The 144,179-nt window shown below is 47.6% G+C and overlaps 2 protein-coding genes across 2 annotated transcripts; one reads left to right on the plus strand and one right to left on the minus strand.

Annotated features, from left to right (window-relative positions):
- Positions 1–29,906: 29,906 nt before the first annotated feature.
- On the minus strand, positions 29,907–42,038 carry Atg7 (Autophagy-related 7). The gene is made up of 2 exons (XM_077694770.1): positions 41,573–42,038; positions 29,907–32,054 (listed from the first exon to the last, which is right to left on the minus strand). The coding sequence occupies exons 1-2, from the start codon at positions 41,805–41,807 to the stop codon at positions 30,250–30,252; spliced, it is 2,040 nt and encodes a 679-aa protein (XP_077550896.1). The 5' UTR covers positions 41,808–42,038; the 3' UTR covers positions 29,907–30,249.
- Positions 42,039–42,423: 385 nt separating this feature from the next.
- On the plus strand, positions 42,424–96,988 carry Cog6 (conserved oligomeric Golgi complex subunit 6). The gene is made up of 7 exons (XM_077694771.1): positions 42,424–42,932; positions 44,729–45,100; positions 49,878–50,221; positions 63,066–63,324; positions 70,463–70,606; positions 83,170–83,350; positions 96,550–96,988. The coding sequence occupies exons 1-7, from the start codon at positions 42,666–42,668 to the stop codon at positions 96,933–96,935; spliced, it is 1,953 nt and encodes a 650-aa protein (XP_077550897.1). The 5' UTR covers positions 42,424–42,665; the 3' UTR covers positions 96,936–96,988.
- The last annotated feature ends 47,191 nt before the right edge of the window (positions 96,989–144,179 follow it).

Consider the following 144,179-nt stretch of genomic DNA (forward strand, 5'->3'; position numbering starts at 1 on the left):
AAAAAAAAACATTTAGGCGCAATACACATGGTACACTGATCCAATTAGTTTGAACAGGAATGCACCAAAGTTACAAAAATACCAATACACGTGGCACACTGTTAGAAATAGATTGCACACATACACAAGAATGCATCAAAATTGCAAAACAATGCCATTCAGAATTCCAATTGTTCAAAAGGGAGTGAATCTTGGTCACAGCCGATTCATTTAGTTAGCCGATTCAGTTAGTTTATTCCAATCTGTAACTGTACGCAGGAAAAAGGAAAACTTAAAAATGTTAGTTCGAACGCTGTGCGGAGTCAAAGATTCGAGGTGTCTATGCCGTGTTTGTCGGGAAGTTAGTGGCTGAAGGAATTCCTCGCGTTTAGGTGAAAGTTTGTTATTTTTAAGCAAGAATAGAAATTTTGACCTTTGAATTTGACGGCGTGCTTGAAGTGTTGGAACGCCATGCTCTTCCATTAATCTTGTCGGCGAGTCACTGGGACGATATTTCGAAAAAATTAATCGGACGGATTTACGCTGTATCATTTCAAGAGCATTAATATTACTTTTAGTATGAGGATCCTAGACAGTGCAGGCATATTCCAGTCGCGGTGTAATTATGGATGTATAGGCGAGTAGCTTAACGTTTGCTGGGGCCTTTTTAAGCTTATATCTAAGGAAGCAAAGTTTTCGGAAAGAAGCTGCACATGTGTTTGATACGTGTTTGTTCCAGCTCAAGCTATTTGTTGAGCTCCTGAGCTGCCGCCGCCAGCGCAACCGCTGCCGGCCACATAGGGCCCTGGGGCCCTATTCTCGACTGCACAAATTGCCGGCAATTCTGGCAATTTTCCGGAAGTCTTTTCTGATTGGCTTTCAATTTTGGTCACGCGCTTCCCGTTGACAAAGCGGTTCTGTGTGCTGTCGTCATTTTCACGTTTCATGTCGTTTACGGACACCAGTTCTAAAGTTTGCCTTATTTCTCGTTACTAAAGGCGCATAATTCTTGGCCGGCAATGAAAAACCAGACTAAATGCAGCGGACATGACAACGTAAGCCTGTCTTTGCTATTCAACAACAATACTGCTTGTAATACACACCCCCTCTGTGATTGGCTGAGAAGGCGTGACGTAATTTAAACAGTTTGCGGGAACGATTACGTCATGCATTGGCAACTTCAGCCTGCGTAAAAGTGACGTAATGCTACGTAACAGCTTGAAAATGGCGGCTGTTTTTGTCGCAAAATACAAGCAAAATAGGGCACAATATTGCCCCGGCTTACGGCGCCGCGAAATGTGCGGCAATTTGCAGCAGGCGCAGTTTCGCTAGCGCGCTGTTTAAAGCATGTTTCCTACCGAAACAAATTATAGTTTCAACTGCTTCCAAGTCAGCGATCATGGAGCATACAAATAACGTGCAGTATTTTGCTTTTATGTTTGGCAATAAAATAAAAATTATTTGTTTGGCGTAACCGCAACATAAGAGGGCAGCACAAGCCTCTCCATGACAAAGAGAACCCAATGCATGGCATTTGTCCATACTCGTCCTAGTAAGCTGTTGGGTCACATGATCAAACTCAAGAGAAAAATAACAAAGAAAAGTGACTATTTGGTTCATTACCGCGCTGATTGCAGTCGAGCTTGACGAATGAGTGAATCGGCGACATCGGTGCGCTCCGCGGTTATCAGGCGTAGCGCTTCGCTGCTCTTTTGTGTCATAGAAGCGATGGTCGCGGCCGTCTTTTTCTGTGATCACGCCATAAACTTGTAACATAGCAGCAGACGATGGCGTGGCGGCGGTGGCGGCAGGGAAGGTGATAACGCAACAAAGCTTGCATTGAAGCAGAGAGCCCAGCTACGGTAAAAATAGATACGGTAAAAAAATTGTGTGATGTTCTTTAGCTCGACATCCGCCTTTCGCTCGCTTTTGGATCAACGTTACTCGATCGCCTTGTGGTGTTGACGTCAAATTTGACCTCCAGAAATGTGTTTTTCTTGTCAGCCTCAGCTACCGTCTTAATTTGTATAGTACATGCCAAGTGTTTTTACATCTTTCTTGCACAATATTTGATACCTTGGTAGCGATCTTTATGAGTGACTCGTCAAATTACACTGCATGTCGTCATAGCTATTGGCGGTGAGCGCGAACACAGGCGGCGCTGCGAAGCGCGCCTCCGTGACGTCAGCTTAGGGATTCTCGCATTTGTCGTCTGCTTCACTCAGGATCGCTCTCCCTGCTTTTTCTTTGCTTTCGGTCAACGTCTGATGCTTGTCCGCAACAGAATTGGCGTGTGGGTAACTTTTTATCACAATAATAGGCTTAAAATCGCATACACTAGCTCATGGTGTCAATTAAAGTATAGTTTTGGATACCGCTACGGGAGAAACATTGCCGGCGCCACCCCATTCCTTGCGAAGCCGGTCCTGTGCGGAGCGCGAAGAGTCGGAGCTAGGCGTCGGCTTCTCATGTAAGCATTCGAACAAAAGGAACAGTCAGCTGCTAATAACCGACAACAGCGAAAATGGAAGACCAAAACAAATTCTAGGCCTTCAGGGCTGTCGGCTTTGGCAGAAGGCATCACGATTCCCGGTAATCATTTGTAAGGTACAACAGTTTTTGCAACCTTGCCGAACGCTCGGACGCGTTTTGTCACATCACTTTACGTTGTCAAGGCATGAAAGTTTGCCGACATGCACTATAGACTGCAAAAACTGTAGGTTGAGTTCCAAATAACCCAGTGTGTATACGCGCGTGCTGATTCTATACCAGGCATCTAACCAGTATGGAGGTTTATTGAGCAAAACGAGTCACGTCTTCATTAAATTTATAGTAACACATATATGTTTGTTAAGACCTGAGGGATATTTCGGAACATTTTGCACAGCCATATCTTCCCGATATTCGGATATGCGTTATAGGAAAACTGCACTCAAGAGGAGGAGGAGAAGTAAGGGGAGGGGGGGAAAACTTTGTTTAACAAGTAAATCGATCTGGTTAGTGGGCGGGGTCCTCAGTCCAGGACAAGAGAGTAAAAGTAATTTTCTTCAAATCATAGAACGCCATCCCGAGTAGAATAGGATTTGTTCTTCGCGCCTGGAAGGGTTGAAAAGCAATAAAGAGCTACTTGGAATTCTTCTTTGGTTTCGAGTGTTGTAATATATGCAGGTATACTATTTATTAAGTTAGTTAGCGAGTATATCATGCCTTCAACACCGTAATCATGTCATCATTGTTCGAGTTGAGAGTCAGTTCGTTATGATAACGATATAATTACGATAGAAATTCGGAGCACAAAAGCCGCCTTCGAGTACTGTGGACCACGTTGTTTAGGGCGCGATCGCGGTGGCGTAGCACAAACCTTCTCATTGTATTTACATGTGAATAAACAAAGCACGCTGCGGATATGCACCTTCTTGCACGCAGCCGTAATGAAAGCCAATTTGTGAAGAAGGGAATGTATGTCATACAAAATGAAGGAAATATCCCTACGACCTTTGTGAGGATCCCAAACATCCCGAAACCTCCTAATAAGAAGTTGGTGACGGCGCAGAAAAATTAATGCGTTGGACAGAAAAAAAAGCAAGAAACATTAATCCGATACAAGACAACAACGGAAAAAAACAGAAGAAAGCCGCTTTATTTCCTGCTGTGCGATGAACGTGTAGAGGCCGCTGCTTGGTACGTAGTATATTAGACTGTTGAGTCTTCATAGGAGCATCTCAAAAATACTGCAGGGAAGCCTACGCATTTTGAATACTTATCGAGAAGCTCTGATCGCTGATCTCGCGAATAAGCAAGAAAGGACGAGTTACACACGATCCTCTGACCGATACTCTGAAGAAAGTTGTTCTCTATCTCTTCGTGTGTTGCAAACTTGTGGGGGATACAGCTTCAAATTATTCAGATGCGTCAGAAGCTGGCAAAATAACTGAGTCGCTAGGAATACGCTTTTTAACGCACTACAGCAACGAAGCGGGCGATTTCTAGCCCAGGCACTGTTGCCCCTCACAAGCGGACTGTAGCAGACGACAGCGGCGCGAATCCCTAAGCCGGCGTCAGAGCCAGGGGGCGCCACTCAAAGATCTCACCGCCAATAGGTGCAGCACGTCACTGATTGCTTGCGTCGTGCTTACGCAAAAGAACATGGGCGAAATGCCGGCAATTTGTGCAGTCGAGAATAGGGCCCCAGCTTGACGAATGAGTGAATCGGCGACATCGGTGCGCTCTGCGGTTATCAGGCGTAGCGCTTCGCTGCTATATATGTGTCATTGATGCGATAGTCGCGGCCGTCTTGTTCTGTGATCACGCCATAAACTTGTAACATAGCAGCAGACGATGGCGTGGCGGCGGTGGCGGCAGGGAATGTGATAACGCAATAAAGCTTGCACTGAAGCAGAGAGCCCAGCTATGTTACTAAAAGCGATTGAAAGAATTAAATAGATACGGTAAAAATAAATGTGTGATGCTCTTTAGCTCGACATCCGCCTTTCGCTCGCTTTTGGATCAACGTTACTCGATCGCCCTGTGGTGTTGACGCCAAATTTGACCTCCAGAAATGTGTTTTTCTTGTCAGCCTCAGCTTCCGTCTTAATTTTTATAGTACATGCCAAGTGTTATCTATTATTGAGAGCCGTTGGCTTGGTTGAACTGAAACAACTCGTTTTTTATTTAACTGATTATCGTACACGGTGGCTCGCGCGGCCCATCGGGGAGCGCTCTTCTTGCTCTCTGCGGCGGCGGTGCGCGGGTGCGACTTCCGCTCGCCTGCTCATCGCACCTGGAGCAGCTCGGTTGGCTCGGTGGCGTCATCCCGCGGAGGCGCCGCGTACACAAGTGTTTTTATATCTTTCTTGCACAATATTTGATACCTTGGTAGCGATCTTTATGAGTGACTCGTCAAATTACACTGCATGTCGTCATAGCTATAGGTGCAGCACGTCACTGATTGCTTACGTCGTGCTTACGCAAGAAAACATGGGCGAATTGCCGGCAATTTGTGCAGTCGAGAATAGGGCCCCTATTCTCGACTGCACAAATACACATGAATCCGACATGTTTTTTTTTTTTTTTTTTGCATAAGCAAACATAAGCAATAAGTCACGTATTGCACTTGTAGCTATGACCGTGACATGCAATGTAATTTGACGCTTCTCATAAAGATCACAACCAATCTAATATTGCGCATAAAAGGTATAAAAACCCTTGGCATGTATTATAAAAATTAAGACGGTAGCTGAGGCTGGCAAGGGAAACACATTTCTGCATGACAAAATTGGCATCAAAGGCGATAGATAAAAGCAGTAGATTAACGCTCTGAATAAACGCGAGCGAAAGGGGGATGTTGACCCAATTGTCACACAATCTTTTTTACCGTATCTATTTATTATTTTCAACAGCGTTTAGTAACATAGTTGAGCTTTCTGCTTCAATGCAAGTTTTGTTGCGTTATCACCTTCCCGGCCGTCCCCGCCGCCACGCTCTCGTCTGCTGGCATGTTACAAGTTTGTGATGGCAGTTTGTCACGTGACCACAGAAAAAGACGGTCGCGAACCCTCTTTGAAATATACAGGGCTATCCCGGGACCAGGGCGTATGTTCGAATTAACCGGAAGTTCGTATTACCCGAGTTCGAATTAACGAGTTTTTACTTTGTTTACATACGATCGTCACTGACTGTGTTGGTTATCTTCTACTGCAGGGGTCGGCAACCTACAGCCCGCGGGTAGAGTGTACTGTACCCGCGGGCTGTACAGTACATTGTACAGTACACTGTACAGAAGCTGTGTTGAATCAAGCGGACGCACTGCACTTGTGTACAGGTGCAGCTACTGAAGATGTGAACTGTGACCTAATGGCAGTAAACTTATTTTGTATCTTTTTTTCTGTGATATGTGATTTGCATGCTATACCCTCTAGCTCGTGTCTGGGCAGCGCCTCTTGCCTCATCCTGCCCGATACGGCATGACGGCGCGAAGGTTAGATTGAACACCAAAGCCGGCAATGCTATTTGGTTTTTTTTTTTTTTTTTTTAATGAGCGAAACACCTGCAATGGCGGCTGCAGACAACGCATGTATTTCGGCTTGGCCTTCCACTGCTCCCTGTGAAATTCGACTGGCATCGAACACCGAGGTGTTCCGTCATATTTTTAGGAGCATTGAAGCAGCGCTTGGCAGTAGTTTCGCCGCAAATATACGTTTTGGAGCAAGACGGCGGAGGAAGAAATGCTTAGGGCGCAGCACCTCCACGCCACCAAAGGCACGCCGTGAACGGCAAGAAGCGCGTACACTTGCACTTGCCTTCTTTGTGAGCAGGTGCGTCGTGATGGCATTGGAGGGATTGAGGAGAGTCACCGGAGGAAACGTGCAGTGAAGTCGCAAACCGTCCTCGACTTGGGGCCCGAACCAAGACTCACACTTTCTGCACAAAACAACAAAAATATACCCTGACAAGTATCCTGAATCGACGTTCAAGCAGTTACTAAGGCAATCAAAAAACGGCAATGCCACCACAAGTTCATCTTACGAGCTAGAGTGTGAGCGCCAAAGACGCGCTACTTCTATTAAAACTTTGCGTACCTGCATGCAGAGCTGGAATATATTTGCACATTAGTTTCCACTCCAAGACGACTGACATGTCTCATTAACTTCACGTTACATGCGCGAAGTATTTTGAAAACAGAAGAGTGCAATCGGTCGGCTTTTAAGGAATTCGCTATAATACCTCTGTCACACGGGCACTTTCAATAGCGATTCAGTCGATCCGGTGCTACACGGCAGTTTCAATCGCGATCGAGGCTTCCAAGCGCGATTGAACTAAAGCGGCGGTACTCTCGGCCCCGCTCAGCAATGGCACAGAAGGTGACAACTTCGACTAACGCCGCAAAATGTGTCAAATAGCTTGATCAAAATAACCGTTCGGTAACATTTACATAGTTATGTATACTTAAGACCACGCGAAGTTACCTGACGCCGACCGATGATGATGATGATGATGATGATGATATTTGGGCTGTACCCTTTGAATCGGGTGGGTGTGTAGCGCACACACTAGCCAGGGCAAACAGAAAGATAAATGCATGAGAAACATAACGACAATAACGTGGCGCGAACGAGACAAAAATATGGCACACCAAAAGGGGACACTTCACAACACTCACGCACATACGAGAAACAAACAAAAAAAGCGAGCAGAAAAGAACGAAGAGTGAGAATGTACAATCAACGTCCCTGGGCTGCGGTCGCACCCCAGCGTTCCAGGCGGCGCTTTGTACGCTCTACAGCGCGCACGTCCACCACACCGTCAGCGTCCCCGAAGCCGAGAGCTTCCCGCAAGTCGGAAGCGGACCATTTTCGCTGACATTGTCACAGTGTCCGAGACCTGAACAGCTTAAAATCAAGTGTTCGGCGGACTCGTCACCCTCGCCACAAGCACGGCACACCACACTGGCCACCTGGTCATCGAACGTTTTCTGGCGCACGAGAGTACGGAGGGCTCCCGCACGAGCCTCGAAGAGCAGCGCGCTCCCCAAGCTGGTGTCGTACAGCTGGCAGCCACCGATCGAAGTCTTGTGCTGCGCGTAAACCGCCAGAGTGGGCTTTTCCCGCACAGCACGCTGCCACATCGCCTCCTCTTCCTCGCGCACTCGACGGTGCGTGTCACGTGTCCAGGCTGCGGCAGTGCCCACAGAAACAGGCTCGCGGAAGAAGCCGTACTTCTTCTCCAAGAAGTACACACGGCGCGCCAAATTTGTGCGTATGCAAGTCGCCGCCAGATACTCGAACACGCGTCGCGCCCAGAGCTCCCGATGCATGAACTGGAGGCGACCGCGGTACGACAGCTTACTAGCCGCCTCACGTGCTTCAAAGGACGACCAGCCGAGGTCTCCCTGTACCGCTTCATTGGCCACATGCCGATGACATCCTACAGCGGTGCGTCCCACTGCGCGCTGCTGTCTCTCGAGCCATTGCCGAGTGGACGTACAGAGACACAGCATTCGCGAACGTGAGAGCCAGCACATGCACCAACTTCCACAGGTCACGCACCATCAGGAAACGGTTGCAGCCCCACAAGCTTCGGCGGCGAAGAATGCACTGGCCACGAACGGCAGACTGGCGCACATTTGCCTCGTGGTGTGAGTACATGGAAGCACCGGCCGAAAGCACTACGCCCAGGTACTTATAAGACGAACACATGCTGATTTCTTCCCCGCCGAGGGTAACTGCTGCGTCTCCGGTGGTTCCCGCGAAGGTAAGAACCGCAGACGTCTTGGCGCTGAACCGGAATCCAAGCTGTGTTACCTCAGCGAAGCAGATGTCCAGCAGGGTCTGCAATTCCTGCGATCACTCCGCCATAAGTACCAGATCATCGGCAAATACAAGCCCTGGCAGGTGGTATTGCTCGTCCGCCCCAGTGGTGCTGTACCTGAGCCGAAACCCGAGACCACATTGGAGCAGTTTCCGCTCAATACTTGTGGCATACAAGATATACAGAAGCGGAGAGAGCGGACACCCATGACAGAGGCCCCTAGTTACAGGGATTTGGTCTGACTGAGTCTGAACAAAGTGCGCTCTGATGGTGTTGTCCTCGTAAACTCGTTGGACCGTCCGCAGCAGCAAGCCCGAGACGACTGAGTTTCTGGAAAAGGGGGGCATGGGGGACAGTGTCGTACGCCTTTACCACGTCCAAAAAGCAGCACATTAAAGAGCGCTGCTCCCTGATCGCGATTTCGGCACACTGTGTTAGTCTGAACAGGTTATCGTCTAGACGACGGCCTGGACGAAACCCGTTCTTAAGTTCGGTCAGGAGCCGTTTGGACTCGGCCCACCCGCTCAGCCAATCCTGGAGGGCGCCCATGAAGATGCGGTACATGGCGCTGGTAACTGTGAGGGGTCGACAGTCTTCCAGGATATCGGCTTGACCACCTTGCTTGGGTATAAGCGTCAGCCGACCGTGATGCGAATCTTCAGAAATGGGTTCACCCTCAAGAATGCCGACAAACAGCACCGCCAGCTGTTCTCGTGTCGCTGGCCCAAAGCACTTCAAAATTCGCGCTGGTAAGCCATCCTCCGGTCCGGTGGCCGTACGAGAGCTGAGTCGAGCCAAGACACGGGCGACTGTTATGCTGGAGAACGCCCAGCGGAGTTGCGATGCTTCGAAATAAACCTCATGCGGGGTTAACAAGGGGCCGGTACCCATGACTGCTTCATCTGCAGCTGGTGCGACATTGATGGAATCAGCATCTGTGGGGCCGAACAAGCGAGTGAAGTGCTGATTCAGGTGTTCTTTGATATTGAGGACTTGTTTTCCTGTCACGGCATCCCTGAGTTGCTGCGGGGGCTCGTCTTTTCGGTCTAAGTTCTTAACATAGCGCCAGAACTTTTGGGACGTAGCCTTTCCCTCTTCCCGCATAGAGTGCAGCAGGCGCAGGTTATGCTCGGCAAGCTTAGATTGCACTAATGCTTGCACCCTGCGTTTGAGCGTCAGGTAGTGTTGCCAAGTCGTTATTCACGCTTCGGCGTCGCCTGCTTTGACTGCACTACGGTGGTCACGGTTTGCAGCGCGACGCGCTTGCCACAACGCGGTTTTCACCTCGCAGTCCCACCAACGATTCAGCTTTGGTTGGTTGGATCCGCGTGACCTGCTCATGTGCCGCTGCATAATGGAGCGAAGGACTGCCACAAAGTCATGATACGTGGCTGCCTCACTTCTTCGTTGGCTGGTCTCAAACTCTGCGGCGACTGTCTCATGCATGGCCCGGTCTGGCAAGTACGTACCCGCGGTGGCACGTGGAAAGTAGTCACACCTCTTCTGGCCACCATGCGCGAAGTGAAGCAACAGGCGGTTGTGATCGTTCCCCAGGCTGTGCACGCCAGGCTCGTCAATGCAGAACATTTGGAGAAGGCCAGTGAGACGGGGAGACACCAACGCATAATCAATGGTTGTAGCACTGCCACGCGCACACCAGGTGATTTGCCCTTGACAACGTTGACCAAGGTTGGCAATTGCTAACTGCAAGTCGTCCGCAAACTGAAGCAGCAACCTGCCATTTTCATCGGTGAATCCATCCAGTTCAGTTACGTGACCATTGAAATTGCCTATAATGATTATTTCTTGGTCCTTGGCCCATTTTCTTGCATCATTTAAAACGCAGGCGAGCAGTTCCGCATTAGCTGCCTGGTGCGTTGATACAACAGACAGGTACAGGACGCACACTGCCGTAGGTACACCCAAAAGGTCGCCAACGGCCCACAGGTGGTCACGGCACTCCCCATACTGACGTTTCCACCGGAGGCCGCGTCGCCAAAGCAAGCCCACACCTCCACATTTGCGATCATTTCCCGACCTATTCTGGCCTGTCCAGCACCAGTCCTGGTGAATGGGCCGTTGCTCTTCATCACGGAAGTGCGTTTCTGCTACTGCATAAACAGACATGCCTTCCTCCTCAAGAGTACGATACAGTTCTGCCCATTTCTGGGTACGCCGGGCACCGTTCATATTCAGGAAGCCTACTCTTACACACCTACGATGTGCGCGTCGACGACTGCGGTGGGTTCGCTGCAGCTTAATTGATCTCCCTACTGCCCACACTGTTGGGCCATGTGGTGGCGAACGAAGTCGCCGACCAGTCGGAACAGGTCGAAGCCCGCACTGGGTGGACCCGTTAGCTATGGGGTGTTGGCCACAACTGCGGTAGAGGTAAATGTTGGGCAGGAAGAGGAGGCTGGGGCCGGGGTATTGTCCGTAACCCATGGGGAACCCGTAGTGTCGCAGGTGCAAAAGGGGTTGGGGGCGGTGACCTTTCCCAAGGGAACGCCAGTGGCCAGAGGGGAGTAGCCTGGTACTGTACTTGGTGCTGGGGGTGGGGTGGTGCGTTGACGCTGTGGCCGTTTTGCATTGCCCTGTGCACTGGTAACGCAAGGGACTTGCGATGCTTCCTCACCGTTTTGGAGTCTTGCTAAGACTGCGGTTTCTGAGTCGTCGTGCGGCCACGGTGGAGTCGTTGACCTAAAAACCCTTGAGTAGCTTCACAGATCCTTTCAGCGACGAAGCTGATTCCTTGAGGACTGTAGCGCACGCCCTCTTTTTTCACATCGTGGCGACCCAGCCCTTGTTCAGTTTGACGAACCTATGTCGGGCTCGCTTGCACCACTTTCGCAGCTGGGCATTAGCAAGCATGACGGCGGCCCATACCTCTTCGCCCTGATTGGTGACAACGGGTACGGAGCATACCAGCAACCTGGTCGAGTGGTCTGTGCCGCCATCCAGCGCACGCGTCACCTGCTCGGGCTGGCCTTTCATCACTTCGGTGAGCCCGACGTGTACAACGTAGCGTCGCTGAATTGGCCGAGCTTTGCGGTCGTACCTGGCAATGGATTCCATGGCTGTTGCCACTGAGCTGTTCCATTTCTGGTACATACACCCCACTGCTTTAGGCAGCTCAATCGCTCTTTGTACAGATGTTGCAATCGCGCCCACGTTTCCGTTCCCGACAATGATGACCTCACGGTCGACACTCTGAGCAGGGAAGATACACTTGTCACCAGGGCCTGGATGCGACCTCGATGCTCGGTGTTGTTGGGAATAGGGCGTTCCTCCCTGCGGCTGTTGCTTGGATGCCGGTGACAGGGGTGACACAGAGCTGGCATCGATTTTTGCACCGGCATCATTGTGGCTCGGCGACTCTCGGCCGCCTATCTGTGAACAGTGCAGGCATCTAGTAGCCGAGTCATCTTGCGCAGGGAGAACAAGGGGAACAGGCTGCTCGACGACTGGGGTTTCCACTACATCTCCATCAGGTTTGTCCGCGGCCGGCGCAGGAGAAGCCCCGCAGAGACGTCAAGAGTGCTGGAAGCTTACGTAGACGTCACTTCACCCTGTCGCACCCCCCGATCGGCACGACCACTGCGCGATGTGTGATCCGGTGACTGTAGGATATCCGGTGTCTCGTGCCTCGGCTACCCTTCTTTATAAATCGTGGCCTCCGCCTCAGAACTGTTGTCCACGGAGAGGCGGGGCTGGGCGGTCAACTGCAGAACTTGTTCTTGCAGTTGCATTACCACTCTCCTGAGCTCGGTTGTATCCTTCTCCACGGCCTCCACTTTGCGGGCCAGAGCAGCGCTAGAGGAACAAATGTTGCAGACGAAGCTTCCTGACTTTCGGGCATCCCGGAGAATCCTGAAGCCGGTTTCATCCAGGTACGCCCACCTGCGGCACTGGTCGCACTGCACCTGCGGCGCGTCATCATCCTGCCGCCGCGTCGTAGTTTTCACCATTTCATTAAGTGCGCCGATCCGCAGGCGCACGGAGACGGCGGCACGGGAAACAGGTTTGCGGGGGAACGGCGAGGACTGGTTTTGGGAGAAAGCCGGCTCCCCAAATGCAGTGCTCCTCGATTCACGGCGCCGCACCTAGGCCTACTGCCTGGCCACGGTGTCTTTCTGGGGTAGTATGCTGCAGACACTCACCAATTTGCTGCTCTAGAAGTGTTCAGTGGAACGTGCGTCATCGAAGCCATACCGGAAAATCAAAAATCCCGCGCGAGGCGGTGAAACTGGGCTGCAACATACAGTTTCATACAATAATAACAAGGCTGAGCTAGAGTGCTGAGCGGTAGCAGCAGGGCCAACACCGCACACCGCATGGCCGCAAGCGCATTGTTAATGCCATCTGGCGTACACGAGCGCAACCGGTGCAACTTCTCGATCGCGATTGCAACGGGCCGTGTAGCAGCGGCAGTGCGTCGAGCGCGCTCGAAAACTCGATCGCGATTCACTTCAATCGCGATTGAAACTTGTACAGAGCTAATTTGCTTACCTGTCGTCTTTAGAGAAGGCGAGAAACTTGTCCGAACTCTTTCGCCCTGTGTTGGTGCACCACAGAGCTGCGCATGACTGGCAACGCTCCTTCCTCCGCGGCCCCATATTTAGAATACATTCGAATATATTTTATAATGCAGCGAAACTTTCAGCCGGTAGAGGCGTTGAGGCAACCCGCGCAACTCTTCGCATGCCGGCTCGCTCACGCACGCACCGAACTGGCCCGCCGTGCGTGCCGAGAGAAATAAAAATATATATATATTGGCGCCGGTGAGCTGTTGCGCATGCGTGAGGAGGCACGGAAGCGTTGGCGGTGTGGAAAGAAAGAAACGCTGAGGGAAAGAGAAGGGCCACGCCACAGCACCCTGCCGCTAGGATCGCCCCAATTTTGGAAACCGAAACTAGCCAAAGTCGCCGACCAGTGCCAGCACTGCCGTTTCACCAGTGCAGCTCGAAGGTCCTCCACAAGCCACCATCGCCACAATGCACAACGGCGCACCAGCATATTCCAGACGAACGTTCGTTTCTTGAACCGCCTCCATGCCGACCTTGTGCACCGCATTTTTCAAGAACGATTCGACGCGGCCACATTGCAGGAGGCCTGGTCCATTTTGTCTTCCTGGCTGTGTGGCCTACCACGGCATCACATCACGTGCGACCACGGCACGTACCAGCGAACGCTGACAATGCAGCTCACTTGGTTGGAAACTCACGCGCATTGTTGTGTGTGCAGCATCCTGGCCACATGAGCTGGAAATTTTTGCTGTCACCAGTTCGAAGACAGAGTATTCCATGACCACTGTGCACCATGCCCATACGGACACTTCTATCGAGCCATGTTGCGTCACTGTGGTTGTTGAGGTTCAAGCAGGGGAATGCGACTGTAGGACCTGGGGCCACTTTAACACACACAGTCACACCTGGTGCAATCTATCCTGTACATGTCACTGTAAGAAACTTGGAGGCTATCTCACTGCTGGGCTGCTGCTTCAGAATGCCTGGTCACCCAGCTGTCTGTCGCGCTAGCATTTCTGCTTTCTGTGCCTGCCTAGATTGGGAAGAACAATTAGTCCCGCCAGAGCCAGAGCTTTCCCCACTCAATAGCACCGACATGCACCTTTTCGTTGTCCCAAGGTCTATTTCAAATCGAGTTTAAGCTGTGGAGGTAGTCTGCTCTTGCTGTTTCCCCAAGATCATCATCATCATCACCAGCCTATCTATGCCCACTGAGGGCAAAGGCCTCTCCCATTATTCTCCAATTAACCATTCGCATTGGCACAGCGGTGGTGGCAGCGAAAGCATTATCCCGTCAGTAACTCCCGCCTTCCAACATTGCAGGCTAAACGTGTTCTGCTATCAGCGGCTGCGGTGCCTACCATCGTCACCGAAGATTGCTCCGAAGACTGCGCTGACTGCGCTGCGTTCTGCGCGTGGAATACGTCACCAAAGCCGATTTAAAGGACGGGACCCATCCAGCAACTGTCACATTCGCACAGCGGTGGTGGCAGCGAAAGCATCGGCCCGTCAGTAACTCCCGCCTTCCAACATTGCAGGTTGGTGCCAATTGCATAGCTGTATACTCTTGTAGTTGCTATCGTCTGCCACCACTGCTGCAAGTGTTTTTCTTAGGGTTATATTGTCTGTCTGGAAGTGCTTCTTATGCCAGCTGCTCTGCAATTGTTGTACCGTTTGTCCAAATGTCCAAGTCTGATACGTGCCTCGCTTGCAATGAGCCGCTTCCTGTTAATGGTCTATACCCAACATGCTGTGAATGCAGTTGTGGATACCACATCGGTACATGTTCAGGCGTGAACAAATCATCCTTTAAATCAAGTGATGATGAGGCCAGAAAAACTTGGAAGTGCCAAACATGCAGTATCATGGCAGCTCGAGGTGCTCATTGCAGTAAAGCGAAAACCAGGGAAGGAACGAACTTTGAAAAAATTCTTGCTGAAATCAACGACAAGCTGGCACAGATCCCCGAAATTCAAAGCAAGGTGGATGCTTTAATGCTAATGAAAGAAACAGTTGACAAAGTAGAGCACTCGGTTCAGCATTTAACAGACCAATATGACGCGGTGCTTGCAGGCCTCAAACAGCAGTCGTCTGATATTACCGCCTTGAACAAAAGGGTTGAAAAAATTGAGTCACGCAACGATAGCCAGGAGGTTCATGAGTTGAAGCTGCAGTTGAATCGACTAGAGCAGTACATCCGGCAGCAGAATATAGAAATTCATGGGAACGAGAATCTACTAGAAAAACTAAACAAAATTGCAGCTGACCTTGATCTTGCTGAACTGACCCCGTCTGACGTTGAAGGCCTACACAGGCTACCCCCAAACCAGATAAAGCACCGGCTGTGCTGGTTCGCTTTGTGTCACGCGTAACAAGGAACGACTGGATGGCAAAGAAGGCAGAACTAAGGGCGGCAAACACAGCAGTACATTTCCTCGACAATCTGACGCCATACAATAAAGCTCTGCTCTGGATGATGAAGTCGAAGGCCCAAGAAAAGCATTATCAGTTTGCATGGCAGAAGGAAGGAAAGTTGTTTGTGCGCAAGGCAACTGGCGCACGCGTGGTTCAAATTGAGTGCGAGGCGGATCTTGACAAGATTCTCTGTGCCCTGGCTGTTCTTTTATTATTTTTTTTTCAATGTTCGATGCCCACAAACAACGTACTATGACTGTACGTCATTTAACTCTGCTGTGCGCAATCGCCGTTTAAATGCCAGTAACAATATGTCAATATTCCACGTTAATGCAAGAAGTTTGAAAAACAAAGCGTTTGATTTTGAAACTGCTTTAGATTCGCTAACTCACTCATTTGATTTCCTGGCTTTCACAGAGACTTGGTTTTTAAATAAACATGATGCTGTCAAACTACAAGGATATAAGTCGGAAGGGGTTTACAGAAATAATCGTAAAGGTGGTGGGTCCTCAATTTATGTTAAGGCTGGTATTTCTTATGAAGTGTTGTCTGAATTCTCTTGTGTTAGCGTTCACTTTGAGTCCATCACTATTAAATGTGGCGCAGTACTTATCGCTTCAATCTATCGCTTTCCGTCTGGCGACGTTAAGGAATTTGTTGAGCATGTCAGCACTATTCTCGAGTATGTGTCCTTGTTAAATCTTCACATTGTTCTTGTTGGCGACTTCAATATAGATGTTCTAACGCCTAGTACTCCATGTCAACAACTTTTGGATCTAATTGAATCTTTTTCGTGTTCAAATGTTATTTGCTCACCTACAAGGATTACTCCACAAAGTGCCACCCTAATTGATCTATGTGTCACAAACTTAGAGAATAACTCAATTTTTTCAGGAATCATGGCCTTTTATCTAAGCGATCACCTACCAGTATTTTGTTTCTTTCCTCAAGTTAACAAGCAGACCAGAAACGGCAACGACACTGCAGTTCCTTGTAGAAACTACAGCGAGAATGCCATGCATGATTTCCGTGCCTTAATAGAAAGTGTGACCTGGGATGACGTTTACTGCGAAGCTAACCCAAATAAATCGTACAATATATTTTTGCGTAAAGTGAAGCAGTGCTATGACATTGCATTTCCATTGCGACTTGTAAAGAAGTACAAAAAATCCAGGAAACCGTGGGTTATGCAAGAGCTATACAAGAAAATCAAAGCTCGTGATAAATTATATCACAAGTTTATTCAGGTTAAAGATTTAGCTTTATTTAGGCAATACAAAAAATTGAGAAATAAATTAAACTCTGAACTTAGGACAGCAAGAATTACTTATCATACCAGCAAGTTTGCTACTATATCTAACAATCCAAAAAAAATATGGTGCTCATTGCATTCTCTTATCGGGAAGCCTAACGATAAAATTCCCAGTACACTTACTTTTGAAGGTACTGAATACAGTGGTGAGTCACTAGCAGATAAGTTTAATTCATATTTCTTGAGTTCTGGCGCATGCCCCCTATCACATGGACCAAGAAAAGAACTAGAACAGTACCTTATTACACAGCCAGTCGGTTCTCTCTTTCTTACCCCATTGACTGAGCTTGAAATATTATCGTTCCTTAAATCATTGAACAAAAATTGTGCTGCTGGAGATGATGACATAAAAGCTGTACCAGTTATAGCTGTTGCTGATCTCTTATGTGCTCCCTTACAGCATATCTGTAATAATGCATTTACTACAGGTATTTTTACAGACAAAATGAAAATTGCGAGAGTTGTCGTTTTACACAAGGGTGGTTCTCTTGCTAACATAAATAATTTTAGACCAATATCTGTACTTCCTCTATTTTCTAAAGTTATGGAATATGCCATGAAAACACGACTTACAAAGTTTCTGGACGGCCAACAATTACTTGTAAAAGAACAATTCGGATTCAGGGAAAAAAAGTCGACGGAAAAGGCACTATTGCGAATAAAAGATAAGATATGCTGAAATATTGACTGAAAGCAGTACACTATAGGGCTTTTCCTCGATTTTAGGAAAGCATTAGATTCTATTAAACATGATGTATTGTTTCGCAAGCTTCCCTACTACGGAATCCGAGGTTTGACCCTAGACTTGATACGTAGCTACCTAACTGACAGATTACAATACTGTTGTATAGATGGGCACAAGTCTCAACTACAACAGATAACATATGAAGTACCACAGGGTTCAATCTTGGGACCGTTATTTTCTATCATTTATATAAATGATCTTGTTTTCATACCGGAAACTAATGAGGCAATACTATATGCTGATGATACCAGCTTATTTTTTTCAGGTGATAATCTCGGTACTCTTGAAGCGGCCGCTAATGAATGGTTGGTGCAGTTATCAAGGTGGTTGGATTTAAATGAGCTCCAATTAAACGTAGAGAAAACTAAATATGTTGTTTTCAAGAGCAGAAACAAACCAGACAATTATCACGTCAACATTAAATTTCAGAATAATGTGATTTAGCAAGTATGTACATACAAGTTTCTTGGCGTTCTCTTTAATGAAAACTTAAGCTGGACACCCCATGTGAACAAGATCCACGCAAGCATATCGAGATCAATCGCAGTACTGTACAGAATAAGAAATTTAGTGCCAAACTGGCTGCAAGTACAACTGTACTACTCTTTAGTTCAGTCACATCTCCATTACTGTTTATTAATATGGGGTACTACAACTAATCACAATTTAGAAAGACTACTGGTTTTACAAAAGCGAGCTGTATGCTGCATAGAAAACCTACAACGAATGGATCACACAGCGCCATTTTTCTACAAAAATAACCTGCTTACAGTTAGTCAGCTTTTTCATATACGAAATGAGGCTATATTGAGTCAAGCTACCAGTTTTGAATCATTAATTGTAGCAAACACCCAGTATGATTTACGACACAGCCATTTTAGGACACCAGCCATTCGAACAAACTATGGAACACAGACACTAGGCTACTTGATACCCGATTTTTTAAATGCACATCCTGGTATATTCGATTGGATTAAAAATTGCCGTTCTGATTACAAATGTAAAAGTAACGTTAAAATGTACTTGTTATCACTCGCTCATAATTAATTTTAAAAAAAGCGGACCGTGCAGCGTCTTCCGGTAACAAATATATGGTTCACTTATGTGCTCTTGTAACTTTTCTTTTCGTCCTAATAAATACGTGTGTGTGTTGTTAAACTTGTACGCCTTATGTATAAAACATTGGAAATGTTATAATTATCTGCTAAACATTATGTAAAACACATCTGCATGCGTCATTGTTTTACTGCTTCGTTATTTGTCGTAATTTATTGTATAATGAACTGCTAGCTTGCCTCGTAACGCTTTAATTATCGTGCTTGTGTTGCTTTTCTTGTCAGTGAACTGGTCATTTCGCTGCTTATTGCTCCTGTGCAATGTACTTTGGGTGTCAGGGCCCTAGTCAGGCAGCTTGTTGCCTTTAGCCCTCTCATCCTGGACATTGTATATCTGAACGAAATCGGAAATAAAAAAACCCGGTCCTGTGCCAACTGTGACCAATTCATCCCTGCAAGCTTCTTGATCTCATCTGCCCATCTAACTTTCCGCCGCCCCCTGCAACACTTGCCTTCTCTAGGGATTCACTCTGTTACCCTAATGACCAATGGTTATCTTGCCTTCGCATTACATGCCCTGCCCATGTCCATTTCTTCTTCTTAATTTCTACTATATATCCCTTCACACGCCTTCATTCCCCAACCCACTGCGCTCTCTTCTTGTCCCTGAATGTTACACCTATCATCTTCCGTTCCATTGCTCGCCGAGACGTCCTCAATTTAAGTTGAACACTCTTAGTGAGCCTCTAAGTTTCTGCCCCGTAGTGAGTACCGGTAAGATGCAGCTGTCATACATTTTCTAGTTCAGGGACAATGGTAGGCTGCCATTCATTATCTGAGAATGCCTGCTGAGTTCGATCATGCCTGCATCGGGGTTATTTGATAATAACCCCAAGATATTGCAAGCCAAATCGTCGCTCCTGCGGCAATTTCGGAACAGTGGTCCACGGTGAATCATTTGCCCCACCTCTTCCAGCACCTGTCCAGATGGCACATCTGTTGTAATCCCTAAACTCAAGCATCATCGAATCCGTGTTCCATGATACAGTGCGGTCATTCCCATTGAGGTGCTAGCCTCATGGATACCTCCAATGCACAGCCTATTAATACCACAGCAAACCTTTGCTACAGCAACACAGCATCCTCTTTTATGTACACCCGAGAGACGAACCCCTCGTTGCACTTTCGGAAGAGAACAGTCCAATGCCGTGGAAGAAACACACTAGGAGTTTATTGCAGAAACATCATGCTGAGCAATCCTCCAATTTCGCCACTCAAATAAAATCATGGTTTACTGAAAGACACTTGAGTTGCCCCAGACTGCTTCAGAAACATGCAACTATACTGGCTGAAATGCTTTTGGTGATGCCTTCAGCAGGACACACACTTGTTCAAGGAGCATTTGTGGCGCTCAGTGTGATGGCGACATGGCCAGGTCATCAGTGGCTTATTGCAAATGATTAACTGACTATGCTTTGTCACTCCAGTCACAGCGGCAGCCGTACCTGTAGTTACGTTCCAATAGGCAGTTGTCGCACCAACCGCCGTACATGTGAAGCAAGATCTGTGCCTTCAGTTGTTTCTACAAACCAACAAAATAGTGGCCAGTATGCCACGTGGGGAGCTCCATTGAGAGAATTTTTTAAAAGGCTGCACTTAAGAAGGAAGCCCAGCCTCCCTGCGTGGAGTGATCTTTTCAAATGTATACAGTGTCATTACAATTCTTGTACTTATGGTATGCACCCAGCACTATCTACTAACTTTGCCTCGAACACTCCTGCCATTTCTCTGAGTAATTGTAAAACGAGCACGTCATTTGGCCTCGGTAGCTCAGTTGCAGGGCTAGTCCTTACGTAACGTCCTTGGTTCGAGCTCCAGCAATTCAGAGTCGCATAATTTTTTTAGCGTAAGAGATTTTGTTATGTCAATTTTTAGCCTTCTACCAAGTGAGGGTACTTTGGTATCTTGCAGGTCATTTTACGATTAAGGCACAGCCTATCGCTACATTAAATTTACGTTTTCCATGGCGCCACGCTTAATGTTAGACTTGAGCGATGCTGCCTTTACCGTAACACGAAGCGTTTGTCACTGCACTACATGTATGTCAAGACATACCGACCACATTCACAACACAAAATGACAACAACAATAGGTGTGAGGAAGTACAATCTAAATTTTCACACTTTGCCAGTTACAGGCGTTAGTTCTGCACAACGTGACAAAGGTTGGTATCTCCACAAGAGAAGAGCCAGTGTCTTCCGAACTCTCAAATATCCGTGAATCACATCGAACACCCTGAAAACATGCATTAATTTGATTGATATTGCATACATGATTGCACAAACACTACACGGACATCCTGCCATTGGAATCTATGCAGACTGATCTAACTAGTGAGACAACAAAGATACATTCAGTACCGACACAATATTGCTAGGGATATTGTACATGTATATTTTTCTTACCAAGTTTTGTGCCACAAGGGACAGCCAGTAGATATAAATACTGCTTCGTTGTTTGTGTGCCGAATTAATGTAAAAAAGATGGATTAAAGTACAGGTGCCATCAAGGGGCGTGTTCAACAGAGGCTCGCAAACTAAAATGAATGATGTCGTGTGGGGCCCACATCTTCTGGCATGTGCATTCGAGAAAAAAGCCCAACTCAATATGACCACCAGCAATCTTGAAATTTCTGCAAGAAGGTTACTTTGCGTAAAATTTCCACTGATTACGACCAGCCCTTGTTATAGTTACATTTGAAGGCACCTGTGCAAACAAATGGATGCGATGAAAATAAATCACGAAGACTAGGGCGCTCACCACAGTGCATGAACACGAAATCCTAGCCATAAGTCATAGTGCCAAAAAACAGTATTTACTCGATTGTAATGCGAGTTTTTTTTCCCCTAAATTTGGCTATATGAAGTCAGCCCTTGCATTACAATCGAATAGTGATATACCAGAGTTTCTTTCTGGATGCCTTCAAAGGTCACCCCTTGGGTTACAATCGAGTAAATACGGTACTTCATTCTTTGTCCCCGCAATCATCACGTGCTTCACGGCGTACCCACCAACACGACATTAGCAAAGACTTGGCCACAACTTGCAGCCCTGACCTCACACTCAAGTGATCACCTACAAAGAGATAGTTTTATACTTTCATTTCAGTGTGAAACATGATGGTTTGCATGTTTGCCACGTTTTGTGTAAACACACACCACCTGCTTTGAGCCACTGCACCGTTCACACTCGCCCATTTTCACTTGCGCTCAACTGCAGCGCTGCGCAAAAGTCGGGTGTTCCACAGTGCACACGAAACCATTACTGAACAAGCAAACCTGTTTTGCCAAGCAAGAGGAAATTCAACAAAATATAAATCAAGGGAATGTATGTTTACACCATGAAGTAACTTGCAAAGACAGACAGGTACGCAACCCTAATGTTTCCCAACTTAAAAAGAACTAAACTTTTGCGCTTGAGCACACCTAAAGGTGTGCCAAATGTGCTGGCTAACCAGAGTATTATAGGGCACGGAGCAAGAAAATATGGCAGCTGAAACACCCATTGACCAGATAATGTCCCAATGAGAGCTAAAACAAGGTACGAAGCTTCACAGCTGCAATGGCGAAGGAGATGCAGCACGTTAGGGCTGAAATGATAGCAGCCGCGACATCATTTGATTGAGCAGTGCAATGCCAGTAACGGTGTTGGCCCTGGTCCCCCTCCCACAACAGACACCGCTAGATTAACCAGTGCCAAGTGCTTGTGATGGCACCACGCCACCCTAGGAAGTGATGTTTTAAAGCAAAGCTTTTTACCTCTACCCCCCAAGGGTTCTTTCGCGACCGTTGGTGTCACCAGAAAACTCCAGCGAACAAATAAAAGAATTTACTGGCACCGCCGGGACTCGAACCTGGAACTAATAGACTAACAAAGCGAGAGCCCGTTGTCTTACCGATTTAGCTACGAGCCCACGCGAAGACGGGGAAGACAGGTGGTGTACTCACCAAGCACATCTACGGGTTTACCCCCTGCGTTCTCGCTGAATGCCACGTGAAAGCGTCACGCGACCACTCGCGCCCGTCTAGCGGCCCTGTGCGCACCTTGCTCATGTAGTTACAAAAATTAAAGGAAGCTCACACCAATGCATAGCATCTCACTTCTAGTACACCAATGTGCTAAAGCCTGTGGCATCCAGTGTTCACGTAAACAATCAGAGCTCCTTGTCGTCCGCCCTCACACCAAACCAAGGAATACATTCAAATACTCCTTGATGGCCAGGCCATCACTCCAAGCCCTAGCATCAATATCCTGGGCCTACATCTCGAGGCTAACACCAAGAGTGACGTCTCCTTGCAGCGCCTCAAAAACAGCATTAATCAAATCATGCATATGATCAGGCGAGTTGCCACCAAGAAGCGAGGCCTAAAGAAATCCGGTACCTTTGAAGCTTTTGTCTCTCGAGAGTCACTTACGTCAACCCCCTGTCTTCTTCTCGACAAGGAAAACATAGAGATGCTTTATATGATGATCAGAAAGGTGGTCGAGCAGGTCATTGGTCTTCTCATGAGTGCGTCCACGCAGAGGCTGCTTAGCACGGGGCTCCACAACACGGTGGAAGAGCTGATAGAAGGCCGACTTTCTAACCAGAAGGTCTGACTCAGAACTGCGGTGGGTAACCGCATGCTTCACCAGATTGGCTTGGCAGCCCAGAATGTCACTCCGCTTGACGTACTACCAGACTCTTGGCGACTAAAACTAAAGATGCTCCCATTGCTTAGAAATATGAACCCCTCACATGACGAGGGTCACCGAAAAGCACGGGCTCAAGCTCTAAACACCACCCCCGGTGGGGATCATGCAGTTATCTAAACAGACGCCTCCAAACATGTAGGGCAGCAATACGCCATCATCGTGGCTACCTCCAGAAGCAACCTCCTTGCGTGTACCTCGCTTAGGACCCAAGAAATGACGGCAGCAAACGAAGCAGCCATCACCTTGGCTCTCGCTCAACCAGGGGTTCGGAGGGTAGTCACCGATTCCCAGCAAGCCTACTGAAATTACCAGTCGGGTTTGGTGTCCTGACCTGCACTGCGCGTGCTAAAAATTACTCCCCAAATGATTATATACAGCTCATGTGGACGCCCCCTCACGCTTCATGGAGGGCAACAAATACGCGCACACAACAAGCCTGCGCTTTTACCTCTCGTGCTATGGAGCTGCACGAGGACAGTCACCTGCTTGTCACGTTCAGGGAGATAACCCAGCATAATTGCCTTCTGAGAGAGACCGTACCTTCGCCTTACCCTGACCTTTCCAGAGAACAACAAACTACCCTACGGCTCATACTATCCGGGCTCCTTCCCACAGCCTACGCGTCTTCACTTAATGTGTCCGAATCGCTACGACGCGGAATGTAAATTTTGCTCAGAAGTAGGAACACTCCGCCCCGTAATCAGGGTGTGCGACTTTAGCCCTGAGCACCCTCCTCCCTTTCCGTCAACTACTCAACAAGAGCAATGGGAGATACTGCTGTCCAGGCCCTCTCTACCTACCCAGCTTCAGCGGGTGGACAGAACAAAGGCCGCGCGGACTGCATATGGGCCCCACAGAAGAAGGAATCACTCCCCAGGGCTGCAGTCTGGGCCGTTCAGAAATCTGAACGGAAGTATTTCTTCCTCCTCCTTCTCCTTCTCTGCCGTAAATCTCGTCGCCTCCGTCCGCGGTGCAGAGATGGAGAATTCAGATCGTCTAACACCGGGTTGGAGCTTGCTTTAATTTTATAAAAAAAGTTTCCACTCTTGTGCTACACCAATACAACTCAACCAAGCACCGTTCATGCATCATGCATTGATTTAACCTTACCAAGAATATCTCTTTGAAGTAATAAATGGTGTGGTTAAGTGCATTTCTCTTCTCTCTGGTTTTGCTATTTGTAGAGCGATGTGAGTGAATTTAAGTGACGTCGCATGGGTAATCGTTATGGGTGCCGTTTACAGCTTTGCTTTCCAACCACATTCACGGGGTGGATTGGCGCGATTTTTTTTCTTTCGCATTGTTCCTTATTACAAGATATAAGGGTTTCGAAATATCTGGAGCTTAGAATGAAAATTGCATGTTTGTTCTTCTAATTCAACTTTTCCGGAAAATGCGATCGTTCAATTACGGTGAAGTGACAGACATACCAAAGCTCTGTGTGTATTTCTGCCCACACTGAAGGCTACAAGCCCTGAGGAGCGGTCGATACATAGTAAAGCGTTACTCGTGCCAAGCTAAGGCACAGTTTGGGGTTCAAAAGTAGGCATCCCACGCCCAGATTTCAAATTTGTTGCGACCGGTAAGCCGTACATGTAGCTGTTTTGCGCGTGGCATTCTTGCCCAGTCGCTGGCCACGGCTGCTGCAGTGACCAGCAGAGCCCCTGGCCAGGTGCAGCTTGGGGTGCTTTGTGAGCGCATTGTTTAGGCAGAATGTGGGAGGATTGCGACCTCTTTTCAGTACTCGAGTGCCCGTCTTTGTTTGCCTTGCTGTGCCACCTTTCCAATAGAGAAATGTTAACCGACAATATTTTTCGCAAGGGCACCTGGCACATGCGGCCCTATAGTAGTGGCTGTGCACAGTGAAACCGCCTGTATGCAACACAAACTGCGTGTTTGCTTTGGCACTTAGGAAAGCCTGTCCTGATCCTACGCTTACTAGAAAGCCCTATCAGAGTACAGGCACACTGTGACAGCAAAACTGGAAATAAATGGCCAAGCATTATTCCCAACAGTTTCGCGAAATAAGCTAATGCTATGTTAAACCAATGAACATTGCCAGGGCTGTTTTCTTTTATTCACGATCATCAGGTAAGGTTTGATGTTGGGCTAGTAAGTTCGGTATATTTAAGGGGTGAGCAGCCCAGCCAAAGACATGAAAGACAGGGTGAAAAGCACAGCCAAAGGCATTCGTCTTTGGCTGCAATATTCAAGTCTTAATATGGCTTTGTCAGCTCAGGATGGGGAACTACACTGCAATCAAGTATTGCAACAGAAATCCATCAGCACTGCTTATAGACTTCTGCTTACTGGTTTATCGACAGTCAGAAGCAAGAAGCAAAAAGAAAAGACTACGCTGCAATAAGATAACCTGAAATGGAACGTTTTCTTGATAGCACGCTACAAAAAGAAGGCGCCACACAAGCCATCTCACCTGCATTTCCTTGTTTTTACGAGACCTTTTTTTTTTTTTGAACAGCAGGAAATTTCACCCTTGAACGCTGTTTTTTTTTTTTTTTTTTTAGATATTCGCACTAGAGTTGATTGGACTGGAGCAGGCCCCCCACAGGGCTGGCGCCCAACCATCAGTGCCTGAAACCCGTCGAAATAAAGTTTATTCTCGCTCATTAAAAATGTCAATGTCGTGACCCTAAAACATAATTGTTCCGATTGTTTTTAGCTACAAGTGCTTGCGATTCGAAGCTGCAAGAAGTCCTTTGAATGAACATCTGAAGCCACGGCTCTGGTAACTGACCCAAAAATGCTTCCTCACCCTTTCCATAACCGGGCTCACATACTGGTTCTCGTTTGCATACGGCGCAGTAAGTGGGCTTCACAGCTAACACACACAAGCGAAAGCAGACTTCCACTCAATAGGCGTTGTGCTGCTGAGCACAAGCACACGGGTTCGATTCCCGGCCGCTATGGCCGCTTTTCTGACGGAGGCGAAAAGCAAAGACGCCTGTGTGTTCGAGATTTCGGTGCATGTTAAAGATTCCCCTCAGGTGGTCGAAATTAATCTATAGCCCTGCACTATGGCGCCTCATTGCCTGCGTAGTGTTGATGCATTAAACGCCACAACCAATAAATCAATCAATTAATCAATCAATCAATAAACTTCCACTCAATACGCACGAGCATATATGCCTTTCCCTTGAAGATTGGTAGCGGGTGTACGAACCTTGCTAAGGACAGCGGCACTCACCGACAAGAGCTGAAATGAGCATTGAACAACTTAGGAACGACGATGACGTTGCCCCTCCCCTATCCCCACAGCCAGTTGTTCCTTCAGCAGTGGAAACAGTGCGTTACTGTTAGTATTTCGAACATGCCAGAAGCTGCTTCCATGACTTTTTGTCCTTGATCTGGTTATAAACTACTGCAGCAACAAAAAACAAAACAAGTGAGAAAATGCAAACGACGCCACGCAATGAGCGCAATCTATTTTCAAAAAGCACCCGCACTGATGTCTGGGTTCGTAACTTCCACAGCGGGACACGCTGCATGAGCTATTGCCGTTCTTAACTTGTACCGGAGTTCAGGCTACGCATTGTCAGTGTGTGAAGCCCCTTAAAGGGACCATACAACACTCTTCGTGCAGTGCAAGTAAACCTGCGCGGCGTTTAGATTACACTGCCGGGTACACCCGAGCCAAATATTACACGTGCACATGAAGCGGTAAGCGCGCAAATTGCCGTGAAAGATGCGGAAAAACCAACCGCTCTCTCTTCAATTCTCCTCATTATGCACCCCTGGCATGGCCTCTGCGACGTCAATCGGGCCATGGCTGTCCTGGCTGTCCTATCGGCTGTCACTGGTCAACTTCGCGGCTAAATTCTGGCATTTCCTGTGATGATCAGCCGTCGTCGGCGCTGTGTATGAACCCCTTTTATGTCTGAACCTGTCCGCATGCTTTTGGTGTTTCCTTTGTTATGAGTGTGCGCGGAGTTTGAGTGACGAACTAAATATTCCACTTTCAACGAGCCCACTCGACAACAAACGTTTATTGCTCCAAAAACGCCCTACCAGCCTGAGCGCTTGCTTGCGAGCAGGCCTCGATGACTGTTTTTTTGTGGCACCAGACCGGAAATAGACCCGTCCACGTTGCGGGGAAAAGGACGAAACTCCCCGGCTTATGACATATCGAAGGCCGCCGAACAGAACGCCGCCCCCTCTCCGGGAGAGAGCGTGTAGCTTTCGTCGCGTTGTTTGCAGTTGAGTTGAGAGGGAACATTTATGCGCGATTTTTCATCGCGCGTAGTTTCCATGATAGTGAATGGATTTCCATAATTCTTGCGGGAGGAGATTGCTGGGACAATAGACTTTACCCAAAAATACATTCCCAGTAGTCGATGGTAAGTGCTGCAGGGTCCCCTTAATGAAAACGAAGGTTGCGGAGGGAAAGAATGCCAAGTGAACAAGAAAACGTGTTGGTAGGCAACAACCCCGATTGTCGGAGTGAGGTGCTACATGTGGGAGTGTTCAAACAGCACCATCCCCTACCGTGCACCAGTCCTCTACCGAGTGTCACGAAGCGATCGCCCTCCTCCCCCCTTTCCCACCTCATCCCCACCCCGCTACATGCCTCTAGCGTATCAGGGCTAGAAGAACAATTAGCTAAATGATGACAGTAGCAGTACGTGCTTTCTAGTGCTAGGGAAAGGATGGCAAAAGCGAGCCCAACAATGACGCTTACGTGAAATTCGAGTTCACTTTGTGGAGCAACCTTCGAATCTTTCTACCTCAAACGTCCCGAAGACATACACGGTGGTCTAAATGAAGAATGCAGCTGTACCGACTATCCTTGAAAGTAAATCCCCTCTGCGTTTCCTTTCCTTTTTCTCAAGTGAATTTTCTGTGACAGAAGGCAACCTGAACGGGGCTACAACAAGCAGCAGCGAGACAAATGCTATCAGCTTTACTGTATTTACTCGCATAATGAACGCTCCCCAAACTTTAGTCATCAAAATTAGGTTTCTTTTTTTCCCCGCGTAATAAACGGACCCCCAACACTTCAACCCTGGAGTCCCACAAAAAACCGTACTGTAGCTTTTCCACTTCACTCGTTCCCGCTGATGATGATCGCGCATGCAAGCTAGAGCCATCTCTTGGAGTAAAAACGAACAAACCCTCCACCGCGGCGTCGTGGGGCAGCCAATCACACCGACGCTCACTCGGCTCACTCCGCTCAGCGTCTAGCCCTACTTTTTCTCGTGATAGTGTTGCTACTTGCTTTCTGCGTGTCATGCACCTTTCAGTCGGCGATGGGCCGAACTGTTAGCTACACGGCCAGTTTTAAGTTAAAGGCTCTGGAGTACGCAGCTGCGTATGGGAACCATGGTGCCGGTACACATTTCGCAACTGACAAAGTGATGCCTTGACGAACAAAGACGAGTGGAGTTCAATATAAACGCTGTTTGTTGACCATTTGTGTACCCGTATATTTGCTGCGAAAGATATGTTATCAAATGCATTTTTTGTTGTTGCGGCCGTCTTTCGTCACTCCGAAAAAGTTTCCCGAAAATTACCCCGCATAATAAACGCACTCCCAACTTTGCTTTTGTTTTACACAAAAAGAAGTGCGTTCATTACGCGAGTAAATACGGTATTTCTACGCTCACAGTGATTCTCCATGTAGATTTCCCATTGTGCAAAAAATACAAAAGACCTACGAGCTAGATGAACAACATTGACAATGAAAAATACAATGCTAACAGTGTGTGCGCATTGTTCTCACTACTTGTTGAAGCTTCGTCATCGTTCTGCATAGCATGGAGGAACAGAATACCAGCTCGCCCAGACGGAAGCCCTTCGAAGCCCCTCCCCTTCTGCACCCATAAAACTGCATCGTTTGAGAACATAAAGGACGAGGCGAAATTCATAAGAACTGTGTGTATGGAAGTTCACACGTATTTTCTGCTGAAACTAGGTGCATATCACACCCCGCAATAAAAAAACCCCACAGAAGTCATCCCTGCTCTATCACCGCAACCAGTACCCTCTCATGCAGGATCCAAGAAGCAAGATAAAGTCATAAAGAAGAGACTGACACACGTGCGCTCACACAGGCAGATTTTTTGTTTGCTAGAGCTAAGTATATATATATATATATATATATATATATATATATATATATATATATATATATAGCAAGGAAATGAGGGGCTCGTTGAGGAAAATACAGAAAGATAGGGCAGCAGTCTACAACGCCAAAGGAGGCATAGGGGTGTGGTTAGGCTCTTTTCTTTTTCACTACGGTTAATGGAATAAACATTTTTTTTAATATACAGAAGAAAGAAAGAAAGAAAAACACGCGCGCAGAGTGGGGACCGAGCCCACGCCTTTCGATTACATGTCGAATGCCTTACCAATTCGGCTATCTGGGCGACTGTGTTCTCCTTCACTTTCTGGGCTATTTATATTTACTAGAAGTGTATCTGACGCTTGAGGGTGGTAGCCAGCGCCACTCCGACTACCCCGTGTAGTCAGAGTGGCGCTGACTACACGGGGTAGTCGGAGTAAATATAAATAGCCCAGAAAGTGAAGGAGAACACAGTCGCCCAGATAGCCGAATTGGTAAGGCATTCGACATGTAATCGAAAGGCGTGGGCTCGGTCCCCACTCTGCGCGCGTGTTTTTCTTTCTTTCTTTCTTCTGTATATTAAAAAAAATGTTTACTTCATTAACCGTGAAAAAGAAAAGAGCCTAACCACACCCCTATGCCTCCTTTGGCGTTGTAGACTGCTGCCCTATCTTTCTGTATATATATATATATATATATATATATATATATATATATATATATATATATATATATATATGACATTTTGCGATAAATATGATTCAGCTAATTTATTTAATTAACCAGAAATTCGTAACCTTCCTGACGAATCAAAGCAACCGAAATATGGTACACAGGCGCAATCAACGAAATAGATGGCTTTACAAAAAGACTTAACGAACCTCGAACGATTGACTTGAGTTGACATCCGCTGTCTACGTATTCTCAAACGAGGCTAACAACAAAATAAACAATGTATGAATCTCTGCAACATTGTCCGACAAAGTAGCGACCGACGACAAAACGACGCACTGTCACTGCTCTGAAACACAACGCACCTGGCAGTCTCTTGTTCAGCTGAATCACACACGAGCTCACGACGTGGCGCTCTCGTCACTGTCACTGAGCGCCCAGACCTGGTCCAGGTCCGTCTCCTCGTGCAGCCTGCTGAGTCCGGTCAGCCTCTCCAGACAGGAGGCGTCGTTGAGCACCTGCAGCACAAACTCCCAGCCCCTCCGGGCGTACTCGTCCAGCACGGGCGGAGAGCAGGCCGTGCACATGGCGAAGGCCACGCACGCGGGCGTCATGTACTGGTGCCGGTTGAGGAAGCCCCGGATCTGGTGCGGCACGGGGCCGAGCGGGTTGTCGCCAGACTCTTCCTCGCTGTCTCCCGTGCCGCCCGCGACGGCTCCGAACGCGGGGCAGCGGCCCTTCAGTGGAGTCTGCAGCAGGCCCACCAAAAGCTCAACGGCAAGTGCGCCGGCCATCATGCCGACTCCGGGCCGAGTCACGGTGCACTGCTGGTCCAGAGTCCGGTCCCGCGTGGAGTCAGCCGGCCCGACAACGTCGTTGCAGAAGTAGCAGCCCAGCTTGTCGCCGTCGCCCGCTCCGTCGGACTCGGCCGCAACGCCGTGCCGCATCACGAGGAACGTGTCGAACCCCAGCGCAGCGTTCACCACGACCTTCCGCTGCGCGGCCCCAACAACCGTTGGAAGCCAGCGGGCTTCGCGGGTGTCTAGGAGGAGGAAGACTGCATCGTGCTCAGCGATCAGCGACACGAGTCTTTCGAACTCGGCTCGCACTCCGGCTTCAGCTTGGCTCGGCACACTGTGGCCCGGCATGGGAACCGTAAGGTTTTCACCCCTGGCAGTGATGGCAGGCGAGATCGCCCTCAGGGCTTCGGCAGCAGCGTCGCACTTAGGTCGCCCTCCGTCCCGGCAGTCGCGCTCCGTGTACAGCGATTGCCGCGCGGGATTCGAGTACGACACGACGCCGTTGTCGACGAACGTCACCGTCCGCACGCCCCAGCTCACCAGGCAGCGGGCCACACTGCACCCAAGCGTGCCGGCGCCGAGCAGCAGACACTTGGTCGAAGCCACGGTCTCGAGGTCCAACGTCGGAGCCAGACGCCATCGCATCAGCTGCAGGTTCAGCCCGAGCGCATTCTCCATGAGCCGAGCGGGGTCCATGCTGGCGCCCAGGTTCACACTTCTGGGCCCCAGCTGTCCTGCAACGTTCCGCTCCCAGCCGACAAACGCAGGCACACCGCCGTCGAAGCTACCATCCAATCGGACGGACAGCACAAGACTATGGCCACTCTGCACACGCCCCTGGCGCGCCTCGCGACGGTAGCAGATGACTTTGCAATCGGGCAGAAGACGGCCCCAGTGATGAAGGACCAGGGCCAGAAGGCTTCTCAGTGGCCAGCCCGGGTGAGCGTCAGACGTGGACGGGTCGGAGAAGGCCAGGTAGAAGTCGGAAGCAACCAGATGGGGCAGCTCTTCAAGGGGACGTATCTGGACACCTCCTGACTCGGGAACTACGAGGAAAGCAGCTCGCCTCTCAGGCATCTCCAGGGACATGTAGGCCGCATTCAGCTGTGCCAGCCTCTCGTCATCGAAGAGATCACTGAGACGCCGGGGAGGCCGCGTAGCACACACGCCTTCCGGAAGTCGCGGAGCGGGAAAGCCGAACCAGTAGCAGAAGTTGTACTTCTTCAGGTCCACGTAGACGAGCGTGAGGAAGCGGTTGAGCAGGCTCGGGTCCTGGACAGCTCGCCCGTCCAGCACGGCCTGCCAGGCAGAATCGCCGACGGCACGCAGGAGCTCTGCTTTGTCCATTTTCTTCATGTCGGCCAGGCTGTTGGGCAGGTAAAGGAGGCCACGGAGTGGACAGGAATCTGCAAAGTTCAAAGTTGAAGCAGGTTGTTACAATAGCTCGGAATACGTCCACTCTGTGTCTGTAGGAGTCGTCATCGTTCAAATAGAGTATGTAGTTGCAGGGATCCACCTACCCTTTACGAAAAAATAAATCTTGCCGCTTTTACGTACTTCACAGCATAAATTAGCACAGGACTTGCCCTCTTAATTTCACAATGTTTGCATTGCTACTTTTAAACACCTTCACTTTATTCCTGTTTTACATATACATAAGTGTGTGCAGTTCTTAAGCGACATTTATGTAATTTTTAAAGTTCAATAGATGCATTTGCTTTCCCATAAGCGTTTAGACATGGTGTTAACACTTGTTCAAACACTGCTCACCCGTTTCGTCCGTGAAATTCAGCAGTTATTTTTAAGTACACAAATGAATTGTTTTAACAACTAATATAATCACTTCCTGTGACTATTCATTTAATAGGACCCTACAACCCAAGAACCACAGAATGTGTTAAAAAATGTCGTGTGTTCTCAAGCACACTACGGAACTGAGTAAAAGCCTTCGACAAACGCCCACTTTTTATGTGTTTATGCGATGCGGGTGTCTTCGCCGCTCATTGCCGACTCCATTCCGCCCCACAACTCGCCGGTTCTGCGCCCACATCTGCTTCGCTGCACTGCCCTAAGGCTGCATTGCGCTGAGGCTGCACTGCACTGAGGCTGCACTGCACTGAGGCCACGGGCGATAACGCCAGCGGATGATGCCCTGCAGCATTCATACGCTGTTGCTAGATTTTAATTGACCTTCCCTTTCCTTGACATGGCCTCTTGCCCAACTTAGTGAAGCCCCGTAACGAAAAGGTCAATGCCTTTTATGGACATTTGCACCAGTGGGAACTGCCGGTTTCACTGCGTAGTTAGCCTTTTCTACATACTGGACCCGTGCAAAGAGAAATTTATTATTTTGAAGCAAATACAATGCAATTGATAGCTTTGAACCAAAGCAAAGAGTCTGCAATTTCGAATACCAAAACCAAAATGTTTTCAGGTGTGTTTCAGTAATTGGTTCAAAAACAGAAGGCCTGTTTAGAATCTGTTGAAAAATTTTCACGGCATGAAGAACACAACGATGCCATCTGCTTTATTCCAGCTCTGCTGTCGGCTGTAGGTATATCACACGTGGGAAACGTTCACCTCACTTGGTGATCTCAACCACCGGTATACGCGGTAGGGACCTAACTAAGCAGTCACTGTATAAGAAAAAAAAAACCCAGTTTCATGAAATTTCATACAAGCTCTAGGAAGGCAATTACTCCAAATGTGGTGCAATGCAAGGCTAAATGATAAAATTAGCATGATTAATATAAAATCTCACAGGCATGCCCTAATGGCACGGTGGTAATATACCCGTTTTGCAACTATTCATTCATAGGTTCACGTCTGGGCACTTGCTACGCTCGAGTTACTATATTTAACACCAGCGCAGCGAATGACTCCGTCCACAGGAAAATCCAAAAATACGGCTTATGCTGAGGGAATTTTGCGCTTAATATAAATCTATAAGGAGCGCTGAGGCATTCACTGGTGCAAATGCGTGATAACAGATGTGGCCGGTCCACCAACTAGCTTCACCGGTGCTGTGTGTCAATGCATTGTTATCAAGAGAGCGCCATCTGAGTACCAAGGTATGAAACGAGACAAGTTTGTCCTCAAGTTGTATGTCTTATACAGAGAAAAAGTTTACAAAAGTTGATCAACATTGCACATAATTTGATGAGAAAACCAGAAACTAAGGAAGTGCTCTAGGCTTTCTTATGTAGAGGGTAGGGTGTTCACCGGGGTTGAGTGGGCGTGACCACAATATATCAAGATGCAAAAACAAGAATGCTCTCGCTGCTTGTTGTGAAACGGGCGTTCCGTTTGACGGGCGTTTCTTGATAGTTACCCAGCCAAACAAACCACCTCCGCTCAATGACAAACCAGAATCACCGTTAATTATTACTAATATCGGACGTAACTCTGGTGATGGATATGGCAGTCTTGGCTCTAGTGAGCAGTAACGGAGTGGCCGGGTGAGTACAAAACCAAGACCGACCGCTCTCCGCGCGTCAATTGTAAAGTGGGCGTGAAGTTAGCTGTCACAAAATGCTTGTACAAACACACACACAAGAAAATCAATCCTGGGGAGAATCAAACGCGGGACGATAGCTCTATTATCCCAAGGCGCAACCCCAACACACCAATACAAAGACTGGGCGTGGCGTCTAATCAGTCGGTTTTCCTGCTGTCTTGACAGAACTATACAAACTTCACGTCGGCTCTGTCTGGACGGAAGGTTACCCACAGCGCTTTGTTCCATCTCGTCAAAACTTCAGCACTTGTTATCGTTCTGTCTGGAAGGAATGCTAGACACAGTCTTTAAAAAAACACATCACTTTCCCTATATGTCCTTACTTATGCATTTGCTTTCTTTGCTACATATGTGTGACTGTGTGTGTGCATGTATACATATTTTTATTTATAAAGACCTTAAAGAGATCAAGATGCTCCTACTAGGTAGTGATAAGTTGTAATTACTGTAAGCTGCTTTCAAAGGTAGTATCTGAGATTCGCACTGCTTACAACTGCGAAATTTATAGTGTACTATTAAAACAACATCGTCAAACTGCCCTAAAGCTGGATCACACAAAGATCCAAAATATTGGGCGCATAGCTACCACACAAAACTGTGGGGTGCTGGGCAACATGGCTCTGCAGCTTACAAAGCATCCATCCAGGATCATTTATTGCGCTTAAAGGGACAAACAACCGATTTTTGTCGAGTATATATTCTCTATCCCAAATGAAAGGGCATGACCTAAAGCACCTTGACGAGAAACGGTTTGGCTGATAATGCCCTAGAACTTTTTAAATCGAAATGTTTACATCTACGAGCCGTATGTGTCCCTCCCAAAAATAATGCTGGCAACCATGACATAGAGTAGCTCGGCAACGTACTTTCGTCTGTATGCGGAATGAAAAACAATATTTAAAAGCTTGTCCCCAGATAAAAAAGTTTGAATCGCAGGCTTTCCTGTTCTTTTATGTGTTTTTTTTTAATGCAGCGGTCTATTTTGCACAAATGCGCCATCTGTTGGGGTAGACGATAGGTAGAATCTGGCTTCACGTTGTGGAGGCGGGAAGTTCGATTCTCCCCGGGCGCGACGTTTTTTTTTTTTAAGCTGCCGTTAGCATATCTGGAAACTGAAATCAAATATTTTGGCAGAACAAACGCCCCTCACTCTGGCAGAATCGTCAAAGCTCCTTCACTGGGTCTGTTTACTGACCACTGCCGCTGATTTTTGGCATGGAGGCTCAGTTAGCCACGCTGAGAGCAACCCAGCGACAGCGGGTGGCGTGTCTTAAAAATTTTCAAAATAATGCTTAGAAATACATATATAATTTAACCTTGTACAAATACTTGTGTTAAAAGATTTTCACTACGTAAATAAACGTTTCAGCAGTTACAGTAGCTGCTAGATTTGCAGGTCACGTGACAGGGACACATATTGTAGTGTCAAGTTTCGACACTCTGAACCGCCACCCTGCCGATTTCAGAAAGTTTTGGTGCCAGATTAAAATTATTTCCGCCAATTAGTTGAGAAATTGCTTGTGGTTACCAGGCTATAAGAAACACTGGCTTTCATATCAGCTAGAGAATATATACGCGGCAAAAATCGGTTGTCTGTCTCTTTAAACCAGACAACGCCAAACAACCGTTGCCCATGCCGCACTTTGTAGAAGACCTCCCTATATTCCCCACACGAAAGCCTCCGTGGCTGTTAAAGGGACACTGAAGTGATATGTAAACATTGCGGGATTACTAGCGCAAATTGTAGTCCGGAGTCCCCAGGCCATGTTTCGACCACTCTAGGCGCGTTTACGCGATTTTATTTAGTACAAAAACTAATTCGAAAATGCTGTCCTCCTCTCTTTACGCTCGCCCATTTTCTGTGGCGTTTTCGTGTGACGTCAGGAGGGGAGGAGCTGGCAATTGGCTGGCTGCGCTACTGCACGGCTCCCCGGCCTTCAGACAGAGTCAGTCGGCCCAGCGCCCAGCGTTTCGTCCGCCGGCCGCCGGCGGGTCGTCGCAATCAAGGAGGTTAAAAAAAATTGCTTGGTCGCAATTCGTTCGCTTAGTTGAAACGACGCCAGGACACGTTTGTGAATGGAAGAATGTGCCTTTCTTTACTTGGTTTGTTTGTACACTGTATCTAGCTCCAAGTCAAGGTCGCTTCACACAAGCGCTGCACAAGCGCACATGCGACGCTTCGCTGATCACTGGTACGCCAGTAGGAAAATATAAGGCCTCTTGAAGGCGGGAGAAGAGTCAGCGAAGTCAATATAGGTACTAAGGAAATAAAATCAACTGATATTTTGACCGTACAGCGTAAAACTAGGGCGCGGGAAGCACTTTTTTGCGCTGGGCGAACAAGCACAGCGGTCAGCAGCACGACTACGCATCTGCGAACGCTTTCACGTCTACGAAATGCAATTGCTAGACGTGAGCTACTGTGGAAACTCGGGCGACGCTTACTGCACGAGCGTAGTACAACAAATAGTCACCTAAGCTGCTTGAAATGTCAAAACTAAATAAAAGTGTAAACCGGTTGTACAATATATACCCTATATTAGTAAAGGCTTCGCATCCCGCTCCGTGGCTCAGTGGTCTGGGGCGTTTGGTATGTCACCGCAAGTGTTTTGCAAGTCACGAGTTCGAATCCCCGCGGGTACGTGCTTTTTTTTTTTTTGTAAGTTAACTTTTTTGTTTGCCGCCGATGTTTTCTATATTGAGTTCACCTTTTTTTGGGCCGCAACGTTCATGGCTACACGAACTAGTTCACAAAACGCGCGCAGGCTGGCACTGGCGCGCTAGCGAGTTCTCGTTGGTGTGCTGTTGCCATAAGCACCGACTGCTTGCAGGCAGTGGGCACAGGCCAGAATGAACAGACCCTTGGCCTGGTGCGAACACGCTTTTTACGATACAGGCATGAGGGAGGCAAGCTCCAAATATGGGGGAAAAGCGCATGACATTTGGGCGTCTGCGGGTACACGGAGGGCGTTCATGCACTGCGTAGGTCTCGGCTAGTGAATGCTACGACTACAAGCCGTCCTGGGAGGCTTATCTTGTGCATTTTACAGCCGACAACATGGCAGAAGCGCGGTACGATGATTACTGAGATATTGAGAATGCCCATCCAACAACGCCACCGGTTGTGTTTTACAGAACCGAAACCGAAACTTGTTTGGTTGCTCACCTTGGGCATCGTCCAATCACGGTGTGGCTCCTCCTAACGTCACAGCTTTAGTTGGTGCGGCCGCCGCAAACCGCGCATGGTAGTTTTTCTTCTTTCGCGCTTTGTAAAATAATTACCGATTTGTCAACTGGATAAACGATGAAAAGTGTGCTAATTTGAGCCAGTCTACGCAGTGCAAGCAAAAACGGGAGCTTGACAAATTCACTTCAGTGTCCCTTAAACCCCGCTCCCCCAGGGCTCCGGTTAATTTGGCATGGGACTATTTTTGAGCACGGGCCTTCGGAGAAGCGCGGCAAGCTGCGGGGAACAATAAACAGAGGCCAACGGCGTGTGCAGTCAATCAGCTCCGCCTCAAGGGCTGCAAACAATGGACTGCTCGTTCGACCGCTGCCCTCGAAGCACGTCTCGCAGCATGGCGTAACGTCTTACTCTCAGGTTAGGCGAACGTGAAATGGTACAGGCTAGGAAAGCAGCACTGACTTTTGCGAGCTAATTACGCCTTTTTTTTTCCCGTGCACTGGTGCAGTGTGCATTAGAAGCAATACCACATTTGGTGAGCTACCCAGTCTAAGGAAATCTGCAAGGAGGCGAAAGGCAAAAACGCCCGTGTGTTCAGGATTTTGGCGCACGCTAAAGATCCCCAGGTGGTCAAAATTAATCCGGAGCCCTCCACTACGGCGCGCCTCATCGCCTGCGTTGCGTCGGGACGTTAAACCCCACAATCAATCAATTATCTAAGAAAGAGCCAGTCTATTATTTCAGCAAATGACAATGTCAGTGGTGGTCTCCGATTTTTGTGTTTCCAGCAATTCACTGGCGAAGCAGAAAATCCCAACTCTGCAGTCCCAGAAGGCAGTGTGCCATGCCGTTTGAGAGGAATGGTCGAGGATGTCACTAGGAGATGAACAGGCACGGGGAAATGAAGCGAGAAGACAAATACACGAACCTGAACACACAAAACTGCAATTTTTTTATTTTGCCAAGAACAGTATCTATATTACTGCAGCAGAGCGATCTGATAGAGTGACTTTAGATGGCAAGGACTTTGCAACAAATGCCACATTCTTGCAATCTTGCTGACGTATGTGTGTCGGCATGTCGCCTGCCCATGAATGTACATGCACAACCCAGTGGCATAGTATAGCCAGCAGTCCTAAAGCTTTTGAGACAGTATTATTCAATACCAGGTGCGGCAAATTCAGTCCCGTATTCATTCATCATCATCATCAGTGCATTGATTGATTGATTGATTGATTGATTGATTGATTGATTGCAGGTTTTAACATGCCAACGTTACACAGGCGATGAGGCAGGCCGTAGTGGAGGGCTCCAGATTAACTTTGACTACCTGGAGATCTTTAACGTGCACCAAAATTTCGAACACCCAGGGTTTTTGCTTTCGCCTCCATCATAAAAACGGCCGCCGTGTCCGGGAATCGAACCCTCATCCTCGTGCTCAGCATCATCAGCCTATTGTACGTCCACTGAAAGAAGCAGGCCTTTCCCTATTGAATTCCTGCCCTATCCTGTGCTGTCCAAATTCATTCGTTGTCCCTGAATTTCCTTATCTTTCTCCCCATAAAACCACCAGTCTTTCCCCACTCTCTGAATACGCGCTCTGCTACACTGGTGGATGGTCCGCCAGTTGTCATTTCATCTGAATACACGGCCAGCCAGAGTCCATTGCTTGTTCATAATTTGAACTGTGATATCATCTAGTTTGCTCCCTGATCCAAGGAGCTCGTTTCCTGTCCCTAAGCGCTACTCCTACCATTCTTCTTTCTATGGCTTGTGGGACGGACCAATGTTTTCTTTAAAAGGAATCTTAGTAAGCCCCCAAGCTCCTGAGGCGCAAGTCATCACCGCAAGTCATCACTGCAAAACGAACCTTAGGGTGGTTCGTTTTAAGGTAAAACATGATTTTACCACATTCTTCCACCCTGAACATTTTTAGGAGAATCGGGTTAAACCCGATTTCTCGCCGATTATCAGTACGAAAAATAGCACCCTATTTTTGCACCCCGATTCGGAAAAAATTGAAAACCCAAAAACGAACAACCCTGAGTATGCACTGGTTGAATGATTTTCTGTTTAGTGAAAACTAGAGGTACTTAAAAGAGCCATGAAGACAAAATACAAGTTGGATTTATTAGAAAGACTGCTTAGTCCCGATAACAATGATACCGATATCATCGCAATCTCCGAACAAATAACGAAGATATGAAAGAAAACATGTGAACCAGTCGCAACCCCCTAGCCAATCTCCCGCAACTTTTCTATGACGTCACGGAACCTTGTTAGTGCGATTGGTGGCCGCCTAACTGACCTGTCGCAACGACACATGACTGGACGTCTGTGATGGGGCCTCTGGTTCCACTCCGCCACCCCCCTACCCTGAACCCAGTGTAAAATAAAGTGGCTCTACTACTACTACTGGTTCCATTTGACCGCATCACTTGAATGCTAACGTGCAGCTGACGCACTGAAAATTATGTTTTATTGTTGGCCCGTATGACGTCAGTCTTGCTCATAACACGTCACTGTGGCGCAAAATTTGAAAGTTTTAACAAATACTTCTTGCTTTTTCTTTCGTTCAAAAAACATCTTTTGTGGCTGTAATGGAGCAGAGTGAGGTACTGAATCCTAGATCTTTCAAATTAAACGAAGTTGTATTTTCTCTTCGTGGCTCCTTTAAGAGTACTAGAGTATGGCAAATGATTTCCAGACCTCAATGCCCAATTTCCCTCTCGTGGTTTAGGTTGGCACACACAATTCGCCTAGTTAAGAAAGCTGCAATTACGTTTCGCTCTTGTGCTCAGCAATAAAAGGCGTCAATTGAAACGAAGTGACATTTTCGTGGGTTTCTGTGACCCAAGTATACGTGTAGGCAGGATAATTAAAAGTAAAATCTTCAACTGCGCCGGAACCAATAGTATGCAAAAAGCAGGTTGAAAGTGTGAATTCCGGTTTCGCATACTGTAGCCACAGAGGGGTAGTAAGGCACATCACCACGCAGGGCTATGGAATAATTTCGACTTCCGCAATTTTTTTCACACGCATTGAAATGTCAAACATGTTTGTTTGTCTGCTGTGTCACCGCGGTGGGTTGGGTTCATGCAAATAAAGTCCAGCAAATGGAAACAAATTCGGCAACTTGGGATTTCGCATGAAGTGGAGCTTAGTCTGTAGTGTGCGCTCGTACATAAAGAGGGCACCACGGCAACCATTGATGTAGTGTGTGCTTCTGAGTGAAGGTGCCACTGCCACAATTGCTCATGTGCATATATATATTCCAAAGGAAATAAAGCCTAGGGGTCAGTTGCCCATTACCCGGCGTCGCGTGTCCAAGGTTAGCGGGGCGCGTTCTTGTGGAGGTACGACCCGCAACATAACCTACGTTGCTGCCGTGATTGTTTGAATTACAAATTGCATTTAACTTTCAACAAATATGTCTGCGCCACCCTGCCGAAATACCCGGTGGGGATTGCCTAGTATTAATAAACAAACAAAAACCGAGTTTCCCTGAGGTGTGTGCAACACAGACTCCGGCCCCATAGGCCAGCGAGCACGGCCCCCAAAGTGCGCTTTTTCTGCTCTCTGAATCACTACAGCTGCAATTTGTGTGCATTTTTTTTTGTCAGAAATGACACTGACACACTTCGTTCGTCGTGATAATTGTACCTGTCATGACAAGTGCGCTAGATGAGGCAATCCGGGGAGCTCCGTAACAAAACTATGGGCCACCTTTTTAGCTGCAACGCAAAGCCTCAACAACAGCGCAACACATATCGGCCTCGATCGCCCGCGATAAGCACTTATGATCGTGAGTAACCTGATGGGACGCGCGCCGTGATACTACATAGATAAGCAAATCGCCGTGCCTGACGGGCATTTAAACAGCTTCAAGAATTAAAAGGCATATATGTAACGGGCCAATAGCAGTAGCTTGCTTCCCGCAGCTTGCGACATAATTTGATAAAAGCCGAACGATGATTCATCACGCGTTAGCTAATTGGATTTTAATGTGATCCTGTTAGGTGAGCGCTAACGGATGCAAATGTTAGCGCGAAATCAGCACCCTAGGACGACGAACAGAGCTCGAAAAACTAAACTAAAAGCATATAACGAGCAGATAACTCTACTTTGATAAAACATCCTACAAGTTTAAGGTTGCCTCTCAACCGCGGCCGAACATCCCAGAGCTCGCGCACGTAGTGGGTAAAGCGTTTAGTAAAACGAACCTGGGGTTTTGAGGCCTCCGCCAGCGGTGCTGAAGGAGCCGATGTCCAGATTCGCCAGTGCCGGCAGCCCGGCGGCCGAACCGCAGCTGTAGGTCGCGCTGATCTCGAAGGGCCCTTCGCTGAGCCGGTATTGCTCCAGTTTTCGCCGGCTGAGCTCGCTCCAAAACGTCCCGTCCATGGCCGACGAGAAAGGCACAAACTGGAGGAGGGCCGCCGACCCGGAAGGAGACGACATGGTCCGTTCTCTTACGCCCGTGGCACAAGAGAAGAGGAAAGATCGACCAGTCGATGCGGCCCTTGGCTCCCTTCACTCCACCGTTACCGTTGACTAGAAGCCTGAGAGCGATGCCGTAGGGCGCCTAAAAGCATCTCCGGCGCCCTGACGCCTCAGCTGACCGCCAGCGATGCAGTAATGGGTGCAATGCACAAACGCGACCGCACAGCTGCAGCCCTATCACGCGGTAAACAATCGCAACACTCAAAAAACAAAAAGGAAAGTCGAGCGGCATGCTGGGATAGAAATGTACTTTTGGTTCCAGTTTCGTTTTTGTTACACCTACATTTGATAAGAATATATTTGAATTTTATGTTTTCATGAACTAGACGTATAGAGGTCAGTCACTTGTTTTTCTTCATTTTGCGTTCTTATTCTAATAAAATTTATCACAATGTCTGAAATACAACCATCTTAATTAATGAATAATTGATTCACACCGATTTGATTTATTTGTAGGTCGCGGCTGCATCTTTTTTTTGTTCTTGCAGTTTTAACTGGTTTTTACGTCTTCTAACATAACAAGTTTGTTTTCCTTTTTGTTTTAGACCGGAAAATAACACTGCAACCAAAAGTTTTTATTCTCACGGGCACAGCTGCTTGATGGCGTTTGTGGGAGCGGTCGACGTGCCTCTTGTTCGAAGCTGTTGACGTGTGCCGGCAGCTTACCGCTTACTGCCATCCATGTTTCAGCTTTCAGACTACAAACCACGCGTCGCTTTCTTCACGCTATAATTCACGGGGCGGTCACGGTTTCAAGCAATCGGTCCGCTCGAACACCGGCGGTAGGTTCCGGACAGACCCTTCGTTCGGGTAGTCATGGCCGTGGAACCGATTCCGGAAGACCCCGACGCTGCCGGCGGCGGTCCGGTGGGAGGCAGCAGCAACAACCTTCTGAGTCGCAAACTGAACCGGTTGCTCGAGTCTCGGCTTGAGAACGACCGCGAGACCCTCGAGGCTCTGCGCTCCCTGTCCGAGTTCTTTACCGAGAACAACATTCGCACCCGTCGGCGGCTCCGCGGCGACCTGGAGAAGCGTAGCCTCGCAATCAACGAAGAGTTCGTGCAGTCCTTCAGCGACCTCAAGGCAGGCTCAGTGAAAATGGTCTAGCATATGGAATTAGCTGTTGATTTAGCAACGTGATCGGTTGGCCTAGTTGGTAATTCTGTGGTTCTGAACAGCTGAATGCAAACAATAGACACGGACACGACGCGAAGACGCTTGTGTCGTGTCCTTTTACAGTCCCTGTCTATTCTTTACGCTCAAGCGTTCAGAGCTGTTGATTCACGGAGAAAATTTGAAAGTACAGTTTGAAACGAAACTAGAACACGCAAGGAAGTGACTTGGATCAAGGTGCGCGTTCAGGAAGTCGATAGAGTTAGCGAGTGAACTTTCGGGCACTCGGTGGCCAGAGCTTTTATTTTCGGACAGGCCCGACTAATTTCCAGCATTCGCGTCTCCAAGAATATTTCTTGCCGCGAAATAGTGGAGTTCTAGAGAGCACTTTGAATGGGGAAGCATAAAAGCAAGCAAGAGTAGATTGCAGCAGCGTTAAAGGTTATCTATTCGCACCATAAATGATAACAAGCCGCTGCGATTCTTCTTTATTTGCATTACAAGAAACAAAATGGCAGTGAATCGTTTTTCTTATATCGGCGGAACATGCGGCATGACATCGTAGTCGTCATTTTTGTTTATCTATTCGCTTTGTAACTTTTGCCAGATTAACTGCAGCAACTTACCGTTATTCCTGGCTTAATGCTTAACTGAGATTATTGTGCATGGCACCGATTGGAATATAGGTTGTAATTGATGAGAGTTGAAGTGATCAACTTCACAGCCCGTCAATTCAATTACCATTGATGGCAGTGTTTCTGTTGTGGCGTTACATTGGCCTACGGTGAAAATAATTTAACGGCTAATTCACTTTTACATTAGCAAGACTTGAGCAACGAAATGTATCGCTCAAGACTTCACAGGTAGTGGTGACCTCAGGGGTGGCTTTCACAATGTACGAGTTGCTCGCAGAGGGCACAAACTCAGAACGTACCTGGGTATGTTCTCAAATGCAAACATTTAATTGCTGCTTTTCCACCGTTCGTTTCGTCTGCGTGTTGTAACTGACACAATATGCCGCGTCTGTGGAGAGAACCGAAACTGTGAGGAGGAAATAGTTGAATCATGCTAGTAGTATCGGTGCACCAGGGCCTCCGTATGTTTGCGTAGACTGGAGCGGTTTCATGAATGTTCTCTTCCATTTCACGACAGCTATCATGAGCTCCGCCTGTGTCGACAGCATAAAATTACGGCGTTGCCTCGTGCCTTCTGTATTTTGTTAAAGATTCAATTTGCAGTGGACAGTGGCAGTCTGCGGCGCAAATCGAAACTCACAAACACCTATAGTGCTGTTGCCATCTGGTTTAGGCGAGAATAACTGCTCACCGCAAACGGTTATAAGCTTTGCTTAAAAACCTGTTTTATGACTAAGACGCATCAGGTCACCTATGGTCACCGTGCCAGAAAGTCGTCCTTTGTCTTTGGCAGTCCAGTGGGTGGTTCACTGATGTACAGTCGCGTACAAATGTAACACGATCACAAAACTGTGAACCGGAATGCGCAAATAGCGCAGTTCCTTTCCATGCAAGTCAAAACTGATGCATGTCTTAGTTACACAAACTAAGTTTGGAAATGTGACTTTTCAAACATACCAGCAATGCGCCGTTATCCGACCTCGTCGAACGGTGTTTTTCAATTTTGCGTGTTCTAGTTCATGTTTTTACGTTTGCATTTCATGTGACCGTGACTGTACTTGCCACTGCCTGCCTTGGTGGATGGAGAAACGCTTCTACAGTTGTTCTCCTCTGTCGCACCCTGTCGTGCAGGCGTCGATGAGCGCCCTGTCGGAGGACATCACGGCCATGTCGGCCACGTGTGCGGGCATGGTGCGGCGGCTGCAGCTGGTCAAGCGGGACACCCACGACCTCCTGGCACGCACCGGCCAGCTGCGGGCCGAAGCCCGGCGGCTGGACGGCCGGCAGCAGGCGGCCCAAGGGTTCCTGGCGGCCTTCCAGCCGTCGGCCGAGCAAGCGGCCGTTCTCCGGGGTGCGGGCGGCCCCATGGGGCGCGACCAGCTGGACGACCGCTTCCTGGACGCCCTGGCCCAAAGCCGCCGGATGCACGACCACTGCAAGCTGCTGCTGCGGAGCAGCCGCGCTCAGGCCGGGCTCCAACTCATGGAGTCGCTGGCTGCGCAGGTACATTTGTATTGGAATGGGGTTTTAGTGGCATCTCAAAAGACAAACTGCGCGCAAATTAGCGGGGACAAGAACACAGGAAGACAGCACAAGCGCAGACTCGCAACTAGTTTGTTATTGCACACTTCAAAGCCTTAGATGGCGAAGCGCCCAATCGACACGCCCCGCAGACATCACAGTTCCCAGCACACTCAGCCAAACGTACAAAAAAAACCGTAACAACAAAACCACAAAACAAACTTTGAGGCGCATGAATGGCGAAAAAGAACAGCAAAGATAACCGCATCAAACATGGATTAAGACCCCCCCCCCCCCTCCCACTCTCAACACGCGTGCCCAGAAGAGGCACCGAAATCGTGCTCAATGCGCATCTAAATATGCAACTTCTCAACTAAGCAGGGCAATTGGAGTAAGTTGTTGTTGTGCAGGTGAGAAGCTGGGGCGAGGTGTTCCGAGTATGGTTGCAGCTGAAACCAGCCAGTCCGAGAGAACGCCGTCATTCGAGGCAATGGTGGCGCGGCTTCCACACTCCACCGCTTCCGATAATGATGAGCATGCTGTCGATGGCACACGTGAACTGTAATGGATTGGCGGTGGTCTTGCTGCTTCTGGTTAACACAGCCAGTCTTCTCCACTACGGTGTTCAAAATTATTTGATCCTATCCACAATCAGTTGTAATTGCTGCTCATGTTCGATTCCCAGTCAAGAGTCTTGTATTCATGCACGTTTTCATTTCACAGTAACTCCCCTGTGTGACAGTGGAATAAAATTAGCAAGAAATTTCCTACAACACGCAGCATCAAAAAGGCCTCCTGAAAAGCACATTGTTTTCCGGTGTCTTCCAGCTCTTCCTAATAGGAGTCTGCTGTGCGCAGAGAAGCAAGAGCTCTGTTTCGGGGTTGCGAATGAGCGGATTGCAATAGAATTAACCTGATTAGATAGGAGAAGAGTAGGTGCTGGAAGTGGAATAGGGCTGAGCTTCCAATTTGTTTGAAAATTCCATAATGTTTCATGCTAATCTATCGTTAGGTCCAAGAATAGTTTATTTACCAAAGAGTGGTGGCTTGGGCAATGCACGAACATTCAATGTTTTCCCAAGGACGCGAGTTCGATCCCAGCCGTGGTGGCTGCTTTCCTTTTGCAGGTGGAAAGCAAGAACGTTACCTGTGTCTCAAGATTTGGGTGCACGTTAAAGATCCCCGTGTGGTCAAAACTGATGAACCCCGACCCCATACAACACCATAATCAATCGCAACAACCCCAAGCAATCAATCCCCAAGTGTTGCAACCATATAATCATTCAAAGTTTGTCGCAACGTAAAATACAACATAGGGTGGAAGAGGAGAATGGAAAGAATTGGTCAAGCGTGTTTGTTTTATATAGAGGTTTTACTTTGAAAGGGAAGAAAAAAAAGAAGGGGTGAATTTGTTTTCATTTAAACCCTTTCTGTACCGTGAAAAAAAAAAAGAAAAATGTGCCAAATTTACCGAGAAATATTTCTAATTTGTAGAGCTTTTTTTTGCTGAATAGAATGGCTCCATTATTTCGATGAGATAGAGTTCTTTTATTTCTGTAATTGTGTAAAAAAGGTTGCTCTAAGTGGTTTCACATGGCACCATTATTTTGATGAAATAACTTTCCTTTATTTTTTTAATTGAGTAAAAAAGATTGCTCGAAGGTGGGTTCACCGCATAAGCTGCAGTGCCTTGCAAAAAACGGTGTCACGGCTCCAAAATGACCGATGATGAGTATAGTCATATCATGGCGAGTACACTCGAGATCGGTCATTTTGGTACAAAATTTCATGACAACTATACTCGTTAACAGGAGTGAAAGGGACACCCACGAAGAACGTGATTCGAAGAACGTGATTCATCTCGATGTGTTATGAGGACTGGAATTGGGATTCATGATTTTGGCCATTGCTGTGTGAGCAGTAAGTAGATCACAATGCAATGCATTGTATGTATATACATGAACTCTGAACATGAACAATAAACAGGCATTCACTTTGGATCCAGCCACACAATGTTTTTCACAGCAAAGAGTGCTACAAACTGACATGGTGCGTTACACAGCAGTTGCGAAGCTCTGCTTCAAAATCAGGGCTATGCCAGCACCCCTGCTTTGTTGTGGCTGCAGCGCAAGTGCATTGGCATGAGATCGAGGGGACAGAAACTGGACTTTGCCAAACATTCACTTAGTAACGCAGTTCAATAAAGAAGGCTTGCTTTGCACATTAGCAAACATTAAATTACCTTATTCGCACAATTCTAGCACACCTCCGATTGTAACGTGCAGGTAAGTTTTCTCATGAAATTTCGAAAAAATAATTTAATCTGAAAAAAATGGCCGCGTATCTGCCCCTTTTGTTGCAAATGCCGACAAAAGACGATAGTCTTTATCGGCTTTTGCGAATTAAATGCCTCCCTTCGCTTTTCCGCTCACCTCTCATGTTGTTCCTCTTGCATCGCGCTCCTCCCAGGGTAAAGACGCCAAAGGTTTGCTTAAATCATTTTAAATTTCCCGCGTTCCACTGCTCCAAACTGGGTGTCTCGATGCGAACGCTGCCGTACGGCGAAGATGCGCGTTAATCGAGGCGCCCTACTTCAACGCTTATAGAACCGCGTTTCCCTACTTTACGTGCGTTGCAAGCAGAACGTGGAACCTACCTAGTGGAACCTTGCGTAACTGTTGCCGGTTGATTTCTTAAAATGGCGCCAGAAGCTATAGTGGCGCGGGCGACAGCAGGCGACGGCGGAGTGAATTCTTTTTCTGCAGTTGATGAAGTATTTAATTTCGCAAAAGTCGAGCATGTATGATTTCTTTATAAAGGAACACTGCAAATATCACTTCTGTATCGATTTGTTGTCTCATATTTGCGTAATGTCTTGTTCTTCTTCAACAATGTTGACAAGTATGAACGTTACACCGGACAAGACAGGTAGATTTAGCTGTGACTATATAAGACTATTGCGCAGGCATTGTTTTGCTTTGGCCGGGTTGCTGAATCGAGTCACAGACAGACAGATGGACAGACAGACAGACAGACCAAAATTTGTGGGTTTAAGAAGCCCAAGAAAGACTATCGTCTTTAAAATAATCTAAAATATGCGCAACAGCTGGCCAGAGGTGTGGTGATCGAGTAATCTGTACGGCAAAACTTACGCGCGTGATGTCGACAGATTATTTTGGATTGGATTGGGTCGCATGCTTGTGTCTATGCCGTGCTGCTGGATGCCTTGAAGCCGATTTCGGTTTTTCACTGTATTGTAATTCGCGCATAAATTTGAAAGCGTGGCGAGGGGGGGGGGTGGGGGGGCAAAAAATTAGATGGGCAGATGAGATCAACAAGTTTGCGAGGATAAATTGATTGCAGTTAGCACAGGACGAGCATAATGGGACATTGATGAGAGAGGCCTTTGCCATGCAGTGGGTGTAGATAGGCTGGTGATGGTGATGATGATTAAATTTGAAAGCTACCTTTAGCGAAAAAAGGTGAGCATTAGAATCATGCGATTACGAGATTTAATGTTTGCTCGCACTTTGACTTATGACTTGCTTTATGACTTGCAGCAGTACTACACCGGAATCTCGTTGATATGATTCTGGGTGATACGAATTTCTGAAAAGTCCTGGCGAAATTGCATTGTTTGCAATATGCAAAATTTCGGCTGTTACGAACGGACCTGCGCGACTCGGCGGATGATACGAATGAACCGGTGAGGTGCCCGACTGCCGAGCGAGCCAGCAACGGCGACGTAGGGGCTCTCTCTCCCCTCTTTGTCACTGTTTCTCTGGGAAAAGTCGGGCTGTTGTTTTCTACTTGCGAAAACACGTCACGCATGTTGCAAGCGCGCTGGTGCCACCGTGGAACCACCTGCACACTGCGGGCACCATGGCCGGCGGCGGCAACATGGTGGCAGCTGGAGCCGCAAAATGGTGCGGGGCGCTCAAGCGACGCTTCTAACCTCTCTTTAAAATGCCGCTGAAGGCACACACGAAGTTGCATGTGCAGTAAAAGAGCTTGTGATGTGGGCGAAAACGGTTCTATAAAGCATATCTGTGCGCCCATACATGTGAAAGCGCCCATACAACATTTGCTGGGGTTGTAAGCCTAATCATCTCCGGCGGAGCCAGCCGGCTGTCTCGAGCGGTTCTAAACTGCCACCATGAGGTGCATGCCTCCCCACTGGCGCAAGTCGTCAGGCTCCTTTTACTTTTGCGCGAGTTTCACGTCGATTTCGGATCGATTAGAACCGCCGCGGGCGCGAAATCATTGACGTGGGTGTGAAGAAATCGCACGCGCAATGCCGATGCGCATAAATCGCATGTAAAAACCCGTGATGCGGTTCACGCCTTGACAATTGCAGCGTGTAGTGAGATTGGGCACCGCGATTGAGGAGACGATTACGAAGTTTCGCATGCTCCAGAAAGGTCTGCTCGGCGACGTGGAGGTTTAAAAAGGCACAGCAACATCATGGATTTCTTCACGCAAAAGTGAGAAAAAAAAAAAAAACGAAAATTTCAAAAGTGCTCAATTTTTTTTGTCTGTGTTGGTTCATACGAATTTTGGGTGATGTGGATATTTTTCGCGGTCCACCGTGATTCGTATCATCAAGATTCTACTGTACTACAACAGGTTAGTCAACGTGTGACAGTGCCCCCCAGTGAAAAGGTACCAACTGTGGATCATATTTTGATGTCTGGGGCCAAAGAGGGGCTCTGCAAGTGGTGCGTATTCAGTAACTGTCTGTGGTGCGGTCTCCTTGCAGCAAGAGGCAGCCTACGAGCGGCTGTACCGCTGGCTCCAGAACCGGTGCCGCGTCCTGGGCACCGACGCCGAACCCGGCCCCCTCCTGGCGCGAGCCTTCGGCGCTCTGCGCGAGCGGCCGCTGCTATGGGGCTACGCGCTGGACGAGTACGCCAACGCGCGGCGCGCCTGTGTGGTGCGCAACCTGATCGATGCCCTGACGCGGGGCACGCGGCCGCTGGAGTCTCTGGCCCGTGACCCGCTCCGATACGCCGGCGACATGCTGGCCTGGACTCACCAGTGCGCCGCCTCCGAGAGGGAGCTGCTGGGTCAGCTGCTGTCACAGTGTGGAGGCCTGAAGGGCAGGTGAGGGGGAAGGGTGGTTCTTTCTCCACACGCAAGAGAACGCCTTCTTAAGGGGGGACGTGGCTCTTAAAACTATTTCTTTTAATTGTTAACCAAACCCGGTGAAACTTGCCACTCTTTCTGCTTTTCTCCCACTGATTTCATATATGCCATTATTTTTCGAGTCAGTCAATTAGTTCCCAAGATAATTGAAAATATTAGCCATTTTTGGAGGAACAATAAAAAAAAAAGTGCTGGTCACAAAACTTTAATCTTTATATTTTCCAATACTACGAACTTTGGTGAATCGTTTTTGTTTTTATGCACTGCTTGGAACTGATTTTACAGCTCATTAAACTTTGGTGTTTGAAATGGGCACTTAAAATGTTTCCTTGCCACAGGTGCCACCAAAGTTTAATGAGCTGTAAAATTTGTTCCAAGCAGTGCGTCAAAAAAAAAAACGATTCTCTTATTGCACTCACCAGGGTTCGTAGTATTGGAAAATATAAAGATTACAGTTATGTGACCAGCACTGTTTTGTCTATTGTTCCTCGAAAAATGGCTTATTATCTCTACTAATTATCTTGGGAACTAATTGACTGACTCAAAAAATTGTGGCATATTTGAAATCAGTGGGAAAAAAAGCAGCAAGAGTGGCAAGTTTCAGAGGGCTTGCCGTATTTACTTGCGTAATGAACACACTCGCATAATGAACGCACCCTGAAATTTAGTCTCAAAAACTGGGTTTTTTTTCCCCCGCGTAATAAATGCACCCCCAACTTTTCAATCATGCAGTCCCGCGAATGGCCGTAGTGTGGCTTTCCCGCTCCACTCGCCCCCACTGGTGATGATAGCGCATGGAACCTAGAGCCATCTGTCGGAGTAAAAACGAACAAACACTTCGGCGCGGCGTTGTCGGGCAGCCAATCACAATCACTCTCGCTCAGTCGGCTCAGTGCATCTGGTCTAGCCCTACTTGTTTTCTGGCAGCCATATCCTTTCAGTGAAAGCGTTCTGCTTGTCTTGCGCTTTGCAGTCAGCGATGGGCCGAAATGTAAGTTACAAGGCCGGTTTTAAGTTAAGGGGGGAGGTGGGTCTTTAGACAATTTTTTTTATTTTTAGTGCCACCTAGATGAAAATGGGCATTATTGAGCAGTTTTTTACGCTGATTTCAGATCTGTAATTAGTTTTTTGATAGCTGCAGCAGTTCAGAAAATATTGAGGTTTGAAATCAAATTAGTGTCATACTCGTTACGGGGCTTTATGAAAATTTAGTCTTGCTAAACCAAAAACTAAATGCATGACACCGTTGCTAAAGATCTACTGTAGGGGGTGATGCTATTTTTATTCATTCAGAAGCATTTTACATGTAAGAAAAAGATCATGCAATTACTATGAACATTTTTTTCTAATTAGCAGCCACTGCCATGCCTAAATGTAATTTTCATGGTGGTGCACGAGTAATAAAAATAGCATCACCCCCCAGACCATTTCAGTACGAATAAAATGATACCACTTTTGTCATTTTTGCTCAAATATAACGCAGGAAAAACACCCGTAAGGCTGAGTACGGTGTGCAAAAACATCGAACTGAGAAAAACGCATTTGAAGTTTCAAACGAACGTAGCTTTTGCTGAAATGGATCTACAGCAATACAAATGGCACTGTTTTGTAGCTCTGTGTTTTGTGAGTATGGCCATACTAAATGTGTGACTGCACACTCTCAAAATAATAGTTCACTGGCGACCGAACCGGCACAAAAAACTGTATTTACTATGTTGTGCGTCTGTTTCAGTACACACCAAGCAAAATAGCACTTGAACAGCATGGTAGCAAACACTTGAATAGCCTAATCAAGTGGCTCTTCTATAGACAGCATACATACGCACAATGTTCCAGTCCAAAACGCAAATTTTGCCAAAAAATTGCCATCGCGCTCTACTGAAACTGCCCTACAGCAGACCAGGACTGTAGGCCGAGTCCCTTGCTTGTTTGTGTCGTCTTGCAAGTCGTGTTGTTGTTGAACGGCTGTCCATGTGCTTCCTCTTAGACTTCTCCAGCCTGATGTTGTCTTTTTCGAGGCTGCGGAGCACTGAGCGACCTCCCGGGCTGTATCCTAACTTTTCCGCAATTTCAGCATTGCTCCTCGTGATACCTTGGTTGAAGCGGCTGATAGCTTCAGCCACTGCCCTTTCAACGCTGCGCAATGAGGCGTGCTGCGTTTTTGAAACCTGCTGCCAAATCACAGAGTGCAAGCTTTCACTGGGGTTTTGTGTGATGCCGTCACTGCACCTTTCCAGAAGGGCTGTCTCGCTAAGCCGCGTAAACACGGGCTCCAGTGCCTTGGACACAAAGTCGGGCAAGCTATGGTCGTGCGGCGGCAGCTCCTCATTGTTGGCCACAGCCCTGTTGAACTTGCACCACGACTCGGGGCCTTCAGGGCAGAGTTCATGCCTTGGTGTCTGGTCAGTCGATGACATGTGCTTCAGCGTGGCCATCACAGCCTTCTGCATCCCTGGTACATCATGCTTATGGCTGCGCAAGGCATAACCATAGTAGGAGGCAATCTTCTTGATTTTATCCTGAGTCAGCCTGCCCTTCCCACCAAGTGGCTCACCTTGAGCTTTTTTTTTGTCGCTGAGGGTACGCAAGGCGGCAAACATTCGTTTATGCACATGGTTTATGCAGTCTTTTTTTGCCACCTTGATGTAGCCGTATACTGCATTTGCTGTGAGGGCGTGGTACGTTTTGCTGTCCCCATCTGAAAGCATTGTCGTATATCGAAGCTTGTGCTTCTCGAGTGACCGCTGGAATAATAGAAGGGCTGCTTCCACTTCCATTTGACCAGCCTTACAGTCAACATTTCTTTGGCACACAGGTGCATGCTCAACGAGCCAGGCAGCGTGTCCTTCATCGTTTTCTTTAGGACCCGTGGTGCACCCCAGGCAAAAGTTTGACAGGACAACATGGTCTATTACTAGACCTGTATACATTTCGATGATGCAACCAACACATATGTGTGAAGTGTGCCCGCGGGTCAACCAGGTGCCATCATAGATCACGTCGATGTTCCCGGGTGCGTTGCCCAACTCCGCATACAAGTCCTTGATGCAAGCTACACTAGCACCTTCGCATTCGGTGGCAGTGGCACTGCAGGCTTTTTGCATTGTTTTCATGTGGCCTTGGTAAGTTTTATGGTGAAGACCTCGATGAGAAACATTCATTACGGCAAAAAAGTCCGATAGAGCTGTTGCCCCCTTACCGATGCTGTTGATCGCCTTCATTGCACGAAAGTTGACTTCAAAAGGCCTTATCTTGGCCCCAATGTCACCGGCTGCTACTCTTGGGGACGAAAAACGTTCCTCGCGGAAGTCGCAGTCACTGCACGAGAGCACAAGCTTGGAACACAGGCCATAGTCTTTTTTTCCCCTCGAAAAAGTCATGCTTTTCGCGCCGCACTCGGGGCACACGACAAGCCCAAACAACGAGTTTATCACAGCTATGTCGATGATTGAGAATTCCGTGCCGTTTTCTTTGCCGTCGTCCTCCAGTTCAACGTCCAGTAGCTTGAACTTCCGTTCCGTCGCGCACTGTGATGCCAACGTCTCCTTCAAGTCCGCCGCATTTCTAGCGCGCTCGGCTGTCTCCTCCGCACTGAAGAAAATCGTGTCGACGCGGTCTTGAATATTGCTTGAAGTGCCAGGTGACCCGCTGATGCGATTATTCGAGAAGGTGCTGCAGCTAGGGCCAGGCGAAAGCACCACCGCTGGCACCGCTTCGGCTACATCAGGTAGTCGCGGCAGTGCGCCGTCGTCGGAATGGTCTGCCTCGGTCGCTTCAGGAGATCTTTGCAGCACGATATCATCTTCTTTTCTTCGTTGTGCATTCCATGCACGCCTTCGTTTCTTTCCGTACGCTTGACGCGTCTTCTTTTTCAGCCGAGGGTCTCCGCTCACACCGGCCATAGCGGCAGAGCGAAAAGCAGAACACCACGCGCGCGCAACAACAGCCGCCGCAGCGACCGGCGGAGAGCAAGGAAAAAGAAAAAAAAGAAAATGGCGGCTGGCCTTGGCCGCGCCAGCCAATGGGAAGCGCGAGACGGGGGGCTCGACTTGCGCGCGCGCTCTAGCCAATCGGCGGTCCGGAAGCGACCTTCAGAAAAGGGGCGAGAGCTGTCGTTCTCTTGAGGCGACGCCATATTGAGGGGCCGCAAAATGAGCACAAAGAAATCAGCTTCAAAACAAGGCCAAGATGGCGGCGATCGGCCGGCTGCTTCGCCGTCGGTACGCGCGGGAAGTTTGACCAAATATTCCGTGTTGCGGAGCATTTCGCGACTCCCATGGTGTTTTGAAATGCGATTTTTTCATATTTACCGATTGAATTCAGCGTTGAAATTTTGATGACAGGTAGTTATGGGTGCAAACATTCGAAAAATGCGTTTTTCTCAAAAACGACTTTTTGGCCATTTTTGACCATTCTAAGACCCGCGTCCCCCCTTAAAGACAGTAGACTACGCACTTGAGCATGGGAACCGTGCTGCCGGTAGACATTTCGGAGTCGAAGAAGTCCGCGTGCGATACTGGCGGAAGCAGCACGACAAGCTGCGCGCTACAAATCGGGAGCGGCGTGCCTTTAGGGGTCCGAAGACGGGAAAGTTTCCACGTGTGGAAGAAGAGGTCCTACAATATGTCCGGGACCTACGAAAGGAAGGCTGCGTCGTATCCCATGAAATGATAAGGACGCACGCGCGAGCGTGCGCTAGGAAGCACGGCATCCCTTCCACCGCTTTTATAGCAAGTAATGGATGGACTACGCGGTTCATGCGGCGCAATGGACTGTGTTTGAGGAGGCACACATCGCTCTGTCAGCGCCTACCTCCGTGCTACGAACAAAAGATTGTGGACTTCCACAAGTTTGTGATCCGCCTGAGGCGGGACCGACAGTTTGTCCTGTCGCAAATCGGGAACGCCGACCTGACGCCGGTTAACTTCGACATGCCAATGAGCAGGACAGTCGAGCAAAAAGGGGCACATAGTGTGCTCGTCAAAACGACAGGCGCCGAGAAGCAGCGCTTCACAGTAATGCTGGCCATCACGGCAGACGGCAGGAAGTTGCCACCGTATGCGATATTCAAAAGAAAAACTGTGCCGAAGGTGAACTTTCCGTGCGGGATACATGTACGTGCTCAAGAAAAAGGATGGATGTCGGCCGACCTAATGGTGGACTGGGTCCGTACTGTCTGGGGACGGCGACCTGGCGCCCTGCTGCTTCCGTCTCTCCTCGTGCTGGACAGTTTTCGTGGCCACCTGGGAGAGAACGTGCGCCGGGAACTTCAGGAGCTGCGCACCGAGATCGCCATCATTCCTGGTGGACTCACTTCGGTGCTGCAGCCCCTTGACGTTTCCGTGAACAAGCCCTTTAAGGACAGTGTGCGTCGACTGTACACCGACTGGATGGCCCAAGGAGGGCACACCTTGATGCTGACCGGCAAGATTAAGAGGCCGTCCGTCGAACTCGTGTGCTCCTGGGTCTTGGAGGCTTGGCGCTCGCTGCCAGATGATTTGATCGCCAAAAGTTTCAAGAAAACTGGAATCTCAAATGCAATGGACGGCAGCAAAGACGACCAGTTGTGGGAGTGCCACTCGGAAGTGGCCAGCGACCTGGATGACGGCTCTAGCGACTCGGACGAAGAGTGAATCCCCGAGAAACAAAGACAGTGCAGTGCAATAAAACTCGGCTTGCTTGCTAATTGTGTGCGCCTGTATTTACTGCAAAACGTAGGTTGTCTAATCATTTTTTTTTTGCTTTGCGGCCCTTCTTGATCATACCGAAAAGGTTTTCGGAAAATTACCCCGCGTAATAAACGCACCCCCAACTTTGCTTCCGTTTTGCGGGAAAAAAAAGTGCGTTCGTTACGCGAGTAAATACGGTACTTAAAAATTAAAAGGAGCTGTTTTAAGAGCAGTGTGCCTCCTTAAAGCGCTACTGCACTGAAAATTTCAACCCCTGGAAAAAGTTATTCCCGTATAGCCTGCCTGAAAAGACTGCCAGATTATATGACAGCTGGAATACGTGTGTCAGTGGTGCAAATGACCATCAAACATTGGGAGATTTTGAAAGCGAAACCGAAGAGAGCGTGGCCAGTACGGCCAGGTTGACGGGACATTCCAGCCGGCCCGGTCGGCGAGCGAGCGGCAGCACGCAGCTGGCCGGCCGCGGCAAACTTGCGCACAACGCTCCACCCTCGCCGCATCCCTAGCAGGAGCGCACCCGCGCCAAGCTCGACCGGTTCTCCTGGCTGGCCGTAGGAAAAAGCGCAGGGCCGGCCGCAATGTCACTTCCGCTTCGTGACTGTTTGTGCGATCTGCCAGCAGATGCAGCGTCGCCTGTGACTGAGCTATTTTGAATGCTTATAGCTGATTAACCACGCCTTTCACGGGGCTACCAGTGATGTCCCAGTTAGTTTGCCGGTACATACGTACTGTACGTTCAAAGTGAATTTGGCTGAGGTGAAATTTAAGTGTAGTTCGCCTTTAAGGGTAACAGCTTCTTTTAATTGTTAAGTAAACTCGGAGAAACTTCTCAGTCTGGCTGCTTTTTTCCCCAGTGATTTCAAATATGCCACTGTGTTTCGATTAAGTCACTTACTTCCCAAGATAGCGATAATTAGTCATTTTTGGAGGAACAATCGACAAAACAGTGTTGGCCATAAGACTGTAATCTTTACATTTTGCAATACCACGGACCCTGGTGAGTGCAATGAAACCATCAGTCTTTTGATGCACTGCTTGGAACTAATCTTACAGCTCATTAAACATTGGTGTTTGAAATGGGCATTTGAAGGAAGCCACTGGTGTCACCAATGTTTAATGAGCTGTAAAATTAGTTCCAAGCAGTGCATCAAAAGACTGATGGTTTCATTGCACTCACCAGGGTCCGCTGTATTGCAAAATGTAAAGATTACAGTCTTATGGCCAACACTGTTTTGTCGATTGTTCCTCCAAAAATGACTAATTATCGCTATCTTGGGAAGTACCGTATTTATTCGAATCTAGGCCGGCCCCGATTCTAAGCCGACCCCCGAAAGTCCGAAGGCGCGAAAAAAAAAAAAAACTTACCTCGAATGTAGGCCGAACAAAAAGGCAGGGCCAGCGTTCACAAAAAGAAAACACGTTTATTGAACATGAAGATGCGGTGCTGGAACTCATTCAGTTTCTCTTCAAAATCACCGGGCAACTTCTGGGCGATTGAGGTTCGACGGCGGAGGCTAAAGCCGAAGTGCTTCATGAATTTCTGTAGCCAGCCCCGACTGGCTTTGAAGTGTGCCCGCGATAAGCCTCGTTCCCTTAAAAGCTCCCTTGCTTTTGCCTGGAGCACTTCCGTCATTACTGGAAGGGCAGCTGCTCGCTGCGTCTGAACGAAGTCAGCCAATGCCATCTCCATTTCATGGTGACGGCATTCTCGTGGTCCGGTGATTGCCAACCTCGTTGCGGCGCACGCAAAATCCTCTCCCGTTGCGTCCTCCAACGACGGACATTTTTTTCATCCACCCCGAAGTCCCGCCCGGCTTGAACGTTCGACGACAACTCCGCAGCTAAAACAACTTTTCTTTTAAAAGCGGCACTATAATGGCACCGCTTCTTTTTGCGCTGTCAAAACCACACGCCACACCGCACGCAGGCCACTGTCCCACAGAACAGGGTCCGCACAATTCAAAATGGCGGCCTATGGCCCTTAAGTGGCTACTGGCTCGTCTAGTAATGGCTACAATACTTTCTTTTCTGGGTGGCGCTAGCTGCGCGCCACTTTACTTGGAAATTGGCGCGTATTTCAAAATCCTCGAATCTAAGCCGACCCTGGAGTTTGATATATCAGTATTTCAAAAAAACTATCGGCTTAGATTCGAATAAATACGGTAAGCGACTTAATCGAAACACAGTGGCATATTTGAAATCACTGGGGAAAAAAGCAGCCAGACTGAGAAGTTTCTCAGAGTTTACTTAACAACTAAAAGAAGCTGTTTTAAGAGCAGTGTTTTCCGTTAAAGTGGCCATGACGACAAAATTTCTCCCGTAATGTGACGCTTTGTAATGACATGCCAGCAGTGCCGTGCTGCCGTTGATGTGTGTAAACAGGGTGCGGTCCTCATCGAGCCAGTCTCTGTGTGGGAGCTTTTTGAGCACATGTCTTGCGTCACGAGACGTAGATGCGGAAATAAATTTGATTTTGAATTTGAAGATACGAGCTTACTTCGTTGGAAAGGCTGATTTGTTCGTGTAACAATGATGCCAGTTTTATCACAAATCTCGAACAAATAATGGAGATATTAGGTAAAAAATGAAAAGCAGTGGCAATTCCCAGCCGTGTGCAGGCAGCTCCTATGTGATGTCACAGAATCTTCTTTGTATGATTGGTGGCCGCTTAACTAAACTATCACTAAGGCACTTGACGGTAAGATTGTAGTGGGCCCCTAGTCCCGTTTGATTGTATCACACGCAGGCCAATGTGCAGTTAAGGGCGCACACTTGTCTTGAGGACAGTCTGGTTAATCTTTAACCTATGTTCTTGAGATTCACACATTAGGAGTGTTTTAACATCGTGAGCACAAATGTGCCATCAGTGTTTGTCTATGTGGTGTAAGTTCAGACTTGGTCTACGTGTTGTGTCGTTCCATTTCAGGCAATTTTTTTGTCATCCACGTGCGAGATACTCGAATACTTTTTGTCCCTTTGTGCTCTGGAAAGGCTAGGTTGTGCAACTATACCACAGAAGCAATTTTAGCATTGTTACTACAAACACTATAAACGTATTAAATGTCGGGTCGTCAATTACCAATATTTTCATAAAACGGATGGCATAAAATCTTGTGCTAGCAAAACTAAATTCTATATTTTTTTCGTTTTATTGCGCTTCTCAGTTCGTAAGCTTTTGAATGCAGCAAGAATGATTGATTGATTGATTGTAGGGTTTAACGTGCCGACGCAATGCAGGCGATGAGGCGCGCCGTAGTGGAGGGCTCCGGATTAATTTTGACCACCTGGGGATCTTTAACGTGCGCCGAAATCTCGTACACACGGGCGTTTTTGGTTTTCGCCTCCATCAGAAAAGTGGCCGCCGCGCCCGGGAATCGAACCCGCGACCTCGTGCTCAGCAGCGCCAACGCCTTAGCCAATGAGCCACCGCGGCGGGTAAGCAAGAATGGAGCAAATCTGACCAGTAAATCCCAAGATACTGTACCCAGCAGTTGACCTCGTTGTAAAAAAAAATTGGTTTTGAGAAAACAGGGCACGAAGTTTGGAAATATGGGCAAAAATGGTCATTTAGGCGACTTTAAAGGGGGACAGCTTTGTAAATACTTGTGGTACAGCTATAAAATTTTGCAGGTACATTCTTTGGGACCTGTATACTGCAAATGAAATTGATACAGAAAATTGATTTTTTGGAAAATTTTCAGTCCTCAAGACCAGTGTCCCTCCCCCTTAACACAATGGTATAGCACGAAATTTGCATAATTTTCAATACTTTTTGCATCCCTTCAGTTAAAAGACATCTTTTGCTGCTGGAAAGGAGATAAGTGAGTTTGTGAAGCCTAGTTCTTTCACAGTAAACAAACTTGTATTTTGCCCAAAGCCTTTAAGGGGGCACATGGGTCTTTGATCAAAATCTTTATTTTTGCAGTTATGATGATAAAAATGGTTCTTTGTTCTTATTCTAGATGTGAAATTTGTTTTTGTGTAGAACCACTATATTCAAATTTATTTGGCTTTTTAAAAATATTTGATTTTTTGACCACTTTTGTAAAAAAAAACTTCTGGAGAGATGCAGCTGACGAAGGAGCCAGTGAACTGTGCACTAATCAAGGAGCGCAATAAGACTAACAGTGTCATTCTATTTGGTCTGTGGCAGAAGTTGCGACTAAGTTTGGGCCTGGAAGACAAAAGCGGTATTTCTGGTTGCCACCTTACAGGCCCAAACTTCAAACAATCGCAACTTCTGCCACAGACCAGATAGAATGACACTGTTAGTCTTATTGCGCTCCTTGATTAGTGCACAGTTCACTGGCTCCTTCGTCAGCTGCATCTCTCCAGAAGTTTTTTTTTACAAAAGGGGTCAAAAAATCAAATATTTTTAAAAAGCCAAATAAATTTGAATCTAGTGGTTTTACGCAAAACGAAATTTCATACCTAGAATCAGAACAAAAAACCATTTTTATCATAATAACTGCAAAAATAAAGATTTCGATCAAAGACCCATGTGCCCCCTTAAGCACTGTGCGTTCCCTGCAGCTTACATGCCATTTGAGAGCTAGACAAAAAACAGAAGCCATCCCAACCCGAAGGTATAGTTGCCCAAATGACAACAGCTTGCTCTGGGCTGCGTAGCTCCTGAATGTCCCCCACCACGAAGGATTGGAGAGGCTGTGGTGAGTTTACAAGGAACGCTTTTTATTCTGCTGAAGCGTGATGATGACTAGAAAAAATGGGACATGCAGGGGGGGGACTTTCTTCTCTTCTGAACTACGTTGTCTTCCTTGCTTTGTGATTGTTTTCTTCACCATGCAAAAGGCAATTCAGGGTTACATTCTTGTTTAGAATGAACCAGTGAGTGTGTAAACTATATAATTCCTCACTGCCTGTCATGAGGAGTACTTTGTTGTTGTGTGGACTCAGAGGATCTTGTTAGAAGAGCATTGAAGAAGACCTTGACGAAGAAGGAGATCTTGTTGGATGTTTTTCGTTAGAAGAGCAGAAGGGTAGGGTAAAAAGAATGGTAATGCATTGATGTGCAAAGACCCACAAATAAAAAGTGGCGGACTGGAGTATGCTGTTTACGGCGCAGTTTTCATGATGTAAAGCAACTCACACAATGTTTGTTTAGCGGAGAACCAGGTGCGCACATGCCTGCCACAAAACAGGCCGGCGGTACGTACACGTTTTGAGTGGGTACACAGTTCCATAGTGAACTCAAGTGTGGGTAATCGTGAACTTTAAAAAAAATTTTCTCGCCTCAAACAAAATTTTCTCGAAAAAAATTTTTAAATTAAAAGCTAATGTGCTGATGCGTATAATGAGCCATTTCATTCAACTTTACCTTGAGGGCCCTGACGCTTTTTTTAGGCCTGAAGTTTGACAAAAGCACATTTTTTTTTGCTTTGTAAGCGAATTGCTTTAAAAGTACGCCCTTTACTAGACTTTTAGTGGACACTCAAAGTCCATATGAATGCACGATGGAAATATTACGGCTGAAGCTTTCACGGCGCCTTTGTGAAAAATTCCTGAAAACACGCCATTTTTTGCCTTTTTACTTGGGTAATACAACACCAAAAATCCTTACACAGCTTCAATCATGTTCCCTCATAAAAGAACCAGTCATGGGCGTGTTACCAATAAAAAGTAACAGTGTTACAGTTACTTGAGCCAAAAAAGTAACTCGGTTACAGTTGTGCAATTTTTAATAGCGTCTTGTTACAGTTACCATGAAAAAGTAACGTCATTACTTCTCCGTTACTAGATGAAACTAAGTTATTGATAACGAACCAAGTGATAGACTTAGTGATAGAGATTAGTGATAGTGATAGAAACCAAGTGATAGAGATTTATTATCAACGGGCGGGTAGCAAAAAAAATGCACGTGGTGGAACCAGATGAAGCGAGTGTGCCACGCACTCAAGCCCAACACCAACAACCGTTGTGCATGCCTCATTTTGTTTCGCAAAACGTATTGTAATTTAGGATGACTTCTTTCTCAATGTTGGCATCAAAGAGCTTCCCTCTTTTCGGAGTTTAATTTCCAGTTTCTTTTTTTTTTCCTGTTTCTGATTGTTTAAGGCGAAGGCAAAAATTAGACACCACATCTAAGACCGCCTTCCAAACTTCTTCTGCAGGCAGCATAACCCATGCCTCTTAGCGTCTGCCTCTGGTAAACTGCGAGGGGAGCCATTTTTTCACGTAAAAGATGGAGAGCAAAAGTCCGGAAAAGTATAAAGCGTGGACTGTACGTCGGCCATTAACGAGTGTTGGTATTAAATGCTTTTCTATGAAAAGGAAGTAACTTTAATGGTATTTTCTGCTACTTTCACAGTAAAAAAGTAGCAGTGTTACAGTTACAAGTTGCTCTAATTTAAAAGTAACTAGTTACAGTTACAAGTTTTTCTGGTTAAACTAATATTTGTCATTTTACATAGTTCTCTTTATTTAAAATTTATTATCTCTAACCACATTTTGTGTGCTTGCAGATACTTCAAGGAGTGCTGATGTCACAGAAAAATTTTATTCAACGAAAATACTTCGTGAACACCTCCTGCACGTAATCGGCAACTAGCACAAATTTTTTCTGTGAAATTGGCAATAATCGATTTTTGGGCTGGGACGTTTTGCGTGGAATGACCCGATACGAACGTGCCTTATCATGGGTCTGTAATTGCAATTGAGGAAGCAGGTCATTATGAAGACGATGGTGGTGTCTTGTAGCACACAGGGATATAAACAAACAGATATCTAGACATGCCATAGCATGGAAAAATTCTGCTTGGGGCGAAGCATGCATCAATGTGGTGTATCGTACTAACATACGGAGATACGTACATATGGTGATACTAACATATGGAGATACGTACGTAAACATACAGAGACGTGCATATGGGGATGCTAACATACGGAGATACGGGCATATCGGGATACGGAGATATGGAAGTGCGATAAACAGCATAGGTTCTATTGTAAATGAGGAAGCAGGATAGTGAAGACAGTGGTGTGGTGTGTTTTAATGTGTCTACATACGAACATGCGATAGCGCAGATTGTGTTTTACGGGTGCTGTGACTTTGGAAGCCACCCACTCCTTCCATGTTTCGCAACATGACGCAGTGGTGGTGGCCATGGCGGGGAGGCGGCGCTGGACCACATCCTGGCGGGGCTGTGCTCGCCCCTGCGCTTGCGGCTGGAGCAGCTTGCCGTCGGGGAGAGCAGCCCGCTAGTGCTGTGCCGGCTGCGCTCGGTGGTGCGCTTCTATGCGGCCACCCTGGGCAGCACTGCCCTGGCCGCCTGCCTCGAGGAGGTGGCCGCCCTGGCACACAAGATGTTCCTCAACAGCCTCACCTGCCACTGCACCCGGCTCCTCGACAAGGTGGGACGCTCTCTCTCTCTGCTCTCGTCTCTCCGTCTTTATTTATTTATTTAGAAAATACTGCCGGCCAAGAATGGCCCAGGCAGGAGGGGGGTTGGTACAATACATGAAACATGACCAAAAATTGGCTGCGTATCTGCTCCTTTCGTTGCAAATGCCGTCAAAAGACGATAGTTTTTATCGGCTTTTGCGAAGTAAATGCCTCCCTTCGCTTTTCCGCTCACCTCTCATGTTGTTCCTCTTGCGTCGCGCTCCTCCCAAGGTAAAGACGCCAAAGGCTTGCTTAAATCATTTTAAATTTCCCGCGTTCCACTGCTCCAAACCGGCTGTCTCGATGCGAACGCTGCCGTACGGTGAAAACGCACTTGAATCAAGACCTACTTCAACGTTTATAGAACCGCGTTTCCTTACTCCACGTGCGTTGCAAGCAGAACATGAAACCTATCTAGTGGAACCTTTCGTAACTGTTGCCGGTTGATTTCTTAAAATGGCGCCAGAAGCTATAGTGGCGCGGGCGACAGCAGGCGACGGCGGGGTGAATTTTTTTTCTGCAGTTGATGAAGTATTTAATTTCACAAAAGTCAAGCATGTATGATTTTTTATAAAGGAACACTGCAAATATCACTTCTGTACTAATTTATTGTCCTATATTTGCGTAGCGTCTTGTTCTTCTTCAACAATGTTCACAAGTATGAACATTACACCGGGCTTAGACGGGTAGATTTAGCTGTGACTATATAAGACTATTACGCATGCATTGTTTTACTTTGGCCGGGTGGCTCAATCGAGTCACAGACAGACAGACAGACAGACAGACCAAAATTTCTGGGTTTAAGTTGCCCAAGAAAGACTATCGTCTTTAAAAAAGGAAACAATACAGAGGAGGCACAAACTAACAGGCACATATGCAACGAATTATGGTACAAGATCTGAGTCAAACTTCACAAAAACTTTCGATACACCGTAACACGTTTCCAGATTCAAAAATGTGATGTGGTAGTTCGTTCCATTCTGTTATTGTGCGAGGCAAGAAAGAGTATTTGAAATTGTTAGTTCGAGCAAAGATAGGAGTGAAGTTTTGGGAATGATAGCGTCTTGTTGGACGCGAAGATAACGGAGCAAGAATGTTTGATAGGTCTACACATTTTTTGCTGGATAGATAGAAAAGAAATTTTAGTCTTGCTGCTTTCCGGCGATGTTCTAAGGTTTGAATTTTGTTATCACTCATTAGTTCAGTTGGGGAATCTGACTGGCGAAAGCGGTTGAAAATGAAACGGATGGCTAATCTTTGGATTTTCTCTAGATTGTTAATTCTTTTTTAGTATGCGGATCCCATACCTCACATGCATATTCTAAACCCAACCTGATTATTGTATTGTACGCGAGCAGTTTAGTACTGGGAGGAGAACTTTTGAGTTTATGCCTTCGCATGCCTAATTTCCTTTCGACTTTCGACGTGGATTACCGTTTCATACTAATATATACTAGAGGGAAATCTGGCGCCACTGTCTAGGGGAGTCGCGCTTCAGCGAGCGTGCCGTCATGTACCCGGCAGGTACGTTCCACTTGTCCTTGGCATGGCTCGTGAACAAGCTCAAACGTTGGCTATGGCTGCAAAAAAGCAACAGTATTACCGTAGATGATTCATGAAATTAGTTTTTTTATTATAAAATTGAACCTCCAAAATGTCAGTAGTTTTTTAAAAGCTTAATGTACGATGAACAAAAAAAATGTTACTTTTTTTGTTGATTTTGGCTTCGAGACAAAAAAGAAGCTGATGGCTAGCTAAGCCAAGCAGGCGAGGAACGTCGCTAGCAGCAATGGCGCCGCCCACGGCGGCCTGCGACTGCAGCGACAGGTTTCCCTCTAGTATATATTAGTATGAAACTCTATGGATTGCCCAGATAGGCAAACTGGCTGGAGTTTACACTGCAGCTTCGATCTTGGCCGCTGTGGCTGTTTTTAAAACGGAGGTGAAATGCGAAAACACCTGTGTGTCAAGGTTTGGCCGCACGTTAAAGATTTTTAGGGCGTTGAAGTAAATCCAGAGCCCTCATTACGGCGTGCCTCTAACCCACGTGTAGCTTTGGTGCGTTAAATCGATCAATTAGCTGCCCACAGTCAGCGCTCTACCTTACGTGCACCTATTTCACGTGCGTGCCACCGAGTTCGTGTGTCACGAGGCTAATTCGTGTCCCATTCTGCCAGGTTCAGCACACTTGGTTGCTGTGCCCAGGATCTGGGCTCGAATCTTAAATGAAGCCAGATGCGTTTCTATTTGTCTATTTTCTCTTTTCAGCGGCAAGTATGGTCACATTCAATGCAAAAAATTTTTTTTGGTGTGACATCTAGAGCTTCTTTAAGACGAAATATGGCCATTGAAACTCTCTTATCTACGGTTTGAATGTGATCAGATATGGCACAAGTACAGCTGACTATGACACAGTCAAAAGAGGAATCAGTTTGTAGCCATCCTGTATAGTTTTTAAAAATGAATGCATCGTAATAATTACTTGATCCCTTAATAAAAGTACAAATAGCAAGTTGGGCTCAGATGAAAGTTCGACTGACTCGAAGCCCTCTCAGCGTTGATTCGGTGGCGAAAGATACTGTAATTGCCAAGAAATTGCCAATTTGAAAATGTATTTCATTCCTCACGCCATTTCATGACGTTTCACATGACGTCAACGGTTGCCGAAAGCGAGTGAGGCAGCGGTGTGGTCTAACAGGTAGGGATGGGCGAATATTCGGTATTGTCGAATATTCGATCGAATAGCTCTCTATTCGTTATTCGCTTCGATCTGAATGCAGGTATTCGATATTTTCGAATTATTCGATGCTTTCGAATAGGCAGCTAAAAGCCAAGCTTTTCGGTCAAGCTTTCCGAGAGTTACCCCAGGCTTGGCTCAAGACCCACCAACGCGGACATTTCTATTATCAGTGCCGGCACTGCCGAGTTGCTGCCTTGCCTAGAGGTTCGACGAAGCTCTCGGCCGCCAGCACACTTTAGGTTAAAAAAAAAGGCGGCACTGAAACGACACCGCTCCGAACATAGCGGCACCAAGCCAGCAGACTTGTACAGGCCGCCATTTTGAATAGGCATGCCACCATTTTGAATAGGCTCGCTCAGTGCGGCAGTACGCCGCACTAAGCGAGCCTATTCAAAATGGCGGCCAGCCACTTGCGCTTTGCTTGGCTACGGCCGCGGATACTAGTGGCTACAATAGAGAGTTTTAGCATAGCGTGCTCCGTCCGCTAACGCTACGGCGGCGGGTAGCGGGGCGCGACTGGGGAGAGCAAATTTGTCACGGTGGGGTGGATTAGTTCCGCGCGGCCTGCCTTCGCCATGCCCGCTCTTTCCCTCCGCTGAGGGGCAACCTCCTCGCACTCCCCGCGCGCGCATGCGCAGTCCGGTCCCGCTACCCGCTAACCTTAGCGTAGCGTATGGGAGCCGCTATGCTAAAACTCTCTAATACTTTTTTTTAGCGGAGCTTCTAGGCGGCGCTTAACTCTGCGAGTTTCTAGGCGGCGCTTAAACTTGTGAATGAGCAGCCGGCGGAAACTGCTGCACCAGAGCATGTGGCGCAACAGGCATTTCTTCATGAAAACTTGTGAATACAGCAAAGGAAAGCTGTGTGTAAGATTTTGCAATAAATGTTCAACTGGTAATAGTTTTACACAATGCTGTGCCTACGTGAGTTCTAATTATTAGAAAAAACTGTGTACATTAGTCAGGTCACAAGTTGCTCATTTGTCTTTGTGATTTGCAATACAGTTAAACCTCGATGTAACGAAGTCGGTAAAATTCGTAATTTACTTCGTTACATTGAAATTTCGCTACATTGAAATTCGCGGTTTTAATGAAGTGTTCATCCCGTGAAGCATTTCCTGCAAAAGAAAACGTAGCGCGCATACACGGCTGGCGCACTCTTTCTGTTTCTATCGAAGCTTAATCGTCTATGCGGGCATCAGAGTGAACCGCATGGAGCGTTTTCTCCCCGCAAAAGCACGCCCCGCAAGCCACAGGCGCGCTGACGCAGCCGCGGAGACAACCCGCGCGATGTGAGTAGCTCCAGCGACCGCTTCCGCTCGCTGAAACACAACTCGAGTGGCAAACGAGAGGGGCATGCAAGAATAAAAGCGGATAACGTGGGCGAAATTTTCACTTTGTAAAGCGTCATACGCGCCGCTTACGAAAGCGCCCATCAAATATCTTCGGCATGCCCGAGCACTTCGAAGCTCCCGCCGTAGGGTGCGCGCCTCCCCATTGGCGAAACTGGTCAGGCTCCTCCCACTGCCGCGTGCAGCGCGAGTCACTTCCTGGCGCAGAAGCCGCCGCCGGCGCAAAATCGCGGACGCGGGTCCGAAAAAAACGCGCGCACAAATGCTTGCTGCAGCGATGAAACCCAACAAGCCTGAGCGAACGAAGGGCAAAATGGCGGCGGCGGCGGCCCCGCAAGAGGCGATTAGGCTTACCACCGCGGAGGATGTTTGATGGGCGCTTTCGTAAGCGGCGCGCATGACGTTTTACCAGTTTTACTGTGAAAATTTCGCCAACGTTATCCGCTTTTTTTTTTTCTCGCGTGCCCCTCTCATTTGCCCCTCGAGTTGCGTTTCAGCGAGCGGTTGGAAGCGGTCGCTGTAGCTACTCGCATCGCGCGGGTTGTTTCCGCGGCTGCGTCAGCGCGCCTGTGGCTTGCGGGACGCGTTTTGAGTTTTTGCGGGGAGAAAACGCTTCGTGCGGTTCACGCTGATGTCCGCGTAGGCCCGCGTAGGCGATTAAGCTCCGACAGAAAGAGAAACAGTGCGCCAGGCGTGTATGCACGCCACGCAGTTTGTAGGCAAGGGGCTCGCTGCATCCGCGGCATTGGCCGGCCTGTGTTGCCGTTCGCGTTTTATTGAGACCCATTTCGGAGCTTGCGTCTCCCAAAATATACCTCTACAACTTAAATTTCGTGCCTAGTTCTCCATGAAACTTCGTTACATTGAAATTCCCGCAAACGGGACTTCGTTACACAGAGGGTGAAAATACATGGTGTGCATACACTTGAAGTTACGAAAAATTCCGTGGTTCGTTACATCGAGGTTTTCGTTACATTGAAGTTCGTTACATCGAGGTTTAACTGTATGTACTATTCGAACTATTCGATTCGAAATTATTCGACCAATTCACTATTCGCTTCGAATTCGCTTCGAACCTCAAAATCTATATTCGCCCATCCCTACTAACATGAAAATTAAAACCTACCTTGTGAACCATCGCTGCTGCAGGGTCAACTGGTCGTGCACTCGGCGCATACCGCAAAACAAGTTGTCAACCCTACACTCCCGTTATCTGCCACTCCCTGTGCGTCACTCTTAGGGCGGGTTGGGACGTGAGATGGTGGTTAAACAATGTGAATGGGCTGAGCAGCCTTTTCCTTCACCTACAAAACGTCTAGCGGACAGCGCAACCACAGCACAAACGGCGACACGGGCGATCTTGTGATGTGCATTCACGTTATGGATAGTTGGGTTTGTTTGCTTCGATGCACTCGACATAGCAGTGTTGGGCCATCTGTTAGTTTTAATTAACTTGTAACAGCATGCAATGCTAAATTTGTGCGGCCTGTTACGTTGGCACTGCGGCGTGAGTTTCAGTGGAACGTTTCGTCAGTTTTCTGTCGTGATATGGTAGCGCTTACTGCGGCATCTGTTGAATGTCTTGCCCAGTGAGTTGCCTATTAGCCCATCTACCACTGCAGTCGTATCCCGTTACAACAAAATTGACGGGACGTGCGAAAAATTTTGTTGAAGCGAAAATGCATTGAGGTGAAATCTGCCCCAACACACCGCGGAAGGGCAAGAAAAACAGCCCCATATATTATCTGCATCATTGACCACATAATGCAATCTTTAGAAAAGGATACACATCGTGTTTATTTGGCTTACAAACGTACCAATGGTTATCTGTTTTTTACCTGCACGCAAAGAGCGCTTCACAGAAGCGGGGGTGAAGAAATGCAGGTGCAAAGTGTATTTCTGTACAACAAGGTGCGTCCACTGAGCTGATTACTTGCAGATAGCTGCTAGGCCGTCGGAAGCCCTCCTCTCGCTTGTGGCAGGAGCAGTGCTGTTGTCTTAGCCTCTGACCACAGCACACACACAGCTTCAGCCACTGGTCTGGGTGCAAAACTTCATTCGGGAACACAGTGTTACGCCAGGGAGCAAAACAATTGTTCTATGAGATGCAAATTACAAGTCCACAGAAGTGTGCAACAGTGGAATGCGGACGCGCCGCTTGCTGCCCTAATGTAAGTAAAGAGATAAGAGGCATGTGACAACGCCGAACCTGCAGTAACCGTTGCAATCACTACTGGCTTCGCAGCTTGGGAGTGTAGGCACGGCTTGAATTAAACCTGTACATTTATAATTGTTTATGACTTATTAAAGGCAACATGCAGCAAAGAAAGATTTTGTGCGTTTCTTTGAGAGCTTGTGTGCGCGGTTCTCATTCTGTTGTTTGTCACGTGACTCTTGGCACATCAACCCAGTCACCATTTACGTCACCTCTGCTGGGCAACTGATAGCTTCACCTTTTGATTATTTACGCGATTATTTTCAAGGTAGTCGTTTTAGACCAACTTCGGTTTTCACTTCAGTGTCCCTGTAAGCTTAAATTACTTTACATTTTTTGCTCTACACAATACACAGGGGTGTATTGTGTGCAATAAAGGTGTTTGTCTATTTCTGTAGCCTTAGCAACATCAACGAAAGTGGCATTGCATTCATGCCCTACCTAACGAGAAAAAAATGTGCGTATGCTTAAAATCTATATATGCGTTTTAAATTTGCTTGCAGCTACAGAGGCAAATGAACGAACAGGTTTGTTGTGCAGAATACGTCTCCCTGAATAGTGACACAAAAATGGGAAGAAATTTATGCTTTGCCAGTTTTTAATAGATTGAAAACAATACGGGATATCTACAAACTGATGTTTGTTGTGACCTTGTCATAGTCAACTGCACTTATGCACCAAGTTTGATTAGACTCGGTGCATAAATTGGGTGTTTTATTTGCCAATGCCACGTCCCCCCCCTTTTAAATCTCTAAAGCGGTGACTGAGAGGAGAAATTGACTCCATTTTGTGTCGTTGCAGGCGGAGCTGCCCCCGGGCGACCTGGGAGCGCCACCATTCCTGCACCAGCTGCTGTCACTGGTGCGGGAGCTGCTGTCGACACGCGACGGCTCCCTGGCGCCGGTCGACCAGCGGCAGAAAGACCTGCCTGACATTCTCGCCCAGGTGGGGGAGGGGCCTAAGGCTGACTGTCGCCGAGGTCTTATACCCCTGTCAAACGTGCCTATTTAAGTGCACTTACGCAGAGTGCACTCAGCTAAAATGTCATTGGGGAGCAGCTAAATGGCAAACGCGAATGACACTTTACAAGGAACGCACTTTAAGCTGAGCGTGGTCCCCAAACACACTTTACGGGGGCCAGCTCGCCGAGTGAGTAATCTCGTCAACAGAAGTCCGAAAATCGGAAAAATTAACATAAAACCGCGAGCGTTTAGATGATATTAAGTAACGTTAACAGTTAATTATAGATATATTGCTTATTTACTTTTAGAAAAATTGAAGCAGCGACGAAAAATAAGAAAATAACCTCTCTCTCAACAACGTGCCAGCGCCGCCTGGTGGGAGTTTTGCTCCATGGCAGCCGTTCTCTGCGGCGTTCTCGTAGGTGGTTCCTTGTGGCCCTGTGATTGTGTTCCTGCTTCAGCCTATTTCTGTTGTATTCAACGCTTTCAGATAATTTCCTCCAAACAATAATGCTGCTGTCATTCACTGCGCAGTGAATAACAGTGAAGGTATCAGCGCTGGTGCTCAGTCGCCGTCCCGACTGTTTTTTGTAGGGGTGTGCATAGGTCGGCGTACTCACTCGTGAGTACACTCATTTGTACTCATTTGTACTCAAACTCACGAGTGAGTACGATGATGAGTGATCACACACCCAGAAAAAAACAGTGAGTATGATGACGAGTGAGTACAGGGGTAAGTCCACTACTCATGAGTAAAGTACTCATGAGTACACTACTCATGAGTATGAGTACTCATGAGTACAGTATTCATGAGTATGAGTACTCATGAGTTTGAGTACTAATGAATATCAGTACTCATGAGTACACAGTACTCATGAGTACACAGCACTCGTGAGTACACAGCACTCATGAGTACAATACTCGTGATTACTGTTTTTGCGAGTGCTTGCACTCTTGAGTATATGCACTCCTGAGTACAGTAGTGCAAACAGTAGTGCAAACAAGAAAACGGACGACAAAAGCTGCCACCCGAAGACACACAGAAAAACGCAGTTTACGGCCACGGCTGCACCGACAACCCCCGAGCTCCCCTGAGCCCGACCCGGCCTGAGAACAAGAGGAGACGCCAGACGCAACGCGAGTGCTTACGTTCCGTTTCGCTTTATCACATGTACTTGCCTTCGCGCAGTAAGTCGCTCAACGACAGTGCACCGCGTCAGACGTTTTCTTCCTCTGTCCTGATTTATATGTAACCTGTGTTTTTTTAATCAATTAAACAGTTTATTTTTTCTACTTAGTCCTTCATTCGAGCTACGACCCAGCTAACAGTGCAGATAAGTTGATTATTCGTGAGTAATACAAATTGAGTACTCATGAGTACAGATTGAATACTCATGAGTGCAGAATGAGTAGTACTCATGAGTGCAGAATGAGTAGTACTCATGAGTGAAAAATGAGTAGTACTCATGAGTAGTACTCACGAGCAGTAGTACTCATTGAGTACTCATGAGTACAGATTGAGTACTCATGAGTACAGAGTGAGTACTCATGAGTACAGATTGAGTACGAATACTCGTGAGGACAAATGAGTTTGAGTACAAGTGAGTACGATTACAAATGAGTATTTGATGAGTGAGTACGAGTGATTTTGTAAACAGACGATGTTTTTGAGTCTGAGTTTGATTGAGTACAGCGTGAATGAAAAAAATTGTGATTGAGTTTGAGTGAGTTCTTTCTGTTTTGCCGACCTATGGGGGTGTGCGAATATCAATTTTTTTAATTTCGAAGCGAATTCGAATAATAAAAACAAAGTTCGAATCGAATCGAATATTTTTCGAATATTTTTCGAATACGAATACTTAGTGTTTTTTTGTAAAATTAAAGTTTTCACCATCTAGAGACACAAAAACTGCACCTTTATCACACAACAAATCATACAAAGTAAAATTAGAAATTACACAATACCATTGCACTCAACAGGTTAAGGTCTGCACTCACTTAAATGTTAACATGGAGAAAGGTTAACTGCTCGACATGTTCGGGGAGCAGTGACAACCTCCTGCTCGTCACGACTCCACCAGATACCGAAAGTAGCCGCTCATTTGAGACACTAGTGGCTGGCATGCCCGAGCCCGTGCACATTGCCGCGCGCTGATACAGTAAAATCTCGATGATACTAATCTCACGGCACCGCGAAAAATATTCGTATCATCCGAAATTCGTATGAACCAACACAGACCAAAAAATTGAGCGCTGAAAAAAGTTTTCGTTTATTTCTTCTCTTACTTTCGCGTGAAGAAATTCGTGATTTTTTCTGCTTTTTTTAACCCCCATGTCGCAAAGCAGTCCTTTCTGGAGCACGTAAAGCTTCGCGCTCGTCTCCTCACTCGCTGTGCCCAAGCTCGCTACACGGCGCAACAGTCAAGAGTGAACCGCATGGTGCGTTTTTGCACACGATTCGCTTGCCTCGGCTCTGCGAGCGCTGTATTTTCACGCCCGCATCGACGATTTCGCGCCCGCGGTAGCGCCTACCTCGGTCAGAAAATGACGCACGACGCGCGCGGCAGAATGGAGGAGCCTGACTACTTGCGATGAGATCGAGACAGCCGGCTTGGCTCCGCCGGAGATGGTTAGGCTTAGCACCCCGGCAAATATTTTACGGGCGCTTTCTAGCGGCGCGGATGATGTTTTATAGTACCGTTTTCGCATGCATTATCAGCTCCTTTACCGCACAAGCAACTTCGTGTCTCCATTGAGCCGCATTTTAAAGAGCGGTTAGAAACGGTCGCTCGAGCGCCCGCGCCACTTCGCGGCTGGAGCCGACGCCATGTTGACGCCGCCGGCCGCGCCGCGCGCAGCGTGGGAGTGGTTTCCCGGCGGTGTCAGCGCGCGTTGGGCGTGCGCAGAGCGTCTTCGCGAGCAGAAAACAACAACACCAATACAGCCTGCGAAAGCACGTACCGTTCGCCGTGTATATGCTTCGCCACTTTGCTGCTGAGACACGCTCTGAATTTTTTTTTTTTTAGTTTTAGGTGGTTCGAATATTTCGAACCATAAAAGTGTCATTCAAATCGAATCGAATACCAAAAAATTCGAATCGAATATTCGAAGTTTCAAATATTCGCACACCCCTAGTTTTTTGTAGTCTTGTGCAAGGTGCCGATTGCGATTTTAAACAATGGAAACACAACGAAACGTTTACATTATTCCTCACGTTCTAAAGAGGAGGAATTTCAAGTAATTTTGCGTAATATTTACGTCGGCTATCGTCACTGACATCACGGCCAATGGCACTTTATTTCGTCGTTCAGCAGCGCGCAGCCTAAGTGTCACTTGGGAAGCCCGAGTGCACTCGGCGGAAGTGCACTTAAATAGGCACGTTTGACAAGGGTATTATTTGGTTGACCCGTTGCCTTGCACTTGCACTGCACATGCACTTGCACGTTGCCATTTGGTGCAGTGCCTGAAATTTGCATGGCTGCTGGCACCTTTCGTGGCCACTCAACGTGTTGTAAGATGCCTGAAAGAGCCCGTGAACAGAGAACGCAACTTTGTTCAGCTCAAAGCAACCAGCCTTTGGTATACTCACTCAACTTGTTTCATGCCAGGAGAGATGTCTTTTTATTTTAACCAAAAGAAAAGCAAGAAGTACAGTGGAATCTCGATGATACAATCTTGGGTGATACGAATTTCTGAAAGTCCAGACGAAATTGCATTGTTTGCAATGGAAAAATATTCAGCTGTTACTAATGTACCTGCCCGACCCGGCAGATGATACGAAAGAGCCAGCGAGGCGCCTGACTGCCGGGTGAGCAAGTGATGGCGACATACGGGCTCTCTCTTTCCTCTTTCCTCTCTCTTTCCACGGCAGCAGCAGCCGTGAAGTGGTGCGGAGCGCTCAAGCGACCGCTTCTAACCGCTCTTTAATTAAAATGCCGCTCAAGGCACACACGAAGTTGCTTATGCAGGAAAGGAGCTGATAATGCTGTCAAAAACGGTACTACGAAACATCATCTGCGCCGCTGGTGAAAGCACCCTTGAAAAATCCGCCAGGGTGTTAAGCCCAAACTTCTCTGGTGAAGCCAGCCGGCTGCCTCGAGCGCTTCGAAACTGCCGCCACGAGGCCAGCGCCTCCCCAGTGGCGCAAGCGGTCAGGCTCCTCCAACTTGCGCGTGCTTGTGCGTCGGGCACGATTGTAGCACGATTCTGCGGGCATGATACTAGCGCACACCGCACTAGAATCGTGCCCGCGGCAGCTTCTGACCGAGGCAGAAGCTGCGCAGAATTGTCAACGCAGGCTTGATAAACTTGCATCTGCAACGCTGACACGCACGAATCGCGTGCAAGAATGCGCCATGCGGTTCACTCCTTGACTGTTGCAGTGTGTAGTGCTTGGGTACAGCATACTTAGAGCCCCTCACTTTCTGCGATTCCGCGATTCCGCAAAAAATCGCGGAATTAAGGTTTTCCCGCGGAAATCCCAAAAACCCGTTAAAAAGTGTGGCGGTGCGTCCCCAAAACGATAGATTTGGTGAAATGTGGCGGAAAAGTGGTATTTTCTATTACTAATGGCAAAATAGTTTCTATTATTTGCCTGCAACGTTTTTACTGTTGAAAATTTGAATTTGTATCTGCATATTCCTACCTTGTCAAATAATAAAAGTGGCTAGGTGGCGCAGCCTCCACCCGAATCAAGGGGCCTAGTTATAGCCACAGAAAGAGAACATCGCACACAACAGGGCCCATCAGATTGCAAACAAAATGAAGGGTGCAATGGATAAAGCGGCTAGCAAAGTGCTAGTATACTTGTGACACTTGGAAGTTCTTCAAGAGTGTGAGGTGCTTGGATCCCCTGCAAGTTGGGTGTCTCTCAGAGAAGAGATCAGAGTTTGGGACCGTTCCTGGACTTGGGGAAGAATCCCTAGCCCTAGCTGCTGAATGGAAAGTGTACCTAAAGTCTGCCCAAGACCTCAAGCCTAGTGACAGGGACTTGGCGCCATTTCTTTCTAAACAAGAAAAGCCAGGTGAAGGTTCTGATGTCCTGGCTTTCTGGGCTGGGATGGAACACCTGACTCCAATACTTTCTTCCATTGCCCTTAAATAACTGTCGGTGCCAATCAACTCTGTTGACGCAGAAAAGTAATTCAGTCGCTATGGCGACATCGTGTCTCACAAGCGCCATTCTCTTGGTGAAGAAAGCACAAAGCATCACCAGATGCTCAGCCACAACAGCTTCTGTCAGTTTTAAATGAAATCTAGCATGTCAGGAGTCTGAAGTGTCTAAAAAATGAACTATACATGAGCCTTATGCCTTTTCAATGTTGCCGCGGAATTTTTCAGATTCCCCTATCTAGAATCGCAGAATTTGAAATGTTCCGCCGCAAAAAGTGAGGGGCTCTAAGCATACTGCTGGAAGGTAAAGGTGTGTTGTTTGGGGAAACAAAAACCAATGGAGAGCGCGGGTCCCTCTTACGATGAAAAAGTTGTGTGGAGTGCAGGCGTTGCCCAGAGAACTTTTGTTGCAGCCAGCGCCACCTATGAGTTTGTAAATCAATATAAGAAGTTATTTGGCCGCTTTTATAAAACTTCATATCATGAAATGAAGAAACAAAACTATTTAGGAAGATAAATATGGATTATTTTAACAAAGAAAATGTGTGGAGCCAACTGGTGAGGAGCAGTTGCCAGGAGCGTGTGGCTTGCAACAGGAGTTCCTCAGCAGAAATTTTCATTGGAAAAGCGATTCCCCTAATCGGCCTCGAATGACACACCTCTCTCTTCTAGTACACTCAGGCTTGGGATTGTGAGTGAGGAGACAAGTGCAAAGTTTTACACGCTCCAGAAAGGACTGCTTGGCCACAGCCGCTCGATTGCGCGGCCGTGGCTTGAGGGCATGGAGGTTTAAAAAAAAAGCTGAAAGACATCACGGATTTCTTCACGCAAAAGCAGGAAAAGGAATCAACAAAAACTTTTTTTAGACGTCAATTTTTTGTCTGTGTTGGTTCATACGAATTTCGGATGACATGGATATTTTTCGCGGTTCCGTGTGATTCGTATCATCGAGATTCTACTGTATTGTGAAACTCAAATTCGATTCTACTTGCTGGCTGCATTGATGCAATAGAGGGACACTGAAAACATAGTTCTTCTCACTGTGTTAACTGTGGGTTAGCACTCGAGTGGGGCGATGAAGCAGAACTAGAGTCCTCACTGCAATCACCCCGTCGCGTTTTTTGTTGGTGGCCCAAGTTGTCAGCTGCCAATCGCAGGAACAAGATTCTGTGCTGTCATAGAGAAATGGTCGGAAAGTGGCCGGGGGAGCGCAACTGCTTCGTCTGTCCTCCTAATAAATGCGCTTTCCCGAGAACTATCCCTGGTTCCACCTACGCCCTGGCCAACCCCATACCATCCTCCTCCCATTCGACTCCGCGATCACGCGACCCATAGATTCACCGCACTCTCCTATCACCTCCTCCCCCCATCACCTCATGGGAGACTTGGCTGGCTCCCCCGGCCAGGAGGCGTTCGGTCTTCATATGCAAAAGATTCTGAGGACATTTTGGCCCATTACGAAGACAGTGCGGTCTCTGCCTCTCTCTTTTAGCTGACCTGAACCTAGGTCAGTGACTAGGTCTCTCTCTCTCTATCTTCATACCTTGATTATTGATTTGGCATTTTCAGTGTTTCTGTTATCGGGACAAAGCGGCCTTTTCATTAAACCAGGCTTATAATTTCTCTTCATCGCCCGTTTAAGGATCCAAAACTGTGGACTCTCTCTTTGGGGTTACAGTGAACGGGTCTGTGCGAGCCTTTTCCCATGCCCTGACTGCATAGAATGTCAATCAGCTTGCATGGAGTAATGCTGTTCATCCGGTCAAGTAACGTCTAGTCGGATATTTGTACTACCCATGGCACACAGCCTGGCTGCTCCTTGGAAGCTCAGTTGCGCACATTGTAAATTTGTTATGCAAAATTTTTTAATTATATTGAATGGATTTTTCACCCACAGTGCCGGCAAGTTTGCTAGCCCTGCACACACCCCGTCGTCCAAATGTAACAAAGTGGCACTCTGAGAAATAGCCGACATCTTCAGCTTTCACTTTGAGCCACAAGCACGATGAGGATGGCATGCGTAGTGATTTAGTGACACCTCACCGAGTGGCCGGGCTCTGAAGCTGCCAACACTGTGGTGTGAAAATTGTCTAGACACAGTTTCTTGCTGACAGCAATGTCAACGTACCGTATTTTCGCGCGTACAACCCGCCTCTACATATAATCTGCACCCCCACTTTCAGCCCGCCAGAAAAGAAAAAAAAAATCTGCGCGTATTGCCCGCACATTTGATACAGGAAAGGCTGCACCAAAGCTACTGGTCAAACAACACATCTCATAACATGTAGATAGGAAAGGCGTATATTTAGCGCGTAGAATACGCTGACTGCAAGGTGAAAGTCGCAGTGCGCTAATAAAATTCCGTTGTTAGAGTGCGCTCGTCCTTGCTTTTTTTTTCCTTGTCCTTGTATGTTTTGCGCAATCGCTGCCATGGAAGGCTTAGTCAGTGTTGCTGCGTAGGAGCTTCATGGCACAACGTGCTTTGCCGTGAAGCTGCACTAAAGGAAATAGCCCCGCGTATTATCCGCACCCCTACTTTGCCACAGAAATTTTCGCATTTTTAGTGCAGGTTACACGCGCGGAAATACGGTAATTGGTAGAGTTTACCGAAAGGGCTAATGCCTCAAACTCTCCACTGTCTTTGGACGCAGTGCTTCGGCCAAAGAGCAACCTCTGCCGACTCTACTTCACATACTTGGTGATACGGGCATCCTCTGGGCTTGTGGTGTTTAGTAGGGAAAGATGTCGTCTTGATGTTTTGCAGGCTTGACTTATCCGATGGGTGGCATACTCAATTGCTTGAAGCAAAGACGAATTTGGCACATCAGTTCTTCAGAAATCCGGGAATGTGTCGGTAGGCAGCTGGGCTTTTTTATCTGGATAGTGTTGACTGGGTCAGCTTGGCTGCCAATATCAGGGTGGAAAAAGGAAAGCAGGAAAGTGGATTTCGTTCAATGCCAAGGAAATAAGAGGCACTCCTTGAAGAGCACCTGGCTCTTGCCGCTTGGCCGCGCTTCAGTGGTGCATTGTGTGAAAGCCTGTCGCCATTGGCAGAAAATGTGAACTGCATGAGAGCGGCGGTCAATCGGAAGCAGTTAAAGTCTGATAGAACCCGTTCCCTGCCAATTCTAACTCGTTGTAAAGATCAGATCTTGCATGCACTTTAGACGGGCATTTGTCGTGTTCAGCAAAGCAGAGTTTTATGTTTGGGAGTACATTAGCACTCACATTTTCAAGCCTGGGAATATTTTTGAAATCCTTAGAAGTTTTTGAAGTGTTCTTCAGTTCGAAAACAAGTCAGTAGTCGGTTATTCTCATCAGTATTCGTAAGTGTCAGATATTCGCAGACCTCCTACGCTACACCGCCGCGTTAGAGCAGCCACATTGTATCTCAGGTGTCACACGGACAATTCGAAATCAGCGAGCATTCGCAGCCGTGTTCAAAGCTTTTTGCAGTAGGTGATACAATCGTGGTCAGGCCAATTTTGCCATGCTACGAAGTCCCGACATTTCTCTGCCAAAGTGCCTCTTTTTTGGCAGTATTCCAAGCCCCTCGACCAACAGTTGGTACTTTATCAACCAGCAATTTGGTGAAACAAGCGAGCGTAGGCACTTCCACACGGTGTTCGTTCTGCTGAGAGCATTTTCTGCTAGGTTGGTTTGCTCACACAAGCTGCTATTAGCTTTGTGTGTGTGGCCTGTTGTACTGGTTGCTTCATCGCGCTGCTTCACGGTCAGGTGTTGAGCCACTTCTCGGTTTATTGTCTTAGGATACTGTTAAAAACATTAGAAGAAGGTCACTCTGCAGAACTTAAAGGAGCACTGACACCAATTTTCGGTGTTAATATTATTGCACAGTTCACTTCCTTCACTCAACAGAAAACCCTGGCTGAAATACGAGCGGCCTGCGATGCGAAGAACATAGTTCAATGGGATCTCATTTATCGCGCCGACAGAGAGAGCGGAGCGGCACTCAGCAAATGGACATCAGCGTGACATCACCCCGTGAAGCCAAAAGAAGTGACGCGACAGCGCTCGTCAAAAACTCGTGACGTCACTTCACGCGCGCGGCCCCACGAGCGGCGAGCGGGCGCAACGCCCTCTCAAGCGGGTGCTGGTGACGTCCGCACAAAGCGGTGAGGTCAGCATGGGATTCTGTCATATGCACCGTTCGGGATGAAAGCGCAGCAATTTGAAACAAACGATTTCAGGCCGTTCAATGTAATTAACTATCGCGCACTGAAGTATTCGAAGTGCTGTTTCAGGTTCGCCAGATCATTAAGCATCGATAAAAGCAATAAAAGCCTAACATAAAATTTTCGTGTCAGTGCTCCTTTAAGTTATAATTTGGGGCAATTCCTCACCTACTGTCCTGGCCACTTTGGCGATTGGAATTGGGACCTCTATTGTAATTGTGGGGTAGTGTGGAGTGGGTCTTGGCACATGAATGGTTTGCGCTATAATGTCCCTGTGTAGAGGTGGCGCAGCCGTATGGGTTGTTTACTGACTGTGTGGCCTGATAACCTGGCTTGCATTGGACGTTATCAGACGAGTTATTGCGCTTCACCAGGCCATGGTGTAATTGCTGTTCACGCGTTATGTGCGTAGTCGAGTAACAGCAGCTGCAAAGGAAACCCAACGCATTGTGTGTTGATCTGTAAGGACTGCAATAGCCACCACATTATGGAAGGGGCAAGTGTTTCCACAAAGACACTGCAGTCTTCATTGTCGGAAGGGAAGTTCTTGTAGATTTTGCGATACTGCGGCATTTCCTTGGCTTGTGCTTCAGCACTGTGAATTTGGAGGTTTTAATGTGTTGGTTTCGTACTGAATGTGGCGTGATCGTGGTAACCAGTATGAAGGATCTGAAATGATACCAGGGGCGTGCAAATATTTAAAACTTCAAATACCGTATTTTCCGGTCTGTAAGTCACACCTTTGTATAAGTCACACCCCCCCTCAAAACGACAGTTTTTCCAGAAAAAAAAACGTATGTAAGTCGCACCGGTTACAAGATGCACTTTTTATTCAGGTAAACTCGTAGAGGATCAGTTCGTTGGAAAGTGCAGCAAAGCTACATGGTTGCAGCGGCCGCCGCCTCGCAAAGCATCCCCCGGGTATGCAGTACTAGACACGTGCATAAACCGTCCAAAGTCTAGACAGAACTAACTTCTCAAAAATGGTTTACACACTGATGGCATGTACTTACAGACGGCGTTTAGGCAAAACCCTCGAAGCCTTCTTCCTCCGACTCGCTAACAATAATTCAGCAACTTCAAGTAGCACTTCCGCCGGCGCGTCACTGGTGTCTTTTTCGCCAAGATCGTCATCACTCACGGACGGGATCAGTCTGGCCTTCATGAACCTGGCTACAACTGTTTTTGTAGAAATCGAGACCCATTTGGCCATCTCTCCGAATGTCGTGTGCGTCTTGCGTCGTGTCTACGTAAATCAGCGCAATAAAGGTGTCATGGCGGACGGAAGTGACGCGAATGGAAGCGGCCCGAAAGTTGAAACTGACCAGCAAGCTGTCGTATTAAAAATTAGCAGCAGCTTTACCTCCTTCAGAGTAACACTCTCTGTAATATTTACAAGCTGCATGTTGTCGTTGCAACCCAATTTGATGTTAGTACTTTGAATTTATTCTGAACTACGTAGTTACTGGGTGTGGCAGAAGGTGGCGCGCGGCTGTCGCAGCCCATGATCATTCTGTTTTTGACTGGAAAAAGCTCCACATCGTGTGGTTTAACGTCCCGAAGTGACATACGGGCTATGAGAAACGCTGAAGCGGTGGGCTTCGGATTCTTTTAGACCATAGAGCTGTCTCTCTCAACGTGCGCTGACATCACGCAGCACGCAGCCATCTTTTTAAGCGCGGGCCACGCGCGGTCGCCACACACTGGATTTATTCCACACATAAGTTGCACTGGTAGATAACATGCACCAGCGAAAATTCCAGAAAAAAACCGCGACTTATACACCGGAAAATGCGGTAACAGGAAGGCCAATAACCCGGCGTAGAGATGAAATAAGAAAATTCAAAGGGAAGGAACGGACTCAAACAGCACCAGGCAGGAGTGGTCGGAGGTCGATGGGAGATGCCTCCGCCCTGCAGTGGACCTAAGTAGGCTGTTGATGGTTATGTGCAGTCAAGCCCACTTACAATGGAAATCTGGTGTCTTTAAAGGAGCCATGAAGACAAAATACAAGTTTGTTTTATTCAAAAGATTTCGTGTGCAGCAGCAAATGATGCCGTATGCACTGAGAAATTATTCCACTTAGGTTAAAATTTTGATTCTCCCGCCAAATTGTGTGTTTCGGTGACATCTGCAATGAAGACATAACAGCGCGTGCACAAAATAACTTCCACTGCGTCATTTGGCTCTGCAGCCTCTCTTGCTGTCCAACCTCCCAGATGGCGCTAGCATGCTCAGCACTCCGCCGTTGCTTTGTTTGTGACTGTATTTACACCTGGCTTGTTTTTGTTATGGTAGAAAGTAATCGCTTCGTGAAGCCTGGGGTATGCTTGACAAACACGGTCACGTAAGGCAACGTCGCTTACGTCATTCGGCCAGTGTTCTGTAAAACAATTCCAACGTGGCGGAGTGCTGTGCAGCTAAAACAAGCACAGTGCGCCCAGTACCAACAGCAGTGCTCATCGGTACTTCTATGTTTACGTGTATTTTCGTAACTTTTGCTGTTTCCCGCACAATTCTTACCGCTGTAAAATGGATATCCATTACATTTAGACGCAAACAGCTCGTTCGGCAAGCTTATAAGCTTTGCTCAATTTGCATTTGCTTTTGCCAGCCTCCACCAATCGCAGAGCTGGCTGGTATGACATCATAGGTTTTGTTGTGGGAAATGAGCTAGTGAGTCGCTTGGCCATTCCCTTTTCTCCTAATTATGTAGCTTATTTGAGCGCAGTTTACAATAAAAGTGGTGTCAGTATGATTTTAACGAGGCAATCTTTTGAATGAACCAAACTTGTGTTTTGTCTTCATGGCTCCTTCAAATTACTGGAGGGACCAGTCAGATACGCTCTCCTTGTATCCACAGCGTGTTCAGGTACCTGCATTTGTTCATGGCAATCAATGTGTGTCAACTGTTTTCTTCCATGGCTTTGTCGTCTTGCCTTAAAACTTATTTATAATTTTCATAGCACTTTCTTATCACCAAGTCACCCGTACGTGAAAAGCGAGGTGTCTCAAGTCCTGACTGCCCAAGGCGCCGAACTAGTTTTTTCTGCAGCTATGTTTTCGAAGCTCCGTACGCACTCAAGCAACTGTGTTTGTACTCGAAAGGTATTCATGTTCTGCTTGCAGTCGGCTTCCGCTCCTCACTATATCCGAAATTTGATGTTCGCATCCGTCAGCTCCACATTTGGGAGCCTTGCGATGAAGAGGGGCGCTTTGGTGTGCTCTTTTTCCGCAGGTGCTGGAGCCCGCGCTGTCTGCCTGCGAGCAGCTGTCCAGCCGACTTGCGCCGGCCGACCGGTCGGTGCACTTGCTCAACTGCCTGCAGCTGGCCCAGACGGGACTGGCCGTGCTCGAGATGACCGAGCCCTGGCTGGAGGAGCTGGAGGAACGCCAGAGGCCGCACATGGAGTGCCTTGGTCAGTCAGTCGCCGCTGCTGCTTGCGTGTGCGCCGCAGTCGGGAGGCATTTTTTGGCACACTTAAGGGGGGGACACACTGGTCGTAAAACTTTTAATTTTCAAGTAAACTCTGTGGAACTTGCCAGTCCTGCTGCTTTTTCCTCGCTGATTTCGAATATGCGATTGTTTTTTTTCAGCTGGTCAATTAGTTCCCAAGACAATTGGAGATAATCAGCCATTTTTGGTCAAACAATGGACAAAACAGTGTTGCCCGTAAAACCGTAATCTTTGTTTTCCAATACTACTAACCCTGTTGAGTGTAGTAATTGAAGCAGTTTTGTTTTTGATGCATTGCTTGGAACTAATTTTACAGCTCATTAAACTGTGGTTGCACCAGTGGCAAGATTTTGAGTGCCCATTTCAAACACGAAAGTTTAATGAGCTGTACTTCCAAGCAATTCATCAAAAACAAAACTGCTTCAATTGCTGCCCTTAACAGGGCTCGTAGCATTGGAAAACATGAAGATTACAGTTTTACGGGCAACACTGTTTTGTCCATTGTTTGACCAAAAATGGCTGATTATCTCCTATTATCTTGGGAACTAATTGACCAGCTGAAAAAAAACAATCGCATATTCGAAATCAGCCGGGAAAAAGCAGCAGGACTGGCAAGTTTCGCAGAGTTTACGTGAAAATTAAGCGAAGTTCAGAATCAGAAAAAGAGCTTATTTGTTGAGTGATTATGTATACATGAGTGACAATACAGGAGGAGGTCCCAGAGCCAAGGGCTGAAAGTTGTTTTAAGACAAGTGTCCTCTCTTTTGCCTGCTTGTGTGGTTAGAAGGCGAGTGCCTGGTGTACAGTTGTGGTGGGCGCCTTTGATGTGCACTTGAACACAGCAGCCGCACCACCGTATTTTCACGCGTATAAGCCGCACCAAAATGCGAAAACTTCAGGGCTAAAGTAGAGGTGCAGATTATGTGCGAGGCATTTCCTTCAGTGCAGCCTCATGGCATTCGCGCTGTTCCCTACAGCAGCAATAGCGACTAAGCCACTCCTGTCCCACTGACAGACTGTGCTCATTTTTCACACACAGCTCAGCAATACAACAACCTGAGAAAAATATTGGTCAAGTCAGCTAGAGTTTTACACAAATTAAAAGCGCCATTCCAGAGTAAAGAGTGCCAGTGCCAGTACTCAAAAACGTCGCTTCACGCTATGATGATGATGGGTATGGCTTGAATTGTGGTCCAGCTTTTCCTGCATAAAATGTGGGAGATACTCAGGGATTTTATTTTGTTCGTGGACCTCAAATGGTGCGGGTTATATGGATAAGTGGGCTATTCGCGTGAAAATGCGGTATTTTGCAGTACTTAGTTTGTCTTAACACAGTCCCCCTTAAAGGGTCACTGAGGTGATTTGTAAACATTGCGGGATTACTAGCGCGAAAAGGTTCATGTTTGAACCACTCTCACTAAGCTTATGCTTTTTATTTAGTAGACAAATCAATGCGAAAATGCTGTCCTTCTCTCTGCATCCTCATCGATTTTCTACGACGTTTCGTATGACATCAAAACAAGATGGCGTGGCTTGACTGAGCTACTGTACGGCTCGCCGACCTTCCTACAGAGTCAGTCGGCCCAGCGTTTCGTCCGCCGGCCGCCAACGGGTCGTGGCAATTCGCTTGCTCAGTTGAAACTAAGCCACTGCACGTTTGTGAATGGAAGAACGTGCTTTTCTTTAGTTTGTTAGTTTGTAGACTGTATCAAGCTCTAAGTCCAAGTAGCTCCACACAAGCACACATGCAACGCTTCCGTGACTGGTACAGTAGTAGAAAAGTCTAAGGCTACTTGAAAGCGGGAGAAGAGTCAGCGAAGTCAATATGGGTACTAAAATAAGATCAACTGAAACATTTACCGTACAGTGTAAAACTAGGGAGCAGGAAGCACTTTTTTGCGCTGGGTGAGCAAACACAGCGGTCAGCAGCACGACCACACATCTGCGAACGCTTTTCCGTCTGAGAAATGCAATTGCTAGACGTGATGTATTGTGGGAGTTTGGGGGACGCTTACTGCATGAGCGCTATACAAGAAATAGTCACCTAAAAATCTTGAAATGCTAAAACTAAATAAAAATGTAAATTGGTTATACATTGTATACCTTATATATCTAACCTCGGCAGCGCTGGCTTGTGGCCGAGTGTTCTGGAGCACTAGGTGTGTTATTTTTTATGTCGAAAGTTCGAATCTCCAATAGTGCAGTGTATTTTTTTAAGCTGATTTATTTGGTTTTGGGCAGTGTTTTCTACGCTGAATTTTGCGCTGTAGGGTTCATTGCTCCACAAGCGAGTTTGCTGAACGCGCGCAGACTGACGTGCTAGCAAGTTCTCGTTGGCGTGCTGTTGCCACAAGCACCGACTGCTTGAGGGCAGTGGGCACAGTCTCGAATCGGCCGACCCTTCCTTAGCCTGGTGCGAACACGCCTCTTACGATGCAGACGCGAGCCAGGCTAGCTCCAAAGATGGGGGAAAAGCTCATCACATTTGAGCATCTGCAGTGATGTGGTGGGCATTCATCCACTGCATAGGCCTTAATTCCAAGACGTCCTGGGAGGCTTATCTGAGGCATTAACATGGCAGAAGCGTGGTACGACGATTACCAAGATATTGAGAATGGCCATCCAATTTTAACGTCGGATGCCAAGCATGTTGTTCCACAGGACTGGAAGTGGTTTAAATTCTAATCGGGGACCTCGTCCAATCACGTAGCACCTTTTATTGACATCACTGCTGTTAGCTGGTGCGGCTGCCGCAAGCAGCACATGGGAGTTCTTCTTCTTTCAGGCTTTATGAAATAAATATCCCCTGATCAAATCGCATATACGATGAGAAGCGTGCTTATTTGAGCCAGTCTGCGCAGTGCAAGCAAAAACAGGAGCTTGGCAAATTCGCTTGTGTCCCTTTAATACACCTTGATCCCAACTTACTAGTGATTCCTATCAATCACTGGTCAACCATTATTACTTCGGTCCTCATTAATCGTCTGTTGTAGTTGCCTCAGATTTAGTGGTTGGCCGCGCAGGTGGAAAGGGGATTGGCCTCCTGTCTGTTGACAGGTAGTTCAAGCAATACTAAGCTATGATCGAAAGAAAAGAAAATAGCATTCCAGTGGTCATTTTCAAGTTCAGTTTACATGCATGCATAGGTGACTAGAAGCACGTAGAATCATTAGAAAAAAATACCGAAAAGGCAACATAATCACCGTAGTAAGACACTATAACGGAAAGAAGTACACTGCTGGAATTTCTCTGCAATTTACAAGGACTGGATGCAATTTGTCTAGGTTTATAGCTCATTATATAAACATGTTTAACCCTTTGTGCCTTGGTGGTGTCAATTGACGCCATCGCATAAAAGTTCCCCTAGTGCATAGAGAACGGAACCAAAACTGCTGGTTTTCTGGGGAATCGCTCTTCAATGATGCCTGTTGCAATAGATATCAGTGTTGTTTCTTTTTAGTGGAGGTACACTCTACGAAAAAGAAGCAGCTCCGGTGAAGTCAAAATTAGGACAGTGAGGGTGAAAAAAATGTCGGTGTCTGTTTTATTCCCAGGCTTGTAAATTGATAGATTGGTGCACTACGAAGTCAATTTTTTTGTTGTTGTTGTAGGTTCATGTAGTCGATAACGTTTGGGAAAATGCACAAAAGTGATGTCTTTGCTCAACATGATTTTTTTTAAGGGGGGACACTGGTCTTGAAGACATTTTTGTTATTTTTTAACCTATGTGCTTGAGATTTACACATTGAGTGTATTTCAACATCCTGAGCACAAATATGATGTCAGTTTTTGTCTATGGGGTGTAAGTTTAGAGTTGTGCAACATGTTATGTCACTCCGTTTCGGGCAATTTTTTTATTATGTACCTATGAAATACTCAAATAGCTTCTATCCCTTTGTTCTCTAGAAGGACCAGGGAGTGCAACTATACCACTGCAGTAATTTTAGCATGGTTTCTGAAATGCTGTAAAATTCGTAAATGTCAGGTCATCAAATGCCAATGTTTTTGTAAAACTAACTTCATAAAATCTTGTGCCAGCAAAAAGAAATTCTGTGCTTTTGTGGCTTTATTGCACTGTTCAGTTCATAAGCTTTCGAATGCAGCAAAAATGATGTAAATCGAACCAGTACATCCCAAGATATTGCACCCGACAGCTGACCACGTGGGAAAAAAATTGGTTCTGAGAAAACAGGGCACGAAGTTGCAAACATAGGCAAAAATGGTCATTTAGGTGGATTCAAAGGGCGACAGCTTTGTGAATACTTGTCATACAGCTATGATATTTTACAGGTACATTCTTTGGGTCCTGTAGACTGCAAATAAAATTAATACAGAAAATTGATTTTTGGGCAAATTTTCGGTCCTCAAGACCAGTGTCCCCCCTTAATAGCCAGATGTCTTAATTGCGTCATTAATGAATGGGAACTCAATACTTTTACTTCCAGGTGTATTTTTTGTTTGTGGGCTTATGGGACCCTAAAATTGAGGAAAACACACGGAAAACACCGTTTTGCTTGAAATAAAAGAAAATCAAGGCTGAATGGGTTAATAGAGCACTACCGTAATTTCACGCGTATAACCCGCCCCTGCATATAACCCACACCCCTACTTTCAGCCTGGCAGGACAGAAAAAAAAAAAATCCTCAGATATTGGCCGCACATTTGATACTGGAAAGGCTGCACCAATGCTACTGCTCAAGCAACACATCAAACAACACTTCGCTAGGGCTATCACTTGAGCCGCAGTCCTCACTGTTGTACACAAGGTCATCTTCGGTTCCATCTGTGCTTTGTTTGTTTTTTTCTTGTTTTAGTCTTTGTTTTTTCTTACTTCTCCTTGTATGTTTTGCGCAATCGCTGCCATGGACGGCTTAGCCAGTGTTGCTGCGTAGGAGGTTCAGGGCACAACGCGCAGTGCCGTGAAGCTGCACTAAAGGAAAAAGCCGCGCGTATTACCGTATTTACTTGCGTAATCCTCGCACTCGCGTAATCCTCGCACCCCTAATGTGAGCCACCAAATCTTGGATTTTTTGGTTCCTCGCATAATCCTCGCACCCCCAACTTTGCAGCGGCGAAAGTTGCCTGCTCGCGAAACCCGCATGGTGCACGCGCTCTCCAACGCGCGCCCTCCCCCGCCGCCTCTCCGTTCGGCGGAGAGCGCTGTGTATCCAAGGCCATCCAGGGGCCCTAACAACCTGCATGGCTACTCCCTAACGGGCGCCCTAACACGCTACTCACACTGTCCTTGAGCCGGTTTCGCGCATGTTTCGCGTGCGCGCAACTAGACGGTGTTCGCGCAGCCCGCTGTCGCGGCTGTCGTGTCGTCGTCGTGGTCCCGCCGTTGAGCGGCTGCGGTCAGTGAGTCACTCGCGTCCATGGAGGAAGAAAAAGTTTCTTCCTCCACGCTCGCGTCAGTGGTGGATAGCTCGCTGCCGTTTTGAGAACTTCTTGATCTCTTTGTTTTGTGCTTGGTGCCGCTTCGCCATGGGGAAGAACGCCAGCTACACTGCCGCTTTCAAATTGGAAGCGAAAGAGTACGCGATCGAACACGGCAACCGTGCCGCAGGCAGCCACTTCGGCATCACCGCTGCTTCAACGTGCGTTACTGGAGTAGGGCACGCACATACGACGACGAGATAAGGCGCGCGCCAGAAAGCAAAGGCGGCAATTTCATGATCGCTGATCGACGGGAGAGTCCGAGACTGTTAACGTTGTAAATAATAAAATAAAAAGAAATAGCTGCTGTTGGCAACACTGAGCTTACAAATACAAAAAACGACCGCTACATTTAGCGGGATTGGCATAAGGCAAATTAGCAACACTGTGCACCGGATTTTTTTTCCCCGCGTAGTTCTCGCACCCCTAACTCTGCATTGACTTTTCAAAAAAAAAAGTGCGAGGATTATGCGAGTAAATACGGTATCCGCACCCTAACTTTGCCACGGAAATTTTCGAAATTTTTGGTGTGGGTTGAATGCGCGAAAATACAGTACCTGAAAGGAGACTCAAGGGCTGTTCTGTAAGCTCGAACTTATTATGTGTGGAACAGAGTATTTTAACATTTGGAGTGCATAATTTGTTCGTGGAATTTCGTGTCAGACGCCACAAAATGTTTGGCTGCAAATGCGCTAAGCCTCTCTGAATCGCACTATTTCTTCGAATTTCAGATCTTAAGACAACAACAGGTTATGTTCACGTGCAACACAAAATGTTAAAACCCTGTACAATTAAACCTGGATATAACATAGTTTACAAAACTTCACAATTTTTCGTTAGATGCAGGTTTTGAGTTAAGGCTCGCGTGAACGAAGAAGAAGCGAAGCCCAAATGCTGCACATCAGTGATGGTTAACTCACCGCTCAAGGATTTATTTCACGTGAAAAACTGTGTGAGTTGTGCCTGCTGCTTTCCCACGAGCTTAGGCACTACACGGCGGACAGCTCAAACAAGCATAGTGCGCCCTGTACCAACAACAGTGCGCATCGTTACTTACCCCCGTATTCATAAGGTAACTTAAGTGTCCCTTTTGACACTTTTCGATACCTTAAAGGGACACTGAAGTGATATGTAAACATTGCGGGATTACTTGCGCAAATTGTATTCCGGAGTCCCCAGGCCATGTTTCGACCACCCTGGGCGCATTTACGCGATTTTATTTAGTAGAAAAATTAATTCGAAAATGCTGTCCTCCTCTCTTTACGCTCGGCCATTTTCTGCGGCGTTTTCGTGTGACGTCAGGAGGGGATAAGCTGGCAATTGGCTGCGCTACTGCACGGCTCCCCGGCCTTCAGACAGAGTCAGTCGGCCCAACGTTTCGTCCGCCGCCCGCCGACGGGTCGTCGCAATTCGTTCGGTCAGTTGAAACGAAGCCAGGACACGTTTGTGAATGGTAGAATTTGCCTTTCTTTACTTGGTTAGTTTGTACACTGTATCTAGCTCCAAGTCAAGGTCGCTTCACACAAGCGCTGCACAAGCGCACATGCGACGCTTCGCTGACTGGTATGCCAGTAGGAAAATATAAGGCCTCTTGAAGGCGGGAGAAGAGTCAGCGAAGTCAGTATAGGTACTAAGGAAATAAAATCAACTGATATTTTTACCGTACAGCGTAAAACTAGGGTGCGGGAAGCAATTTTTTGCGCTGGGCGAACAAGCACAGCGGTCAGCAGCACGACTACGCATCTGCGAACGCTTTTCCGTCTACGAAATGCAATTGCTAGACGTGAGCTATTGTGGAAACTCGGGGGACGCTTACTGCACGAGCGCAATACAACAAATAGTCACCTAAGCTGCTTGAAATGCCATACCTAAATAAAAGTGTAAACTGGTTGTACAATATATACCCTATATTACCAATGCCAATGCAGCCCGCTCCGTGGCCGAGCGGTCTGGGTTGCTAGGATTGCCACCGCAAGTATTTTGCGAGTCACGAGTTCGAATCCCCGCGGGTACGTGGTTTTTTTTTTTTTTTTTTTTTTTTTGTAAATTAACTTTTTCATTTTCCGCCGATGTTTTCTATATTGAGTTCACCGTTTTTTTGGCCGCAGCGTTCATGGCTCCACGAACTAGTTCACAAAACGCGCGCAGGCTGGCACTGGCGCGCTAGCCAGTTCTCGTTGGCGTGCTGTTGCCATAAGCACCGACTGCTTGCAGGCAGTGGGCACAGGCCAGAATGAACAGACCCTTGGCATGGTGCGAACACGCTTTTTACGGTACAGGCATGAGTGAGGCAAGCTCCAAATATGGGGGAAAAGCGCATGACATTTGGGCGTCTGCGGGTACGCGGAGGGCGTTCATGCACTGCGTAGGTTTCGGCTAGTGAATGCTACGATTCCGATCCGTCCTAGGAGGCTTATCTTTATGCATTTTTACAGCTGACAACATGGCAGAAGCGCGGTACGATGATTACTGAGTTATTGAGAATGCCCATCCAACAACGCCAACGGTTGTGTTTTACAGAACCGAAACCGAAACTTGTTTGGTTGCTCACCTTGGGCATCGTCCAATCACGGTGTCAGCTCCTCCTAACGTCACAGCTTTAGTTGGTGCGGCCGCCGCAAACCGCGCATGGTAGTTTTTCTTCTTTCGCGATTTGTAAACTAATTACCGATTTGTCAACCGAATAAACGATGAAAAGTGTGCTAATTTGAGCCAGTCTACGTAGTGCGAGCAAAAACGGGAGCTTGACAAATTCACTTCAGTGTCCCTTTAACTCGGTGCTAAAAGGGCGCTTTTTTCGCGAACTTGGCACTCTTTTGGGCACTCGAAATTGTCGAGACAGTGCTAGCTGGGATGCGGTCCCGGGCGGCGCCCCGTTGTTCTTTGTTGCCAGCGGAGCGGCATTTAAAATTGCGAGTTTGTCTTGAAAAGACAGAACTTTTCGTTTTGTGGCAGCAGAACTCATCTCCCTCAAACCGACACCACAGATAGTAGCAGTTGAGACGCACGACTACACGCCGACAGGCAGGCGTAACATTTAAAGGGATCCTGCAACACTCTTTGAGCAGTGCGAGTAAACCTGCGTGTCGTTTAGATTACACTGCCAGGAATACCTAAGCCAAATATGACACATGCACGTGAAGCGGTGAGCGCGCAAATCACTGTGAAAGACGCGGAAAAACCAACCGCGCTCTCTTCAGTTGTCCTCATTATGCAACCCCTGGCATGGCCTAAGGGACGTCACATAGGCCATGGCTGCCCGATCGGCTGTCGCTGGTCAACTTTGCGGCTTAATTCTCGCACTTCCTGTGACGATCTGCCGTCGTCGGCGTTGTGTACCAACCTCTTCTATGCCTGAATCTGTACGCATAGTTTTGGTGTTTTCTTGGTGTTTTGAGTGCGCACGGAGTTTGAGTGAGGAACTCAATACTCTGGTTTCAACGAGACCACTCGACAACAAACATTTATTGCTTTAACAATGCCCTACCAGCCTAAGCGCGCGCTTGCGAGCAGGCAGCCATGCCTGCTTTTTTTGTGGCACCAGACTTTAAAATAGACCCTCTACGTTTCGGAGAAAAGGAGAAAACTCCCCGGCCTGTGATATATCGAAGGCCGCCGAAAATAACGCCGCGAGCTGCCCCCCTCTCCGGGAAAGTGCGCACAGCTTTCACTTTCATCACGTTGTCCGCAGTTGAGTTGAGAGGGAACGATTATGCGCAATTTCTTATCGCACGCAGTTTCGGTGATAGTGAACGGATTTTCTTAATTCTTGAGGGATGGGGTTGCTGGGACAGTCGACTTTACCCCAAAATATATTCTGCGTAGTCGATGGTAAATGTTGCAGGGTCCCTTTAACCGACACCAAATTCACACATGGAAATGCAACGTACCATATTTATTCGAATATAAGGCGGCGTTTTTTCCCAAAATCCGTGCTCTCAAAGTCCTACCCTGCCTTATATCCGAGGCTCAGTTTATGTTATATTTCGATTTCTTCGGCTCTCCAACTGCCCTCTCGCCCTGTGATCGTGACCGCCTTATAATCGAGTAAATACGGTAGTTAGCGGTACGGACGAAGTCCGCGAAATTAGTGCATTTCTCCGGACAGTTTTTCATAAAAAGTGCAAAAAACAATGGCTCATCAGCGTAGCGAATTCGTTGCATCCAGATTAGTTGTCAAAGCCTTCATTACATAGCCTTCATTAGCCGTCATTTCATAGATGTCAAGAACACATAGGCTTCAGTGGGGTTGGCAATGGGGAATTTAAAACTTCGTTAAATTCAGGAATTCATTACATAGAGGTTTAGCTGTACTACTTAATAAATAAATGGGATGTGTGATCTCCATAGCCTAAATTTGCAACAGCCCGCAATGCGCATTTTTGAGGTGTATACAACTTTTGTTCTGACGCTTGAGCTCCAGATGCCCATACCAACTGACAGTAGCATAGATGAGAGCAGAAAAGCGTATTAAAAACGAGAAGTATCGCGGTGACCAAGGTTATTTCAACTCAAATAGCCTTGAATAGTCAGACAGGTGGAAATGTAGATGTCAAATTCAATATCAAGCAACCATACGTGTGCACTAAATTCAGAAAAACTTCCCAGATCCCAATAAAGAATAGAAGACTGAAAGATCTCTCCAGATTTCTACTTCTTACCTGACATTCACCGGAAATTCAGCTTTGTTTTAAACCGCAGTGCTCACATTTACGTATGCAAAGGCTGTATTTCGTTTAAGTTTTTTTGAACAGTATTGGTTGTTTAGTTGTTCGTGCGAGCAGGCAAAAGAAGGCAGGAGGTGGCTTTCTTTGCAATGCAGGGAGCGGTTACTGCAGCGGTTACTGTACAGATTTGTGGCTGGTGAAGTAAATGACAGGCCATGGGACATTACACAGCACTTGCACTCATTTCTTTGATCGTGCGTTATGTGGCAGTGTGAGTGGGGTAAATAATCCCTTCAGATAGGTTTTGCTGTTATACAGCTAAAGCTCGTTATAACGAAACTGAAGGGGCGCCTCGATTTGCTCGTTATAACCAATATTTCGTTACAGCTGTAGCGGGCATTCACTGCAAATGTTGTGCACTATGCTTAATTAACCTAAACACGTAGCGGGTGGACTTGGATCTTGCCTCATGCCGGTACGCAACGAAATAACCACATTTCGGAGATGAAAGGGAAATGTCGCGCTCCTTTTTTATTGCAGGTCAAAATATTTAACTCGTATTTCAAACACCCTTTGCTGCAACGAAGTCTGTAATTAGACGATGATGTGTCTTTCTGATGCTCTCTCAGCTTCATGCTGGATGTGACGAGTTTTATCAAAGCTGCCGTCTAGCCTAGCATTATAGCCTTTTGCTATTTGCCTGGCATGTTCATGCTACTGGAATCACGTGTGCAGCATGGTGAAAGATGAGGCTGAAGCACTGAAAAAAAATTGTGGTTGATTGCTCTGTCAGAGGAATCGGTAAAACACGAAAGTGAAATGTGCAGCGAAATCTGCAGCTGAGCATAATTTGCGGGTCGGTGGTTGTCTTGTGGGTGTGCCTGGCGAGCGACGTCCTGCTGGCGGGTCGCTTCGGCAAATGTGTACTGCCGTCATTTCCGTGACGGATATGCCGTCAGTGAAATCTTGGTGTATCCCGGCATAAAACACTTTTGTGTTATATAAAACCCGAAAATGTACAACCCTAAGTATAACGTACTCTTTGGTTCTAAAGGTTGCACCCGCCGCGGTGGCTCAGTGGCTAAGGCGTTGCGCTGCTGAGCACGAGGTCGCGGCTTCGATTCCCGGCCGCGGCGGCCGCTTTCCTGATGGAGGCGAAAAGCAAAAACGCCCTAAGTATAACGTACTCTTTGGTTCTAAAGGTTGCACCCGCCGCTGTGGCTCAGTGGCTAAGGCGTTGCGCTGCTGAGCACGAGTTCGCGGCTTCGATTCCCGGCCGCGGCGGCCGCTTTCCTGATGGAGGCGAAAAGCAAAAACGCCCATGTGTTCGAGATTTCGGCGCACGTTAAAGATCCCCAGGTGGCCAAAATTAATCCGGAGCTCTCCACTACGGCGCGCCTCATCGCCTGCGTTGCATCGGCGCGTTAAACCTTGCAATCAATCAAATCAATCTAAAGCTTGCTTCCCCACAAGAACACCCTGTGTGCAGTGGTGCACCCTTTACAGACCGCTTGCTTCGTTGTACTGGCTTCAGTTCCGTGGCGAATATGATGTCACTCAAGTATTTGTGTATCCTGGAATGAAACACTTTCGTGTTAAAAAAAATAGAAAAAAAAACAAGTGCATGAACGCAGCTTTAACCCTTTCAGATGCTGGGTACACAACTGTGTACATTTCAGTCCAGCGGCTTTTTACAAAAAGAAATACTAGAACTGAACGTTTTCTTTAGTTTAGCATAATTTTGTATACTTCGTCTAACAGTGAATATTTGAGGGCCATCTGGCGGCTAGTTTTTATTTATTTTATTTTTATTTATCATATACTGCAAACCATTTAAGTTCCAAGCAGGATTACTAAGTAAGATTACTACGACCGTAAACAAACAAAATGGCACGCACCCGAGCAACTTCAGCAAGTGAGCTCCTTCAACTCTTTATCCTCGTTCCTTTAAAAGAACTGTGGCCCTAAAAAATATAGAAACAATGCATTTCACACAACTATATACGTATGTGGAAATATTCAGCACTACTTGACGCTCCTGACCTCTGTGACGCTATGTACATGACTGTAAAGAAAAGATTGTGTTGGGGTCAGCGACATGCCAGTTCATCTTATTTGGTGAGATACAGAGCATAGAAACAACAAAAAAAATTTGTAGGGGGAAATAGCGAGCGCCGTCTGAAAGGGTTAATGCAGCTTCTGTGGTGCACATCAGTGAGCGATGAGACGAGTGCAGGTGAGCATGCCATGTGCATTGGCTGCGGGCCATGTGCACACGCAGCAAGAAAGGAATTGTATTTTGTTTTATAGCCACTCAACTGTGTTTTGTTTGTGTTATTCTATATTGTGGCAGCTGCTGTTCCCGCTGTCTTACTTTTCTGCAGATTCTAGCAGGCTGCATTGAATTGTCTGCTCGGTGCCCGAATGACTTGCATTGTGTGTTAAATTGTGTGCGTGCATGCTTGTGTGTGTGTGTATTTGCTTGCACCATCTTGCACCAGAGGTAGTGAAACTTGCAGATGGTTACATGTGCATATCTTGCACAAAAAGCAGTTGACATAGTGCAGTGCAACAACCAACAGATTGGTTGTTGTACTCTGCTATTTTTGGTACTTCGAGCTGAAGTTGGATAGCAGACTTTGCGAAAGTGATCGTCCCAAGTTCTAGTACACAAATGCCCTGACAGTTTTGTTCACTGCAGCAAATTTAAAGGAGCAAGGCAGACTGGGTGCTGTTTAAAGATGTCGCAGCTCTCGTACGCGTCTGTAGAACACTTGAACATTGATGAAGCTTGCGGCGTCGTAGCTGCACGCATTCTTCGCACGGGCTTTATTCGTGAGTCCTCCAGCAGGGCAGTTCAGTAGACTTAAGTATCCAGAAAAACCTTTACAAGTTCCACAGCATATTTAGCTGTCCTACGAAACCCTCGGTACTAAACTAGTAGTAGTACCGGTCCCACCACTGCTAAGTAGTCATTTTTTTCAAAGCATGCAAAGTGCGATTTGCTCAGATCTTAGCAAGCAAAGTTCTTCTCCCCCCCATTCCCCCTTGTGTGCAGTGGAGGAGCAGGTGCAGCACTTCCTGAGCCGCCTTGGCAGCGCCCTGGCCGACGAGCCTGCCTCCCCCCGCTCCCCCTTGCCCGAACCCCTGAGCCTGCAGGCTGTCAGCCGCGGCCTGGACGAGCTCTGCGACCAGCCTGACGCGTGGGGGGCGCTGCCACCGCTGGCGCTGCTCATTGGACGCCAGCGGCAGCAGTCCGTGCGGCAAGCGGCCCTCGAGCGGCTGTGGCAGCGCTACGCGCGCCTCTACGACGCGGTGCGCGGCACACCGGACTTGGCCGAACAGCTGCCGAGGGAGCCGGGGGAGCTGCGCGAGGCGCTCCTGCTGCCACCAATGGTCCCCGAGGGGGAACGAGGCGACGAGGAGTCAACAGCTGGTTCTTAGGTTATCTGGCAGTGGTGTACTGCTTTTTGTGGAGTAATAAAAGGTTTTGTTTTTGGGCTTGTGGTTTGTGCAGCCTGTGGCAGTGCTATGCGCACCTCTACAGTGCGGTGCACGGCATGCTGGAGTTGGCCGAACAGTTTCCGAAGAAGCTGAATGCGCTGATAAAAGCACTCATGCTGCCACCAGTCTTCGAGGGCCAGCAAGGCGACGGCAGAGTCGTTCAGTGCCTTTCTGGTCATGAAACTTTGCCATCACACTATGGGAGAGGTTCATACGCAGCCGCGCCGCGGCGCTGGTGTTGATCGGAGGGCAGCCGGGGGCATGGTCAGAGCGCGTTTGGCAGGGAACGGACCACGGAGTAAGATAAAAGCAGACGCTCGCCACCTTATCAGCAGTACGCTCTCGCTTTACATGTCATGGGCCACTCAAATGGACTTATCATTTTGTGAGTGGCGAAAAAATTTGGTGCGAACAGGCATGCTGCTACTGCGTTCCCTGCCTGCCGGTCTGGCTAGAGAGCAGCGGCGGCCGCCCGATGCCCTCTGATCTGCAGTTGTGCCCCTCGCAGTAGCCTTTGTCCCCGTACGAAACTTGCCCGGGAGTTTCATGACCAGAAAAGCATTGAAGGACTCTGGTGACTGGAAACATCCACACCAAGTTCTTAGTGGGTGTGCAGCAGCAGTGTACTACTAGCTGCAGAGGAAATACAGCTTTTGTTTAGGGTTTGTGTGTCTGTTGCCATTTCTTAGGGAATCTTTTCAAATTGTTAAACCTCGTGTTATTTGTCACTTTGGCCTCCTCAGAACTGGTCCAGAGTGCCTCCGTATTTTATTTGACCATATAATTTGTATTTAGGGAGCAGTTTTTGAGCTACCAAGGAACTGCTCTGGGCAGGCAAATCAGAGAGGCTGTGTGAGCAGTCATGGTTGCTTCCCAGATACCTTAATCTAGACCGACACAACAAAAACTCTGGAGCAGAATGCATCTGTGGCCAGTATTTAAGAGAACTGATTTTTGTAGAGTACATGTCCTCTGGCTTGTATAAAAGCCTGCGTTTTATGTAGTGGGGCAAATGCAAGGGATTATCAAATAAGCAGGCAGAAGTACTGTATTTACTCGCATAACGAACCCACTCGCGTAATGAACCCCCCCCCCCCCCCCCCACTTTTCTTGAGAATTTACTTTTTTGTCACTTTGAATAAAACATGCAGCGGGGATATGTTTTTATCTCAGCATGGTTTCTGACGCTGTAGACGATCGCAGTAACTTGATATCACGCCACAGTAGACGCAGAAATGCCATAAACGCATTCAAACAAAAAGAAATCGCCACAGTTGCCGGAGACGTGAGCGGAAATGCTGTGGCTCACAATTTAAAAATTGCGTGCTTGCGGTGTGCCACCTGCCGAACGCAAAACAAATTTTGCGCCATAAAACAACGGCCGGGCTGGAGGAGCGGCGCGATCGCAGTGCGCGCTCGCCGCTCTGGCCGTGCATAAAAACGTTGCGGCGTGCGAACAAAGCGCGAAACGCACTCCGCACTCCTTCCCTGCCCGTTCTGGCTGGTTTTGGCGTCGTGCCAATAAAGCACTAAACGTACTCCGCACTCCTCTACTCTAGCTGTTGTGCGACGTCGCCGTTACGCTCCGTCGCTCCGTGGGTTTGTTTCTCAGCCATGTTGCGACGTTTTTTGAGCTGCACAGCCGGTTTTAAACTGAAGGTGGTGCCAACGTTACTAGAATAAACTCAGTTTGAAAGCTCCGCCGGAGAGGCGGGCGCGAGAACTAGTGGCGCTGTAGTCAAGTCTTGCGTAAGGTCCCTGAAAGAACTAAGGTAGCGCCAACTGCTCCCTCCTTCTCCGCTGCCCTCCTCTTTTTACTCTCCCCTCACCCGCGGCGCCGCCGTCCCTTTAACTCCGCGGCGGGGCCGCCATATTTGTTGGCCACTTGAGAGCAGACGCCCTCGCTACGCTTCAGGGCGCTCGCTGCAGTTTGCTCTTGTTTTCGCGCCGAAATCGCTCTTTGGTAGCATTTATAGGATTTCTAGAGCCCCGTTTTACCAACAGGCACTGAGTGATAGTGTTTTGTTTTATATTTTTGTCTACAAGGGGATATTTGCGGGGCGGATGCCGCTGGCGCATACGCACAGCGCGGTTTTTGATTACGTGTGCGGCATTCTGTAACACCTCAGGATAGCTCGTGAATGCGAAAGGATCGAGCGTGGACATTTCAAACTGCTCTGTTACGGTAGTTCCGTTCTTGCATTCGCGTGACTGTGGTCGTGCAATCACTGCACAGAGGTCTTGCGCACGGTTCGCGGCAGTATACAGTGCGCTTCATTCGCAAATGCCGTAGTTCGAGCGCTGCGCTGGCGTCCTTGCGCTCGCCTTTCTTGCGATAATTGTGTATCCTCAGCGGCGTTCACTCTGCGCCCGCTTTTACTAACGACCTACAGCCTACCTTAATTACGCGCAGTTTAGAGTGCTTTGCCGTTTTTGTAGAAATGTTTCCTTCACCTTCATGTCGTTATAGGCTGCTGTGAGTAGACTAAAAACATACACATGCTGTTGTGCGTGTGTGCACGTACAGCGACGTGAAAAGCCCCTGCTTCCCCGACTTCACATCCGGATACACTAAACTACACTCGCGGCCGTACGTTCATGTGCGAACCTAGTGAAAAACGCAGACTTGTAATTCTGGGAATACGCGCCAGAGAAGACTGCGATCAATCGATCGGGTAAACTGAAATTACAGTCCCTCTAGGTACAAATTATGTAACTAGTTACTGCAGTTAATTAATCATGCAATACGTTTTTTCACCGGGCGCGGTCGTTTACAGCCGTTATTAATGGAGGCACCTGGACAGAATTGTTTTGTGCTGGGATGTATTCTGGCAGATTTGTACATTGCACTAACACAGGGATACACCCGAAAGAAATTCGAAAGAGGACCAATGTCACGATGATTATCAAGAGAAAACAATAAATCACAAAAATGAATTGGTGCCAGCAAATAGATATTTTATTGGAACAAACGTCCGTAATGACGTCGTGCGGGTGGCTTGTGCTGCTGACGTGGCTTCCCGTGAGAAAAAATGTTGGGAGGGGCATTTGGGTTTAGTTTTTTTAACGCCAAGCTTCTCCAATATCCGTTGCTCAAATTGATCCGTGAAATAATCCTATTGAGAAGGGAAAAGAAATGTCGCCATTGAGTTTGAGATGCGCCACAAACACTCCGCAAATATAGGCAATAATGCATTGCAGAAGGGAGTTAGTGACTGTTCTACCGTAGCATGGTCAAATTCGTGTTCGCGCATCTGCTCAGTGCCGCGTCCGCTCAACTCGCTACACTAAACCTGTTTAGCAAGCGCTTTGCTGGACAAAAATACGTCTGCTGAAAATAATATAGTCGCCCAGTGTGTTTTGGTTCAAATCGCAATGACTGGATACGCTGCGCCATTGACTACTAAATGAAGTAAGCGCGCACACTGCAAATGTACGGCATCACGTGTAATGCAAACGTAAGTCGTAATTAACGTTCCTCTGTGCATACACGGAAGAAAGGGCGTACAGCCGTTACGGTGCGAATATGCATTTGAAGTGCTCATTCAAACGTGCGCGAATTTAATAAAGCGATAACAGAAATTGCGCATCAAACGTACGTCAACGGCGCGGTCACTATATTAGCTGACCTTAAATTGTTTTACCTAGCCGCAATTTTTTTTTCTCGCAACAGCCTCAATTTGCGCCGCACCGACCAAGCCCATATTACGCAGCAAATCACTCCGATGTCATAACAACGGGATTATAATACCACCCGGGTAGCTAACACACAAAATATGACTTCACGCCAAAAAGAGCGTACACGCACTCGGAACGCACACGATACATGGTCAGACGCAAGCTGCCGTCGGCCAAAACAAGCATGAATTCAGGTGAACAATTCTCGCGTCACGAAACCCTTACGACAACTGACTGAACATGCTACGCCGCTGATATTGATGCTGGAAGTTAAGCGCGCACATGACAAATACACGGCCTCTTATCCAAACCAAAGCTTACGACGGGACGAACTCGGCGCTGCGCGCAATGCCTACTCAGAACAAAGCGTGGACGACGGTCGCGAAGGGAATACGCATTTCTTCGTAAGTGACCGCTCAAGCTCGCGCAGAATTTAACAGAGCAAGAACAAGCATTCAGAAACTTACCTCGCAAAAGAGTGATGGTAGCGTCGGCCTGAAGTATGCCCGTTCAAATCTATGCAACCAAACTTTTCTCCTTTCGGCGTCGCGTTTCCCGGACGGAATAACGAAGTCTTGTGCCCTGCCTGACGATATTCGCGCTGCCTAAGGCACAACACATCGACACCGAGAAGCAACCTAAAACGACACCGGTGCGACATTTTTTCGAAGCGAGCAGCTAATTCCGGTACTGAAGCACGGTGGCGACGGTGGCTCGGAAGCCAGCTATGGCGTCGCAGCGGCGGCGTTGCGCAATGTCCCAGCCGGCGAGGCATCGGCGAGGCGACCCGGCGGCGGAGCAAAAAAAACAAAACCACGTGACTTTTCCCTTGGCCAATGGCGCGCGGCGTTCGCCGGCGAAAAAGAAAATGGCAAAAAACGAAGTAAGAGAGGAGCGCGGGCGAGGGCGAAAGGCGGCGAGATCTAAAGATGGCGCTACCTTAGTAATTTTAGGGACCGGTCCCTAAAATTACTAAGGTAGCGCCATCTTTAGATCTCGCCGCCTTTCGCCCTCGCCCGCGCTCCTCTCTTACTTCGTTTTTTGCCATTTTCTTTTTCGCCGGCGAACGCCGCGCGCCATTGGCCAAGGGAAAAGTCACGTGGTTTTGTTTTTTTTGCTCCGCCGCCGGGTCGCCTCGCCGATGCCTCGCCGGCTGGGACATTGCGCAACGCCGCCGCTGCGACGCCATTGCTGGCTTCCGAGCCACCGTCGCCACCGTGCTTCAGTACCGGCTTTATCGTAGGCGCCAGCTAATAGCAAAGTAAGAATTAGCTGCTCGTTTCGAAAAAATGTCGCACCGGTGTCGTTTTAGGTTGCTTCTCGGTGTCGATGTGTTGTGCCTTAGGCAGCGCGAATATCGTCAGGCAGGGCACAAGACTTCGTTATCCCGTCCGGGAAACGCGACGCAGAAAGGAGAAAAGTTTGGTTGCATAGATTTGAACGGGCATACTTCAGGCCGACGCTACCATCACTCTTTTGCGAGGTAAGTTTCTGAATGCTTGTTCTTGCTCTGTTAAATTCTGCGCGAGCTTGAGCGGTCACTTACGAAGAAATGCGTATTCCCTTCGCGACCGTCGTCCACGCTTTGTTCTGAGTAGGCATTGCGCGCAGCGCCGAGTTCGTCCCGTCGTAAGCTTTGGTTTGGATAAGAGGCCGTGTATTTGTCATGTGCGCGCTTAACTTCCAGCATCAATATCAGCGGCGTAGCATGTTCAGTCAGTTGTCGTAAGGTTTTCGTGACGCGAGAATTGTTCACCTGAATTCATGCTTGTTTTGGCCGACGGCAGCTTGCGTCTGACCATGTATCGTGTGCGTTCCGAGTGCGTGTACGCTCTTTTTGGCGTGAAGTCATGTTTTGTGTGTTAGCTACCCGGGTGGTATTATAATCCCGTTGTTATGACATCGGAGTGATTTGCTGCGTAATATGGGCTTGGTCGGTGCGGCGCAAATTGAGGCTGTTGCGAGAAAAAAAAAATTGCGGCTAGGTAAAACAATTTAAGGTCAGCTAATATAGTGACCGCGCCGTTGACGTACGTTTGTTGCGCAATTTCTGTTATCGCTTTATTAAATTCGCGCACGTTTGAATGAGCACTTCAAATGCATATTCGCACCGTAACGGCTGTACGCCCTTTCTTCCGTGTATGCACAGAGGAACGTTAATTACGACTTACGTTTGCATTACACGCGATGCCGTACATTTGCAGTGTGCGCGCTTACTTCATCTTAGTAGTCAATGGCGCAGCGTATTCAGTCATTGCGATTTGAACCAAAACACACTGGGCGACTATATTATTTTCAGCAGACGTATTTTTGTCCAGCAAAGCGCTTGCTAAACGGGTTTAGTGTAGCGAGTTGAGCGGACGCGGCACTGAGCAGATGCGCGAACACGAATTTGACCATGCTACGGTAGAACAGTCACTAACTCCCTTCTGCAATGCATTATTGCCTATATTTGCGGAGTGTTTGTGGCGCATCTCAAACTCGGTGGCGACATTTTTTTCCCTTCTCAATAGGATTATTTCACGGATCAATTTGAGCAACGGATATTGGAGAAGCTTGGCGTTAAAAAAACTAAACCCAAATGCCACTCCCAACATTTTTTCTCACGGGAAGCCACGTCAGCAGCACAAGCCACCTGCACGATGTCATTACGGACGTTTGTTCCAATAAAATATCTATTTGCTGGCACCAATTCATTTTTGTGATTTATTGTTTTCTCTTGATAATCGTCGTGACATTGGTCCTCTTTCGAATTTCTTTCGGGTGTATCCCTCTGTTAGTGCAATGTACAAATCTGCCAGAATATATCCCAGCACAAAACAATTCTGTCCAGGCGCCTCCATTAATAACGGCTGTAAACGACCGCGCCCGGTGAAAAAACGTATTGCATGCTTAATTAACTCTAGACGGGGCTCTAGAAATCCTATCCTCTAGAAATCCTCTAGAAATTAACGGGGCTCTAGAAATCCTATAAATGCTTATAAATGCTACCAAAGAGTGATTTCGGCGCGAAAACAAGAGCTAACTGCAGCGAGCGCCCTGAAGCGTAGCGAGGGGCGTCTGCTCTCAAGTGGCCAACAAATATGGCGGCCCCGCCGCGGAGTTAAAGTATGGTCCCTAGAAAATGAGCTAGTCTGCCGTCCGCGCGCCTTCTCTATGGGGAGGCGTGTCCGCGCCGCTGATGCACGCACAGCGCTGCGCAGAGGGCGCTGCCAGCAATCGGAGCGCCCGAGCGGCGGGAGCGAGAGCGGCCGCCGGCCGGCCTGTGCCGCGCGCTACTGCCGCGGAGAGCGGGCGCGCATGGGGGTTTTACGGCCAGTTAGAGCGGTGAAATCCAGCTGCTCGGGGTACATCAGCTCACAATTGAAGCTGCGATAGAACTACTATAGGTCCTTTTAATTTCGCCGGCCCGAAGTTTTCGCGAATCAGGCTACAAAGCCTAGGCTATCTGCGGACGCTGACCTTCGCGAGTGAGACCGAAGGATGAAACCGCAGCAACGAGAGTAGCCGTTTCGCTACCACCGCTGGTACCATTATTTCGCGCATTGTTGAGACAGTGAGATCCGTTCCAGGAGAGCCCGGCGGCGCCACACGCAGTGTTTGTGCTAATTGTGAAAACTACGTGGTTATCCCCGAACGTCATGTATTGAAGATGGTCTGCATGTAACCGTCCTGGCTGACTCGAGAAAAAAGAAAAAGAAAAAGCTGTAGTGAAATGCTTTACCAAAAAACCCGTTCCTAAATACTTCTGGCCGAGCCCTCCTACTTCCCCTAGGGAGGGGGGATGTTAAAGCAAGGCATATGGTCATTGAAATAACTAAGCCTTAAGAGCTTATCTTTTTAATTTCAAACAGCCGCAAGTAAAATGATTGGACATAACACAGATGTTCTCCCTTGTTGCTTTCCCTGCGTGCGTCTCGCGATTCACTCCGAGTATGCGGGCGATCAAAAAAAGAAAAAAAGAAAGCCCTGCGTAATGAAGAATGCAAGCGCAGTTACTGTTTGGCAGCCTTATTCTAGTGAAAAAGTTTCCCTCACTCTTCAAGTTAGCGAATTTTCCAAATCGTGGAATTCACAAAAATTACAGGCGCGCAAAATAGAAGCTAGTACCACAGTTTATGCCTGTTGATTGAAAGTGCCAAAAACATCATATGCGTGCGTACATTCTTATTACTTTTATTCGGCATTTACATTTAACAGCTATTGCCAACTACAGAGGCAGCGTTCGACGTGCGATTGGGCCTAATTAATGAACGGTGCGAATTGGTCAGATTCCGTTCAAGCTTCAAAGCGTATACAGTAATTCCTCGTTATAACGAAGTCAGCAGGACGGCGGAAAATTTCGTTATAAGCGGTATTTCGATGTAAGCAACAGCTCGAGAAGAGCTTAAGCAATTGAGCTTTAATTGCGCCACAACTGTAAGGAACCAAAACATAATGTATTCAGAGAAGAACAGCTTTATTCGTTTCCAAAAAGGGAAGTGAGTTTTGGTTGTTTCAAGTTTTTGTCGGGCACGAGCAACCCCATCTCCGATTTGACCAGCAATGCATGAGGCCGTGGTCGTCGCCCAAAAAAGTGGCAGTGGCTGTGGCCAATTTATAGGGAGGCGTGCGGGCGTCACGGAATGATACGCGAATTTCGCGCAGGAAACCGCCGCAAAAGTCGTGGCTAGTGATGTGCTTGTTGCGCTCAAAAAACGATTACCCGCTCACTCTGGGTACACAGCGCAATCACGAAAACTGACGGTTTTCGCACCAGAGGCTTAGCATGATCACTGGGCAAATTTCCCTCGAGGTGTGCAGCCGTGAAGTTTGCAAAACAAGCGCTTTTCGGCGTTCCCTTGTCAACGACACTGCTAATTCTACGGTTCGAGTGTCGGTGTTCGCACACCGTCGCGCCCACGCCACTGACCAATGTCTAGGAACAAAATTTAAGGACCGTACCACGCAGTTGGATCGTTTGTCTAAAGTCCGATGACGCAAATCGAGCATGAACTGACTCCAGAAAATCGCGGGGAAAGACCAGCTTGCTTTGACCGGCCATGTTGATCGCCTGACTTGCCGATGGGTCGCCGCCAATGGGCGACGCCTCCGCTCGACACTTCGCTCTATGCGGGTCAGGCTCTTCGAGCGCTTCGAGTAATGCGGCCTAAAAAGCATGCGTTTGGGTTGGGACCAGAAGAAATTTCGAATAAAGCGATATTTCGAATAAAGCGATCCCGTTATAACGAGGGAATACTGTATTTGACTCCCAAGCAGAGAGAAGTAAAGATGTTTCCAAAGCACCTCAAAAAAAAAAAATTATGAAGCACCCTACTACAACACAAATATTTTCACGCTCTTATATAACCACGAGGTGACGGGTTCAATTCCGGGCCGTGGCGGCAGCTTTTCTGATGGAGGTGAAAAGCAAAAACGCCCGTGTGTACGTGATTTCGGCGCATATTAAAGATCCCCGGGTGGTAAAAATTAATCTGGAGCCCTCCACAACGGCGCGCCTCATCGCCTGCGTTGCGTCGGCGCGTTAAACCCTGCAATCAATCAATTATATATCCACGGCAGTGTACGGCGGGGGTATACACAAAAACGCTTGTTTGTTAGGTAGCTTAGTCGAAATACCGCGTGATGTGTCCCAGCTAGCAAAAGATTCCGTGCCGAAAGTGCGTCCGATGCCCCCCAGAATGTGTAGAAACCTTTCCCCTGGAAGAGGATATCGAGGATAGAGCGCAGTGACACGATTCCATGGTTTGGCGGCTCGATCGTTCTTAATTCGCAAAAAAACGTACTGGCATCAATTCATGCTTCGGTAACAAACTCTTCGTATTCGCAGGAACCAATTTATTTGGCTAATCTGTTTCGTAGAGGACGAAAATGCGCCCTTAAAATCGGCTGAAAGCGCCCATACCTACGAATGCAGCACAGCGAAGCGCCGTCCGCTGCACTGCTCCCCACGCCGACACTGGCGGGCCGCGCTCCGACTGCGTGCAGCGCCGCCGCTGCATGCATCACGGAGGAGCCCCCTTCGCGGCCGCCGGACGGCAGACTAGCACATATTTCTAGGGACCATAGTTAAAGGGACGGCGGCGCCGCGGGTGAGGGGAGAGAAAAAAGAGGAGGGCAGCGGAGAAGGAGGGAGCAGTTGGCGCTACCTTAGTTCTTTCAGGGACCTTAGTCTTGCGCAGGGAGCTATTCGCCGCGAGCTCGACATGTAGGTGGCGACAGCGTCGCGCTGCTAGTGTGGATGCTCCGCTGAGAGGCCCGTAAGAATGCACACTGTGGGCGCGCTTCGTGCCTTTTTCCCGTCGTATGTGCGCACAAAAGGTGCAAACAAGAGTGGTATGCTGTAGTTCGGTTCCTCAACGTTCAATGTATAGCATGGAAGCGGCAGTCAGTTTTCATTACAACGCAAAAAAAAAAAAAAAAAGCGACGACTCATCGGAAACTTACTTGTACGCTGTGGCTCGTACCAAGCTCGAACTTTCCAAACTATGGCTTTGAGCCTTCAATAAAAGCATAAATAGAAACAAATCAGGAAGCCTCGATCGATCTGTGAAATTCAGTTTACAACGGCAATCTCAATCGCTTTCACTGGTAGCATGACGCATTCTTGCAGTTGTGGGATGCCCTGAAATGGTAACACTACTTAACTGCACCGAAATTCTTTCTAAGAGCTTACGATATTTTTTGTGTGTTCAAAAGGAAAAATAAAATTACTGAATTTTGATCAGCGCAGAGATATAAATGTAACCGCTCTAACGGCGACTCTGAAGGAAGGTTTGATGAATAACGGTTTCGGGTCACTTATTTACGGCTTTCGTCGCAAGTGAACTTGCAAATTGAATTGTCAACGCACGCAGTACAATCTACATCTCATGTTTAGCTAGGTTTTCGCCAAGTGACAAGCAGGTTTACAGTGTGCAAACCAAGTTTCTGGGACCTCACAGTGAGCACAAATTTTCTGTTACGGCTGCTCTGTTGACCATCTGCGTTCCTTTTAAAATCTAACAGGTGCCTGCAACAGCGAGATGTGTTTGCATTCTTGCGTGTAAGGTCGCTTACGAACCCTAAAGATGGCAATAAATGAAGTTGCGCTGTTGCAGATGTAGTAAAACATTTCCTTTTTATTTCTCATTCCGAATCAGTGCAACGGGTTCCCTGTAACTACTTTGTTTTGTAAACTGAATATCGCCTTTGTCTTGGCATTTAATTATTGGGGATTGGTTAAAAAATGAAATTCTGTGCATTTCGTTTTTTTTTTTCGGGAAGGGGGGGGGGGGGGTCTTGCCAACGTTGCAAGAGCAACGAGAAGAGAACGCATGTAACGCGAAAAGCCAAACTATGGTTATCAGTATTACTTACAATCGAAACTTCACTAGGCGTCGTGTTCTGTAGCGGTGAAAAAGCAGTACGCATTTTCAAAACTGATTACCCCCCCCCCCTTTGGTCCTGGATTGTCCAGAAATCGTGACTAGCCTTTTTCAAAATTGTATTGAAAGCAAGCTTTGTGGCAAAAAAAGAAAAAAAAAACAGCGAGTCATGGAGCGCACCCCTCACACATGTGGGCAACAACGTGCATTATATTACGCGTTTTCTCCTGTTTCTTTAAACTGAGGTCCACCTTAAAAGGTTAAGACGTGACCATATTAGGCATTTGGTTATGCTAAGTGAGACACGTTTCTGGACAAGGGGATTCATGTCGGATTTGAAAATGATATATATGAAAATGACACACGAAATGCCACATGACAGACGAAAACTCCCAACTGCTTAATTTTACCGAAAAATTCCCCCTAAATACTCTTGCGCATCCATAGAAACGTATTTTAAATAATACGTAAAATTAGCAACTCGATACAGTTGAATAAATGTTTATTCCTCCTCCTCAGTATAAACAACGACTGTCCAAAAATGGTATTTATTTTAGAAAAGGCACGGGAAGGACACGATCACACAGGCGCTTGCGGGTGTGAAATACGTGTCCGGTAATGTATACGGGCGATAGCGCACGGGTCGTGTGCAGTGTAAATGTTTTTGTTTGTTTCTGCTTTCTATAAGGACACAGCGCAATTTTACAAGGGTGTGGAATTTGCACGCGCATGCACAGGTCTTGTCGCTTCTTACCCGTTTCGCGTACTAAACTTTTATCCTTTAAATAATCACCACGCCATCTTCAAAAAGCACCCTTCGACGTTCCTGAAACGGCAGACGACTGCACTCAACAATATGAAAAGTGCAATGTGTGGAAGCAATGTTTATAACATGTACGTTTCACAGTCAAGCAGTGACGAGGGCGAAGATGTTTCGTGGAATTAAACCAGCGCATTAACCCGCAACGGCCGCTGATTACTGCGTTTCTAGAGGAAATGCGCAAGCAGAGGTAACTATGTCATTGCTTACTGCCAAACGAGCACACATATTGGTTGTTTTGTCGTGTGCAGCACGCGTCTTGCGCCGCACGCAACGTGAAAAAGCAGACCAAAGCAGACGACGCGAGAGCGCCATCCACACTAGAAGCGGTTCGTCCCGCCGCCGCCAGGGGCCGACTGTGTTCGCGCTCGGGGCGAATATCTTGCGCTACTCGGCGCGTCGTCTGCTACTTCGGCGGGCCGCCGCAGCAGCCGTCCGCGGCGGGCCGCCGCCCCGACGTACCGTGGCGGCTTTCTAGTACTGCTGTTGCTAAACTTAAACATATATCATCTTCCCGGTCGACAGGCTTAAACATCTTCATCCTTCCAGTCGACGTTACCGCATCCCATTTGTGCACTGTTTGAGTAGATATGCATACGATCGTCTGTATGCGCATTGACTTGCATGCGTTGCTCATTGGCTGGCTAAGAATCGACGGTGGGCCTATATTTGAGCTGTGTAGATTGCGTTTAACTTCCATATAAGGGAGTTTCTTAGCGAGTGAGCATTTTCAGCGTAGTTTTGATAAGTACTGAGCTTCCTTATCTCGACGAAAAATGACCCAACACGTTTGTAAAAGCCGCGCCTTTATGCCTGTGCAGCAACACGACAGTTTTTGTGAATCTCGTCAGTGCGAGGATCCGTTAACCAGCTCCCGATGTAGAGTTCTTATTCTCAACTTTTATATGCGCCGGGCTCGTCTCACCTCCTCCGGCCTCAGCGCTGTTTGTGGTGCATACGAGACATTAGATCACCGAAGATGCGAGTTCGCCTACAGTTCTGACACTCAGTTCATCTCTCGCAGATTCATTCGACTTTTGCGAAATCACGTTAAAGCCTTAATCCACAATTTAAAGGTGTGGATTCTACGCCTAAGTTCATAAGGATCTTTGACCACCTTTTTGATGTTTTCAACTCAAGAAATCCCTCCACCTGATCGTACAAGGCACCTCTGCGAAAGGCGAATGAGGATTCAGTGAGGACTTTTTTAAAGGCTGAATTTTACATAACAGGACTCCAGGATGCACAAGGAAAATCAGCGATTGAGGGCGTCAAGAAAACCGTATTTTTAGGACTCCCCATACGTATTAACAGTGTCATGGCAACTTTTGACAGGCTTCTGGAAACAGGGAAGCTGCAGAATTTGCTCACGCACAAGATGTCTCATAACCACCTGAAAGCATTTTTTGGTTTCGTAAAAGGAAAGGGGTGTTAAAAAACAACAACCCTACTATTTTTGTTTGTTTAAGGCAGTTGTTTAAGTAATTCCATATAGCCGTACGCGATTAAATATGATCGAATACGCATTCAGCCGTTCGCGGGCGTAATGCGTATTCGCTTGAAACATTCCAAAAGTCAGGTACTCGGTGGAAGACACAAAGGGGTGTATGATTTTTATTCACCCGGAAATAATTCGAAAGGCCGTGGAAGGTGAGACCAGCCCGGCGCACATAAAAATTCAGCACAGGAACTCTACACCGGAAGCTGGTTAACGGGACCTCCCACTGATGAGGTTCACAAAAACTGTCGTACTGCCATGCGGGCCGGAACGACCACCCTCACGTGTTTTGCCTGAAGCCAGCAAAACACGTGTTGTTTTGCCTGGCGAGCTTCGGCGTCAATAGCGGGTGCCTCCTTCACTCCAGAAGGTTTTCATTAAGATCATCGGTGCAAGTGCGCGTGCTTTGCAGCGACCAACTTTACTAGTAACGTTGGCAGCGAGTGTCTACGCTTTTCTCGTCGGTCATTTTTGGAACTGTTTTCGGTCATGCGAAGGAGCTTGCACGAAGATAAGTACGTCATGTACAAAGAAAGCGTAGGGGGAGCAATAGATTCATCCACGGTTCGGCATGCCGACTTGCTTTGCGCCGGTGTGCAAGAGCGGCTACCGCAACGGCTACTCCACTGCACGCCACTTCTTCGGGCCACAAAAGGAACCTACGGAATTCAAAAGGTGGGAGCAAGCTTTACATCGCAAAGATAAAAAGCTAACTGCGAAATGCAAAGTCTGGGACATTCATTTTGAAGATGACGACATTGTAAAGCACTACCGCATGTTGTTGCCGGACAAGAAATTTTGATAGCACGCGGAAAGTGGGAGCTCGCGCCCGGCGCCATTCCGCGTTTGTTCTCAGCACTTCCACCCTATATATCGAAGCCGAAACTTTCGAAATCAAGGCGCAAATAACCCCGAAAACGCACGGTGTCCCGCAAAAGTCCAGTGCCAAGTTCTTCGGCGGAGGAGCCGCCGGAAGTAGAACAGCAAGACGAAAGACAAGCGATTATTAGCAACGCTGTCGTGACTCAGAGTTGCCCTGGCCTCATACTAACAATTGATAAATTGTCAACTGTCACGCTGCCTTCAAAGCAGTGGATTTTCGAGAGTTTTTACGACGAGGGAACGAACAAAAGATGTGGAATACTTTACACTCGCCGGCTCGTGAATAAAATGAAAAATAACATAAAATATAATATAAAGTAAAATAAATATAAAGTCACTATCTTACAAACGTGGTCGCGGGTTCGATTCCCGGCCGCGTCGGCCGCTTTTCTGATGGAGGCGAAAAGCAAAAACGCCCGTGTGTACGAGATTTCGGCGCACGTTAAAGATCCCCAGGTGGTCAAAATTAATCCGGAGCCCTCCACTACGGCGCGCCTCATCGCCTACGTTGCGTCGGCGCGTTAAACCCTACAATCAATAAATCAATCAATCAATCAATCAATCAATCAATCAATCAATCAATCAATCAATCAATCAATCAATCAATCAATCAATCAATCAATCAATCAATCAATATCTTACAAACGTGTTGGGTCGCTTTTGGTCGAGATAAGACAGCTCAGTAGTTATCGGAACTACGCTGAAAATGCTCACTCGCTAAGAAACTCCCGTATATGGAAGTTACACGCAATCTACACAGCTCAAATATAGGCCCGCCGTCCAATCAGCCAACCAATGAGCAACGCACGCAAGTCAATGCATACAGACGACCGTATGCATATCTGCGTAAACAGTGCGCAAATGTGATGTGGGGTGACAACTGGAAGGATGACTAATTTTGAAGTTTGTCGACTGCAAGGATGATAAATGTTTAAGTTTGGCCATAGCACGACTACATAGCTGCCGCGGGCAACTCCGCGGCGGCCCACCGCGGCACGCAGCCGCCGCCGCAGTAGCAGACGACGCCCCGAGAGTAGCGCAAGACTAGAGTTCCTGTATATAGCTCCCGCAGGTATATACAGGAGCTATATACAGGAACTCTACGCAAGACTTGACTGCAGCGCCGCTAGTTCTCGCGACCGCCGTTTGGCCCACCCTCCTCCGCTGGCGGAGATGCGGAGCTCCGAAACTGAGTTTATTGTAGTAACGTTGGGTGGTGCAGCATGCTTTGATGCACATGAAAACCGCGCGGCGGGGCGGCACTTCGGTGTTGACCCAGCGTGCACGCTACGGGCGAAAACAAGAGGTTTTTGGTCGGTGAACAAGGATCGCCATGTGTTTCGTGGGCCCAAATGAGGGAAGTTCCCGGGTGTAAGAAAATAAGTTTTGGAGTGCCTTGATGGCACGGAAGACGGTGCGCTGTGGGCCGACTACGAATGTGAAGCCGCTAGCGATTTCAGTGAGGAGGACAGCTCCATGGCGAGTAGGGGCCACTGGCATGTTCAGAATAAAAAAGAAAATCCATTACATAATCACCCAGGTGTTTTTACAGAAATTGTAACGCTCTGACGCGCTTTTCTGAGCAACTTTATTGTGTGGAATTTCAATTTTTAAAAAATCTCTTGCAATTTTTTCCCGCATAATGAACCCTCCTTCCAAATTCATGCCAAATTTTCAAGAAAGAAAGTGGGTTCATTACGCGAGTAAATGCGGTAATTTTAATTTCGCACTAATCTTTCTGAAGACCAAAAGGTGGCGCCATGTGTCAAACTGTGGCACTACCTTATGCGTCCCAACAACTCCTTCAATGTCGATGCGTGACTCGAAAGCACCATAAAAGAATAGGAAAGACTGCACATTATTTCTCTTTTACCCGGGGATAAGGTGCAGGTAAAACTGTTGCTGCACGGCTTAAATCTCACCATAATTACTGACTCCACGAGAGCAATTAGAAACCTAATTTGCGGAACAATTCCTAAAACAGCAAAGAATATAATGCCTCTGACACCGAAAGGCAAACACAAAATAATATGGACCCCGGCCCATCAGGGACTGGAAGGAAATGAAAAAGCGGACTCCCTCGTGAGGCAAATCATGGACCGCGGGGAGTCTGAGCATTCATACGCCCTTCCTCCATACAGTGCGGCTACCGACCGACTCCGGTTATGCCGACTAAGCAGAAAAACAATGCCGACACCTCATCTTCTACTAGACGCAGAGGAGGCCAGAAATCTTAGGAAAATTCAGACAAATACCTGCCCACATAAGTCTAGATTAGCGCTCATGTTTCCGGATAAGTATAACGAAGAATGCCAGAAATGCCATCAGAAGGCAGACCTCTTCCACACTATATGGAACTGCCCGACCATATGGCAACAGAACAACTACAAGACATCAATAGAGTCCTGGGAAGCGGCACTGTCCAGCTCGGACCTCTCCAGTCAGCGAGAACTGCTGGAAAGAGCCAAGCTAGGGGCTTTCGCCACTGGAGTCCTGGAAATAGGATTCCACCCTTGACTCCACCCCCTCCTCTCCTACCTTTCTGAATAAAGTTTACCACCACCACCATTGCTTTGACCCGAGTGGCTGGTAGATATAAACATTCCAATTTCAAAAGTTCTAGGGCGCTATCAGCAAAACCGTTTCATGTTGAAGTGTTTTAAGTGACGCTCTTTCAATTGGGATAGAGAAAGTATGCTCGACAAATATCTGTGTCTGTCCCTTTAAATTAGACTGACGTTTTAGCCACACCCCATGTTTCCCTTGATTTACCACAGTTCACAACTCTGAAGCATGTCTCTGTTGTAGCACGCCTTATATCACAGGATGCTATGTGTTGGCTGCACGCGAAAAGTTGGTCCTACGTGTATATATGTGAAGACTTACCATCGCGGCCAAGTTTTTGCGTCGGAGAGTGGAGAGAGAGACCTGTTCCTGCTTTTCAAAGGAAAGGTGGCGATAGCGATGTCCTGAACTACTACGCGCAGCTAATGGGGAGAGGGGAAGTGCAGGCAGACAGGTGTCAGGTGACTATGGTGGGGAATGGTGTGAATGTCGACAGTTTCCGAAGTTGTTGTGTATTGCAAAGTACGGATGTTTGACAAACGTAGATGGTTTACATAATGCAAAGCTCCAAGCACAACTCTAGTCGTTACAGTACATCGACCATTGCACTGCATGCAACATTACAAATCGGCACAATTTAGGTTCTGTCAACCATTATCTACTCGCAAACCTTGCAGAATTACTGCAAGAAAGGGGATATACAGCGTAAAACTTGGCCACACAGTGTTCGGTGCAACGAGTGGATTTTGTTCTTGGAAGTCTTGTTGGGCTTCTCTTCACCGCGCTTCGAAATGTTGCTGCTGGTGGTCCTAAAAAATTGCTGCAGCTTCCGATCCCTTCAACACGAGTGCGCCTGAAAATGAGCACTTTTGCACCCCCGCTGCGTCAGTGTGGCTGGAGCTTGTGCCATTGCAGGTCAGACCTTCGAGATGGTCTCCTGAACATTTATTTTACTAAGAACTCCCCTGTGGCGCACGAGGGATCTAAGCACATAACCCCTTCTTATAATGAAGGGAATGCGATGACAAAATAGTTCGATATAAGCTGTATTTCAATATACCGACTCTTCCGCATCAATTCAGTAAAAAAATGGCGCAGCTCCCACCAGTGGTGCAAGGATGGAAAAACAGCAAAGCGGGCGGCCCCGCTCCCTTTGTCGGAAACCCAGCTGCACCTCGCAAGGGTTCCCGAACTTTCCGCTGAAAGTTCTTCGTGACTGCCAGGCCCGGGTTGTTTTGTCCGCAGGCTTTCACATCTCTCCCTGCATAAACGCGCACTGGAACCTGCAGCAACCAGCTTCGTCGCAAACTCTGCATTTGTGCTTCTCACTTCATTCGCCTGCCTGGAAGCCTCAATGGCCAAAGCCTGTTGAGCAAAATCGTCAAAGCTCGAGAGCTGTCGGAAGCGGAAGTATGGCCGGAATCTTGGAATGGCTCTGGAAAATAGCCCTGGTGACCTTTTCCTATTTCGGGTGCTTCCGGTTCCGCGCACTCGTACAAATTCTGTATTCAGCGCACATGTTCCAGGAGCCTTTCGGTCTAACTTTGAGTGAGTACGTGCGCGCAGCTCATCCTCTATCCAGTATTTGAACCCGGGGGGCAGGAACGCTTGCTTGAAGCGCCTCCTAAAGTCCTGGACGTTTTGAAATGGCTTTTGATGTCTCCAAGCCGCTGCTGAGGAGCGCAACGCTACTGGCAGGATCCTGGTAATCAGTGTGTCATCCGAAACTTCCGTGGCCTGTTGGTAATCGGACAATTCATAAAGAAAGTGAAATACATCTTTTTTGTCGGCATAACCCGTGTACGCAATCAGTACGGTCAAATTTAACTGCAGCGACGCGCTGCAGTGACACCTTTCATCATTGGTGTCTGGCGCTCGGGCAAATGATTGCTCGGTGCTGTTAAGTTTTGCTGCCTCGAGCGCAAGAAGCTGCTTTTCGAACTCGTTGTTTGGTTTGAGCAACTGTGCCATCAATTCGAGAATTGGTTGCGTGCTATCTGGTACCGGCTCCATCTGCGCAGTACTATCGGAGTGCAGTGTTGGTGCACGTTGGTTTGGTGGTGAATGCGATTCAGCCATCGGCGCACGTCGAACTAGTAATCACCAAATTGTTTGACCTGGCCGTGCTAGTCTCGAGTTCATAACCTAGCCCAGAATACAATAGTGTGAGCGAAAAAATTAGTAATGTCTTAGCTCTGCTATGCCAGGATATACGTAGCATGAGCTAAGGTTCACCAATCCAGTCTTATCCAGTACAGTCCAATTCAGCCTAATCCAGTCCAGTCCTGTCAAGTCCCTGCTCTTCACAAGCATATCGGGCCAGCAGGCGCCGCACCCTGATTGGTCCGTTAAAATGACGTCACACACACATTAACCGGATGTGACGTTTGGTTTTTTTTTCTCTCGCCAGGGCAGTCATTTGGCAGCGTGAGTTCAGAGGACGGTTCTCTGTACCGTGGTTCATCGTTAGTGCAACGCCAGGCAGCCAGGTTCGAGTGATGTGGTTACGCGGAGTTCTAGTTGGCGACAGCCAACTCAAATTCATGTGCAGGTTGAGGCTGCGCTTGTTGCCGTTTGTGGAAACCTGCACATTTAGCTTCGGTGGCCACAACACTCCCCGGCTGTCCGAAGCAGTGTCGCGCTTGCGTTGCCGGCCGGCAGATTTCGCCGTTCTCTATGTTGGGGGGAACGACCTAGATCGGACCGGCGCAGATCCGCAGCGGATATGTGACAGCATCAAGGTGTGTACAGAGGAAACCCTCGCACTATTTTGTTTGTCTGTGAAGGCGGGATGGACATTAAATGTCGCCCTATTTGTGTTGTAGGCCCTGGTGACCCAGCTGCAGCGCGAGGTGGCCCCTGCCGTGTACGTCTTCACGGTGCTGCCTCGTTGCTTCCAGTCGGCAAGCGCGAGTTCCACTCGTCGCTTGCTGAACAGGAAGCTAACGGCCACCCTGAAGCGTATGCGGGACGTCTACATACTGAACGCTGAGGTAACAATGGACGAGCTCGTATAGGCCTACGTGTATTGTTTTGTTCTCTAGTGGCTACGTATAACTATATTTCTAACGCTGTCTTAAAAAATTAGAAATTGTACACAACTTTAGCCAGTTTTGCGTGGAAGTATGTGTATAGAAGGTACCATTCTGTTGTAAAAACATGTTGAACCTGGGAGACGCGCTCTCTAGCAGGCAGGCTCTGCTGAGAGAAAAATGTTCTGGCTCACTGCCAGATGCAGCATAACACTGCAGCCTCACCATGGGAAGACCCGAAGGTGTGGGGGGGAGGGGAAGAGAAGGGCCCAAGCAGCATTGGCCGATAGCCAATCATTGGACGCCCCTTGGCTTCCCTTTGGCTTCCGATAGCTTGGCCAGACGCCGGCCTGTACGCAAAAGCCATTCGTGGACAACGAGCGCTATACGACCGGCCTTGAGGACACGCATTGGCCGGTGCGCAAAAAATCACACTGGACAGCCGATAGCTTGGCCAGATGCCGGCCTGTACGCAAAAGCCATTCGTGGACAACGAGCGCTATACGACCGGCCTTGAGGACACGCATTGGCCGGTGCGCAAAAAATCACACTGGCCAGCGCGCTCATTCAGACGTAATTTTTGATCATAAAAGTTTATGAAGAGTAGTAGCCTATATGTGACGCAGGTATTTATGAGTGCCTTTACGCACGTCTTGGCATTTTCTTGTTAGTTGAATGACCACTCAAGTTCACTCAAAATATTACTGAAGTTTGCGTGTTTTTGAATTTGTTTTCACGCGCAGCGCACAACAAAAAAAGTAGTTCCAAATCATTTTCACGCGTGTGTCAAGTAGCACATTTAAATAAAAAGTATTGGCAGGTGTAATGCCGACAGACTTGCCTGTTGTTGCATATTGTTGCATGAAGTCTCACTGTAGAGCACTCGTGTGCGTTATTTTGCGTGTATACATGCGCACCCGGCGCGCAAGCAGCACCACTCGAGGGCAGCACTGCGGTCGTTGCCCGCGGCGGTTCCCCAACATGACAGATTACGACGGTTAGAGCGCGGTGAACGGGCCAAAACGCAGCAAAAAGTAGTTACCTAAAGAGCCGCAGCACCGTGCCACGAAACAAAGCGTACTTAAACTAAAGTGCAGCTTATTCAAAACAGCGTGAGAGAGAGTGTTAAACGTTCAGTAGGAATTGGTCATTTGTGTGTCCTAACGCAACGGTGAACGTCGAACTACTTCAGCGTTGTGCCTTTGCGCGTTCTTTGAACCCGCGGCGGGTCAGGTGGACGGGCGCGTTGCACCGACGGCTCCGTCTCTTTTGTGGCATTGAAACTGCGGTAGTACTCCTCTACGTGTCTGTGAGGTGCGTTTTGGTGTCGGTGGCTGTGTGGAGTATACCTGACTGGTGTAATAACATCGTTTGCGTGCTACGGCCGCCGCTGAAAACGTAAGTCACCATTTCATTTTTTCGCGGTGCGGGAGTGCTCGCGCTCGTTCCCGCCAAAACTTCAGCTGTCGTTTATAACTGGCGCTCGCGAGTGCTGCTTAGTGTTGTTGGTTCTTGCGAAGAAAAAAGTGGTCACATACATGTGCTTCCAATTGTGTGACGCCAGTTCTAGCTATCCTTTTTCCGGCTCTGTGTTTTCCGAACAAGCAGCCGTGCTCCCACTGCAGGTTCACGACGTTCAGCATGCGTTGAAGCAAGACTCGTGTGCAGTATAAGAGTTGCGGATGTATTAAGCTGGCTTAATTAAACTGTACCTATTAATGAAGCTTTCGTTTCATTATTTTCTTGAGCAACGTAAAGGTATTGTCGAGCGACAAAGTAATTACACTACCGCTGGGCTTCTCCGTCGCTCCGTCGGTTCCGTTCGCGTCTTGCGCGTCTGACGGGGCAGAAGTGAGCGAAGGCACAACAAAATTTCACGGAACCGCTGGCGTGTTGCTTTGTCTATTGTACTTTTTATATTACCTTCCGCGACTGCAATACGAGTGAAGCCCATTTTCGGGGAAATTCCGGACTGTTTTCTCAAGAACGAGCCAAGTAACTGCTACCGTAAAACGCAGTATTGAAAAATGAATAGTGCAGTACGTTTTATGCCCAAGCAGCATTGGCCGATAGCCAATCATTGGACGCCCCTTGGCTTCCCTTTGGCTTCCTATAGCTTGGCCAGACGCCGGCCTGTACGCAAAAGCCATTCGTGGACAACGAGCGCTATACGACCGGCCTTGAGGACACGCATTGGCCGGTACGCAAAAAATCACACTGGACAGCCGATAGCTTGGCCAGACGCCGGCCTGTACGCAAAAGCCATTCGTGGACAACGAACGCTATACGACCGGCCTTGAGGACACGCATTGGCCGGTGCGCAAAAAATCACAATGGACAGCGCGCTCATTCAGACGTAATTTTTGATCATAAAATTTCTTGAAGAGCAGTAGCCTATATGTGACGCAGGTATTTATGAGTGCCTTTACGCACGTCTTGGCATGTTCTTGTTAGTTGAATGACCACTCAAGTTCACTCAAAATATTACTGAAGTTTGCGTGTTTTTGAATTTGTTTTCACGCGCAGCGCACAACAAAAAAAGTAGTTCCAAATCATTTTCACGCGTGTGTCAAGTAGCACATTTAAATAAAAAGTATTGGCAGGTGTAATGCCGACAGACTTGCCTGTTGTTGCATATTGTTGCATGAAGTCTCACTGTAGAGCACTCGTGTGCGTTATTGTGCGTGTGTACATGCGCACCCGGCGCGCAAGCAGCACCACTCGAGGGCAGCACTGCGGTCCTTGCCCGCGGCGGTTCCCTAACATGACGGATTACGACGGTTAGAGCGCTTATTCAAAGCAGCTTATTCAAAACAGCGTGAGAGAGAGTGTTAAACGTTCAGTAGGAATTGGTCATTTGTGTGTCCTAACGCAACGGTGAACGTCGAACTACTTCAGCGTTGTGCATTTGCGCGTTCTTTGAACCCGCGGCGGGGCCCGTGGACGGGCGCGTTGCACCGATGGCTCCGTCTCTTTTGTGGCTTCGTGGCATTGAAACTGCGGTAGTACTCCTGTACGTGTCTGTGAGGTGCGTTGTGGTGTCGGTGGCTGTGTGAAGTATACCTGACTGGTGTAATAACATCGTTTGCCTGCTACGGCCGCCGCTGAAAACGTAAGTCACCATTTCATTTTCTCGCGGTGCGGGAGTGCTCGCGCTCGTTCCCGCCAAAACTTCAGCTGCCGTTTATAACTGGCGCTCGCGAGTGCTGCTTAGTGTTGTTGGTTCTCGCGAAGAAAAAAGTGGTCACATACATGTGCTTCCAATTGTGTGACGCCAGTTCTAGCTATCCTTTTTCCGGCTTTGTGTTTTCCGAACAAGCAGCCGTGCTCCCACTGCAGGTTCACGACGTTCAGCATGCGTTGAAGCAAGACTCGTGTGCAGTATAAGAGTTGCGGATGTATTAAGCTGGCTTAATTAAACTCTACCTATTAATGAAGCTTTCGTTTCATTATTTTCTTGAGCAACGTAAAGGTATTGTCGAGCGACAAAGTAATTACACTACCGCTGGGCTTCTCCGTCGGTTCCGTTCGCGTCTGAATTCCGCGTCTGACGGGGCAGAAGTGAGCGAAGGCACAACAAAATTTCACGGAACCGCTGGCGTGTCGCTTTGTCTGTTGGACTTTTTATATTACTTTGCGCTACTGCAATAAGAGTGAAGCCCATTTTCGGTGAAATTCCGGACTGTTTTCTCAAGAACGAGCCAAGTAACTGCTACCGTAAAACGCAGTATTGAAAAATGAATAGGGCAGTACGTTTTATGTTTCATAGCGAGTGTGAACAAGCTAGAACTTTAGGCTGAATATTTTCACACGGATATGTGGTAAGGCTTGTATAGGTGCTGTATTTAGTAAGCACGGTGAATTTAGCATTATAGTGAACTATTTTTTTTTTACTTATTACAGGCGCTACGACGCACAGGTGTTCCCCGTGGACAAGTGGCGGATGCAGCAGTGACAAGCTTTCCAAGCTGGGCTATTCTACAATAGTGCTGTTCAAAAACATATTGTTGTCTTGGCAGGTCGGCGAATTACCGGGATTGAGGGTCCTGTTTTCATTTACCTGAATGCTTCTGTTTTGTAGGCATATCAAGCAGTTAAACGAATGATAATCGGTTCGCGCTTCATGAGCAGCGCTTTTTTTAATTTTTTCTCGACTGTTATTTGTGTTTGTTTTCATGTTTGTGTTCGTATTCTTGCCACTGTTAAGCGAGGTTTCTCGTATATTTGATGTGCATAATAAAAAAGCTACACAGACCCGGTGTGTTGCGTTGCTCCATTGTTTTTGGCAAGTCATGTATGTATAATTACTTCGCAAAGTTGATGCAGTTTGCTTATTGTGCCTCGCGGTCCCATTTCTGTTTTATACATGCCATTGTACAGGAAATTATTTAACGAGTGCGCATTAAATAAATAATGCGCACCTGTTTAATAATTTCCTGTATACTGGCATGTATAAAGCAGGAATCGGGCCGCGAGGCAACTCGTAAAATAAGCATTGGTCATAAGTACTGGCCACAAAGCCAAAAATGTGCATGAAAATAGCGTGGGGTCCACCCATTGGCATTATCATGGCAAGGTACTTTGCCAAGCGTTGTCCAATATTGGCCTTCCAGGGCTTGGCCAATTGTTGGCTTGTCACCTTTCCCAAACACCAGCCAATATTGGCGGCCGAGGTATTGCCAAGCTCGGACACATTGGCCACTGATGTTTTGCCATGCTTGGGCTTGGCAATTTCTGCTGCTTGGGTGTTTCATAGCGAGTGTTAACAAGCTAGAACTTTAGGCTGAATATTTTCACACGGACATGTGGTAAGGCTTGTATAGGTGCTGTATTTAGTAAGCAGCGTGAATTTAGCATTATAGTGAACTATTTTTTTTTACTTACTACAGGCGCTACGACGCACAGGTGTTTCCCGTGGACAAGTGGCGGGTGCAGCAGTGACAAGCTTTCCAAGCTGGGCTATAGTGCTGTTCAACAACGTATTGTGATCTTGGCACGTCGGCGAATTACCGGGAATGAGGGTCCTGTTTTCATTTACCTGAATGCTTCTGTTTTGTAGGCATCTCAAGCATGCAGTTAAACGAATGATAATTGTTTCGCGCTTCATGAGCAGCGCTTTTTAAATTTTTTTCTCGACTGTTGTGTTTGTGTTTGCTTTCATGTTTGTGTTCGTATTCTTGCCACTGTTAAGCCGGGTTTCTCGTATATTTGATGTGCATAATAAAAAAGCTACACAGAGAGACCCCGTGTGTTGCTCAATTGTTTTTGGCAAGTCACTTATCTATAATTGCTTCGCAAAGTTGATGCAGTTTGCTTATTGTGCCTCGCGGTCCCATTTCTGTTTATACATGCCATTGTACAGGAAATTATTTAACGAGTGCGCATTAAATAAATAATGCGCACTCGTTTAATAATTTCCTGTATACTGGCATGTATAAAGCAGAAATCGGGCCGCGAGGCAACTCATAAAATAAGCATTGGTCATAAGGACTGTCCACAAAGCCAAAAATGTGCATGAAAATAGCGTGGGGTCCACCCATTGGCATTATAATGGCAAGATACTTTGCCAAGCGTTGTCCAATATTGGCCTTCCAGGGCTTGGCCAATTGTTGGCTTGTCACCTTTCCCAAACACCAGCCAATATTGGCGGCCGAGGTATTGCCAAGCTCGGACACATTGGCCACTGATGAATTGCCATGCTTGGGCTTGGCAATTTCTGCTGCTTGGGGGGGTGTAAAGAGGTGGCACATGTGAATTGACACGGTAGATGCAAAATACATTCTGCGGGCTGAATACATAGAGAAAATGCATGCATATTTACAGTATATACATATTTACAGTATATACATATTTACACTATATACATATTTACACTATATACAGATGCTCACTAGCAAGAAGAAGGCACCTCTTGTGTCCATCCGAGCCCATGCAGTGGCTTACCACGCGTCAGCCTCAGCATTATTTAACACTATATACAAATACTTACCAGCAGCCCACATGGCCACGCTCGGAGGCACCTCTGGTGCTCTAACACATGGACCATCCAAGCCATGGCCACGCGGCTGCATACCTTAAGTTAAAATACTTACCAGCAGCCCACATGACCACGCTCGGAGGCACCTCTGGTGCTCTAACACATGTACCATCCAAGCCATGGCCACGCGGCTGCATGCCTTAAGTTAGACGTAGAGACGCGGCAGCTGCTTGGGTAGGAGAACATGACCAGCAAATGACCTATTAAAAGCTGCCACCGAAACGTTGCCACTCTTGCCCTTTTGCACAAACGCCAATATCAACAGTATTCATGCCCTGATGATGTGCTTATCACATCACTTGCCAAGTCGCCATCCATAATTTGCTTCTTCAGTATTTCTTTCTGATGCTCAGTTGGCTTCGAAAGGCTACTAGATGGGGCTGCCAGCCTGCGCTTTTTTGTGGAGTAAAACCTAGGCTGCTGCATAATCTTCTTGTTCGCTGGTTCTTTTGGCAGATCTGAAACCTTGGAAACATTACGGTCCTTTTCCCACATTTCCAATCCATGGTCCAGAAGCTTGCTCATCTTGTCTTGGGTTTCTGCAGATGAAGATGCATAGCATGTTGCCAATGTTTCCAGCTTTATATTAAATGCAACGGCGTGTTCTACACTGGTAGATGCCTTTGTTTTTGTTATGCTGTCAAGCACACGCTTTGCCTCATGTTCCTTGGATACACTCTCAGGCAGCTCCTGCACGTTCTCGTCATCTGTTCTTGCAGCATTACTTGCCATTAGCACAGCATGAATGTGCTTGCAGACAGTGAAGTGGATGAGGTGTTCATCACAACTGCAAGCATACATGTGCACACATACGTTGCATTCGTCACATTTGAGGGGACAGCAGACTTCTTCAGCTACTTTCGAAACAGTGTAGAAGACATCTGGGTTCACCTGGGAAGGCACGCTCCATGTTCCATCCTCATTTGGTTGTACACTGCTAGTGAACTTCTTTGCAGCTTCGTGGCTGTTCAGGATTTTGCTCATTTTCCAAGTCCTCCGACCCTTTAGAATGGCAATGGCCCTGTTCCTGATATTCCTATACGTCATTGTCATCAGAGCAGAAATTAGCCTGTCTACACGACGGTTCTTTTCGCCTTTCATCACATCGTACTTCAAAGTTCTATGCATCCTCTCGAGATGCATGTTGGTGTTCACACCAATCCGAAGTCTATAGCAATAAGGCCAGAGTAGCAGGCGACCTGGAGCTGCGTAGTACCTACTAAAGTACTCCATGAAATCTTCCAAGGTAGGCTCATTTTCTTCCAACTCTATGAAACCCTGCAGGAGGCTCTGGAACTCATCTTGATCAGTGCACGTCATGAGAACACGAACGGCTTTGTAAACAACTGCTTGAAGCTCATTACCTGGTACAAGGCTGTGGATCTTCTCCCTCCAGTTCTTGTCCACATGCCAAGTGCAAAGAAGCGTGTGTACTGGCTGTCCCATCACAGATTTCCATGCGTCGTAATATTCTATGGCATCGTCGGACATGAAGACGTCAGATGTGATTGCTCCTGTGGCTAGCTTCAGACTTTCAAAAAAGGCCTTCAGCGTTTTCCCATTTGTTCTGTTGCTTATCAAATGAGCTACGGGTACACCTTTCTTATACTCATCTAAAACTAGAAGCGTGGTTAGCTGGAAGTCATAACTGTTAGTTCCATGAGTGGAATCAACGCACACAATGCCAGACCCATATTCGTTTAGCATCTCTTCCTGTAGCTCTGTCATTAATGCTAGAGCAAAATCTTCCTTGCTGAAAGTGTTGTCTTTCCACTGCTCTCCCTGCTGCTTATACAGCCGGACAACTGGCTCATCTTGGGCCTTCATGGCTTCCACCCACATTTTCACGCTTGTTGCATCATCAGGATGGCACCGTTCTGGAGCAAAAAGGTTGAATTGACGATGAATGTTGTGGAGCTGTATACGCTCTGTTGCCTGTAAAGGTGTTAAATCAGCTCCACCGATGCTTGCGCTGATCCTATCCAGAACTGTGCTCATGGCCACACCTGTTTTAAGCTCTGCTGCTATTTTCGCTCTTTCAGCAGGGGTCATCATCAAGTGAGTAACATCTCTGTCGTGCCCATAGTGGTGCTTTTGATACGACACTTCAACAGAAGCTCCAGGAGTGCCGTCAGCATTTGTGGTAGCAGTTATAGAGGCTAGACAGATCTTGCCAGACTTACAGGATCCTTGACTTTTCATCAAACGCACTCCTTTGCCTCGCCTGGGCGCATCCGTTCCTGACCTGTGGCAGCGATAGTAGGTCCGCAACTTGCCACCGGCAACGGTTGAGGCACCATGCTGTTTAACGAAGCGATAGCGCTGGCTTTCCTCCTCACCTAATCGCCATTTATCAAAGTCTGCAACAGTGGAAAAAATGGGAAGAACAGACACATTAGAGAGCCAAAGCATGATGACAGGTTCTATCAGAGGTTAACAGAACACATCGTACTGCCTCATGACAGCCAATGCCTGCAAGCCAACTCATATCCTTTTCCTTTCCCTTTCCCACCCCTCCCCAAAAGAAAACAAGTGGGGAACAAAACCAGCATTAGCAAAACTATGTCTGGTTTACAGCCAATTAGATTTTAATGAGCAGGGGCAAGTGTCCAAAATGTAAATTTCAGAAAAACACAAATAGGCGATTAATAAAAAAAAGCACCAAAATATATGAAAATCACAACACGAAAAGGGCACAGGAGCACAACACTGCAGTTTGAAGAGGTCCTAAACCAATGCCTGCAAGCCATGCAAAGAGGTGAAGTGTTACATAATGCTTGTAGTGTCCACACATGCACGGCTGCTTTTCGAAATGGTATCAAAACGCAAAAATGTCGGCCAAGGGCACTTAACTTTCTAGAGAGCAGTGACAAGGTACATTTAGCACTGCTTGCTATCTTTACCGATAAAGCCTATTCAGCACATCTCACGTTCAGGAACATATGAAAGCTAGATCTGAAACACTGCAGCAATAATTGCACTTTAATACGGTCATGAATGTGGTGGGTGATGCACCTGACCTTACGAAGTGATGCACCTGAGGGTGAGGGTGATGCACCTGACCTTACGAAGAGGGAAAAAAAAAAGAACGAACACCAACGCGCATCCCCGCAGGCTTGTCAAAAGCAGGGCATGCCCTGCGGGTGTGAGTGCAAGCGTCATGCGCATTATTAGGCAGTTTTAGCATATCGTTACCGTGTTTGCGTTACCAGAATCCGGAGCTTCCATTTACCGCTGAAAACGGTGAAACACGTTTTAGCTATCCGTTTGCGTATCCCGGCCGCCGTAGCAGGTAGCGACGCCTGTTGAATTTGTCTCAAAGCAAATTGCGCATAGTTTTGTTGCTAATAGCTATTCGCATTCGTTTAAGGTAACTTGAATATTTCACATTTCAGGTGAAGCATTCACACAAGCTGTAATTGTTTTGAAAATACTGTAGCCATCACCTGTACAGCTTTAAAAAGAAAACGTGTTGGTGGCGCCATCCACTTAGTAAAGTTAGAATCAAAGTAAAATAGAATTTGCCCCAGCGCTAAATATTTAGGCAAGAAATTAGTAAAATATGTAGTAATTACTCCATAACCTACACTACGTTGCCCAGCACAATTTTGGAGGCCTAAAAGCACTTTGCGAGCTCGGAAACTTCTCGGAACTGTTTGAGGCGGGCAAGGCTTAGCACGAGTATGGATAGCCATTTTGCTCGCTCATCTGAGAAAAATGGTCGTTTGTCGCTTTCCTGAGCATTATTTAACAAGAAACACGTAATAAACAGCATCAAGTAAGATTACTTTCACAGGCTGTACCAAGCATAGGTACCAAGCATAAAGCGCCGAGCGCACTGCATTTGTTGTATTCAATACGCGACGGTACACTTTGTCTGCTCGGGAAGCTCGCTGGCGACGGTAAAGCCTGTGCCGGTAAGTTACCGTTCACGTTAACTCTCGCTCATGCGCAGTCGACTCCCGCAAACACGGTAAATGGTAACGTAAACACGGTTACGCTCTCTATTATGTCGCGTTGCCTTGATTCCAAGATTTTTTTTTTTAGCGCCGCCACGACGGTGGACCGAAACAAAGACACACCGTGCGCTGTGAGTCTTCCTTCCGTTTCGTTCCGCCGTCTTTGCGGCGCTTTTAAACTCTTGCAGTGATGTACCATCTCGCCAGAACCACGGCTCCTCGTCGTAATGTTGTTGTAATATGGTGAACGCGCGCAACTGCCACTTGCGAACGTTACCATGTTAATACGTTAGGCCTAGAAATTTGGAACGGTCACAACATGAAACAAGCGGAGGTTGATTTTACACAGTGACCAATATACGTCAGCTTACATTTCATTTGATTCAGTTTAGCTAACAGCAGGAAAGATACCGCCCTGCATTAATTGCAACGTCGCTGAGCGTGGACTTGACACTTGATAGGCCTACGTTGAGGCCTAACCAAAATTTGTAACACAGTCGCAAACAAAACAATGAAGTCATCGTTTCTATCTAACAATATAATGTCCATTCAATGAATATGAATATCTCTTCGCTCATATTAACATTTTCTTACTTCTAAACGCTGCTCACAGCTATTCAAGGTCACGTGCGATAAAAGTCCTTAAATCACTGAGCACAATACTAGATGAAGCGGATTAACATAGGCGAAATAAAAGCAAACTATCCCAAGTTTTCTTACCTTCAGCGCTGCCGAAGACCAGTTGCACAATCTCAGCGTCGAAATTGTGCATCGCTCTGTGGTGAAGGACGAGGTTGTCAAAAGTTGTAACGCTGTGACCGCATTTGTCACACTTCATGTGGCTTTTCGAGCTTGTCCCCTCTTTGTGGTGCACTTTTCTCTCGTGTTTAAGCATGTCTTTTCGTTGCGAAAACACCTTGTCGCAGTCAGAGCAGCGCCGACGATCCTCATCGGTGGGAGCAGCATTCGACGAGCCCGCCATGCCGCAGAAAAGTAAATACGCCGCAAACGTCGGAGGTCAGAGCAGCGCACCCTCAAGGCAGCACGTCCATAGAGAAAGAAATAGTGGTGCACGTCTTTCTCCCATAAAAAAAAAAAAAAAACATTCTTAAAAATGACGTCACATCCGCTTGTAAACCAACCAATCAGCGTGCTTAGACTTGATCAATCAGGGTGCGGCGCCTGCTGGCCCGATATGCTTGTTGCTCCTCGGGCATGCTCAGCACGGCTCTTCACGAGCCACGCGAAACGGCCATCAAGCTGCTCCGGTGCAGCGTCATACTTGGCTACTGCGCAATTGAGGCACACACCTGGGCACACGCCGGCGCCAGTGCATCTGCCGCGGCTATGAGGCAACACAATCCACTTTAATCCAATCGAATCCAAAGCCAGTTCTGTCTAATGTCCCTCGCGCTTGCGCAGAAGCGGCAGAACGGCTCTTCACGCCACGCGGTAATATTGAGAAACTCTATGGCGCGAAACTGCTCAACCTCGGCCAGTGTAGCTTACGCTGCAAAACTTTGCGTGCATAGGGGCTGTTTGAAATCTGCAATAAGCACAAGCCTAGGCGGAGAGTCACTCACAAGATTGGTTGTGTCGGCTCCAATCGACCGAACTATAGTGCCTGGAATATACTGGCTAGTGTGCGGAGCGCGCGCATTCTCTACGGGAGAGGGTGGCTCCGCCGGTGATGACTGCGCGCAGAGGCCGCAAGGGGCGCTGCTCGGCGAGAGGGTGCATGAAAGCCGCCAAGCTCCTCTGTCGCGGCGGCGTATTCGGCGGCCCACGCTTTGGTCGGCGGCGTGTGAGCACTGCTGAAGTAAACAGGTAGCCATTTTTCAGAATCTGTTCGCCCATTCTTACAGTAAATAAGCTACCAATCGCCTGGCTATTTTGTGATTTCATCCAGAAACCCAAATTTAAGCTCTCCTAAGGCAGTATATTGTATATGCCGACTGAGCGCGAAATTTAATTTGAATGGTTTATTAATAAAATATTCTGAACCTGCGGGGAGCTAATTTTTTTAGAAAAAGTGGCGCTTACAGCAAATGAAATGGATATCGAACATCACAAAAATATTTTAATAATACAACATAGTTCACTGGTAAACAGGTAACAGATTTACATTTTTGCAGGCAATATATATATTTATAACAGAAAAAAACACATTTCTATTGCATGCGGATCTTTTGCTCTTACATTACTAAATAAATAAACAAAATTTTCTATACCTTACACGCGTTTCGCCGAAATCCAACCTTGAAATGGGGCATGTGTACGTATTAGCATGCTTTCTGTTTTTATTCGTGTTTTAAGAATAGATAAAAAGTTCTGCATGTTTCTACAAGCATTTCCGTTTCACTCGCTAGTTTCTTGATGATATCCTCATCATTGACGCTTTTAAGAATCTCCGTCCCCACGCTGAGCAGCGACAAATCGCTGAGGCAGCTGTCAGTCACCACTGATCAAAGCGGTTTTTGAGCTGGCTGAGTGACCTTCGTCAGTGAAATTCGTTACCGACAAGCACACAAAAAATGCAGCAGCAACATAAACATCTGGGAATGAACCTTCAAAGTTTTCACGGATTAGAAGTTTCGCCATGTCCGTCACAGAAGAGCAGCGCATATGAAATAAACTGCCCAAGCTTATCGGAAAATATGTGCCAGCCAGACTCGGACGGATACTTTTTGCAATGTCCAGTGCCTGCAGGCTCCTCGGAACTGGTGAAAAGCAGTTCCAATCTTTAATAACAGCAAACTGCGAGGATACTTCGGTGTACGACCATTGAACGAAATTGCTACAATGATTGAAGTAATGTATTACACACGCACATAAAACGTGTACACGCAACTAGCAAGTGAAGGCGGGCCTGGATGCGTTACATCAATAAGAACACCGCCAGAAGACTTGAGAAGTCCTCGAAAAGCTTCCAGCCCGATTGGTCGTGAAACAAGGCACTCACTCACTGCACAGCACAGCACTGACGAGTACCCCCCCCCCCTCCCCTACCGGGGACCGTGTAACGCCCTGCATTTGCACAAAAATACGTAATTGGCGGCACTAACACACTAAATCGTTAGTTAGCATGAATAGAGATAATTGCACAGACAAAATACTGAGAAACAAAAAAATAATAGAAATTTTACAAACATTTACAAATGAGAAATATGCATCTGAACTATGGCCTGAACTAGAAAAGCTCGAAAAAGGACGATGCGAATACGCATTAAAAATAGCGAGAATGACCCAAAAGTTATGCCTTGCATTTCCACAAAAATGCATAATTGGTAGAAGTAACACATTTATTTGTTATATTGGCATCAATAATTTTTGTACAGACAAAATTTCAAGAAACCAAAATACACCACAATAGAAAAAAATCATCAACTACACTTTTTCTGCGACCTCAGGGGTCGTCTACTTGGTAAAATAAATCCAAAAATTAAGAGGGGGGAAGGGGGGGGGGTGCAGGACATCCCGACCCACCCTCTGAATGCGAACGAAAAATCAAACCACCACTTCTTCGGATTCCTTCCATAATCAGAGAATTCCATACCGTATAAGTGCTTAATTGGGCGTTGTTTACGCTATCATGAAAACATAATATATAGCATAGAAACCTCTGCGTTACCTTATTTCCAGTTTTTTTTTTGTTTTTTTTTTCAGCGCATTAAAACAGGTTTCAAACAGAAACTGCTCTCTGTGCGCTATGCGCGTTCCGAAATTGTTGGACCGCAGCTGCTCAAATCCCAGTCCGGCCGCTATCTGTGTCCATCAGCTAAACTAGCTTCTTCGCTGTACGCGATGCATGGTTCTGGGCGATTGAAACGTTTTCCCCTCAGACTGATGAATTGTGAGCTGACTTATAGTTTATGCACACTATGAAACAAACAGCCCTTTCGAAGTATTCATTTTGTAATATATAATCTCTGTTTTAATAGGGAAATCAGCAGGAGGCCTAAAATTTTTTTGAAACACTGTCTGCCAACCGGGCTCCCTAAGCGCGAACGGCCCGGTTCATTTCAACCCCCACGGTCCCCGCCATGGATAATCCGCTTTTCATCGTGTGACCATGAAGGCCGGGGACTCTCGTCTAGCCGATAGAGATAATCCTAGACATGCAGACAAAGGTTGTCAATGTCACGTTGCGGCTCGCCGCACCTTTGTTAACTTCGGTCGAAGTGACGGCGAAGGTGCCTTGTGGCTTCGGCGGTAGTCTTTCTAGTTTCCGGGGGTAATTACCGCATTCGAGCTTGCAAAGAACGGGTATAGGCACATCGGGGGTGCGTCCTGGTCAGCGGTGTTAGTGTTACGGTCGCTGCGACGTCATTCTTGGGCCCAAAGATGAATGAAAGGGGCGCCGCCGCGTTCGGAGAAGTTAGAGAGCACGCAGTGAATTTCACAGTCGTTATGGGCCTTGAGTGTCACCAAGGCGGCGGATATGTGACGAGGGACTGACAGCTCATTTTGTAATGCACGCGCCGTGTTGACAAAGGCGGAACGGTATTTTAAAGAAAGGAATAGTTTGGGCGCGCTTTAAAGAGGCCGCCCGAAAGTTTAACATCACAGCTATCTGGTAAGTAGGTTAGCTGAATCACGAGGAAACTTTTGGAATTGGTTAACGTGTAATAAATCGTGGTTTATATTGTTGGTCAGGCCTTTCGTGAAAAACAATTTAAAGTAACAAATATAACAATGTTTTTAATTTACTGCCTGGTGAAGCACAATAGCTGCTTTGAGATTTCGAACGCCATTACGACAGGAGTTCTGAAATATAATTCATGTGCTGTTTAGTTATTAATTGCCGTAATAGGTTAATTGTAGGTTGTTAATTATGTCTTCGGCAACGACCGTTCTTTTGAGACATTTACAAATATCCATGTTCATTTTAAACGAATCGAAGGTGTCGCTTTAAATGTCACTGCCATAATGTTTTCTATTTCACCTCTGATATTGCCGCACGTGTTATCTTATCTCCTTTGATTGAGAGAGGGTCGCAAACTAACGTCACCAGCCCAGAATAATCAGCGCAGCGCAGCAATTAAGGCACTTCTGAATCTCAAACGTTGCTTTAGTGTCCGGTTATTTGCTTGACGTACTTGTAATTACTATTTTGTTTTCACTTCATCTCTGGCAGAATGCAGGCCATGTGGTAAGGGGTTTCAAACTTCCTGTGATATTTCTGCTCTCAGAAGCAAAGTAAATAAAAAATCGGTTGGATGGTTACACAAGTTTTTTGAGGGCGGGAGGATACGGCGAAGTTTACGCCACACATTTATCTACATTGGGTTTAACAAAATGCGTGCATTGTAAACGCACTCGCGTAGTTCTTATATAGCATGGCGTTTTGTAACGAACGCTCCAAATACACGGAAAAAGTAAACGCCCGCTTCGCGCTACTCGGCTGACTTGAAGCTTCGCAGCGCTTGGGGAGCGCGCGGAACGCTGCGCGGACGGCGCGCAGATGCACCCTCTCGCACAGCAGCGCCCCAAGCGGGCGCCGCCGCCAGTCATCACGGTCGGGGCGTGGCCGCCGCGATTTGCTGCCGGCGGCGCGCCGCCAGTAGCCGATCGCGGAGGCCACGGTCGGGGCCACCTCCGCGCCCGCCCTCAGCACACTAGCCAGTATATTCTAGGCACTATAACCGAACGCCTGCGTCGTCCGCTGTGGGCATCCTGCGTGCGGTAGATGGCAGGTTCTGGGTGTGGAGGGAAGTTCGCACAGTTGGCATTGCCGGTTTCTGGCAGCCCTAGCTCCTCCCAAGCTAGGTTGCTGCATAAATAGGGCTAAACGTCAAGGCAAAACACAGCCGAGAGTAACCATAGCCATCCTAAGCGGACGTACTCATCGCGCGGCGAGTCAGGGGTCGGAAAGAAAAACATCACAGTAAACCACGTTGGGCGCCAGTGAAGGAACCTCCTTCATGTCGAAGGGTTCGCGACCCGGACTCCGCCTGACGAATTGACGCCGACACGAAAGAAACAAATCACCGGTTTATTGCGGGAAGGGAATGACTCGAGTAGAAACCGCAGCTCGGAATACATACGGTCATGTAAACAACGAAACACGGAAAAAACGCGCTGCACCGATTGTGCAGAAAAATAATACAACGACAATGTTCGAGTCATTGTACCAAGCCACCACATGGGCTGGTTATTCCGAGCTGGCCAGGGGTCGTCGGTCCAGTTGTCTGCTCCTTGCTGCTCCCATCCTGCTTCTGCTGCCGCCGAGCGAGCTGTTCCATCCAACTCCGCCCCTACCGCACCCGTGAAAGGGGCCGTTGTGTGCGCATGTTCCGGGCTTGGTGTGCGCACCACATGTGTTCATTGTCCGCTAACTGTTTATCGCACACGCACGCAAGGGCACATGACGTACTGACGTCACTATCTCTGTCCGACGCGCGCTCGCTGATCACCATACGTGGGCGAATGTGGGGGCTGAGACAATAGGAGCATCTAAAAAATGCTTTACGGAAACCTTGAATACTAATCGAGGAGCTCTGAGCACTGAAACTCGCAAATACGCTAGAAAGGACTGAGTACACACGATCGTCTGAGCGATCATTGCTTTAAGAAATTTGTTCTCTCTCTATCCTCGTGTTTTTAAACTTGTACGAGTGCTACTTGAAATTGTTCAGAGGTGTCAGAAGCTGTTTGGAAACACGCTTTTGTACAGCAACAAAGCATCAAAGCGGGCGATTTTTTTAGCACAGACGCTGCTGCCAGTCACTAGCGGATGACTGCGGCGCGAGTGTAGCAGCGGCGCGAATACAGCAGACGACAGCCGTGGCCTCCGCGATCGGCTACCGGTGGTTGCGCGCTGCTGGCAGCTGATCGCGGAGGCCACGCGACAGCGAAGCGAGTCCCTAAGCCGACGTCAGAGACAGAGGGCGCCACTCAAGCATCTCACCGCCAATAACAAGGAAATATGTCATGTAAGTTCTTATCCTTTCGCACTCTTCTCTGATAACGTTCTACAGCACATTTGTATCAAATTTCAACCTCGTATCAGGAATAGTTTTATTGTTATAAATGTTTTTTTAAGGCAAAGCTTTCTACCCCAACCAGCCAACGGTTCTTTCTGGTGTACGGGACAAGGACAACAAACTCCTAACGCAACGTAGGCGGCGGAGGATTTCACTCACGGAGCACACTGTAGATGGCACGGCGAATTTACCCAGTGTTCCCCGCGTGGAAGTGCCTGCTTCCCGTTGGCGGTACGGCTTTGTCGTTTGCTTTAGCGACGGTTGTTTTGGGCCTGTTTTGGCGCAGCTTCGCGTCCATTGCGCGCTACCCTCGCACGGCTTGATTAACTTGTTCGACAACATCTCCAGGGTAACCCGCACCCGACGGAATGAAATGGTCGTACTGCAGACATACTTTAATGGTTTGCAGGGCGCGCGAACACAAAAAGTACAAACCACATACAGACCGCTAGAGAAACACTACATTTTGCGGTCTGCTCGCCTCGAATGGGACTCTGTTTTCTAAATTGGTGAATATTTGTTCGGCTGTGTTTTAAGAGGTATTACAAAAGGCGAAAGTAGCAACTGGTTCTGATCAATAGCGACTATAAGAGTTCCTTTAGCTTTCTCGAAATTCTCAAACTTGCTAAACTAGCTAGTTTAAAACGCTATAAATAGGAACCACTAAGCTCACATGCTGAATTATTTCGGTGTCTGCGGTTGTGTCGCGCTGTGGTGTAGCCCCCAGTTTCCTATTCTCCAAAGTCCATTTCCTATTCTTTCGTTTGTTGATCAACAAACGAAAGAATAGGAAATGGACTTTGAGAAGTCCCAATGGTACAACCAAAAATGAAATCGACTTCTTTCTGAGTGACACCCGTGTATCGTCTAAGACGTAGAGGTGCTAAGTAATATTCGGAGTAGCAATCACAGGTTGGTTAGATGCAAGCTAGGCTGCATTTTAGAAGAGAAAGAACGAAACTCCTGGAAACTAGTAAACTCCGCCTGCAATCAGTCACAGCCAGATTACAGGAGTTTAAAATAACTCTTCAAAGCAGGTCGGTGTAGACAGACTAACATCGACAACATCTGCACTCAGTGAATCAGCAGCAGCTTTGGGCAAAGCAACATGTAGAAAACAAACCGGAAAGCTAACTAGAGGAACTGCTCGCCAATCGTAAAACATGAATGATTGGATTGGACGGGTTGTCGAATCTAATTAACAGAAATAAACCAAACAACATTTGTTCTTATAACATGGCAGTGGTCGAGGAAACGCTCCCAATAAGGGGAAGCTTGAAAGCAACTAAGAGAAAACTAGCTTTCAAAAAGACAGGATGTACGCACTCAGAGACGAGCAGGGTAACATAACACACAACTTGCGCGAGGTAGTGAAGGTAGCAGAGCAATTCTACACCAGACTGTATGCGTTATACCAGAGGATACTGCGGAGAGCACAACGTAACTTGCGGTGTTTCAATAGTAACTAAAGAGGAGGTAAGAAAGGCCCTCAACATCATGAAAAGAGGAAAAGCTGCAGGGGACGGTGGCCTAAACAAAGATCTTTTGAAGGAGGGAGGAGATATTGTTCTGAAAAAAGTCACTGTGCCATTTTCCGAATGCTTGAAGACACAAAAAGTATCCATAGCCTGGAAAAACGCCAACAATATTCTGAATCATAAGTGCGATTCAAGGAACCTCAAGAATTACACACCTATCAGCCTACTCTAAGTTGCTTACAAGTCACATATATGTGACAGCCTGGACTCCCATCAACCCAGTAAGCAGGCTGGGTTTACGAAAGGGTACACAACCATGGATCACATCCATGTCGTCAGCCAAGTGATTGAAAAATCCGCCGAGTACAATAAACCCGTTTAGGTGACGTTTATAGATTACGAGAAGGCGTTTGATTCCATACTCAGCGCAGCCGTTTTAGAAGCACTAAAAGACCAGGAAATAGAAGAAACATACATAAGAGTTCTAGAAGACATATAGAACGCATGCATGGGCAGGACAACCCTCCACAAGCAAAGTGATAAATTTCCGATCCCTAAGGGAGTAAGGCAGGAAGATACCGTCTCTCCAAAACTATTCACAGCATGTGTGGAGGTGGTATTTAGAAAGCTTGACTGGGAAAACACAGGATTAAGGATAAACGGGGAATACTTGAGCCATTTCAGGTGCGCGGACGACATTGTGTTGCTGAGTGAGACTGCAGAACACATGCAAACAATGCTTGAGGAGTTAAAATCAGAAAGCATGGCCATGGGGCTCAAAATAAATATGAATAATTCTAAAGTAATGAGGAATAAGCATGCCAATAACGTCTTTTTCAGCTTTGGAAACGAAACGCTAGAGGAAGTAACAATAACTACCTCGGAGAGATGGTTGGTGCTGACCCCAACCATGGGAGAGAAATCCGGCGCAGAATAAGTATGGGCTGGGGAGCACTCGGCAAGCACTCCCAAATAATGAGAAGTAAGCTACCTTGGTCACTCAAAAGAAAAAAATCTACAACCAGTGCACACTGCCGGTGATGGCATACGGAGCTGAATCTTGGCGCCTTACTAAACAACTAGAATGACAAATTGGGTCGGTTCAACGGGCTATGGAACGAATTCGCAAGGGGCACGCCCTATAGGAGACGCGCAAAGCGATCCGAAATGGCTGTCCTTAAAGATGAAGGGACTTTAGCTGTCCTAAGGAGAGAGAGAATAAACTTTATTCAAGAGTCGTTCGTTGCGAACTGCACACTGGACGGAGGTGGTTCCCTGTTCACGGGAATCCATATGCTGCTCTCGCCGCCTGGCCCCTGGTGACCAGTAGTAGCTGATCCTCCAGGGCGGGGCTGGTCAGCAAGATCCTCCATCTCTCGTTAAAGGGTAGAGTGGGGCTGGCGCCGCGAGACTCGGGTAAGGGGGGTGGGTGCTTCGGGGTAAACCTACACTCTCCTATCATGTGCTGGAGAGTGCCTAGTTTTTTACAGATTGGGCAAGCTTCTTCGAATTGGTTTGGGAACATGCGGTTGAGTAGACCGGGGTGCGGAAAGGACTCTGTTTGGATTTGCCGGTATATAGTTTGCTGTTCCTTCGTGAGTGCTGTGTGTGGTGCTGGTAGCGTCCTCCTGTCGTGCCTGTAATAAGTGGTTATTTTCCTGTAGGTAAGCAATGGTTGTTTTTTTGCCTCTACTGAGGACGTGGCCCGGTAAGTCAGTGCTCGGGCCTGCTGTTGGGCAAACTCGTTACCCTCCACCGCAGAATGGGCCGGTACCCACACTAATTCTACGGTTTCCTTCGGAGGTTTTTTCCCCTTGAGCACTCGGAGGGCCAACCGGGACACCCAGCCGCACTGGAAGCTTCTCTAGGCTTGCTGGGAATCCGTGGCCACCTTGGTCTTGTCCGGTAGAGTAAGTGCCAGAGCAATCGTCAGCTCCTCTGCCTCTTTTAATGCTCTGAACTACAGCGGATGCACACGTCAGCAGCTCTTTCGTGGTTGTCACCATTGCTGTTGACCGGTTCGTACCGTCATTCATGGAGGCGTCCATGAAGATAGCCCCTTCTTCTTTTGCCAGAAGCCTGTTGAGAGCACGAGCTCTTGCCTCCCGCCTGCCGCTATGGTACGGTGGGTTCATGTTCTTGGGGATGTGCTTGGCTTTGATGGCTTCCAGCCATTCATCTGGCAGCTGGTCTCTGTCTTCAGATAGCGTCACCTTCTTCCAGCCGATTTTCTGCAAGATGCGTCTGCCCGCTTTTGTTTGGCTCAGCCTTTGTTTCTGATTGGTGAGATGGGCCTCAATGAGCTCGTCGACCGAGTTATGCAAGCCCATTTCCAAGAGTTTGCACGTAGACGCGCTCATAGGAACTCGAATAGCTTGCTTGACGGCTTTGCAGATGATGGCGTCCAGCACCTCTGTGCCCGCTTTGTTCAGGAGGAGGTAAGGTGCTACATGTTATTCTGGTTACCACAAAGGCTTGGACGAGTCTAAGTGTGTCCCTCTCCTTGAGGCCTCGGGTTCTTGACGCCACCCGTCGGAGCATATGAAGGATTTGTTCCGACGTGCGCTTTAGTTTTGCAACGGGTATAGATGCCCTGTTGTCGGCCTGGATGACTAATCCGAGAATTTTTGTGCTGGGGTGTGGTAGGATGTCTTCGCCCTCTAGGCTGACTTTTATGTCCTCTTTTTGTTTCTTAGGCGCCCTTGGCCGGATGATCACGAGTGCTGATTTAGCTGGGGAGCATCTAAGGCCACACCCTTTGGTGAATTTGTCCACAACATCTGCGGCTGCCTGCAGCGTGTCTTGGATCCATCCTAAAGAGCCTGCTTTCGTCGTCCAGAGCGAGATATCGTCGGCATATAGCGCATGCCCCAATCCTTCGATCGCTCCGAGCGCCTTTGTCAGGCCCAGGAGCGCCATGTTGAACAAAAGGATGCTTTTTGGGGCTCTTAGAGACGCTGGACAAACCGCTCACCGACTTTGAGCTTAAGGTGTAAATTGCCGAGAGCCGTCAGAATAGTGCCCCGGGTCCAGATACCATCACGTATAGGCTGCTTAAAAACTTGAGCGACAGAGCCAGGAAGGATCTCTTGCGGCACATGAACGAGGCCTGGGTGAGCGGCAACCTACCGGGGCGATGGAAGGAGGCGGAGATTAGGTTCATACCGAAGCCCGGAAAGTCCCCGCACATTGACAATCTAAGGCCCATTTCCCTCACGTCTTGTGTGGGTAAAGTGATGGAGCGGATGGTGCTAAATAGGCTGCGAAAGCATCTGGAAAACACCAATCAGATGCCGGATACCATGTTTGGATTCCGAAAGCGCCTCGGAACGCAGGACGTGTTTCTACAAATAAAAGAGGAGGTCATGAAGCAGGCCACGAGACATTGGCCCAGAGCCATTTTGGCGCTTGACCTCAAGGGCGCATTTGATAACGTCTCTCACGCCAGCGTCCTATCGAACCTCCAGGGCACCGGATGCGGAGAACGGGTATACAATTATGTACGGGACTTCTTGACTGACCGCCAGGCGAGAATCAAAGTGGGGGAAGAGGTATCCCCTCCTGTGAAACTGGGTAGCCAGGGGGCACCCCAGGGATCCGTCTTGTCACCCCCTTTGTCCTAAGGAGGATCGGGGGTTCCCTATACGGATCGCCGCTGATATGCGCGTTGAAAGCCAAGGGTGTAGCTCTACTTTTTAACGGCGTTAGGTGGCGGTGATGCCAGATTTTAACGGCTGCATTTAACTTAGATGTTACGCGCCACATTAGAACTAAAGACGAACATTTCGACCCACAAGCGAAGGTGAAGAGATATGGCAAAATCCGCTCATGTCGCTTGCTGCGGCGGTAAGGCTGCCCGCTCGATCTGTGACGCTACAAAGTTTCTGCCTGCAAACAGCACTGGTTCACTATCTACATCCACAATTGGTAGAGTTCGCTCATTAGCGGTACGGACTTATCAGAGTACGCGAGCTTAGTAGGCGTTACTTGAAAATCCTCATAGTATACCCATGGAGGAAAGAAAAGGTTAGGAGAGGCCCTGACGTGACATTTGTGAAGCCGAGTCCCGCCATGACTTGAGCCCACAGAGCCCAGCACTCTATCCCATCATAGTTTGCTGTCTCCGGTTTGATTTGGCTAACATGGCGTCGCCCTACCCTCCCGCTTCGAAGAGAAAGCAGCTTCGTCGCTAATTCCTCGGTGCGATTCATGTTCTAAGCTGTTGATTTCGCCTTCAATTTGCCAATTCTAACCCTCACCGAAAGTTTCAATCGAAAAACGGCCTTCATTTTTGAGATAGAAGGACGATTTTTCAGCTCTTAAGCCTGGCAAAGTAGCGTTTGTCGTCGTCATAGCAACAGGCTCGCGGGATGGCGAACGCAGACGGCGGGAGCATTGTTTGGGGTCGTACAGCACTGCGGTCTTTGCGCGCTACGTCTCAGCAGCGATAAATTTCACTTCACTTCACAACGAAGAAACACAAAGTGAGCAAAAATCTTGTACGGCCGCTCGCCTCCATCTCCACCGGCAGCCAGCCGGAGCAACTAAATGCTACCGCGAGCCTGAGCGTGGTGGATTTTCCATAATGCATTGCGCGGGAGGAGCCCGAGGAGAGGAGAAAGCGGCTTCAGAGGAGGTTGGCTTGCCGAAGCTGGGCCGCCTGACGTCATTCTCCCTCCTAAAATTTTCTTCCTCCATGGTCAAACATCCTCCTCGCTAGGGGCACGATCAAATGCAGAGTATTTCCGGGGGCGCACGACGTTAAGTAGTTTGCGTTACGTTAATGTTGTTGCACTTGTGGCAACTGCTGACGAGAGAGCGCACGTCAGCAGTAATTTGAATGAGTCAAGGATATAAGGCCCGTTCGTAGCCTCCCATTCTGTGTCGGCTTTGTGGCGCAGTGTGTGTGAAGGACCCCTTTTTGCGCACTGTGTGTCAGGTGAAGTTGGCCAGAGCGCTTCCTGATTTTGTTGTAACGTCAGCTTCTTTTTCGTTTGTCGCAACGAAAGGCTACTTCCGTGAGGTGGTACAAGCCACCATGTTTTTGCGTGCACGCTTCACGCTAGAGTACTTATCTAGTGTGACGCGTAAAAGATTGTATAATGACCTCGTTGATTCCGTACTTCCCGTTCCATTGTATAGATCGCTCTACCGTGTAGGGCCAGGACAGGATGTGCTTAAGCGTGTGAAACGTATGGCGATTGGCCCATGGGTTAAGACTTTTTTCTTTAAACTTCACTCGGGCGTCCTTGATGTGAAAACGTGGCAGAAGGAAAAGGGAATGTTTTTGCCGGGTGGGGTGGACTGCTACCCGTGCAGAAAACCCGAGACTGTAGAACACGTGTTTTTGGACTGCTGGGACGGGGTCTTCTTTTGGGACGTGCTTCAGCGGACCCTCAAAAAAGATTTCCCTCTGGACGCTCACGGCATTAGGTTTTTACCGATTGAGAGTGACGAAGTACCTTACGACCTCGTGATGGTCCTGGCCCTACATGCAATTTGGAAATCCCGCATGGTCATACGCCATAGGGACGTTGACGCTAAATGGTCAAGGGAATATTTCGTTGATTCAATGCGCATGATTATTGAAGTGTGGAGGGCTCAGCCTGAGCCTCCAGAGTGGTTGCCTGTGATGGAAACACTGACCAACCTCAAACAATTTTAATCGTTTTTCTGCTGGCAAGGTGATGACTAGCAGTTTTATCGTTGCAGTTTTTTGTTTGATGGTGCTTGTTTTGTGCTGAAATATTGCAATAAAAAAAAAGGCTTTGTGGCGCAGTGGGTAGAGCACCATGTACGTTTCGTTCCGCCCGCAGGGTCGAGGGATCGAAACCAGGCGCCGGATAGTATTTTTTTTATATAGTGTAGGGGGAGGGGTGCGGATACGGACGTCAACGCGGGTGACATCGTGAGTTACTGAAATGCTCTGCATTTAAAAACTAACTGCGGCTGTCGCCAACGCTGAGCGAAGGGGATTTTCCCGGCAGGTCGCCGGCGGCGGCAGCGGCTCGCTCTGCCGATCTCGACGCGACGTAAGCGCCGCTGCGGCCGGGGTGCGAGTTAAGGCCGCCTCCGACGGCGGAGTTTTCAAACTGGCCTAATATAAAAACGTTTTTCGTAGCGACTGCGCCGGTTTGCAAGCGTAGCGAGGCAGTGACATACCAAGCGCCTTAAAAATTTCTCCGTTCTATTTGCCCAAATTTGGCCGCCGCAGTTGTAAACAAGTAAGCAACATTGTCTATGGGCTCAAGAAAAATGACGTAAGTTCCTCCACACTTTTTGCAATGCATTGGGATGCTAGGGGCCTCTCCTGAGTATTCTTTCCTCCATGTAGTATACCGCTCGGTAGTACGTTGTGTCGCTCCGTGCAGAACGTGGAAGTCAATGGCCTGGTCACCGTGAATTGTAATAGCTTCTCACCAGGTCTGTTTTACCAGCAGCGAAGGCAAGATGTGAACGTTTCCAATCAAACTACCAAAGCTGACGTTTTCTTTTTGTTTAAAACAATACCGCGAGCAGTCGACGCCGTGGCAGTCGTAGTCGCATTACCCCTACTAAAACAACAATTTGATAAGACACTATTAGTAGAACCAGAGTCCTTCAATACTTTACTGGTCACGAAACTTCGGCGCTCGTTTCATATAGGGGCCTCGGGCGCCACTACAGGCGCCACCGCCGCACGAAGGGCATCCAGCCGCCGCGCGTGCGGCATATTGGCCAGCTCTTGGCGTGCAAACGCTCGCTGCTTTTGGTGTCTGCGCGCTGATTAAGTCTGCTTTTTTTCGTAGTAGTTAGCGATGAATAGTCCAGTCATTGTGTATATCACCCGCCTTAAATGGGGTTTTATTTTTACAAGTAAATTATAGGCTTCGACCGCGAACGGCAACGGCTTCTGCGTAATCTGGCACAAGCGCTGCGCCGTCGGGTTCACGGATTTTTAAATCTCTATTGCTCTTTTTCTTAAAGCAAAAGTTCTAAATACCACACATACGGTAGCTCCGTAGTCACGGACTGCTGCGGGCCTATCGATAATACAATAAAAAAAAAACTGAAAGAAACCCGCGTCGTTCAGACTACGCTTAATGAATTCGTTGATTGCTCTTGAATGCACAGAACGCTAAAAGAGATCGCCCAATAGTATTGTCGTTTCGATGAGTGGGTACATACTTAAGAACATCTAAAAACGCGGCAGAAACGCGAAGGATTTAAAACACGAAGAGATATATGTTGCACAGTCTGTTTTTCCCCTTCCACGTTTTGAAATCCTTGCAAAAAAAAAAAAAAAGGATGCGAAAAAAGAACAATAAAACTGATTTTATGACACGCAACAAAAAATTTCAATATTACGAAGGGAGACAAAAGAGTGCGGTCCAGCGTACAACAATTTATTTTTTTGCGCTGCGATGTGCAGCACACGGAGGAAACAGAATATTGCCACGTAGCCAAGAACGACGCAAACCTTTTCTGAACGAAGTTTATTAAAGCTACCTTCTGCTCTACAAAAGACTAGAATGAAACACAAACGTCGAAGAAGCAGTCCGCCGTGTGACGTGAACAGATGAACGTCGATAAAGTGAGTTGCGCGGCGTTTGCTAAGCATTGCTCTCCGAACGAAATTGATTTCAGATCCATGGAAATAGGATCGAGATCATTGTCGAAGAAACAAAAAACCAAGTTAGCGACAAGGTGACACCCTTCCCATATCAAACAATATTGCCCGACGGGACGCACGACAAAAAGAGCAAACGGGCGCTCCAGTTGAAACGCCAGATAAGAAAACCGGAAGCGGCCACGCGCGGTTACAAAACAAACAAAACGGACCCTGAAGGAAAATTCGTGAAAATATGAAAAGTAAAAGCACAAGGACGCCCCAAAGCTTTTTTTACATGCGAGCCTGAGCGCAAGGAATACAAGTGGGCAAACAGGTAATGAACCACCGCTACTACCTCACTGATCTGACGAAAATTCGGCTTTAAGTTGGCCGTGTACAATTCTAGGTCCGGGATGCTCTCAAAAGGGTACATTGCTTTTTCATTCTCACACACAGTGCATTCCCACACACTGTCAGACACTCATAATCGAAGCTGAAACATCCCGTTTCTTGCCTTGGAATGGTGCGCCTCCATTTCTCACGCAGCTCCCCGTCGCTCGGTAAACAGAACAAGAAAACATTTTCTGTTGTATCGCTGTACAAGGAGGAACGACATCCCGGGAAGCAACACGTGTTGCACGATGCGCAAAGCAAAGAAACGGTCAACAGGGGTAGGTTTTGAAAGCAGATTATGGTTCAGCGTAACATATATCTCACTACTAAAATGTGTTATGCCTACGCTCTCCCGCCCTTGCTTTGCTATATATATGTAAGAACATGAGCACGAAGAAAAAATTGTAGCAACGTTCTAATCGTTCCTTGCACGATTAAGGCGACGGACATCTGCGACCTGCATCGAACTTGTGATATGCATGCAAACGTCAACTAAGGGTGACGGAAACTAAGGGCGTCCGCCCTGTGACAACAGAGTTGTTTAGACGAACTGGTATATAATTGCAAGGATTTAAAAGCATTGCACGAAGACGAGGGACTAAAACATCACGCACAATACGCACCACGCGCCCTCTGTTCGGTTCGTGTTTCGGTTCCTAGTTTTCGTGCAGTGCGTTGAAATATCTTGCACGCGGTTTATCAAGCACGAGACCATTTAGAACATAACATGCATCGGGGGAATGTTGTGCTTGTTATTACGTGAAAACGGCGTCAAAATCCCCGTGATGAGAGTGATACTACAAGCGAACGCTACCGCCTAACGTGCCGGCGTACGGGCCAAGGTATTGTACGGGCTCCGACGTTTCCGTCGCTCGCCGATCCTCCATGGAGTGATTTC

The sequence above is a fragment of the Haemaphysalis longicornis genome, unplaced genomic scaffold, assembly GCF_048455015.1.
Source record: "Haemaphysalis longicornis isolate Haplotype H1 unplaced genomic scaffold, Haemaphysalis longicornis Haplotype H1 scaffold_13, whole genome shotgun sequence".
NCBI classification, from domain to species: Eukaryota; Metazoa; Arthropoda; class Arachnida; order Ixodida; family Ixodidae; genus Haemaphysalis; species Haemaphysalis longicornis.

What these genes read in the sequence shown, in the direction of transcription:
- Atg7 (XM_077694770.1), bottom strand. Translation starts at nt 41,807, where the DNA reads ATGTCGTCTCCTTCCGGGTCGGCGGCCCTCCTCCAGTTTGTGCCTTTC. An exon ending in CGGAGGCCTCAAAACCCCAG is followed by an intron (nt 32,055 to 41,572) that starts GTTCGTTTTACT and finishes TGAACTTTGCAG; the next exon opens with ATTCCTGTCCACTCCGTGGC.
- Cog6 (XM_077694771.1), top strand. Translation starts at nt 42,666, where the DNA reads ATGGCCGTGGAACCGATTCCGGAAGACCCCGACGCTGCCGGCGGCGGT. An exon ending in TGTGGAGGCCTGAAGGGCAG is followed by an intron (nt 50,222 to 63,065) that starts GTGAGGGGGAAG and finishes AACATGACGCAG; the next exon opens with TGGTGGTGGCCATGGCGGGG. An exon ending in TGCCTGACATTCTCGCCCAG is followed by an intron (nt 70,607 to 83,169) that starts GTGGGGGAGGGG and finishes CTTTTTCCGCAG; the next exon opens with GTGCTGGAGCCCGCGCTGTC.